Genomic DNA, 144,179 nt, shown 5'->3' on the forward strand with positions numbered 1-144,179 from the left:
CAAAAATGAGATTTTCTGGACATAAACCCGCAGTAAAAAATGATGCTAATGGGTGGATAATATAGTCTAAGAGATTGCGTTTGGATAAATGTGTAATCAACTAAGCGTACTGCGTGATTTCAAACGATAAGATGTTTTATATCTCCGAGACAGAGACTTACTGTTCAATTTTAACATGCTGGCTTTTGTAACTGTTGATCAAACTAAAACACGATTTTGGTGATTATAAGAAAGCCATGATGCAAAACTAATTTCTACCGATACGGTTGAAAGGTGAAATGTTGCAGCCATTCGTGGAATCTTTGAAATGGAAAGATAGTCGTTTTATTGTCTCATTTGATTACTTAGTAAATCTCTTATCAGTTTGTTTTTCTTCTTTGTTACGTTTTCGTTTAGAGATTTGTTATAGAGATTTATAGACGTTTTTGTTGTGTTTCTTTCCTTTGAAGTCTTATGAATCAAATGAGTTATGCTCTGTAAAAGCAGTGATATCTAAGAGCTGGAAGCTGACTTGCTCATATGGCTAACAAAATAAAGAACAAAACAACAACAAAAAAAGCAGAAAACACCTTACCTCCAACCCTGACAGTGCTTCTGACGGTTTTCTTCGCTTCAAGCTGCGTCTGCAGACGACCTTTGTCCCGGTGAGTCACGGGTGTGGTAGGTGTGTCCCCTAAACTGTGGGAGCGGACCACACCTGAGGGGGACAAAGCGATTTGTTAAAATATTTACCGTGTGTGACCTACAATTTCGTCCAAGACTAATTTACTAATGACAAATAATACTGGCCGCCGTCGTATAAGTCAAATAGTCTTGAGTACAGCGTAAAACACACATCAAATAAATAAACAAGTTGTCTGATTCTAGCATTTCTAATAATCGTAGAAAGATGTTTTGTGGTTTGTTGGAAAGTAGGATGACATATTATTGGGAACATACAGGCTTCAACACCAAGCCTAGTACTGCATAACTTTTTTTGCCTCCAAAGCGAACTTCGTTGGACGAATGTTTAGGGCAGTGTGTGAACAACTAGATGTACAAATCGCATTATTGCAGCTTATGTTTATGGGGTGACACTTAAGAAAGGTGTACACTGTTTAAAATGAAATGCAAATTTGTGGGTGATGTTCAACAACAACATTTATAAACAATTTGGTATGCTCGGTTTGAAACGTTTTTTAAAAGGGAACTTTTAGTACGTTTGTCGTCCGAAGTTGAGGTTCCATGATCATGAAACTGTCTTAAACTTAAGTTATATCTTAAAACTAACTTTACTGCGCTTAAAATGTCACTTATATACCTTAGCAATTTTTATTTTAAGAGCTACCTTATACTTTCATTACAAAATTGAAAAAAAGCGTTAATGTTTAAATCAACAAGCTAAAATCATGTCTGAAGTCAAGTTTTTAAAAGGTGGGCACTTTTATAGCAGGTATAAATGATAATGGACGCTGCGGATCAATAATCACAAAGCTGATTTCCAAAACAACAAACACAAATCACTACAGCGTTAAGAAAGTATAAACGATAAGACAGTATGGCGGACTCTGTCAGTAGTTTTAAATGGTGACAGAAAGGCTCAAAGAAAGCTCTACATTCATATAAGGCAGTTTTGTGACCATGGAATCAAGGAATTTTCTCTGTAGCTCACCTGTTGATCGCCATTGTTTTGGTGTAGTTCTACTTGACGTTGATTTAGGTGATGAAGTCAGTTTCTGTTTGGGAACCTCCGCTGGAACAGCGCACGATGCTGAAAAGGATCTACCAAGGAGCCGGGTAAAACAGTTCAGCTTTGATGCGAGACGAGTGGGTTCTTCGCATGAAAATGTGGCAACCCCCGTTTTACCGGAACGATCAGAACTGGTCGGTGTTTTCCTGACCGCATTGGGGTTCCTCAAGGTTTCCGTCTTCGGTGTTGCATTGAAATCCTTCCCCCGGGGTCGCATGGGGGTGCAGTTTTCCTTTTTCGCAGCAGAGTTATTGGTTCTGGCGGAGAGTTGCTGAATTTTTTTCTCGTAAGCCAATCTGCTCCTTTCCTGTGCTGAGCTATTCACAAGAGCAGTTGTACCCGTGCAAGAATGAAGACGTCGACCGTCTAAAGACGACGAAGACTTGTTGGCTAGCTCTTTGGTGCTCTTTCTTGGAGTTTCTTCGGTTTTCTTTGCTTGGTCGCCATGATCTAAAGCATCCCCCTGACGACGGAATCTATTCGCGCGCATTTGTGGGCTTGATTGCGGTGAATCCAATGAACCCTTGATACCCTTTCCCTTTCCAATCGGATTCCATCCTTTCGAGCTCATTGTCGTCGATTTAGGGCTCGGATGTGATTCTCGGGAACCTTTCCTAGCAGTAGATAATTGATCTTTTTTCGTGATTGACAGCCTCGATTTAGTCTGTTTTTTCCCTTGTCTTTCTTGGTTCGAATCACAGGGCGAATTGATGTTACTGTCGCTTGTACCTTGTAGAGAGTCTAAAATTCATAATTAGCCTAACGTATTAAGTCGGCAATCAGAAAACAGCAAGACCGCACACTATTCATTTAATTCATTCAATAAATATTTAAAATGCAAAAAAGATAACAGACAGGAATTTTGCAAAATTATGGAATTTGGTTCATTGAAATTGAATAGTTTACGAACATTTGAGTTTATTCATTTCGATTCGACTAAGGGGAATAATTCTCACCTGTCTCTGATTGTCTTACTGGTAAAAATGGGACTGGGGGAGGCACGCCGAGTAAGGCATACATTGCCGTGACAGCGAATGACAACAGTATCATATCCCCATGAAGGGGCCTCGTAACCTGGATAAATAAAAGAAGAGAAAATACAAGAACGGCCATAACGGGGGAGTTGTTTCATGCAAGCTTCTCTGCTGTCACTAAATAACTGTGCTGATAAGTACATCTTTGAAAACATGCTCAAATTAACAATCCCGTTTCCACTTTTTTTTTTTATCAAATATGTTAACACTGTCGTTCATAGTTTCTAACGTTTTTTCCATAATACATTGTTTCCGCAATAACTGAAGAAAATTATTTATATGTAATCTAATATTTCCAAATGTACTATTATTATTATTGCAAAAAGTATAATAAAATTTATTAAATATTCATGTCGGTTTCATCCTGCTATTTTTTTTTTCTAATGGATTCATTTTATAGATAGTCCTGTCGTGTTGTCCAACCAGGTTTGTAACTCTTGCCGGAAACATTTACCGCTTAGCAGAAAACAAAGAGATGCTCAATGGTTTCTCTTTCTGGCCTGCAAAAACTACGGGTATCAGAAGCTTTCTTTCCTATATCGTGAAAAGGTACGAGTCTGTACAGATGATGCGATGGAGAAAGGTTTTCTCTGCTGTACAAGAAAGAATGCCCGTGAAAATATCTGGGATATTTCAAAAGACTTCTGTGCAACGACTGGTTGACCCGTATCTATATAATGGCGCGGGCGGGGCAGCTAAGCCCGCGCCACTAGATAAAAGCAGCACTAGATAAAAGAGCGGTGGAAATCCGTCCTGCGACAAGGAGGTACATTACATACACCCTAAGGATTCCGTGGTCGTCATATGACTGAAAAATTGTTGAGCACGACGTTAAACCCCAAGCACTCACTCACTAACTCAAAAGACTTCTGGGTGAAAGTCTATTTCACCTTTCTACAAACCAGCGTAAATTCGCAATTGCTGAAACATTTCACAGGAAGTCCATGTTGTCTCCTACCTAATGAGAGAACACCAGGAAAATTGTCTACGGTGACTTGTATGTAACTTGAATTAAAATAGCAGTTATGTATGGAAGCCGGGTAAGACCACCATCGTTCCATGCGATGCCCGGCGATGGCACGAGGCGATGGTACGATGGCACGAAACGATGACACGATGGCACGAAGCGATGGCCTGATGATAGGATGATGGCCCTCTCCGGCTTCAATAGCTATGTATAATGAAGGCTTACAAAAATAAGTGTTTGGAGCCGAGTTTGGTGAATACTTGAAAACCCCTCTTCTTTGCAATTTTCTGTGATATTCTCGGCGAAAATTCAGCAACTCATGAATATTCAGCCTTTTAGAAGATTTTACTGGTAACAGTTTCCCGTACCGATCCACAAACCCACCCTCCCACCCACCGACAGACCGGCAGACCGACCGACCGACAGAGAGACAGGGACTAAAAACCTGTTTGCCGCGGCTAATACTAAACTTGCAGGAGCTGGGTGTTCAAAAGTGTTAATCCGGGCTTCAATCTGAATACAAGTTTTACTCTAATTTAAATTTCAAGTGATTTAAGTACAAACTAAAATTAATACTGGGCTTAATATCTAATGCATTTTTGAGGACCGGAATACAATGCCACGATATAATCTACATTTTCATATCACGTTATGATGTGAGAAATGTGATATTCGTAGATCCGCTCCATGGCAACATAACATTGCTACATACCTTCATTTAAAAAGGTCCTAGAAAAATCTGTAAAAAAAAAATATGGTCCTTCTAACCGCATAGTTGTATGATGTAAATCAGGGATTAACAAGAAACTGTAGGATGAGGAAGCAGTGCATGCTTTAAGGACTTACCGTTAAACTACTTTAAAATCCTGGAAAGTTTGAAACAATGTCAGTCCGGCCAGTCGTCCAGTTTTGATACCGTGGAGGATGCCGTTTGTTTACAAGTTGTTGACAATGACAACGATGACGTCATATAGTCTATTAGACCACGTGACACAGACGAGAATCTCCGCCGTACTTGTTTATCTGTCATCACCATAGCAACAGGAAAGCCAAGGACGGCTTTCCGATTACGTCAGAAACGTCACTGCTACGTAGAGCGTTTTAACGTCGTTAACGCAGACGTCATTTTATCGTAGAACGTACTGGCGTAAGGTGTAACGTCAATGACGCTAACGTCATTATATCGTGGTAAGTACCGACGTATACCTTAACGTAACTTACGCTTAAAACACCAAAAGGGCTAGGTCAGCGTCACAAACGTACACAAGCGTCGTTGACATCAACGCCTTTGCTGAAGCTGCACATGTACCTTGGCTACCGTGACGCTGGGCTACAAAGAAAAACAATGATTGTGTTCAACAGATGGGGCTGCTGTATTTGTGACGTAATAATCAAAATACAAGTATTTTTATTGTGGCGCTGCGCAGCAAAGAAAACGTTCTTCACTTTGGATACAAGTATTAAACACTGCACTTAACACGGAACATGTAACTCCTCGCCTGTAACAAAACGATCCAAAGCTGTGAACTCTTTTGTTCTTTCCCTTTTCTACGTCACAATTATGGGTGAATACGTGCTTATAAAAAATAAATGAAGTACACTCGCACTACAACGATGCATCCTACTGTCATTTTGACCTTCCGTGTAGCTCGTCCTCGAGTCTCCCATTTCAACCTCACTGAAGTCAGGCCCGTCCGCTTGACGGCGACCGCGTTTAGGTAAATATAACCAGCGCTTGACTCGTGATCATCTGATCCACAAAATGAGCGGGTTTTAACTTTCTCGTCTTAGAATCTATCCGCGTACAGTTTTCAACGCAGGCTTTATATGTTTACAGTGGTTGGGTAGAGTGTTGGGTTTCCGATCTATAGGGTAGAATGTTTCGCTTGTAGAAAACCACTACACTGAAAAAAAAATCCTTAATAATCTTTTGGAATAAATCCCACAAGGTACATTTTGTGGGATATTCCTCAAATAATAAAAGAAAATCCCAGAAGAACATACGCCGTCGTATAAGTAAAATGTTGTTGAGTATGGCATAAAACACTAATCAAATAAATAAATTTAAAAAAGCAAACAAATATAATACTTTGAGGTGCGTGCAGAACTATTACAATTGCACTCTTTCTCTTCAAGACTGTGACTTTAATTCAAGCTCCTGTTTTCAGATAACCATACAGACTGAGGAACATTTTCATCAACTTTATTCTCAAGGTAAGTTTATTAATATTACCATTCTCACTGATAGTTGTAGAAATAAATTAGGCCATCATTAAAAATATGTTTGTTGGGGGTAAACCGACCTACCCTCAAAAAAGGGCGCTACTCTAGAATTTTTATTTGGGCTTAGTTGGAATTTTTGAAAATATTTTTCTCTCCATGTTGATTTCTTTGAAACCCTTATGTATTTCATTAGCAAGAATAAAAAAAATAAAAAAAAATTCCTCACTGCCCGACCCTGTTTTTGATGATGGGGTTGTGTAACCAGCCATAACAAATGTTTTAGGATGGATATACAGGGCATGCGTCTTCTATAAGGCTACAAGATATGGGTATAGGTGACATCATGTCAAGGCATGAACCTAAGTTTCACTACATCTAGCCCCATTTATATAAATCTATATTCGTTTAGGTTGATGAAACAGACATGGTCCTTGTGGAAAACTGACAGTAATCTTCCCTTTAGCTTGATTGCTATACATGTAACTAATTACCCCACTAGTAATTGATGTTAATTAAATGTTGATGTGTGATGAGCAGCCAATTATGTATAAATCTTGGTCCAAATTATATAATATTAACAGTTACAAGACACATTCCTTGGATGGTGTACTCACTCTGCCGTTAACTCCTGGTACTGCAACTTCCATTACATACTAGTAACATAAAGATTTGTTTGTATATGTGATTTAAACTAAACATTCATGTATAATTGGCCTTCTGCTGCTTAAGACATTTGTATCACACACCATATCTTAAAGGATTATAGAAACTTTTGATACAGAGCTGCTTGTTCAGTTCATTAACAGATTTGCAAATTACTTTAACCACACTTAAACTCAAAGCAGCATGTATGGTCTACATGTAGTTGTACAGCTTCCTTGTGATTCTTGAATTTTCTTGTATCAAGAATGTTTTTCTCTCACGTTTCATGTGCACATTATCTAATTTGCCTTGATTTCTTAATATACTTGACGAACCAGTTAGTGCAAATTTTTACAGCTGACAAAAACACCAGAATTGTTGCTCTCTCTAAAGGAGATCTATATGACATGTTGCGTGACGGTATGTAAAATGAGTGCAGACTACATTATGCTTCATTGACGGCAGGTTTCCCCTGTTTTGTTTGTGGTCAAGTAGTGAAAGGCTCTGAAAGACAATTATCAAACCATCTGCGTAGAATACATGCATTTTCGGATAATGGAATGGAGACAGGATGTGGACAGGATGATTGTCCTAGAACTTTTATGTCACTTTGGAGGCACAGGATTGATTCGCTCTCTTGCCATAATGAGTCAGCTCGCGGGGGGTGGGGGGGATTTGAATCAGAAGAACTTTTCTGTGGAAGAGAATCTAGAGGTGCAGCAACATTTAATAACACTGAAATTACACCTGAAGATGATGATAAGAACCAGTCAGTAGAGAACGGAACTGTTGATCTAGAGCAAACTTATACGAAGATTGTGTCCCATTTACAGTTGAAACATGGTGACTTTCCATGTTGTGATGATGAAGACACAGTTCTTTTAGAACTGACACATAGTGACTTGCCATTTAGTGGTGATGAAGGCATAATTCTGTTAACATTGACACAATGATTTGCCATTTAGTGATGATGAAGACACAGTTCTGTTGACATTGACACATGGTGACTTGCCATTTAGTGGTGATAAAGAGACAATTCTGTTAACATTACCACAATGACTTGCCATTTAGTGGTGATGAAAATTCATTTCTTTTAAAATGGAAACGTGACAACTTGTAATGTAGTGGTGATGAAGATACAATTCTGTTAACATTGACACACTGACTTGCCATTTAGTGGTGATGAAGGCATAATTTTGTTAACATTGTCACAATGACTTGCCATTTAGTGTCGATGAAAATATATTTCTTTCAAAATGGATACATGACGACTTGCCATTTAGTGGTGATGAAGATACAACTCTGTTAACACGGACACAATGATTTGCCATTTAGTAGTGATGAAGACACAGTTCTGTTAGCATTGACACATGGTGACTTGCCATTTGACGTAATACAAGCACATTTAAACTGCGTATATATTTACAGTTCTTGTTGATTTGAATTTTCATTATGTGAATATGTCAGACTATTATAATTACCGTTCATCATTCCATTGTGAATAAATAAACTGTTCACGGAAATTTATTTTATTGATATTTTATTCAATGATTGCATACTGCAAATATATAGTATAAAGTCTACTGTGGATTGTGTATCCCTTTGCCAACACAATCGCAACATCTTTATTTGCACCTATCTCTATGTTTGTGTGCATCTGCGTGTCTGGTGTCTGCGTGTGCGTTCTTATGGGCAAAACTTCTTTAAAGAAAGTATTTAAGGTTAGACATTTGGCGCTGGGCGTTTTACCTCAGGCACTCGGGTTTCTTCGCCAATAACCCTTACCACTGTTAATATAAGTAAAAACTTCTTGAGCATGGTGTTATGACATGATCCATATTTTATTTACTTTAAAGATTTCTTACCTTACCCATTTTCCACTCGGGAGACATATCTAGTATAAGTTATATCTTGTTGGCGCATAAGTGTAACATGAAGTGTACACAAAAATGGAGCATACAGTATGTATTTTAGAAACATGGCCTCTTGTCGTATTTCAGGATCATAGAACTCTCCATGAAGGGCGTCTGCATAATTTTAGTATTTATAGCCACTATAAAAGTGGCCTAACCAATTCCAGAATGTAAAAAGGAGCATTTCTTCAGCTTTAAAGGATTCATGCCATTAAATGGTCATTCCATAAGTTTTCTCTTCCTTAAGATGTTAGTGTAAATTCCTTTAAAATATTGTTTGGGAAAGATTCCTTAAAAGTACACATTCCTTTAGGTTTAAGGAATATTCCGCTGGAGAAATAATCGCGGTTCATTCCTTAAAGTTGTCAATAACATGTTAAGGGTTTGTTTTTCAGTGTAAAGGCCAAAGAAAGCCACCGTCCTTCGCTACATACATACCATAGGCCTACATAGTAGTGCATATATATATATATATATATATATATATATATATATATATATATATATATATATATATATATATATATATAGGCTATATGCTTGAATGGCTGATGGGCAAAAAAATCATATTTGTCTCGTCCGAAGTACCCGTACAATGTCCAATGGTCGTGACTCTTACGAAAATATTATCAACGTTTGGTCAGTTAAGTATGTCTATATAAATGTGTGCGGGATCTAATTTTCTTGTCATTGAAATTGTGCGCAAATTAAATAAGTAAATTTATTGCAGTGGTTACCTACTTTGGATACTTCAAATACCTCATGACTTAAAAGTTTCCGCCCAAACAGGATTCCATAAAGCGGTTTCTTTGATTTAGTAACGGGGAACTCGGCGGGAGTGACGCTTTTCGTTAAATGCTCCAGGGAGAGCAGAAAGGAAATTTTAGTTCATGGATGACTTAGTACACAGATTCATGAAAGGTTTCTTTGAACGTAGAATACCAAAGTCAAGATATATGAATACAGCGGATGTGTCCATGCTATTGGTTTATCTTAAGTCTTGTGTTCCTTTAGAAGAACTATCTCTTAAGGTTTTGACAATTACGTTGGTTGCATTATTGGCGCTGGTGATTGCACAAATAGTGCAAACCTTACAAGTATTGAGTATTTTAAATATGAGCTGTATTGATTCAAAAAGCGTGTTCAGTGTACAGCAGGTTCTGAAGACTACACAGAAAAACTATCTTCCAAAGCCTGTCGAATTATGGAAATATTCCAATGGGAAACTTTGTTGTGGGAACTCTGTTAAAATATTTACGCAGAACAAGAATGAGGAGGGCTTGTGGCAACGTACTAATTTCATACAAAACTTTTCAACTAGTTACCATTTCAACAATATGTCTTGTATTTGCTTTGTCACAATCTGGAATAGACACAGAACATTTCAGAGCTCATTCATTTCGGTGTGCTTCAACTTCTGAAGCTTGTAGATGAGGATTGTCAGTAAGTGCTGTCACAAACCTGTGATAAACCGCGCTGAGCCTAATAGTTTGTTGGCAAATAATATCCTGTTGACCTGAAATATGGCTATTAGTTGCGAGGAATTTATTTATTTATTAGATTGGTGTTTTGCGCCGTACTCAAGAATATTTGACTTATGCTACGGCGGCCAGCATTATGGTGGAAGGAAACTGGGCAGAGCCCGGTGGAAACCCACGACCACCCTTAGGTTGCTGGCAGACCTTCCCAACATACGAGGAATTGAGTTAACATTGGTGCAGTGCAAGCGAATGAATGCTGTGAATTTGAGAATCGTCTTTTTGTGAGTTCTTCAAACATGCAGTGTGACCACGAAAGGCCAAGGCCATGCGAAAGAGAATCCCCCCCCCACCCCTTTTCTCAATCCAACATCTTGGAGAGATGTGCAGGATGAGAGGGATTCTTTGAGCATAACAAGGCCTTCCAGCGTTGAGGGGTCACACCCACTCATACATCGATATAAAATTCTTTATGCTCGGGTTACCCTCCCTGGTTTTACTGCCAACAAACGCTGAAAGACACGGAGGGAGGAATGAGTCTAGGTTATATACGGCCTGAGACGGACTACTTTTTAGGTCTTTAAAAATCACGTGCACTCTGAGCGCATGATAGAATAGGCAGTGTGACCCCTCAAGGCCGAATGTCCTTGTAATGCTCAAAGAATCCCTCTCGTCCTGCACATCTCTCCAAGATGCTGGTATGAAAGAGGAGAATTAAGCGTTCTAAGCCTTAGTCAAAACATCTCGCGCAGGTATTTTATGGACCCCATTTCGGATGTAGGAAACCGGTCATGCAGAGCCCAGAGGAAACCATTAAACCTTTCTCTTTGCCTGGCAAATTTCTTGATGGTGAGCAGATGGCAAAAGCCAAGAGTAAGTGTAGACCCATACTGTCTTTGTTTATAGGGGCTGAATCGGACTAGATTAAATCCATTTAGATCGCTCAGGCATGTACAATGCTAAAATGACTGGAGGGCACTTTGTGTTTTAGAGCATATCATCACACACTTATATGTCATTATCTAACATACAGGATGTACGCATGTGCGAATTGACGAGATAAAAACCGAAAGTACGTCTGTGCAATCTTGAGACAATAATGATTCTGGACCACTCTGATTGGTCATTTTGAACTTGTATTGATCGTGATTGGTAAGCGAGCTTGGTAGATAACTAAACAGGCAAACGTTATTGTCGATGTAGCCATACCGTTTGCTGTACAAATGTACTGCGAAGAAGCGGGATAAATTGATCAGAAAAGTTCATCTAACCTTTTGGCTTCATTTCACAAAGCCTGAGTTGATTATATTCATGCGTATTTGAGAACTCTTGAAAGAAAGTATTTTTTCGACATTCTAGACGATCATATTTTTTTTGGCACGGCATTATTTATTTGCTTGGGCCCTCCACTGAATCAGAAGGTTAAATCTGGGTAGTACAACTATCTGTCCCTTAACAAGTGAGGTCGCGTGTTCGAATCCAACCCATGCTACATCGAGAGCGGATTAATTTTAAGTCCTGGGGGTTTGTCAGGCACCGCGCAAAGGATAGTGATTTACTCCGGGCACTCCAGACTCAGCCACCCTCAGGTAAGTAAAACATTATTGATTTCGGCGACAAGGCCTTGTGACATAAATATATTCTGCGACTTATTTCATCAATGCAGTCTTGGCTGAGATAATAAAAAAACAAAAAAACAAGGAGATGATTTCAGTCGGTAATGTGTGATCATGTCCAATCCTCACAGCTTCATAGTTACTGTCTTTACACTCAAAAGAACCTAAACTGTTCAATTTAACTTAGTATTATGTTTATGTATTGTCATTGCTACTTTTGATGCTCTGTGCGAATATGGCGTTCATTGTAGCCAGGGCTCGCCACGCTAATTAGTCTCTACATCCCTTGAAGGAATTTCTTTCATTGGTACAGCCACAATTACATTTCAACAGAAAGATTCCTTTTGCCCTAACAAGGTCTACATGATATTTCTCATCTTCACAAAGTCGAGTCAGACACAACGAATATCGGTAAACTTTTTCAATCCGTGTTCTGCCTAGATGCAACGGCTTCAGGAAAACCTTTCTAATGGAGTGAATAAAAGCTCAACAGGTCGTCATCGTTATCCAATAAGGTATCTGCCTTCTCAAGGACACTTACTCTCTCCTTATATGGAAATACAAAAATTCCAGACGTCACTGAATTGTACACTGCTGAGAGCACCTTAACACTTGGTGGACCAACTTCAGGAGGGAGTAATCGCAGTTTAAAAGAAATATCTTGACATCAGGTTTACAACAGCAAACGAGTAGCTAGCTGTTTCTGCCGTTTTAGACAAGGACATTTTTTGTTCCCGCTCGGGAGAGGAATGTCGTGTTATCCAATTTACCTGTCGTATTGATCGTGAATTCGGACAACCATTCGTATTGCAGTTGTCATCTCTTTCCTGTTCACTAGTTGAAGAAAATACAATTTCATTGGATACCGTTATTAACAATAATCAACCATCTGATCGAGTGAATCGATTATATGTACCTTTTGGATGAAGGTGAAGCCGAACGGAGCTATATGCGAAGAGTCTGAGTAGATCGAGTGAAGTTGACTCTCTTTGAAACGTTCCATTTGAACGAGTGTGATAATCACAGCTCTTTGGCCACATACCGTGTCGGGTTCTTTTCATGCCTAATTACACGATAAGTAGAACATGATCAAGTGTCATTTTCACCAACCTATAATAGCTGATAATTGTGTGCAAGAGACTGTCTTAGTGCAGCAATCGAAAAGGTACCATAAAGATTAAAGAGCGTATGTACACGGGCATTGGAAACCTCTTCGTTAATACCGGTTATTAGCAAAACAACTGTATGCGTGATTTTTTTTCGGACGATTTGTACTTGGAAACCGTATACGGAGCAAGAATTCCATTCTTAAACCAACACTTGAGAAGGCCTTACCATCTGGAGCACTCAGATGATTTGCTTTTGCAGGAATATCTAAGAACCATTGCGACAATATCGTCATCATTTGTGCACATGCGCCTTGGTGCATTGAGGTTCTTGGAGGAGAACCTATATAGCCAGGATCTTTACAGTTTTTAAAGAATTTTTCCCGTAAATAATTCCAGCTGAATACCCGTCATGTCATCAGCCAACAATACCACGCTGGAGAACTTAACAGGGAACAGTACCGACCAGCAACCATCTGTATCTTTCGTCGCCCTCTTGGGGGTTTTGCTGGTAACGGGTACGATGGCCAATGGTTACGTCTTCGCGGCTTTGCTGAAGAAGTCACGTCGCTCGCCGTTTGACGTGACTATAGTTAACCTGGCCATGGTGGATACTCTAATACTTCTGTTCGTGATCCCTATGTGTATAGTGACATTAACTTTTCCTGACATCGCGATGTCGCTGTGCAGCGTCGCCGGGGTACTCGGTCAGCTTTTAGCAACTTATTCACTGCAAGTTCAGTGTCTTATCCTCTACGCTAACGTTCGTATGGTGACTGCGGTTTCACCAAATAATAAAGCGGCTGTTGGTCTGGTGCACATGACACTCATCAGTGTCGCTTGTTTAGCTGTGGACTCGTGCATGGTGGTCTACCCTAGTGTCAAACACGGATTCCTTCGAAAGCTTTCATCGGTTGGCTACTGTATCCTCACATTCAAGGATAGCATCCTGTGGAGCAGATTGATGCTAATATTTTACGCAATCCACTTATCAGGCTCGGTTTTGATGTGCACTATATTTTACATTGTCCTAATACGCTTTATCCGGAAAAACTCGGCCCGATCCGCGCTGGCCCGTCAAAGACACGTTCAAATATTTAAGATGGTGTTTCGTAAGGTTCTACTCTGGGTACTTGCCTATTCCTTCATCACCGTGGCTCGTATTGTTGGATACAAAAATAGGTGGCCGGAAGTGACTTTTCAGGTGAGCTACTTCCTGTTGTGGTCTAACTCTGTTCTGAATCCTTTATGTTACATTTTTACCTCTCCTCAAAGAAGAAAGATATTCCCCAGGTGGTTGGCTACGTCTGATCAACGCAACACGGGTTCAACTCAACAAAATGCTCAACAAAGCAGCGTCACAGTTAACCGACGTACAAATACAACACAGCTTGTAACGGGGATTCAAGAAAGTGAAATAAGTACTCTGCCATGGCATCATAAGCAGATAGAAAACAAACTACTTTCTGTTCCACTTGTTAGACGTTCCACAAACACAACTCAATTCGCAAACGCAGCGCAGCAGGGAAACACAACAAACAAACACAACAAATCAGGGTGGCACCTCTGATGATTCAACCCGACAACGGCTCTGAACTCCCAAATTAGTAAAAGAGAGGCTCGGTCACGTGACCAAACCATGTGACCTATTTGTGCAGGCGGATTGGGATAATGAACTCGAACTTTCACAGTTGGAAAAAAGTTCTGACTGCCACAGTAGTTTTAGCACTGTAGCGCACCACATTAGGTCTGACTACCAAAATAGTTCTAGCACAGTAGTTCACCATAGTAGTTCTGACTACCACAGTAGTTCACCACAGTAGTTCTGACTACCGTGGGCCACCACACTAGTTCTCATTACCACAGTAGGTCTCACTAACAGTAGTTCACCACAGTAGTTCTCACTACCACAGTAGCTCACCGCTGTAATTCTCACTACCACAGTAATTCTGACTATCACAGTAGTTCCAACTACCATAGTTGTACTGTAGTTCACCACAGTAATTCTCACTACTACAGCTGTTCACCGCAGTGGTTCTCACTCACGGAAGTTCTTGGTACCACAGTTGTTCACCACAGTAGTTTTCACCACCACAGTTGTTCTGACTACCTTAGCTGTTCACCACAGTAGTTCTCACCGTCACAGTAATTCTCACTACCACAACTGTTCACCACAGTAGCTTACTACCACAGCTGTTTACCACAGTATTTCTCAGTACCACATTGGTTCACCACAGTAGTTCTCACTACCACAGCTGTTCACCACAGTAGTTCTCACTGCCACATTTGGTCTGACTACCATGACTGTTCAGCACAGTAGTTCTCACTACCTCAGAAGTTCTGACTATCACCATAAAGTATTCTTTCAGCCTTGTATTTCCACTTTCCTTTCCTTAATTACATGTTCATGTTTATGATTTTGTCCGTGCATGCATTCCTTCTGTTGCCTAACGTGAACTAGTAGTTTGCCGAAAAATAAAATATTGAAAAATGACTTTAATATTCAGAGTTACACTGATTTTGTTCTACAACAGTAAAATTAGGTTTCATGGATATGTAATGTGTTCTGTTATTATAACATAATACTGTGTCATATTAAACATAATATCCTCTTAAGACTTTTTTTATGTTAAATTAATAAATGTGTGTGTTATATTTAACAGAATAATCTACTGCAATAACAGAAAACATTCTAGCATCACTCAGATGACAGATTTTCTGTTAAATTGAACAGATAGTTTTTTTGATAGCATGCATTGTAGTAGCGGACTCGTAGTTCGTATTTACATGAAGAATTAGAAGAAAACCTTGACTGAGGTAAATTGACATGGGGCTTCATTTTACTGGTTACATGTGACAATTTGCCCAGTATCACACTGTAGTTGCTGCTCTGGTTTAACACCCTACACTGGGAATCACGGTAAAATTTCCCATACAACAAGATGGAAAATCTCATCCAAGTAATGTGTTATAATCTCAGCGAAGTAGAAGTACAGAAACACTCGATGTGGATGGAAATGATTTGGCGTTGTAAATAAGCAGAAAAAAAAGTTTTAAATTTCCTGCAATTTTGTGGCTCATTTTCTTACTGTGATCTGTATCTTTGTATATAATCATTCTTGTTCCTTGCTAAAGGGGTCACGTCTTTACAAGGCACAATTATAATGTCACCGTCACGAGCACAGCCCGTGAATTCCGGAGGTTCGTCAGGTGTACCTGTATGTGAAGAGTGGTCATTTTCTCCACGCACGCAGTCTTCCTCTACTCGTATAAAAACGATCGCCGTCTTGCATGTAAGCGAAAAAATTCTTCAACCGTAAAATCAGCAGTGACCACAAAAAAGTGAATTATTTGGTATTCATTTGGTATTCATTAACCTCACCCCACCGAATGGTCAATGTGGCATTTGAGATCCAAACTGCAGTAAAAAAAAAAACGTACCATTTTCAGTTGTAACGCTGAAATCGTCGATCGAATAAAGGGCGATAATTCCAATAAAATATAACAAAAAACATCAATCTTTAATTATGCGGAAGAAATTGATTGATTTGTGTTTAACGCCGTTCTCAAGAATTTTTCATTTATCATTTTTTCACTTTTCACGGATATGGTGACAGTCAGGTTTATGGGTGGAGGAAACCTGAATACACGGAGTAAACCACCGACCGTCGCCGACAGTTAACAAATTCCTTAACAGCCTTGACCCCATGCGACCCCACTGGACAAGGGACTGATGGTTGCAGGAAGCAATCGCTTTAAACATCTGAGCCAACAAGCCCCCTCCCAAAAATAACGCATGTTCCATAGTATGGAGATCGCTTCGTATAATGGTTAGAGCGTCGGCCTAGATGTCGGGAGACCCGGGATCAAACCCAGCTCTGGTAGTACCAAAGACTTTAAGAATGATACATGTTGCTGCCTCACTTGGTGCAAAGATTTAGAGCGAAGAACCGGGTGTGGTGTGTCCGGCATGATACTTCAGTGGCGGTGGCGCTTTGACGGCATGGACCCGCCCTGAACAGAGAAGAGACAGTGTATGGACAGCCTATGTATACACACACCTAATGACTCCTCGTCCTCATATGGCTGAAGAAGTGTTACGTATGACGTAAAACCTCAAGCATACATGCATAAATACTGATACATGTATACGATGGTTGGAAGAAACCGGATGGTCCAGAGCTTTGACAAATCTAAGGAAACCTTTGCCCATGAATGACTCCGATGTGTAGCAAAAGATATGCAAATTTTTGTTAAATGCATGACACAACATTTAATTACCCACGTAACGACTATACATATATTTAGCCATGCAGGTTGAAAAACCACAGAATATACAATTAAGATTTCAACATTTAATGAGTGAAGCTTCAGGATTTCGACATTCAAGATTTCAACTTTCAAGATTTAAAATTTCAAAATTTCAATATTCATTGCATTCTACTTGTAATAACATATACATTGTGCATGGAACATTGTACATAGAATCAGCTAAAATATTATACAGAAACATTTTTGTTTAATAAAGATGTTAAAATAACAAAGACATACAAATTACACATATAGGCATCGTATATCTATTGGGAAAGTACCGTAGGCCTACCTCCCAGTATTATTCTGTATATCTATTGGGAAAATACCGTAGGCCTACCTCCCAGTATTATTCTGTATATCTATTGGGAAAGTACCGTAGGCCTACCTCCCAGTATTATTCTGTATATCTATTGGGAAAATACCGTAGGCCTACCTCCCAGTATTATTCTGTATATCTATTGGGAAAATACCGTAGGCCTACCTCCCAGTATTATTCTGTATATCTATTGGGAAAATACCGTAGACCTACCTCCCAGTATTATTCTGTATATCTATTGGGAAAGTACCGTAGGCCTACCTCCCAGTATTATTCTGTATATCTATTGGGACAGTACCGTAGGCCTACCTCCCAGTATTATTCTGTATATCTATTGGGACAGTACCGTAGGCCTACCTCCCAGTATTATTCTGTATATCTATTGGGAAAGTACCGTAGGCATAGCGCTAGGTACCTCTAACCTACCGACGGATGGGTAGCTATTTTGATATACCGGTACAAGTATACAAGTAAACGTTTGTGCGTGTGCGTGGAATGGGAGTGTGGAGTTGATATATCTTGTGATTGTAACGGGGAAGGGTGTACCGTTAAAATGCGAAGTGCAACACATAGGCCTACCGTATGTACAAAGTAGGAGCGGAGGATAAAACAAACCGCTGTCATTACGGGTTTAGTACTTTATAATGCGGCTTTATGGTATTAGATCGCACCCCAAAGGCCAACAAGTCCGGACAATCTGTATGGGCGTGCGGCTTACATGCTGTGAGTTACAACAGGGATTAACCTGGACGGATCCATGTAAATGTTAATCCCTAATCCGTAACAATGCGTAAGGCGTACGCTTACCGTCAGTTTGACTAGTTCACAGCTAACCATTTTAACTCTGGATCGGATTGGCTGACAAATTTGTGCCTGTATGCTTGTGTTAGGTCTAAACGACCCAAACAGAAACGGCTTTAAGCCTACTCATATTTGAGTAGGTGGATATGTCTTAGATAGAGTACCGGTACCGGTAGAGTCATGGTGCACGGGTAAGTTTACCCCGACTTCTATGTTGCCATCTACGCATTTCACGTGGAGTTTACTGGAAAAAGTGTACTTTACAGATGTGACTTTATGATCAAGTGGATAAACTGTGTTTGTCGATTACTCAGTCTGTGTACTTTTACAGAAGTATTGTGGATAGCGTATTCAAGGGAGGTTACTCTAAACAATTAATTAGTGCAAAGACGGATGGAGTTACCTACCCCTTGCTCTCGCATGATTGGTTAATGTGAACTGGGGCAGAGGCGGTTTCAAAATTTTGAGTTGAGGCCTGAAGTCAACGATTTCTGACAGAGTGATGCAGATCACAAGTACACGCGGACACGAGGGTTACCAGGATGCTAGAGTAACTGTGGAGAAATCTACTCATCTTTTCCCATTCGCCATAGATGCATAACCGCTCGCTCACTCTCTTTGAATTGGCGCGACTTAATTGTCAATACAACAACAACGCCCTGTTATTCGTGCCTGTGTTTTTGAGTTAAGAAATTGGAGTTGTTTCTTTTTATTTCTTTGTTTTTTTAATTAACTTTTCGAGTTAATTGTTCTATCAACATTATGTCTGAACCACCACCATCACCTTCGAAAACTAAAATGAAGCGAGTTTTGCCGAATGTACCTAAAAATAGATTTCAAGAAAATTCCGGACGTTTTTCTCCATCGACAAAAACTGTGACTTTCAATTCGGAAATAATTGAAACTTCCATTGGTGGTACTCAGAGTTATGGACACATCAAATGTGACCCGTTAAGTCCATGTAATGGCTGTGAATATCACAGTTCCAAATGTGTCAAGAAAGCTCCACAAGTCTCAACAGATGTTGATATGTATGAAAATGACAATGTGATGGAATCTGGGAAGATGGTTTCAGTGGCAATGGAACCCAGCTGTAAAACTAAAAAGGCAGAAGCTGATAAAACCGGTTCACATTCTCATGGAAGTGAAAAACGATCTGCCCAGACCAGCAGACCACAATCTGAAAATAATGACCCAAGCAAGGTGAAAAATGACACCATGGGTAGAAAGTCAGGAAAGGACCATGGTCCAGATGGTTTTACACCTAGCAGGAGGATGAAGAACATGCTGAGATCCAAGACTCTGTCCAGCGGGGCTTTAGGAGATGTGCCTGCTACCTCACTCTCCCCTCCCACCAAACACAACAACCTGCTGAACCTTCATCCAATGGGAGACAGCCCAACCAAGATCCCAGTGTTGGCCCGTCGTACTATCCAGTCATTTCCTGATGGACAGAGTCCTACGGCTGCACGAGAAAACTCGGCATCTCACAAGGACTCAACGGTGCAACAGTCCCCAGTCCAGGACTTACAGTTGCCTGCTCGCTCATTCCCCCTCTCTGCCTCGCACAACCTGACACCTGTGAGGCGGCACACTCTGGAGAGGCTGCCTCCTACCCCGGAGTGTTACAACAAAGTGAACTTTGAGACATATAGGACTGGCCTTGGTGCATCAAATGACTCGTTGATGGAAACTGATGAAATGTCAGAGTGTGAGAACGAAGGAGGAAGCTGCAGTGTGACTGTGGCTGTCCGAGTGCGACCATTCAGTCAAAGGTTTGACCTTTTTTTTTTAGTGTTGGTTTCAGTGACCATGTACAATTGTAGGCCTACTTTTATTTTCATGTCTTTTTGAAAGATAAATACATGTGTATAAATATATACCTGTAAGTTGTAAAGCCTTTCGATCATTTTAATTGTAAACCTGTGTTTATCCAGTGTTTTCAGTCACAATCTGGCCCAATAGAGCTAATCTTTGACCCAGTGTCAAAGTCATAACATCACATTGTCTAACTTTTTTCAAAGCTATATACATTTTGCATTCAAGTGTGAAATGACCAGTATCATAATAACTGACTAACAGGGCACAAAACATCATTATAAATGTATTTAAGTAGATTTTTTTTAGTTTTAGCTTTACAAGGTAAGTCCTAAAATACTTGTCTTTCATTTACTAAGACACATTAAGATGTGGGTTTAATCTTGGAGGGCCTGATACTTAGGAGAGAGTATTCCCCAACTGCCACCATATTCTTTTTGTATTGATTGAAATACATGTAAGCATTTAGTGCGAGATTGCTCTGACATTAGCTTTGGCAAAATTTTGTTCAGCCAAAGATGACCCCAAACCAACATCAGACTGCACTCCATTTAAAAATGCAATGTCAAGTATGTCGAGGCTGTCAGTTCACTTGTTAGCGTAGAGCATCATCACTGAATCTTGAGCCGATGTGGCATAGGAAATAACAAATTGACGTTGTGCTTGTGATACATAAACACACGAAAAGATAAGGAACACAAGTGTCTGCAAACTTCAGGCCGTTTAGACATATTTGATGGGGAATTTTGTCTCCAATGCTGTGACGAACTGCCTCAGATTTTTGAATGGAGAGCTCTCAGATTTTTCAATGGAGGGCTTTCAGATTTTTGCATGGAGAGCTCTCAGATTTTTCAATGGAGGGCTTTCAGATTTTTGAATAGAGAGCACATTTTTGAATGACGTTGGCTTTGGGGCCATCCTTGGCCGGATAAAACTTTGCCAAACCTTTACACGTCATAGCAATCTCGAACTACATGTAGTTAGCATTCAAGAGGACTGGTAGCCTAGGGCCTTTTAGTTGGTCTTACATGAAGTTTATTGAAGATACACGATTGTAACTTGCCGTTCACTGCTACGATGCACAGACATGCATCTGTATGGCACCTATGTCAGCGAAAGTTCATCAGTCACTTGCTTAACACTGACCGGAATTTAGCCAGAATTTGAAATCAAGCTGTTTCATTTCGAATTTCCTTCTATTTTCCCTATCTCTCCCATGTTAACTCTGTAAGAATAGGGCGTCTCAAAGACACTGAGTCTGTCATGGTGGAAGAACGTTCAGTCTGGCTCTATTAGACACCAGGTCAAATAAATTGCTCAATCTTTCACTTTGCCATCCAGGGAGCTGTCTGACAACAATGTGAGATGTGTGGTGGGAATGACTGACAATGAGACTGTGGTCACCTCGGACAACGGCCAGAAACATCCATTTTATTACGACTTCTCGTTCTGGTCGTTCGACGATGAACATGGCGACTTTGCCAGTCAGGAATATGTGTACACCAGCCTAGCCAGGCCGCTGCTGGGCAAGGCTTTCGAAGGATACAACACCTGTCTGTTTGCTTATGGACAAACTGGAAGTGGCAAGAGTTACAGGTGCGTCCAAATTCTGATTAAAATCCAGCATGATGTGATTTATGAAAAAGCCAAAAAACTTTATTTACCAGTGATTGTGAAAATACAAATGTATCAGAGTTTTTTTTCTGGTAAAAGGTTAAAGTGAAAGCAATCCGATTTCAAAGTACACATATATCTTATGTTGACTAGGACTATTGTATAATTTGAAATCAAAACTCATCTTGTGTCTTATTATTTAGAGAAGTATTTCTTATTCGTAATTTCCTATTAAAGTGTTCTCCCATCTGACCAGGTTTCTACTAATTCAATGTGCCCTTCCTGTACCAGTGAGTGAGGTTGACAGAATAGGCAGAACAGATTGTGACTACGTTACTAAATTCTCTGTAAATATTTTCCGGTCTAATGTATCCCATGTACACTGTAAAAGATTATGACCACTCCAGTAGTACAAACAATGAATGCCATAGTGTTTTCCTATCTTTAATAACCTCATAGCAGTGTGATCCAGCATGGCCACGTGTTTTGTATTGTGGGTGTACATGTATATATTGTACATCTTTAAGGTTGCCACTTATCGTAAGTATAAGTAAGTATAGACATATTGCCATTTACGCCCCCAACAATTTAAAGAATTGTGGTTATGGCTAACAAGCAAAATTTACTTAAGGTCTTCATTTATTTGCATTGTGCTTGTACTGACTTTATTTGAGTGGTATATGGCGATTATATACTTGTTCAGCATAGGCTGTAGTGCTGTTAGTTTTGGCTGATTGCCTAGAATTACACCTTTGGTGATCAAAGGAATTCAGGCTGATGGTTGACCCAGTGCTGTCATGAATGGAAGGTTGTTTTTTTCAGAAGTGCTTGCCAAGTTTGTGTTAGATGAAAGAATAATGAGAATTGCATCTCCTGTTAAATTGCCTAGAAATTATATTTGTATGTATATTAAACAAAGGCCAGTTAACGAAGTTTTCTTCATTTTGTTGAAATACATTTAACAAAATAAGCAGGTAAAAATATAAAATTATGTGTTTGTTAAATGAAAAAGGACAGAAAAGAAAAAATACATAAGTGGGATATACCATGTGTTCTTGCATGCTGGAATGTCATTGAAGCATGTGGGATGGACTGAAACAAAATATTTTCTCTGTGTCCAAAACTTCCCAAAAAAAAACAAAAAAGGCATTGCTACCCTGGAAAATCGTCACGATGTATACATGGACATGTAGGAAAACAGTGTTGTGGCCCTTATCAGGTAAATCCCACTTCAAGGGCAACGAAAATCCCAAAATGAAGTACAGGTATATACATATACATATAAATACTAATCCGTCAACCTTTTCAACCACCTGTGCAACCAATATTGTAAAACATTCTGAGAGAACTATGGAGTGTAGAGACACAGTTTCAGTAACATAAACAAATCATTTTTAGTGTCATTTTCATAATAGTTGTCTGCATAAATCCGACTGAAAAAGTGTTTAGTGGCTGAAAAGTTTGAAGACTTACAGTATATGGTGATAGACCCTAAAGCACTGTTCAGCAAAATAGTTTATGGTATCTATTGTAGAATGTTTTTCCAACAAATTGTAAACAAATTTAAAACCTCAGATTCTGTGTTAGTGCACAGTTACCCAGAGGGCATTAGTGACTACGGGTGCATAATTTTTTCTTGAAATTATTTGACAAGTAAAAGCATTATAGCTCTAGGTACGTAAATGCTTACATGTATATCCGTAGAATCCAAGGTTTCAAATGCTTTTGCTGGATTGAAAAAAATTCTAAAAAAATAAATCCAACTATTTTTGTGAACAGTGTTTAATGGTCTTTCATCTGTACATATGAATCATGTTGGCATTTTCTTTGCCTTTAAAAGTACAAAAAGATTTGAAACTGCCAGGAGTACTGAAATTCTTGAACCTTTTCACGTATTTGCAAGGTGTTTATTCAAACATATTCTAAAGGCATTATTTTGCGTTGACTGATAAAATTATGCTTTTTGTAAACTGACCAATCCAACCAATGTAGTTTTGTTTCCAGAATGAAATTAATAATGTGCATAAATTTGCACTGAAAGTTGCTCTGGCATATGCAAAAAGTTTGAGGAATTAGGATAGCTCTTGAAATGTGACCGACTTGAGTTATGAGTACATGCTCTGCTGTGTACTTCTCTGTCAAACCCACTGATCTAAGGTCTCTAAGTGAAACTCTGCACCAAAACCCCTCCCCCATGCCCACCTAATCATTACCTTACTCATTGAGCCGTTGCCCTTTTTTTTCTCCACCACAGTATAATGGGTCACGGCAGGGAGGCAGGCATTATCCCGCGCTTTAGTGAGGAATTGTTCGCCCGAATGGAGGCAGCAACGTCGGACCAACCTGTGAGTTCTCGTGTTAAGTCATTGTGTTCAGTCATTGTGTTCAGTCATTGTTCATTCAAGTATGCAATCTGTTACAAGTCATTAACTACTTATGCAGTGTATACATGTACATGTGTATATACAAGGCCAGCTCTAAAGATTTGTTTGTTTCTGGTAATCTGATACTATTTTTAAATTGTTAATTTAAAGATTTGGCCCTGGGCACCGCCCGGTTTCCTCCTAACATAAAGCTGGCTGCCATCATACATGTATGAGTGAAATAACTATCAGGAGTGACATAAAAGACAAATCAAATAAGTAAATAAAGACAGTGGGTCTTGATGGAGTTTTTTTTCCCTCCAGGCCTAAAATGTAATATTTTAAATAATGTAATTCTTAAAAAACTGTTTAATTTACATTTGCTTGTTTAATTTCCGTATATGTCTCATGTTATTGTCAAAGCTTTAAGGTTTCTCAGACAAAACGACATGGTGAATCTAACGCTATGCCTCTGAAACATCATAATAAGTACATTTCCACCTGTCAAACACTGGTGTGTTACTTCTGGTACTGCAGTTTCCTATAAAACTTATGACTTGAAACTTATATCAAATAAATAAATAAATAAGGAAAATTGTATATGTAAGTCGAAAAAAAAAAAAGAAAGAAATTAAATTGGAGTATAACGTCTGTAGTTTGTCAGTTTGGACCATACACACTACAAACATGTTTTGTGTTTGGCCTAGACTAATATCCTCTGTAGTTTGTCATTTTGGACGGGGGCCTCCGTGGCTCAGTTGGTTGGCGCGCTAGCGCAGCATAATGACCCAGGAGTCTCTCACCAATGCGGTCACTGTGAGTTCAAGTCCAGCTCATGCTGGCTTCCTCTCCGGCCGTATGTGGGAAGGTCTGACAGCAACCTGTGGATGGTCATGGGTTTCCCCCAGGCTCTGCCCGGTTTCCGCCCACCATAATGCTGGCCGCCGTCGTATAAGTGAAATATTCTTGAGTACGGCGTAAAACACCAATCAAATAAATAAATAAATAAATGGACCATACACAATACAAAGATGTTTTGTGTTTGGCCTAGGCTAATATCCTCTGTAGTTTGTCAGTTTGGATCATACACAATACAAAGATGTTTTGTGTTTTGCCTAGACTAATATCCCCTGTAGTTTGTCAGTTTGGACCATACACACAACAATCATGTTTTGTGTTTGGCCTAGGCTAATATCCCCTGTAGTTTGTCAGTTTGGACCATACACGCTACAGACATGTTTTGTGTTTGGCCTAGGCTAATATCCCCAGTAGTTTGTCAGTTTGGATCATACACACAACAATCATGTCTTGTATTTGGCCTAGGCTAATATCCCCTGTAATTTGTCAGTTTGGACCATACACACTACAGACATGTTTTGTGTTTGGCCTAGGCTAATATCCTCTGTAGTTTGTCAGTTTGGACCATACACACAACAATCATGTTTTGTGTTTGGCCTAGGCTAATATCCCCTGTAGTTTGTCAGTTTGGACCATACACACTACAAACATGTTTTGTGTTTGGCCTAGGCTAATATCCCCAGTAGTTTGTCAGTTTGGACCATACACACAACAGTCATGTTTTGTGTTTGGCCTAGTCTAATATACCCTGTAGTTTGTCAGTTTGGACCATACACACTAGAAACATGTTTTGTATTTGGCCTAGGCTAATATCCCCTTTATATACCGGTTTCCTCCCACCATAATGCTGGCTGCCGTCATATAATCTTCTTGAGTATGGCGTAAAACACGTAAATATTAGAAGTTGGTTACCAGCTACCTGCTACTTTCAAAAAAAAAACAAAACAAAAAAAAAATGAGCAGGTAACCACCTACTTTGACCAAAGTTCCTGTTTTAACTTTACTTAGTTCTCTTGTCAGCTAGCAGTTATAAAGATAAGCAAAGCCTTTACCGCGTGTGTTTCTGTGATCATCCCCAGGTTAAGATGAATGTTGAGATCAGCTTCTTTGAGATTTACAATGAGAAGATCCATGACCTGCTGGCTTCCTCCAAGGAAAAGTCGGGTAAAAAAGCGGTAAGTTTTAAAAGAAGAAAAAATTATAAAGATTGAGTCTCCCTCGAAAATATAAAACAAGTCCACATCAGCGCTTGTATTCAATATATTCACTACTTATTATACCCCAGTCATCAATCATTTTAACTGGGGAGCAAACTTGAGTTGCAGAAAATGAAAAAAAATTGACACAGAAAGATAGTAAAACTAGTACTATTTTCATGAATGGCGCACGATTTTGTACAGAGAAAAGAAACACTGTCATCAATTTGCATCACGTCACGTTAAGTTACTAGTAATTGTGACATGCAATATAAGCGTTCCTAATGGCGATGTGCCATATCAAACATATGCAAAAAGATCAGCGCAACATTAAAAGATTCTCAAATGGAAGATGTGAATAATAATGTCAGCTTTGGTAATATGCATACCAGGCGCTGATTTAGACTTCAGCATTTTTACCAGAAAGATTGATATTGCTAAAATATATTATGGTGCTTTATAGTAATGAGGTGAAAACGTGTTTGAATTTTTTCTAATCAAGGCATGAAAAAAGGCACTTCTAGCAGCCATGTGTGCCTGAAATTCTGTGTTGTCTCTTAGAAAATTTGATAATACTCATTTTTTTAATGGCATACATGTATGATGTCCCAAAGAGCCAAGACTGTGTGTCAGATAAATCACTGACTCCAAATTTTAAACTTTATATTTCAACCCCTGAGTAGATTATGGTTTGAAGTGTTCCAATCAATGTCTTAATGAAGGCGGGAAGATTTAGTGGAGGAATGAGTTTTTTAACTGGTTGTAAACATTTTCATCTATTTTATCTCACTTTGGATATTATCATTAACAATCAAAACCCGTTTACGTTTTATTGGTTGAAACATGTTCTCACCAGGATATGGCTACAGTGTTGCCAAAGAGATTTCATAACGTCATAATCATTGATTGATTGATTGATTGAAGGCAATAGAGTTGATGTTGTTTTTAGGATGTTACACGTACTGAATATATAGGATGGTCAGTATGACTGACCGACGACATGACAGCTGTGTTGCTGAGTGTAAGTACGCATTCTTTTGATTGTCATTGAGGAAAAAGGTGAAACAGAAAACGAAAAGACTATAATCACTGCTCATTTGTTTGTGTTCTACAGCTGAAGGTTCGAGAACATCCTGTGCTAGGACCGTATGTTGAAGGCCTGTCCACTTTTGTGGTGAACTCCTTTGAGGATATTCAGGGGTGGATAACTCTGGGTAATAAAAGTCGAGCCACAGCAGCGACTGGGATGAATGACAAGAGTAGCCGTTCCCATTCCGTGTTCACGTTAGTTCTCACCCAAACAAAGGTAAACACTGTCAAAAAGACGTTTAATAAGATGATGGTTTCGTGCTTGCTCCACGACTGGGTATATTGTGAAATTTATCAAAAGCTTGTTAAACTCCCTGACTAGTACCCTAATTCTTCTAATATTTGGAACATCTGCGGCCACTTTCACAAAGATGTCGTGCTTTTACGATATCATACCTATAGGAAAATGGTATACATAATAGTGACGTACAAAACATCATACGACAAATCATACGATTAAAAACTGGTGTGCGGCTTTGTAAAAGTGGCCCTGGTCTACTGTTTTTATCCAGTACATGTGTAACTGTAACTGTAGCAGCAATACTCACTTTCTCTTTTTTTCACAGGGTTAGTTCATTCAATGGACAACATGTCCTTATCTGTACTTCTGTGAAAACTTAAGAGAGAAATGTAAATGTTTGCTTTCTGCACAACTGATATCTGTCTTAAAAATTAGAAGAATTACAGTACTATTTGGTCCTGGTAAGCTTAAGATGCACTAATTTGACTCCCAAGATCAGCTAACACCGACATTATTTATTACTGGTTTATTAATGCACTTAGAATAATAGAATAATAATAGAATCAACATGTTATTAAAACATGTGAACAATAGAATGGGAGTGCAATATATTGAGCTTGAGGTATTTAATATAGATTGTACCAGTGTTTAATTTGTGCATTAATAATGTCATTTAGAGAAAAAAAAAAAGAAGAAGAAATTAAAGATTGTGCACTGCAGGAAGTTATTTCTACAGTCTGTGCATGTTTGAGAACGTCTATAGACCGTAGTTTCAATATACAGGCAACCATTGGCAGTTGTATACTCTTATACATCGAATGGTCTTCAAATGACAACACCTACGACATACATACTGATACTTGTCGTCTTGGTTTTTAGTTTCAAAGATGACGTCATTATAGAACGGTGGCGACTACAAACATGTAGCTGTACCTCTCATCCCTGTATCTGCCTTTTTCCTGTTTCCAATCTGAATACCCGGAAGGTCAGAACATACATGTAGCGGTACATCTCATCCCTGTATCTGCCTTTTTCCTGTTTCCAATCTGAATACCCGGAAAGTCAGAACATACATGTAGCTGTACCTCTCATCCCTGTATCTGCCTTTTATCTGTTTCCAATCTGAATACCTGGAAGGTCAGAACATACATGTAGCGGTACATCTCATCCCTGTATCTGCCTTTTTCCTGTTTCCAATCTGAATACTCGGAAGGTCAGAACATACATGTAGCTGTACCTCTCATCCCTGTATCTGCCTTTTTCCTGTTTCCAATCTGAATACCCGGAAGGTCAGAACATACATGTAGCTGTACCTCTCATCCCTGTATCTGCCTTTTATCTGTTTCCAATCTGAATACTCAGAAGGTCAGAACATACATGTAGCTGTACTTCTCATCCCTGTATCTGCCTTTTTCCTGTTTCCAATCTGAATACTCGGAAGGTCAGAACATACATGTAGCGGTACCTCTCATCCCTGTATCTGCCTTTTTCCTGTTTCCAATCTGAATACCCGGAAGGTCAGAACATACATGTAGCGGTACATCTCATCCCTGTATCTGCCTTTTATCTGTTTCCAATCTGAATACCCGGAAGGTCAGAACATACATGTAGCGGTACATCTCATCCCTGTATCTGCCTTTTTCCTGTTTCCAATCTGAATACTCGGAAGGTCAGAACATACATGTAGCGGTACATCTCATCCCTGTATCTGCCTTTTTCCTGTTTCCAATCTGAATACTCGGAAGGTCAGAACATACATGTAGCGGTACATCTCATCCCTGTATCTGCTTTTTTCCTGTTTCCAATCTGAATACCCGGAAGGTCAGAACATACATGTAGCTGTACCTCTCATCCCTGTATCTGCCTTTTATCTGTTTCCAATCTGAATACCCGGAAGGTCAGAACATACATGTAGCTGTACCTCTCATCCCTGTATCTGCCTTTTATCTGTTTCCAATCTGAATACTCGGAAGGTCAGAACATACATGTAGCAGTACATCTCATCCCTGTATCTGCCTTTTATCTGTTTCCAATCTGAATACCCGGAAGGTCAGAACATACATGTAGCGGTACATCTCATCCCTGTATCTGCCTTTTTCCTGTTTCCAATCTGAATACTCGGAAGGTCAGAACATACATGTAGCGGTACATCTCATCCCTGTATCTGCCTTTTTCCTGTTTCCAATCTGAATACTCGGAAGGTCAGAACATACATGTAGCGGTACATCTCATCCCTGTATCTGCCTTTTTCCTGTTTCCAATCTGAATACCCGGAAGGTCAGAACATACATGTAGCTGTACCTCTCATCCCTGTATCTGCCTTTTATCTGTTTCCAATCTGAATACTCGGAAGGTCAGAACATACATGTAGCGGTACATCTCATCCCTGTATCTGCCTTTTATGTGTTTCCAATCTGAATACCTGGAAGGTCAGAACATACATGTAGCGGTACATCTCATCCCTGTATCTGCCTTTTTCCTGTTTCCAATCTGAATACCCGGAAGGTCAGAACATACATGTAGCGGTACATCTCATCCCTGTATCTGCCTTTTTCCTGTTTCCAATCTGAATACTCGGAAGGTCAGAACATACATGTAGCGGTACATCTCATCCCTGTATCTGCCTTTTTCCTGTTTCCAATCTGAATACCCGGAAGGTCGGAACATACATGTAGCTGTACATCTCATCCCTGTATCTGCCTTTTTCCTGTTTCCAATCTGAATACCCGGAAGGTCAGAACATACATGTAGCTCTACCTCTTATCCCTGTATCTGCCTTTTTTTCTGTTTCCAGTCTGAGTACCTGAAACGTCAGAACATACATGTAGCTCTACCTCTTATCCCTGTATCTGCCTTTTTTCTGTTTTCAGTCTGAGTATCTGGAAGGTCAGAACCATGATCATTCCATCACAAGTAAGATCAACTTGGTGGACCTGGCGGGCAGTGAGCGGCAGACAACTGCTCAGACCTCAGGAGAAAGGCTGCGGGTAAGATATCACTAAATGTTCGCTCAAGGCCGAGGGGTTTTACGGTGAGCATGCCAGCACAGCACAGTGACCCAGGAGCCTCTCACCACTGTGAGTTCACATCTCATGCTGGCTTCTTCTCTGGCCGCACATAGGTCTGCCAGCAACCTGCTAATGATCGTGGGTTTCCTTCCACCATAATGCTGGCTGCTGTTGTATAAATATTCCAGTAAACTGTAGTTAAAATTCATTTGAGCAAGCAGCTCTAGATTTTTGCATGTGGCTATGGTTTCGGGTTCACTTTATCATGAAATGCAACAAACTTGCTCTTTCAACAAACCACTTCGAACATAAAGAAAGAAATAGGCCACAGTTGCCGTAGTCAGTAAGTCAGTGCTGAAGTATCTACAATTTAACCTGATCAATGATGTGTGTGTAAAAGGTCTGAGAAGTGCCGACAGTCTGCCACTAGGGGGTGCCTCTGTTCACGGTGCGCTGGTTTCACTTTGAAGGATCTTGTTTTTATTGAAGTCTAAATAACAAACAAGTCTGATGGCTGGTGTACAGGAAATGATGATCTTGTTGTCTTTAGTGTTGCTCTGAGTTGTGAGCATATGCATACCCTTGATCAAACAGTTAAAGAAAGATAATTCCTGTGTCAGAGGTGTTCCCCTTTATGCAGACGGCACTTGGCTGATCACAACTACTCTCTGAGATCAACAAACAATTTTTATTCCTGCCAAAAAGGCGATAATTTTAAAATTAGGAAGCTTCAGTGATTATTTATTTATTAATTTTTTTTTAAGAGAAGGTCCAAGTCACTTATGAAAGACTTTATGAAACACATGTACAAAAAAATTAGTGAATTTATTAAATTGTTAATTGTGAATTTTGATTAATTAAATTTGCAATTTTTTTTCTTTTAGAATAAAAGGAGGGTGTCTAAACAGACGTTCTGATGATGGAACATGCAAAATTCTTATCAGGGGTCATTTATTATTTGAGTCTCCTGGTTTAAATTTGTTCACACCATGACATGATAGCAATATCCATTCATTCATTCATGCTTGCATTGTTGGACGCAAATAAATGTAAAATGAAATATTACTTTTGATGGTGGAAACTTAGACTTTTCGAGTAGGATCTGATCCTACATATGAAACAGACCTCTAAAAACCTCTCCGTTGTAAAGATCAGTAGAACAATGGGAAGATTGGGGACTTGGTCGTTCATGAAATTGGGGACTTGGTCGTTCATGAAATTGGGGACTTGGTCGTTCATGAAATTGGGGACTTGGTCGTTCATGAAATTGGGGACTTGGTCGTTCATGAAATTGGGGACTTGGTCAGGCATAGCAGTTACACGTACAAGCGAAATCACAAAAAGATCTGATCCTACATATGAAACAGACCTCTAAAAACCTCTCTGTTGTAAAGATCAGTAGAACAATGGGAAGATTGGGGACTTGGTCGTTCATGAAATTGGGGACTTGGTCAGTCATGAAATTGGGGACTTGGTCGTTGATGAAGTTGGGGACTTGGTCAGGCATGAAATTGGGGACTTGGTCGGTCATGAAATTGGAGACTTGTTCAGTCATGAAATTGGAGACTTGGTCAGACCTGAAAATGGGGACTTGGTCGGTCATGAAATTGGGGACTTGGTCGGTCATGAAATTGGAGACTTGTTCAGTCATGAAATTGGAGACTTGGTCAGACATGAAATTGGGGACTTGGTCAGTCATTCAGACATGAAATTGGAGATTTGGTCAGTCATGAAATTGGAGACTTGGTCAGTCATGAAATTGGGGACTTGTTCAGTCATGAAATTGGAGAGTTGGTCAGTCATAAAATTGGAGACTTGGTCGTTCATGAAATTGGAGACTTGGTCAGCCCTGAAATTGGGGACTTGGTCAGTCATGAAATTGGGGACTTGGTCAGTCATGAAATTGGAGAGTTGGTCAGTCATGAAATTGGGACTTGGTCAGTCATGAAATTGGGGACTTGGTCGGTCATGAAAGTGGAGATTTAGTTAGTTATGAAATTGGAGACTTGGTCAGTCATGAAATTGGAGACTTGATCAGTCATGAAATTGGGGACTTGGTCAGTCATGAAATTGGAGACTTGGTCAGTCATGAAATTGGAGAGTTGGTCAGTCATGAAATTGGGACTTGGTCAGTCATGAAATTGGGGACTTGGTCGGTCATGAAAGTGGAGATTTAGTTAGTTATGAAATTGGAGACTTGGTCAGTCATGAAATTGGGGACTTGGTCAGTCATGAAATTAGGGACTTGGTCGTTCATGAAATTGGGGACTTGGTCGTTCATGAAATTGGGGACTTGGTCAGTCATGAAATTGGGGACTTGGTCAGTCAGGAAATTGGAGATAATGGACAGGAATAGCAGTTACACGTACAAGCAAAATCACAAAAAGATCTGATCCTACATATGAAACAGACCTCTAAAAACCTCTTTGTTGTAAAGATCAGTAGAACAATGAGAAGATATGGGACTGGATCGTTCATGAAATTGGGGACTTGGTCAGTCAGGAAATTGGAGACATGGTCAGTCAGGAAATTGGAGACATGGTCAGTCATGAGATTTGGGACTTGGTCGTTCATGAAATTGGAGAGTTGGTCATTTATGAAATTGGGGACTTGGTCGGTCATAAAATTGGAGACTTGGTCAGTCGTGAAATTGGAGACTTGATCGGTCATGAAATTGGGGACTTGGTCAGTCGTGAAATTGGAGACTTGATCGGTCATGAAATTGGAGACTTGGTCCGTCATGAAATTGGGGACTTGGTCGTTCATGAAATTAGGGACTTGGTCGTTCATGAAATTGGGGACTTGGTCGTTCATGAAATTGGGGACTTGGTCAGTCATGAAATTAGGGACTTGGTCAGACCTGAAATTGGGGATAATGGACAGGAATAGCAGTTACACGTACAAGTGAAATCACAAAAGTTTAGTGCCTCGTGTGGATGGGGGTGTTTAGTGCCTGGTGTAGAAGTGGATATTTAGTGCCTGGTGTGGATGTGGACGTTTAGTGCCTGATGTGGATGTGGATGTTTAGTGCCTGGTGTGGATGTGAACTCTGTACATTTTGAACCCTGAAGTTTTTACTTAAGAACCGAATAATTAGTCTCATTTTAGCATTTGCTGAATTCTGTTAAACAAATCGCCATGTTGCCGTTCAGTGATGATGTACTTATCCAACTTGTTGGACAATCAGTCGCTTTCGAAATAAATGCACTGACAGATCTGCTAGTATTAGATCAGAGAGATAAACAAACAACTTATTCGGTTTTTGCTTTTAGGAAGGTGCTAACATCAACAAATCACTGATGACCTTGGGCAAGGTCATATCACTGCTGTGTGAGCGATCCACCAGTAAGCGCAAGAAGCTGTTTATCCCGTACAGGGATTCCGTCCTCACATGGTATGTATGTGTGCTTCTTAGGACTCCGTATACCTGCCAACCGATTGTCAGTGTAAGGGGTCACAAGGTAAAACAACAATATTTCATAAGCCATCTGATCTCTTGTTGTGCATGGGAAGATATTTCAGCAACCTCTGGAAGGCCGTTAGTTTCTTCTGGGCTCTGCACATTTTTCCTCCAACCATAAATGTGGCCGCAGTCATATAAGTAAAATATTCTTAAGTGCACTCGGATCAAGTAAATAAATAGATTTGCAAGTTGCAGCTATGCATGTATGTACACTGTTGGTTTATAGTTGCTTTCTGGCCATACAAACTTGTAAGCTTGTTTGTCTAGTGAAACACTACATGTATGGTACAGTCTCACTCTGACACATGCACCTTTTTGCTCTAACTGTTCAGGTTGCTGAAGGAGAGTTTGGGAGGTAACTCCAAGACAGCGATGATAGCCACCATCAGCCCAGCCAATCACCACACAGAAGAGACTCTCAGCACGCTGCGGTATCCTTGACAACAATATCACCATCATCAGTGTTGTCGTATTAGGCCCTGATATCGCCCTCTGGAAACTGTGGACTTGATTGATTGATTGATTGATTTGTGTTTACCACCATCACTTATTATGATAGCGGTCAGGTTACTGTGTGGAGGAAACTTTGGACTCAAAGCCGCAGCTTAAAGAGCAAGAACTGGATAACAACTTGTGGCCCCATTGCTCAGGGGACTTGATACTTGTAATGACGTGGCCTTGATACTTGTAATGACCCGGCCTTGATGCTTGTAATGACCCAGCCTTGATGCTTGTAATGACCCAGCCCTGATGCTTGTAATGACCCAGCCTTGATGCTTGTAATGACCCGGCCTTGATACTTGCAATGACCCAGCCTTGATACTTGTAATGGCCCTGTCTTGATACTTGTAATGACCCAGCCTTGATACTTGTAATGACCCAGCTCTGATACTTGTAATGACCCAGCCTTGATACTTGTAATGACCCAGCCTTGATACTTGTAATTATGTGGCCTTGATACTTGTAAATATGCGGCCTTGATACTTGTAATGACCCAGCCTTGATACTTGCAATAACCCGGCCTTGATACTTGTAATGACCCAGCCTTGATACATGTAATGACTCACCCTTGATACTTGTAATGACCCAGCCTTGATACTTGTAATGACCCGGCCTTGATACTTGTAATGACCCGGCCTTGATACTTGTAATGACCCAGCCTTGATACTTGTAATGAGCCGGCCTTGATACTTTTAATGACCCAGCTCTGATACTTGTAATGACCCAGCCTTGATACTTGTAATGACCCAGCCTTGATACTTCTAATTATGTGGCCTTGATACTTGTAAATACGCGGCCTTGATACTTGTAATGAGCCGGCCTTGATACTTGTAATGACCCAGCCTTGATACTTGTAATGACCCGGCCTTGATACTTGTAATGACACGGCCTTGATACTTGTAATGACCCAGCCTTGATACTTGTAATGACCCACCCTTGATACTTGTAATGACCCGGCCTTGATACTTGTAATGACCTGGCCTTGATACTTGCAATGACCCGGCCTTGATACTTGCAATGACCCGGCCTTGATACTTGCAATGACCTGGCCTTGATACTTGTAATGACCCACCTTTGATACTTGCAATGACCCAGCCTTGATACTTGCAATGACCTAGCCTTGATACTTGTAATGACCCACCCTTGATACTTGTAATGACCCAGCCTTGATACTTGTTTATGACCCAGCCTTGAACCATCTGTTCCCCCTGAAACTTTGGTGAGGAATTCGCCCATTAATATACAATGTTCATGTTTTAGCTTCATAAGGCCAATCACTCTAGATTCCAGGTTTCCTGTCACTGCCCATATGCCATTTTATGTTCAGCATATCTACCAGAAATTATCAGAAAAGATGAGACTATCATAAAAGATACAGTAGCTGAAGTACTGATAATGAAACAAGACGATTCTTTCGCCTCCCAAATTTTCCAATTCTGATGGAAAAACAAAAAATCAAGTGTCTTTGGTCTTAGGATGACATCTTTTTTTAGAGATAATTAATGACGACAGAATGGCATTGTTTCCTTGTACATGTAATTAACCTGGTATACACTGTACCTGTATTTTTCCTTGACCTCACAAAAGCTATGCCAAACAGGCAAGGAGTATCGTGAACAACGTGAGGGTGAACGAAGACCCGAAAGCCAGGCTGATTAAACGTGAGTGTTCACAGGATCCTTGATGGCTGACCTTTTCATTGCATGCTAACCCAAGTATATGCTGCAATATAAATGTCTGTGCCTTGTTAATTTGGTACATGTTTTATGATAATAAGATTGGTGCTGTATTAGGGTTTAAGTTGGACTTAACTTTTAATACATGAGCAGAGACAGACAAGCTTTGCTGTCGGACTGGGGTTCCCCTGACTGTACTCATGTCGTTGTTGTCAATGTTACAGAGCTGCGAGCAGAGATAGACAAGCTTTGCTGTCAGACTGGGGTCACCTGTACTGTACTCATGCCGTTGTTGTCATTGTTGCAGAGCTGCAAGCAGAGACAGACAAGCTTTGCTGTCAGACTGGGGTCACCCGTACTGTACTTATGTCGTTGTTGTCAATGTTACAGAGCTGTGAGCAGAGACAGACAAGTTGCTCTGTCAGACTGGGGTCACCTGTACTGTACTCATGTCGTTGTTGTCAATGTTACAGAGCTGTGAGCAGAAACAGACAAGTTGCTCTGTCAGACTGGGGTCACCCATACTGTACTCATGTCGTTGTTGTCAATGTTACAGAGCTGTGAGCAGAAACAGACAAGTTGCTCTGTCAGACTGGGGTCACCTGTACTGTACTCATGTCGTTGTTGTCAATATTACAGAGCTGCGAGCACAGACAGACAAGTTGCTCTGTCAGACTGGGGTCACCCATACTGTACTCATGTCGTTGTTGTCATTGTTGCAGAGCTGCGAGCAGAGACAGACAAGCTTCGCTCTCAGACTGGGGTCACCCATACTGTACTCATGTCGTTATTGTCATTTTTGCAGAGCTGCGAGCAGAAATAGACAAGCTTCGCTCTCAGACTGGGGTCACCCGTACTGTACTCATGTCGTTGTTGTCAATATTACAGAGCTGCGAGCACAGACAGACAAGTTGCTCTGTCAGACTGGGGTCACCCATACTGTACTCATGTCGTTGTTGTCATTGTTGCAGAGCTGCGAGCAGAGACAGACAAACTTCGCTCTCAGACTGGGGTCACCCATACTGTACTCATGTCGTTGTTGTCAATATTACAGAGCTGCGAGCACAGACAGACAAGTTGCTCTGTCAGACTGGGGTCACCCATACTGTACTCATGTCGTTGTTGTCATTGTTGCAGAGCTGCGAGCAGAGACAGACAAGCTTCGCTCTCAGACTGGGGTCACCCATACTGTACTCATGTCGTTGTTGTCATTTTTGCAGAGCTGCGAGCAGAAATAGACAAGCTTCGCTCTCAGACTGGGGTCACCAGTGAGATGGTTCAGGCCTCCAGCCTGGCGGAAATCGCCTCACTCAAGGAGAAGCTGGCCGGGAAAGAGAAGGAAATGGAGGAGGCGTCACGGTGAGTAATTTGGACGCGTGAATGTAATTTCATGAAATCTGTTACCAAATCATCACCCTGCCCTCTGAAGTGCTGTACAGAGGAGTGATTGGTAACAATTCATGGGAAACTGTACATGTATGGCCTTTTATAATACTGCAAATTACAAAAGGCCGGATTAACTGGTATGAAAATTTTGTGAAAGTATTGTATTTCACTCAAAGTTTTCCTTTTTTCAAATGAAAGTTGGATCTAGCTTATGACAAGATTAGGTAGTACCAATACAGTGACTTTTGTGAGATTTGAAGGCATGTTTATGCTTCCTTGTCAGTGTATGAAATGGCTGTGGGATCAACCCTGATAGTAGATGCCTGATATTTTTGAAAACACCTCTTTGAAGAAAGTTGTAAGATTTTTATTATTCATGATGTATGATATTGGACAAATGTTACATGGGTCAAGATGGCATAACATGGATTTGAACGACAGCTCACAACTTTTCCATTGGGTTTTCAGTTGTTTTCAAAAATGTCCAGTACTTTCGTTTCATATGAAAATCTTTCAGACTTCACTGTGGGTGAGATATTATCAGTCTGATCGGAATGTACAAAAGTAATATTATCTTTTTATGAATTTTTTTTTATTGTGTCATATTTTAGGTCATGGAAAGACAAACTTCAGAGATCTGTGGCTAGGAAAGAAGAAGAGTTAAAGACTCTTGAGGTGAGAGTTTAATAGTTTTAGGATGTTTTGCCATTTTTCTGATGGCTTTTGATAGAACTGTCTGTCTTACGTGTCTATCTTTTTTTTCTTTTTTGTGTTAGATCTGTGTGAGACTCCCTATATCATCTGAATTTCTTCATTTTTCCTGAACTGGGTACTAAGTGCCTTTAAATAAGTGAAATGTTTCAAATAAGCATAAAACTTTAAGGCACTCAGAAGGCACAAACTCTCACAATGGCTAAATGTAGAAATTCCTGCAGTAGAGAGAAAGGGACAATGCTTTGCAATTTTTGTCTTGTCTGTCAGTGTCCAAAAATGGTTGAAAGGTCACAACCAAAATGTAAGAGATAAATTCCAACCAAATTAGTGCCAAGCTGTTTCAGTAAAGTTCCAGTATACATTCATCCTGTACTAATGCCTGCCCTGAATATTTCTCTTGTGTGCCTTGTTTGACCGTGCCACGTCACACTGGGTACACCAAATATACGTCAAAAGTGAACCCGCAGAAAGCAACATGTTTAGTAGGGCGCAACAAAAGACTTATGACGTGCAAGTTCTATGTCATGCTAGTACCACCTTTTGTGTGAAGAAAATCTGCCAGTGCCCCATTATAAATTTAACCTGTTACCTGTTACCGTGTCTTAACCGCGCTGTACGTGCTCACCTGTTGACAGAAAGCCGGAGTCAGTTTTAAGGTGGACAACAAGCTGCCTAACTTGGTCAACCTGAACGAGGATCCGCAGCTGTCGGAGATGCTGCTGTATGTCATCAAGGAGGGGACTACACGTGTGGGACGCAGAATTGACGGCTCCACACACGACATACAGCTCACCGGAGCGCTCATTGCTGATGATCACTGGTGAGTGCTCATTTTAGGTATGTTTTAGAATCGTTGGACAGGGTCATGTGTTGATGAGTTTCAATATATATATATATATATATATATATATATATATATATGTATCTGGACTGTCAAGTTCAAAATACAGGCAATTATTGTGCAATTTGATAAAATTTTGTTTGTAGGTTAGTTTTGTGTAACTTGAGATCAAGTCTGAAATCCACCTTGCTGCGTGCATAAATTTGTTTGGGGCTTAAATTCTCTGAGTAGATTGCATTTGTTTAGTGAAGTGTTCGTTTTACACCTGTGATCTCTATATTTTCAGTGTAATTAACAATGAGAAGGAAGAGGTAAGCCTGTCACCTAACCGTGAAGCCCCGACCTACATCAATGGCAACTTGATCACGGAGACCTGCATCCTTCACCACGTAAGTCTGTCTGATGTGCTTTATGCTACTGGGGTTCTCCGGCTCCCTACAAAGGGAATCAAACCTTGCAACCCATGAAAAAGCAGTGCCCTCTCCATATGTATGAATAACAATGAAACTGATTTCAATAACATAATACGGATGGTCGTTGGTATTCCCCGTGCTCTTCACGATCTTCACCCAGCATAACGCTGGACCACCATAAGTGAAATGTTCTTGAGTACGGCATAAAACACCGATCAAGAAAATAAATCATTAACATAGTAAATTGTCATGAATTTTTATTTATTTGATTGGTGTTTTATTCTGTCCTCAAGAATGTTGTCATTTATTTGATTGGTGTTTTACCCCATACTCAAGAATATCTCACTTATGTGACGGTGGCCAGCATTATGGTGGGAGGAAACCGGGCATAGCCCCAAGGGGAAACACACGACCATCTGCAGGTTGCTGTCAAACCTTCCCACATACGGTCGGAGGAATATGGTGATGAATAATGGTAATTGGCATTGTTATTCAAGCAGGTAGATGGCGCTGCAGTTTAATTAGTTACAAGATTTGTTTCCCTTTGTGGAGGGTCGAAGATCCCCATTCAGTATTACGCTGTTCATGCAAGAAAACAAAATGCACATTGATGCGCATCGCACACGGTTGTGGACACTTAAGCTCTGGTTATAAATGCATTTAGATGAGCATTGATTTCTGTATACATATGTAACTGGTTTTAGAAATTTGATTCTGTCCAGTTAGATTGTTTAAAACAGTGCGTGGCTGGCGATAAGGTTTCATTCTGCTAAACTCAATTCAATTGTAACTGTGCACGTGCGCAAGACACAGGTTCCCAGACCTTTATTGAAAGTATGACGTAGTCTGATGTCAGCAGGAGGGAATTCCCACCAAACAGTGCTTTTCGAATAGCATTGAACTCCAGTGTGCCCTTGTCAGTCCTTGTTAATGTGCATTGGAAGGCGTTGTGTGAAGCAGGAAATTTCTTTCAGTTGAATGCAAATTAAACATAACTGTTAGAAAAATGTGTCTTAAAAGCAGAGGTAAATGGTAAGTATACAGGTGCTTTCCTAAGAAGTACAAGAAGTGCAGTGTATTAAAACTGCTATTCTAGGTTTTGCTGGATCATCCAGAACCCAATTTTGCCTGACACGACATCATGCAAGAACAGGGGGTTTTCCCCTATGCATAGCCACAAATGTTGTTGTACTTTCAAACAATTAACGTCTGACGTTACAACGTAATGGCCTTGCCCAACGTCATGTCTGCCCGAATCCCCATAGGTAATATTATCACGCCCGATCAGGCAAATTTTACAGAAACTTTTGTCAGAAAGATTTGTTAAATGTGTTATTCATCATGAATCCATTTGAACCATGTTCTTTCACGTTATCTTAAAATTTCAACACAGTTCCTCTTGTAAGTGAAGTAACACTTTAAACATCTCCAATTCATGTCTGGTTTTTCCCATCCTCTGAACTGAGAAGACCAGCATAAAGGAATGCAGAATAAAGTTAATCAATAATTAAAACATAATTAACCAACTTTTCATTTCTCAGGGTGACCGTGTCATACTTGGAGGTGACCATTATTTCAGGTGAGTGGTAATGTAAAGGAAAAGATCCTCATATATTTTTGTTCTTTCATCATCCCAGTGTGCATTGTCTCCTTTTAGTCTGTCAGTGTTCTTGTTACTACTTTGAGTTGAATGTGTCTTTCACCAATCTTGATTAAATATGGAGAATTTTCTTCCTAGTACTTCCAGTTATGTAATTTAGTGCTGAAATGGTGAGTGGTTTTCACCTGTTGAATAACCCTATCAACTATTCGAAGAGTGTATTGTTAACTGACAGACCTATTGTATGTTGAATTTGTACTCCTGGACGGTATAATGTAAACATGTTGTTATTTCACCTTCTTTCAAGAGTTCGTTTTTTGCCACAATTATTCTATGTAAACCTGGTTTTTCATGACATAAGTAATACATTCTTTAGTGGTCTAAACAAATCAGCGGTCTAAACAAATAAAATTTACCAGTGATAACAAAGCATTGGTAATGATGCATGTATATGCCTGTACAGGACCCTGATGGCTTTACTCTCTAGTCATGTGTTTCTTTTTTTTCTTAGGTTTAACCATCCAATAGAAGTGCAGAGACAGAAGAAGACCTCTAACGGGACAGAGATCAAGGACTTTGAGTTTGCTAAACAGGAGCTGATGAGAGTACAAGAGTCCAGGTGGGTCAATGTTGAGGTCAAAAGCCTACACAAATTTGTTCGTTTTTCGTAAACTGGATACTGAAGTGCCTTTAAATAAGTGAAATGTTTCAAATAAGCATAAAACTGTAAGGCACTCAGAAAGAGCAAACTCTCACAATGGCTAAATGTAGAAATTCCTGCAGTACAGAGAAAGGGACAATACTTTGCTATTTTTGTCTTGTCTGTCAAAAAAAAATCGTTCACAGGTTACCACCAAAATGTAAGAGATAAATTCCAACCAAATTAGTGCCAAACTGTTTCAGTGAAGCTCCAATACACGCTTATCTTGTCCTAATGCCTACCCTGAATATTTCTCTTCTGTGTCTTGTTTGACCATGGATGTATTGTGTTGGCAGACTACAGGCAGAGCTGGAAGAAGCCAAGAGAGTCGCTCAAGAGGAGATGACAGTGGAGCTGGAGAAGATCAAAAAGGAGGCAGAGGAGGAGTTTAATGCTCAGAAAACGGGGTATGAGGGAAAGCTGGCAAACTTACAGAACTCTCTGGTAAGTTATCTTCCCTGAATTCATGATCTCATGGTTTCGTGTTTGGAAGGTAAATAAAGCCATGTTCTGCTGCTTGGACATTTAATAAGCAGGATTTTATTGCAGGTATGCATGCGATCATGGTAATCATGCAGTCATGGTACTCATGCAATCATGGTAATCATGCAATCATGGTACTCATGCAATCATGGTAATCATGCAGTCATGATAATCATGCAAACTGATTACTCTTGTTACATATATTTCATTAGGCATTGTTTTTGTTTACAGTATTTCACCTTAAGTTTGTTTGTGAAAATGCATTGTAAGAATCCCAGAGGCCTTAAAATAAAACTTTCAGGGCCAGCGCTGATTTTCCTATAAGAAATTGATTAAACTCTCCAAAAAGTCTCTTAAGTAAAATGTGTCACTTGAAAAATGCTAAAGTCAAGGTGAAGTACAGAGAGTTTGTTTTCTTTAAACATGAGTAAATGTTTGTTTTTTTTCGTTGACAGCAAAGCCAGAAGGAGAAGCTGGAAGAAGCTCAGAAAGAGGCTGCGGAACTGCAGAAACAGAAAATGGTGAGCTTTCCTTATAATCCTTGAAAGTGCTTAAGACTTTGTTGAAGGGTTTTCAGCACTGCACAATGACCTTGAAGTCTCTCACCAATACAGTCGCTGTGAGTTCGAGTCCAGTGGTACGTGGGCATGATCATGGGTTTCCACCGAGCTCTGCCTGCTTTCTCCCACTATAATGCTGGCTGCCGCCATATAAGTGAAATGTTCTTGAGTACGGCGTAAAACACCAATCAAATAAATAAATATTCAGACTGAATGGTTATTGGAATAACAATTGGAACAAAAGATACTAGGTCCTTGTAATGTAATTTTATTTTACATGTTGGCCCCCTGTTTATAATAAATAATTACTGTATTTCACACATTAAGATTAAGTTTGGTATATTAAGATGAAATCCAGAAGCATGCCTATACCTTAAAATTATATTTTTGATGCCAACACTTTAGCTTCTTTGATAAAAAATTGATTAAACTGTACATACTTCTCTTATGTGCGCCTCTAGCCCTGCAAGGTGGACGAATCCCCCAGAATCTAGCAAAATGTGTCACGTGAAAAATGCTAAACGTTTGGTGACATACAGTAATACAAATTCTGTATTTCCAATGATTTTAGGCTTTGCACAATGATAGCATGTGTATATTTTGAAGGATTTGGTCAATAAACTTACACTAGAAGTTGTTTGTAATCTGTTTGTGTAACGATTGAGGATGTAATGCAGCCAGAGAAAATCCTGTTAGCTTATTTGTACTCCATTTGTTTAAGTGCTGGAGGAATTATTATTCTTCTTATGGTTTAAGTGCTGGAGGAATTATTTATTCTTCTTATGGTTTAAGTGCTGGAGGAATTATCTTTTCTTCTTACAGTTATTAGAACAAGAGGTTTTAGCTGGCAAGAAGAAGCAGCAGCTTGAACAGAAGGTAAGTTGAGGCTTTGGTGTTTGTAAACAGGAGCTATGAAAATGAAATCATTTCGAACTACGATATGGCTGAAATATTGCCGATGTGGTGTTAAGCCATAATCATTCATTCATTCAAACTATGGAGAGGGTCTGGAGGTTTGTACTTAGCCCCAAAACAGTTGCATCACAGTATATTAATGTTGTATTGCAGCAACTAAACCTGCTTCTGTAATACTTTGACTTTGGACAACTGCATTGGATGCTGAGTTTGGCTAAAATCTTAAATATAAAAAAATGAGTCAATCCCATATTAGCTAATACACTTTCAAACAACTGGGTCCAGGTGAGTATTAAAGTTACACCAATCCTAAAGCTTAGTACCAGTCTTATCGCAGTATTAGTAAATGACACTAGTCTGGACTAAAACTAATACCAGGCTTAAATCCAAATACACTTTTGAACAACTGGCACTTGGGCCCAGAGGACTTTCACAAAGCTCAGGTAGCTGTCTAAGGCTCATTAAAGAACAAGATAGCACCTGCTAAAACATACATGTATTTCAATCGAAAGCAGGATTCTCCAGCTTTCTAAAAAGTATCATACTTTGTTTTAATGAGATTTCACCAAATGACATGTAGAACAAAATTACAATACTGCACAAAGGATTGGTGTGAATCGTGGCCGACATCTTGAGAATTTTATTCAATCTAACACAGTGCTTTCAAATTGCACGGCCTAAGCTGTGACGTAGCCTTTACCCATTCACTCCATAAAGTGACATATGATAACACAGAACTTCTACATTGGACATCATGCAGTGACGTGTAACCAAAGGGCCTTTTCACACAGTGTTGTGGGCTAGGTCTGTATCATTTGCAGGCCACCAAAGATGTAAAATTAGTTGATTTACACGCTGTGTAATATTCAAAGAGAGTATCACAAACTATGTCAGACAGTAGCATAACATCTTGGCCCAAACCACATTCGTCTTCTCAGAAGACCCTAGGCCTACTTAGACACACTGCTCAAATTATACGGGACCGGTAGATCCAGGATCAATCCTTGATCGAGTCACACCTAAGACTTTAAAAGAGGAAGTTGTAACTTCCTCGCTTGGTGTTCAGCATGAAGGGGATAGTGCAACGACTGGTTGACCCGTATCAGTATAATGGCTCGGGCGGGGCGGCTTACTTGCCTTCGGTAAGTCGTCTCAGTGAAGCAGCACTAAATAAAAGAGCGGTGGAAATCCGTCCTGCAACAAGGAGGCACATTACACGTACATGCACCCTAAGGATTCTTTCGTCATCGTATGACTGAAAAATTGTTGAGTACGACGTTAAACCCCAAATCACTCATTGACTCACTCAAATTATACAAATACATTTTTTGCCGTTCAGTTTCTAAATAACAAATATCTGAGTAGGTGAAAAATTCATTAGGGATGCCGAAGGTTTATGGGATTCAGAAGATGGCATCTCACCTGACAATGCTTAAAATTAATTAATTCTTATGATATAATGATTTTTTTCTCTAAATTTATTAGAATTGAAGAATTTAAATTTTGCTCCTTTGTCTTTTTCGCATACAAGGGATGATTGTATTTCCTGTTTTCTTTTATAAAATACAGTAAAATTATTGAAACGCCGTGTTCAGGCAGAGGGGCTTTCCCTGACATCCGTGATAACTACGTCAGCACTGCTCTCAACTTATAAGCTTAGATAGATCAGCCTCAGTGGTGCTTACATTTATTTCCATTTCTGTTGTAATTTTGTAAACATTTAACAGGCGTCAAAATCGCCAGCACCACCTCTCTGGAGGCTGCGACCTGAACCAGGAATACCAACATGGCTGTGCATCTACAGGCTTCTTAAACTGTAAATGATATAGCAGGCTTACTTTATCACAGTTCAAGCAGTGGAAGAAATATCCTTCCAGTATGTCCAATGTCCAAGAAAGCTATTTATCACTTTGACCTTCACTGCCAAAGTCCACAACCTTATCTGCCATAGGCTACTGCTTTGACTATAGTACGGAAAATACCTTCGACATTAGAGAGCTAGATTAAATGTGACGTCACCCCTTGCTGTTGATAATGGAGTCGCAATGAACCTGTGTCAAGAAGAAGCTTCTCTAAATTTTTACTGGGTTTCAAAAAAATCTAAAAAAATATTATTAATATTATATTAATATTGTACTATTATTATACTATTATAATTATTATACTACTGTTATTATTATATTATATAAATATTTAATTTAAGATGCTTTGAATCGTAGTCTTTGAGTGGACATAAACAATAATCAGCTGCTCTCTTTCACTTTAAGTTTAGTGCTGTAAAAAAGCTATGAGAAAAAGTCTCTAAGCCATTTCACAAAAATAAACCTGCTTGATGCTTTGCAGCATTCTGATTGGTTATATCAGTAAAGATAATTTTCAAATTAGCGTCAAACTGTAAATAAATCAAATTGGTATGTAAAAAGAGCAGAAAATTACATTAATTTCGTCTTCATTTTCGTCTTCGATGCAGTTTTTAAAGAAAGGATGATAACTCTATTAACCTAGTGGACGACACATCAAAAAGCTGGATAATTTTCAGTTGATGCATCGATGCGCAGGAGCAAAAAGGTGTCTTAAGTGGGATAAACAAAAGTGCATGGTCATTTATGCCTAATATATAATATTACAGACTTGGACAAGAGCCAAATATTTAGGCCCTGTCTAATTTTGTGTGTTTATTTTTGTCAGATTTCGACTTGAAACTATGTTTGATCCCATTTAAGGTCTTTGCTGTCACAAAGACTCGAATAAAATGCATGAAGCTGACTGAAATGTGTGTGACTGCCCAGGGCTATAATTCTTTAACCAAACCACATGGACTTAAAATCTGTGTCATGCACATGAAAAATAGGTATCAAGCTTATACAAATGGATTCTTTTTTGGGTTTTTGAATTTTTAAAAAGACTTTCTTGTGCTGAAAGACAATCCTTTCCTACTTTTCTCTTGTCAAGAACTGAAGCTTCAGTGTTAGATGCATAATGCTGTTAAAGGTGACTAAGGATTTTGGGTTGAATTTAAAATCTGAAGAATAAAAATTTTAGGTTCCAGAATTTCATTATACCAAGAAGCATAGGTTTAGCCATTGGGTGGGTGAGTGGGGGGTGGGGGTGAGTGGGAGGGGGGGGGGTTTCAGTGTCTTTGAAATGCCCTATTCTGACAAAATTAACGTGGGTAAGGTAGGAGAAAATTGAGATGGTTTGATTTCAAATTCTCACCGAAACTATAGCAAGAAGTGATTCTTGCTATAAAATATAAAATTAAATACCCAATAATTCCAATATTCCAAATAAATAAAATAAAAAATGAATAAACAGACTTGTATATGAAGTCTTCCTTACTTTTGTATTATCTTGTCCTGTAGAGTATCGGCTGAACATCCACAGAGCAAGCTTTTGGGGTATTTTTCGTATTACACCAGTGTTTAACCTTTCTCTTCACAGCCGACAAATTTTGACTTTGTTGACTGGAAACGTTATGAGGGTGTCGACTGGAAACGTTCTAAAATTCTGGATCTCTTGCAAGCTGAGAAGGAAAAACTGACCAAGAAATTAGAAGAGGCGAAACAACGGACTCAAAAGCGTTTGGAAATGCCACCCCCTTCGAAAAAACAGAAAATGGCCTCCGTTGATTTTGGTAAAACAGATTTGTACAAAACTGCCCTGCTTCTGAGTGAAGCCAACAGGATCAGCCAGCATCTGAAAAAACACACGGTGAGTTGGGGACAGTTACTTTACTGGGGACAGGAATAAATAAATTGGGTTTACTGGATCTTTGGCAGTATTTCAGCAGTATCATGGCAAACCTTATTACTGTTGATACTATCACTGTCTTTAAGTTATTCCTTGATTTAAACACACACCAAAAAAAAAAAAAAAAATAGAAGGCATTCTGAGAGCAAAAACTTCTGCCTCGGCTATATTTTGCAAGTTCTTCACTATTGTCAAGCGGACAGTACTCAGGAGGGACAGTATTTTCTCACGCAATTTTGAAGAATCTTTCAAAAAGTTTATGGATACAGAATAACACCAATGAAAATTTAATGGAATAAAGGCTGTGACAATTTGAAAAAATGTGACAGAATACTGTGTGATATACTGTGACAATTACAACCAAAATATGACAGAAACCAAATTGGGGGGAATAATTTTGGAAAGTTTATTCCTGAAGTGTATAAGAGGTGACAGTAAAACTCAAAACCTAGATATAAAGTCAAAATAAAGATAAAATGGCGATTGTGAGAACTGTGGCAGAGTGTGAAAATCTTTTTATACTTATAATTATCACTGCAAATTTTCTAGTGAACATTAAAAGCCACTTGGCAGCTTTGAAATATATATTCTGTCTCTGTCTTTTTTATTTTGCCTTTGTCTTTTCCAAAAATGATCATGGGAATTTAATCAAACTTACTGTTACCGTATGAGTTCACATTTTAGATTTCAGTATACAGTGTTTTGATATATAGTCTTTTTTTATTTTCAGACCTTCAGTCGTCAAGACATTTTTGAAAGTGAAGAAATGAAGACTTTCGTGAAAGTCACAAATACGAAGTTGAACATCTGTACTTATTGGCCTTTGCCAAAGTTTGAAGAAAAGCTCCTGTCAATGAGAGAATTGTACCAGGTACCCTTAGTTCATGTTTGAAACAAAACTGTTAATGTGTCAAAGTGTGAAATATAAAATGTGACAATATTCAGACAGATTTTCTTCTGTTACCTCTAGGGGGCCTTAGTGGCTCAGTTGGTTAGCGCACTAGTGCAGCCTAATGACCCAGGAGTCTCTCACCATTGCGATCGCTGTGAGTTCAAGTGCGGTGGGAAGGTCATCCAGCAACCTGCGGACGGTTGTGGGATTCGTCAGTCTGCCCGGTTTCCTCCCACCATAATGCTGGCCGCCATCGTATAAGTGAAAAACACCAATCAAATAACTATATAAATAAATCTGTTAAACTCTACTTGTGTATTTCTGTAGGATTCTATGTGTTCTGAAGCCTTTTGTACTGTGTACAGTCCCCTGCTGCATGCTAAAATATATACATCCTCGTAAAAGTATGGATGGAACTAAACTTAATTATTGAAAACGCTGTGAATGCAAAATGTTTTTCAGGGAGAGGGAGATAACTCTACAGTAGATGAGGTGTTTTATGACTCTACTGATAACTGGGAAAAGGAGACTGGGTTTAACTCCCCTAGAAGGTGAGTGCAAGATTTGCAAGGTTCTATCCAAAAATTCATTGACAACCCCCTTACACCCCCGGCCCCCGAATCTATGGGACTGCTGGCAGTTGTGTAATAAAGTGAAATTTAAAATAAAATACCAATGAAGTATTAGAACACAAAGTGTGCCAGTGCCTCATGTTGCTGTGGTTCAAAAGGTAGATGTGTTTGGCTCTGTTGCAGCTCCCGCAAATCCCGTCGGACGTCGAGTGGGCGTCGCCTGTCTCTTCTAGGATCTCCGCTCCTCAACAGTACCAGACTGAACAGTTCAAGTCAGTATTCAGTTCATGTAGTAATAACATCTGTGTGGAGAATACCACCTTGCATCGATAAGAACGCCGGCGTTCTAGTCAACTCACGGATAAAATTTCAGCCTCAGCACGTTACATATTAAGTTTCTTGTTCAAGTTGAATGTTCAGAACTTCTTCCAGGTGATTCCTTAGTATCAGAAATCTAAGCTTGTTAATTTATCAGGATTGTTTTATTTTAGCCTCACATTTGGTGATGTGTTTACCTCTTTATATAATACCTCTTCATATAATACCTCTTCCTATAATTGTTGTAGAGTTTCAGTAAAAAGTCGCATAAACATACATGTACCTTCTTATTTATACTTTTATCATTGCAAGTTACGGTAGAAGTGACAAGTTACTTCCAAAACTTGCTATTTTTGCTATTTGCATATCGTTGCTATTTTGAGGTGTGGTTGGATAATGTTCAAAAAGACACAGCCAAGGTCATATCTTGGTTATATAATACATGCCAAATTGTTATTCCCTCCAGTTTAATTATTTTAAAAGTTAGCTGCATTACAAAGCATAACAAGATGATGTAACTCCCAAATCGACAGGTTCACAAAGGTCAGAGAGTGTTACAGATGTCAGCTGTACTGCATCATTCGCGACCTTAGCGCGTAGTGTGCTCAACCTGTCCATTGACAAGAGGAAAGGTATGTACTGGAGTTCTCTCCCTTTGCTCGTGTACCTTGGATCCCCCTGGTGTAACTGTTCATGGGGTTTGTGTGACAGTTTGAAGCAGTCATTATTTGCATGTGTAACCATTTGCGGAGTGTAACGTTCGTTGCAGACCACTTGTTTTCCATCATTGTGGTTTTAATATTTGCTCACATGATGTTTCAGGGTAACTTGTGGAGGCTGTTGTTGGTGTTTTATGTCAGGCACTTCAGTTACCTCCACCATCACATAAGTCTAAAATGTATAAGTAAACAACAGTCAAGTAGAACTAGAACTGCCTGCAGTTTCGCAGCTTCCAAGCAGTCTTCACAGATGGTGTTCAGCTTCTGCTAGTGTTCCATGATAAGTATGTCCCTGCATAGCTACAGGAGCCACTCACAATCATGTATGATGACCATGCAATGATTTCAAGGAAAATTATCGAATATTTTGAAAGTGCTTTTAAGCATTTTAATGATGACAAAGATTTATGAGCATGATCATCTGTATAATGATGAGAGGTTTTTTTTGTACATATTGGGTTGTCCATTCTAGTTTGCTTTTTATTATGATCTGAAAACTTTAACTTAAAAATTTATGTGTGGCAGTGCTCAAAAATTTATTTTATTCCCATATAGGTAAGACATGAGATATAGCGATTAGCACATCTGTCTGTCAGCCTGCCCATTTATAGGTCTATGTAATGATATCATTTCTTTGGATCAACACAGGAGGCCGTTAATATTCAGTTTTCTTGAAACTTTGTAGTCATGATGGGGATGATATTATACAGATGTGCATTTGTTGCATCAAGTATTTTGAAAACTTGTCGCTATTTTTATGTAAGATATAATCTGGATTTAGGGAGAGGAAGTGCTGGTGAGTGGAACTCCTCCTACAATTTTCAACCGATATTCACAAAAACACAAATTCTGTCTCTGCAGGTGTTCAGAGTCAGACTGAGAGCATCGCGGACGAGGTTCTACTCCACGCTGAGACTCTCAAGATGGCCGTTACCTCCATCATGGACGCTCCCAAAGGCTCTAGTGCAGGTAAGGCGTGTCAGGGAAGAACGATGTCCCCACCCGGGTCATAAAGTTGATACATGTATCAACTTGTGCAAGTTTAGCTGGAAGTTTGGTCTTGTCCTGTGGTAAATGGTCCCCAGGGCAAAGGAACAAAACTGACCTAACTTGCTTAAGCGTTTCATTGGAGTTTAAAATTTTTACTGAAGTAAAAAGTAAGTGGGATCATCTATACACTAACATCTAGAACATTCAGATAAACAACCGGTTAAGTCCAGATCAAAACTGTGAAAGATGCAGTTAATATCCTGAGGGATCAGATCTGCAACACTTTAGCAACAGATACAGTCAGAAGGATCAAATTTGAAACTCTTTGGCAACAGATACATCCTGAAAGATCGAATCTGCAACCATTTAGCAACAGATACATCCTGAAGGATCAGATCAACAACCCCTTGGGATCAGATACATCCTGAAGGATCAGATCTGCAACCCTTTGGGATCAGATACATTGCGAAGGATCAGATCCGCAACCCTTTAGCAACAGATGCATCCTGAAGGATCAGATCCGCAACCATTTAGCAACAGATACATCCTGAAGGATCAGATCAACAACCCCTTGGGATCAGATACATCCTGAAGGATCAGATCTGCAACCCTTTGGGATCAGATACATCGCGAAGGATCAGATCCGCAACCCTTTAGCAACAGATACATCCTGAAGGATCAGATCCGCAACCCTTTAACAACAGATACATCCTGAAGGATCAGACAGATACATCCTGAAGAATCAGATCCGCAACTCTTTAGCAACAGATATATCCTGAAATATCAAATCCGCAACCCTTTAGCAACAGATACATCCTGAAGGATCAGATCCGCAACTCTTTAGCAACAGATACATCCTGAAGGATCAGATCTGCAACCCTTTAGGATCAGATCCAGAGGCAGACAAGGAATGATTTTGCTTGGCAGGCTGTTTCTCTGTGTATTTTACCGGCTGATTGACTCATTCAAGATGACCGACTCAACAGAATCTACTTAGTTGTTAGATTCTGATCATGATTAGAATACATACACTGACTCTGTATATTTTCAGACAATGACTCTGTATATTTTCAGACAATGACTTTGTGTATTTTCAGACACTGGCCTTGAATATTTTCAGACGCTGACTATATATTTTCAGACTCTTCAGACACAGACTCTGCCTCCTGTCACATGGTACAGCTACTAACCTCCTACCAGGTGCTCCTGTCCCATGCCTCGCTCTGGTCTTCGCTGTACAGGGCTGTAGACTCTCCACTTATCCTAGACCTTACCGAGAAAATCTCTGAGATCGTCAAGGAGCTGGGCAACCACATGGGCCTTTTCCTTCAGGTGGGTTTTGCATTCAAGCTGGCATACATGTAAAACACACATAAATTGTCTTCAGGCCATAGTTATTGTTCTTTATATAAGGCATGATTGCTTTGTAAGAAACGAAGGGTTTTTTTCAGCAAAGGCAACTCTTGCTGAAGGTCACAAGCCCAAAGAGGTTGAAGGTTCAAGTACGGCTCCTGGAATCCAGCAGCTGCTAGCAACCTGCAAATGATTGTGGGCTTCCCTTGGGCTCTTCTCAGTTTCCTCCCACCTTAATGCTGGCCGCCGTCGTATAAGTGAAATATTCTTGAGGTTGGCGTAAAACACCAATCAAATAAATACAAAGTGTCCAATATCCTGTTTAATACCCTGCTCAGTTAACTCCAACTGTCTCTATATCAAAGATGTATTGAATTGAACTGGCATTGAGCATGGTCAATTTTGTCCCGAAAAGGGCATTTTTAGAGGTATTTCTTTAGAGGTCCGTTGTCAAGTGGTTAGCACGCCAACACACAGCACACTGACCCAGGAGCCTCTTACCATTGTGGGCGCTGTGATTTCAAGCCCACCTCATGCTGGGAAGTTCTGCCACCTTGTCACCAATACGGCGTAAAACACCAATCAAATAAATAAATAGTATCCAGCAGATTTTAATATAGCTCCAGGAGCCATGAAGAATTGAGTGTGACATGATTCATTTGTGGTGGCGATCAAACATTTCTGTACAACTTTGTCGAGAGAAAATTTGGAGCAGATCAGGGACTTCTGGGTAGGGTGCTTGCCTGGCTATTGTTAGGCCACGAGAGACATGATTCAGCCCCATTCTTGGACAATGAATTTTTGACATTTGCCTGCTTCCTTTGTCAGCTGTAAACCTCTTGAGAAAGGTTGCCATGTTTATCAAACCTGCACCTGAGATAATCGCGCTGACATATCTGCCATCAGAATTTGAGATTCAAAAGCTGTGACATTATAGAAACGAAATGCTTGGGATTCGCAGCATTCTGAGATAGCTTGTTTTAATTTTGTACATGTACTTTAACAAGCTTCTAGTTTCCTCCACCCATAAAACAGGCCATCGCCATGTGCCCTAATTCTTCCAGCTTTTCAACCGCCTCTGCAAGCAATACTTTCCCAACATTCTGAGAAAGTTATGTGCTGTAGACAAATAGTTTGCACAGTTTTATGAAGCTTATATTGTTAATGACACAAACAAATCATTTGTACCGTTAATTTTGTAATAATTGTATGCATAAATTTCATAAAAAAGTGCTTTAGTAGTTGTAAAAATGGAAGATTTACAGTAAGTGGAAAATTGTTGAGCATGACACAAAACAACAATGAAATAAATAAAAATAAATAATGGAAAGAAATTTAGTGTGTAATTGAAAGAAATTTCATGTACAACTTTGTTCTTTTTCAGGGCTGTGAGAATGAGATCGAGAGTATGGTGCAGGAATTTGGGACTAAGGTGCTGGACTGTCTCTACTCTCTGTGTAAGAACTGCGGGGAGCTGGCCCTAGCAACAGACACGCCCATGGCAACCCTTTACTCCACCCCTCAAGATGATGTCAGTAGTGATGATGAGAACGCCCACACTGCAAAGGTAGGCCGTGTTTAAGGTAGAAATGTGATGTCATTATTTTCTGTTGTTTGGTATAGATTCACAAGGGTACTTTCATCATTGCATAAGACTAGAATAAAAAAGTTTTTATTTGAAATTCACATGTAAATCTATTGAACTCAGAAAAAGCGAAAAAAGCGAAACTGTTGCCTGTGAAGTTCTTGTATCAACAGTTTATAGATCTATCTGGTCATGAACTCAACCCAAATTTGACTTCAGTAATTATTTTTTGGGTATGTTTGTTCAAACAATGTAAAAAATTTGTGAAACAAAAAAAAAGCTAAGGTTCTTTACAATGTTTAAAAAATCTATAATATTTTAGGTATGTATTAACTGTAAGCTATTGTAAGGGAAAACAAATTATCATGTAATAACAAGCTGAAAAGTCTACTTGGAATTTACCTCATCTGTCTGCAGCTGTGCCCGGCCATTTGTCAGGCCTTCCTGGGAGGCTGTGATGTGTTTGTGGACAAAACTCTACAGGGTGGCATCAGGACCCTCGAGGATTGTGAGGTCAAAGTTCAGGCGTGCTCAGAGGAGATGACCAAATCAGCACCGGTAAGCTCTGGAAAGCACAGATCAGTATGTGTCATATTGATACGTAATGATCTCTACAAAAATGTGAACTGTAGATGTTAATGTATTACATTCCACGTATGTGATTGTGGAAGTGGGTAAAATACCTCAGTCATGTACACGTATGTGATTCTGGAAGTGGGTAAAATACCACAGTCATGTACATGTATGTGATTGTGGAAGTGGGTAAAATACCACAGTCATCTATACATGTGATTGTAGAAGTGGGTAAAATACCACAGTCATGTACATGTATGTGATTGTGGAAGTGGGTAAAATACCACAGTCATGTGCACGTATGTGATTGTGGAAGTGGGTAAAATACCACAGTCATGTACACATATGTGATTGTGGAAGTGGGTAAAATACCACAGTCATGTACACATATGTGATTGTGGAAGTGGGTAAAATACCAGTCATGTACACGTATGTGATTGTATAAGTAGGTTAAATACCACAGTCATCTACACATGTAATTGTGGAAGTGGGTAAAATACCACGGTCGTCTACACATATGTGATTGTGGAAGTGGGTAAGATACCACAGTCATCTACACATATGTGATTGTGGAAGTGGGTAAAATACCACAGTCATGTACACATATGTGATTGTGGAAGTGGGTAAAATACCACAATCATCTACACATGTGATTGTGGAAGTGGGTAAAATACCACGGTCATCTACACATATGTGATTGTGGAAGTGGGTAAAATACCACAATCATCTACACATGTAATTGTGGAAGTGGGTAAAATACCACGGTCGTCTACACATATGTGATTGTGGAAGTGGGTAAGATACCACAGTCATCTACACATATGTGATTGTGGAAGTGGGTAAAATACCACAGTCATCTACACATGTAATTGTGGAAGTGGGTAAAATACCACGGTCATCTACACGTATGTGATTGTGGAAGTGGGTAAAATACCACAGTCATGTACACATATGTGATTGTGGAAGTGGGTAAAATACCACAGTCATCTACACATGTGATTGTGGAAGTGGGTAAAATACCACAGTCATCTACACACGTAATTGTGGAAGTGGGTAAAATACCAGTCATCTACACATATGTGATTGTGGAAGTGGGTAAAATACCACAGTCATCTACACATATGTGATTGTGGAAATGGGTAAAATACCACAGTCATCTACACATGTCTATTGAGCTCTTAAAAATGAACGCATGATCAAACATTTTGACTTCTGAAAAATCTATGATGATGTCTTAGTGCAAATATAACACTCCATATTTGTATGAGTCCGCTAACAAAGGTGGGCTATTCTTTCGCGGCGTTAGATATGTTTAAGAGTTACAGCTTATGTAGGTGTATTGGTTACCCCCAGAGCTTTAATACCCTGCCCAGTTAACTCAAAGATGCATTTAATTAAAATGGAAGTGAATATGGTAAATTTTGTCCCCAAAAGTGCATTTGTAGAGGTATATAAATTCTTCAGAGGTCAGTGGTCAAGTGGATAGAATGTTAGCACAGTACACTGACCCAGGAGCCTCTCACCAATGCGGTTTCAAGCCCACCTCACGCTTGAAAATTCTGCCAGCTTGTGGATGGTTGTGGGTTTTCCCTGGCCTCTGCCCGGTGTCTTCCGACCATAATGCTGGCCATATTTGATTAAGTGAAATATTCTTGATTATAGCGTAAAACACCAATCAAAGAAATAAATAAAATTCCTCCGAATTTTTTTTGCGGACGCTTTTCACTTTTCAGAAGTAAGATATCATCAAACCTCTAAGAACACCTTTATTAAACCTATAAAATTCTCAAAATCTGACAAAATGAGCAACTAAAGTCACAGGGATTAATACACATCAATTTTACGAACAAAATATTGGTTTAAAACTCAATTTTGGCATCAGGAACTTAATATTTTCTGTAAAAAAAAAAATTTAGCGATAGAGATAACCATACTGAATTTAATTGCCGATAACTGCATGCTGAAAATACGTGAGAAAACTGAATTTGTAGAGCTGACCTTTCTTAAACAAACAAAAACCTTTATCAGGTTATCAGCCGTCTAGCCACTGAACATGCACACATTACTGAGGCCCGTAGCAATAGATTAGATCATTATGTAACAAAAACAGAAGGTGTCTTCGCTTCCAATATTTATCCCAGAAGTGTTCAGTGTTTTAAAAATTTAGTTGAAAACTGAGCTGAATCGTACGAAAGTCCATTAAGATTGGAAATTAGACGTTTGTTCAATTGAAGAGAAAAAGTAAGGTAAGAAATCTAGTGGAGCAAAGGTCTTGTACATTTCTAGTATGTTGTCTGTCAAATAAACAACTCCACTTCGAAGGAAGTCTAATGTTATGTGACTGTCTCTCAAAATTGAGCAAAAAATAAATACAGAACTGAGAAGGGTAAGCTAAACAATGTTCCATTTTCTCATGGAAAATGAAGAAGTATATTTTAAAAAGAAAACTGCAGTGTTAAATAAACTGTATTTAAAGATAAAAAGAAAAGCTCTAAATAAAAGTATTATTTGTACGCTATATGTCAGAATGAATTAAAGAAAATAAAGACGTTGTTGTTTGAAAATAAGTTGCTTTATTAATTGTATTTACATCTGCTATATTTCAAGCGGGGCCACATTGGCTCAGTTGGTTAGCGCGCTAGCACAGCGTAATGATCCAGGAGTCTCTCACCAATGCGGTCGCTGTGAGTTCAAGTCCAGCACATGCTGGCTTCCTCTCCGGCCGTACGTGGGAAGGTCTGCCATCAACTTGCGGATGGTCGTGGGTTTCCCCTGGGCTCTGCCCGGTTTCCACCCACAATAATGCTGACCATCGTTGTTTAAGTGAAATATTCTTGAGTACAACATAAAACACCAATCATATAAATAAATAAATAAATAAATATATTTCAAGCTACAAAATGGATGTTATCAGAAATATATAGATAATGGCACAATATGACATAATATTTAGCTCAATTTGTAAAATATATTTTAACTCAATACGGACTGTAAATTAAATTGCTAAATAATATATCACTATACATGTAGTTACATGGTCTAATTGTTATTCAAAGCCTTGCAGATGATTGGCAGATCTGAAATAATCATTTTGCTTTGTTCATGATTTCAGGCATTGAGTGTTGTGCCCATTCATGTCGAGGTTGTCATGGGAACATCGCGAGTTCTCCTGGAAAAGTGCCAAGAGATCCAGGTAAATTTCTGGAATCCTGATGTCCTTCAAATTTAGAAAATGTTTGGTTTTCAAGAATGTGTATTTTCTCTGATAATTATTTTTACATTGCTTGTACTAAGCCCAGTAGGAAGGAATGGTGTCCAGTAACAGCTAAAGGAATGTTATGGGTGGTGTCTCAGAAGAATTGCTTACATTGAGGTCAGGGTTTGCCTACAGGTAAAGCATAAAGTGGGGAATATTCCAGCAGTGAATCCTTGAGTGCGTAATAATTACCATCAATTTCAAAATACTTGACTCAAGAAATGTGATTTCCATCAAGAAATGTGACTTCCATCAAGAAATGTGACTGCATTTGTATTTTTATCGGCTCTCACAGGTAGAAGTAGACAACTCTATGATGGACACGGCAGAGGCGAAACCTGCGCAGTTCTATCAGCACAGTTACTCTCGCTCACAAAGGCTCGTGTCAAACATCAGCTGTTTGGTAGATGCGGTTAATCTAATTATGAACACCACAGAGTCCATTGCCCAAGGTATGGTAACGGTTACGGCATGGAATAGTTACGGTTACAACAGGGTATAGTAACGATTACGGCAGGGTATAGTAACATTTATGGCATGGTATAGTTACGGTTACGGCAGGGTATGGTAACGGTTATGGCATGGTATAGTAACGGTTATGACATGGACCAGCTACAGTTATGAAAAGGTGTGTAATGTGTATGGTATAGTAACAGATATGACAAGGTCTTGCAATGGTTATGGCATGGTGTAGTTGCAGTTATGATGAGGTGTAGTAACAGGTATGGCATGGTGTAGTAACAGATATGGCAAGGTGTAGTAATGGTTATGGCCCGGTATAGTAACGGTGACGGCAAGGTATAGTAACGGTTATGGCAAGGTGATGTAATGGTTACAACATGGTGTAGTTGCTGTTAAGGCAAGCTGTATTTACAGTTATCGCATGGTGGTGTTGCGATTTAGGCAAGGTGTAGTAACAGTTACAGCAAGGTGGCACGAACTATAGAATAGAATTCTGTAATGATTTGATAAAAGATACTACACAAAAATCTTCCACAAATATAGTGTGTATCTGTACGTTTAATGAGCGAAAGTTCGTCAGTAACTTGCCAGATGCATACAGTTTGCCCCAGGCACACCATTTTCCTCTGCCCTTAATCAGACTGGTGGGCTGAGGTGGTTAGCACGCCAGTGCAGCGCAGTGACCCAGAAGCCTCACACCAGTGTGGTCTCTCCTGTCTGGTCGTGCGTATAAAGGTCTGTCCATAGCCTGCGGATGGCCGTGGGTTTTCTACGGGCTCTGACCGGTTTCCTCTCAGCTTAATGCTGGCCGCCGTTGTGTAAGGGAAATATTCTTGAGTACGGCGTAAAGCACAAATCAAATAAATAACTCAGACTGTCATTGTGTATCTGAAAATGTATTGAGTATGACAAAAATAAATAAATTAAAAAGTAAATTTATGAAATCTTTTTTAGACGCAGACACAGACCTGAGGAAGATCTGTCGATGTGCCGACATGATCCAGAAGGCAGCTGTCAAGCTATTGGCTGTCTCAAAAAAGGACTCTTTCATTGGTCCACTACCAAGTGGGAGTAGCCAATCAGATTTGCTGGATGTGTCCGTGTTGTCGGACTCGCAAGTTGACCAGCTGGGCGTATTTATTCAGGAGGTGAAGCTGGCAGCAAACACATTGACGGAGAAGGTTCAACAGGTCATGGATTCTGATTTGATGAAAATGACCTCAACTCGAGGAAAGCGGACTCTTCCTGCGTCTCCAGATCGAGTTTCGACGCCAGTGTCGGTTCTACAAGCCAAAAACAGAACCTTGTGGAAGAGTGCCTCATTGGTTGACGAACAGAAATGAATTTTGAGCCTGGTTTTTTGAAATTTGCGAAGTAGGCAGTTTCATTGATATTCATCCACATACATTTTTTGTAATAAGTCTGCAGCATAATGATACCACTTCCTAAATCTAAATATAGCGCAGTCGAGAGGACCCATGAGGCACTGGTTCAAACCTGGCCTTGGACAGAGAATTTTTATATTTTTAGATTGCACGTACGTCTTCGGTGACAAGCAGTCAGTGATGCTGATGTGGCTGATCGCGCAGTAAGACGTTTCTCTAGATCTATAAGAAACTAAAACTCTTCGTATTTGTGTAAAAACATGGAATGTGGATTGATTTTGTGAGTAAATTCAGATTAATGCATAACCTGCTTTGTCATGTCTGGGAAGACGTATTTCTGATAAAGGTAATGCATCAGCAAATTTTGATTTTTTAACTTCTCAACTATATTGTTATAATGCCAAATGGAAATTCGGTAATGAACAGTGGTGAATTTTTTGTTTTTTCTTTCTTGCTGCAGAATCTAACATATATACACACTTACTGTTTCATGCTATGTTTTTCTCAAGCTATTTTCTACAAGCTATTTTTGGTGGAATTCAGTATATGTAATCTTGATATTAGCAAATAATAGCAAAGAATTTATGCATTTGTACACATAACATTAAATTTCTATGTTTGTTTTTACATGTATGCTTTACTGCCCAAGACCACACTGCCAGATTCATTTTCATATTTACCGTACGACCATTTTCATCCCTAAAAGTAGCAGTTGTCATATTCTTGAACAAGTTTCCAGCATGTTGAATACTTTCATGTGTTTTGCATATATATATATATATACATGTATTTTAAAAGAATAGAAAGTCATTCATTGGATTCTGTCATGCTTTTCATTCAGAGACATGGTACGCTAAATAATACATTAGCTATTGATGAAGAATACATTGTTCTTCATGTGGCGTATCACTGTGTAAAGTGTATCTCTGGCAAACCAGTGCTAGCAAATAGCAGTCTCATGGCATCCACGTTTATGGTTATCACAGGCACCTTGGCTGCTCAAATTTGTATACATGTATAGACATGAATTTTACTTCATTTAGTCTTTTCATGAATTTTTTTTAAAACAGAAATGGCATGTATATACTTGTGTTATTTATTATCTATTCCCACGTATCATTTGTCTACATAACAATTAGCGTACTGGACTGTTAATAGGATTAAGCATTCCAAAGAGAAATCCAGTTTGAATACTTACCATGATTAAAGCTTACCACATATACATGACATCTGTACATGTGGCATAGGTTCACTCGGATCTCTTTGAAACTTGTATGTTATTTGTTGCAAGGACGTGCAAATTCTGTGCACAGTTTTGTTTACCACAACCCTAACAGTATCGTCCGTAAAAACATGTCTGAAAATTTAGAGAAGTGACGGAATTTACAGAGATACTCTTCTGATCGCTATTTTAAGTAATCTTTTCCATTCACAGCATTTTGGCATCGAATATCTGTGGATGGTTTGAGGAGCTGCGTTGAACACCATCGCCCTTTCTCTATCACTTGTGTAACTTCCTTGTCTTAGCCTAAGACAAACTAACAATAGCTGGATTACTCACAACTTCATCGATGAAAAGAAGTGTTTGTTTGTTTGATTGGTGTTTTACGCCTTACTCAAGAATATTTCACTTGTACGACGGCGGCCGGCAATATGGTGCATGGAAACCGGGCACAGCCCGGGGAAAACCCACAACCATCCGCAGGTTGCTGTCATACCTTCCCACGTACGGGCGGAGTGGAAGCCGGCATGAGCTGGACTTGAACTCACAGCGACCGCATTGGTGAGAGACTCCTGGGTCATTACGCTGCGCTAGTGCGCTAACCAACTGAGCCACGGAGGCCCCCTGATGAAAAGAAGTGATATGTAGCTCAGTGAGTAAGTTGGATGACTCCTAACCTGGAGGCGCATGAGGTATGGGTTCAAACCTGGCATTGGACAAATAATTTGTTAATTGTCCTACTCTGATTGTTCGTTGGGTTGTTTTACAATCTGTAAATGTTTGGTGGAGACCACTTCTATCAATGACCGGCCCCAGTAGCACAATTGGTAGAGTGTCCGCTTCAGGAGAGGTAGATCCAAGATCAGTCCTGGGTCAAGTCACACCTGAGACCTTAAAAGGGGAAGTTGTAACTTCCTTGCTTGGTGTTCAGCATGAAGGGGATAGTGCAACGACTGGTTGACCCGTATCAGTATAATGGCTCGGGCGGGGCGCCTTACTTGCCTTTCATAAAATATCAATGGAAATATGTCCTGCATCAAGGAGGCCCATTACAAGCACTCTAAGGATTCCTTCATCATCATATGACTGAAAAATTGTTAAGCACAACGTTAAACCCCAAGCACTCACTCACTCACTCACTCACTCATTCACTTCTATCAATGCACTGTGTAACATGGTGTGCATGTAAGTACATTTTCTCATGGGGAGAGTTTTACAATAAGTTGCCAGCAGTTAGTGATTTATCTCTGGGCTACACCCTTAAAACTGACAACTGACCACCATCATAGCAGAGCAAATTTTTTGAGCGTGACATTAAACGATCAATCAATCATTGGTTAAGAGCTGGAGAAGTTCCAGCCGAAGCCTTTGTCCCTTTTCACCCAGCCTGATTTGAAGATAATAAAGAAGAAAATAGAATGTTTTTAAACCAAATGATATGGCCTGTAAGACGGGTGATACAGGAGTTTTTAGGAGAGACCTGATGTACATTATTACTGGTGATATTGCAATATAGATCTGACGTTTATGTGAATGGCTTATTTAATGAGAGTCGTTAATGCCTACATGAAGAGTAGTAGCGGGCTGAAGTGGGCCTTTGCAATATGCTAATTGTCTCGTTCTATTTACGTAATGATTCAGATGAATAAATAAGTTATAGTCAACCCTAAATGCAGTGTTTGTTCAGCTTCTGTTGTGTTGTGTTGTATTGTACAATCTACAGACATCAGAATTTCCCTTCAGTCTAGTGGTAGAGGCTAAGCCTACAATCCCAAAGGTTGTTGGCTCAAATCCAGATATGGTGGCCGCATTACAATTGGCACTGGGTGAGTTAAATATTCGCTGTATCATGTTAAATATGGCAGGAATGTTTGGGAAACTGAAAGGGCACGAGGCGAAGGATTTATTTAGTTTGTTCGATTGTTGTTTTATGCTGTACTCAAGAATATTTCACTTATACAATGGTGGCCAGCATGATGGTGGGAGGAAACCAGGCCGTGCCCGGGTAAAGCCCACGACCTTCTGCAGGTTAAGAAAGGATTTGAACATTTTTTTTGGTCATGCAATGGCAATGTCCTTTGATAACAGCTGACATACACACAGTCTACTCCATGGGAACAGGCTGTGGTCAGTGGCTCAAGTTGCTTGTATATCTTATCATATATCTAGGACATTAAAGGTGAAGGGTCAAACCTGGCCTTGGACAAGGAATTTGTAGAATCCCCTGACCATGTTGTTTGTGCAGATTAAAATTCATTGGGTGACCACTTGTCTTACACCACGATGGTGTGCATACTTCACAGTGTCACAGGAGGAAAAGCTTGGAAGTAACTTGCCAAAGGCAAATGGTTTATTTCCATTTCCTCCACCCAGAATAATGACTGTAATTGCATAAGAGAATTTCTGAGTATGGTGATGCACAATGAAATAAATACATGTACATAACATTGCATGGCATGTTTTCACGCTGAAGTCGAGTGAGTGAGTGAGTGAGTGCTTGGGGTTTAACGTTGTGCTCAACAATTTTTCAGTGATATGATGATGAAGGAATCCTTAGGGTGCATGGAATGTACCTCCTTGATGCAGGATGGATTTCCACCGCTCTTTTATCTAGTGCTGCTTCACTGAGATGACTTACCAAAGGTAAGTAAGGTGCCCCGCCCGAGCCATTATACTGATACAGGTCAACCAGTCATTAAATTATCCCCTTCATGCTGAACGCCAAGCGAGGAAGTTACAACTTTCTCTTTTAAAGCCTTAGGTGTGACTTGACCCAGGATTGATTCTGGATCTACCGCTCCCAAAGCGGACGCTCTACCAACTGTGCTCTCTGCGCCGGTGGCTGAAGTCGAGCTTTCACAATTAGATGCATGGTAGTGACTTCCTGCATGATAATACTAGTATGACAATTTCCTGACAAGAATGATTGGCAGACTACCCCGGGAGAGCTGGTCGGGGGTGATTGAGTGGTATTGAAAGGTGCTTGTCTTGTGGTCGCTAAATCACTTAATACCATTCTGAGAGAGGGAGTTAAGATTAAGCTGTTTCCATTGTTACTAGGGCCTTGACAAATGACTTGTCAACCAAAACAAAAACTGTCAAGGCCTACACCTGAAAACTTTTATTTTTATTAGAACTGAATGCGTTTGTATTTTTGAATACTGCTATTTTCTTTTGTATTTTCAATCATGAACTAAGCATAGTATGGATGATGCCATTAGTGACTGTTATTTGAATATACAAAATCATTTAAATTCTGAAATGAAGTAAACTGTAGTTTAAGGTAAAACTTTCAATAATATATCAGCTGATAACATTACTTTTCATTCCTTTTTCCTTGAAGTATTATACACATCTGGTGCCCATCTTACAATGCTGTTGGAACACTGTATCAAGTGCATGATGTGACAGGTGCATGATGTGACGGGTCCATAATGCTATGGGTCCATGATGTGATGGGTGCATAATTTGATGGGTCCATGATGTGATGGGTGCATAATGCGATGGGTCTATGATGTGATGGGTGCATGATGTGATGGGTCCAAGATGTGACGGGTACACAATGCGATGGGTCAATGATGTGATGAGTGCATGATGGGATGGGTCCATGATGTGATGGGTGCATAATGCAATGGGTCCATGATGTGATGGGTGGATGATGTGATGGGTTCATGATGTGATGGGTGCATGATGTGATGGGTCCAAGATGTGACGGGTACATAATGCGATGGGTCAATGATGTGATGAGTGCATGATGGGATGGGTCCATGATGTGATGGGTGCATAATGCAATGGGTCCATGATGTGATGGGTGGATGATGTGATGGGTTCATGATGGGATGGGTGCATAATTTGATGGGTCCATGATGTGATGGGGGCATAATGCAATGGGTCCATGATGTGATGGGTGGATGATGCGATGGGTGCATAATGCGATGGGTCCAAGATGTGACGGGTACATAATGCGATGGATGGACGATGCGATGGGTGGATGATGCGACGGTGCATGATGTGATGAGTGGATGATGCGATGGGTGCATGATGTGATGAGTGGATGATGCGATGGGTGCATGATGTGATGGGTCCATGATGTGATGGGTGGATGATGTGATGAGTGGATGATGTGATGGGTCCATGATGTGATGGGTGGATGATGCGATGGGTGCATGATGTGATGGGTTTCATAAAACGGGCCCATCTTTCAAGCCTTCTTTGTGCTCATCACAAACAACAAGACACACTTTCTAGCATCCTTTATACATGTATCACACATTTTAATAGTCTCAATGGTCAACATAGACAAATCAATACGTGATTTCTGCGCCAAGTATACACAGCCATCTGACAATGTACAAGTCTTCAAATTACCATGCCGTCTGCTAGATCCTTCACAGGGTCATTCTAAGCCCCATCACATTTTAATACAGTACCGTATTCATGGTATTAAATGCCACATGAACAGGAGTATGCCTATTGAACTATCATGACGATTGCGTAGCTTTCATTCATTATGGAAACAATTTGACTGATATGCTCAACAAATACCATTTACATACTTTTGCTAAGCTGTGATGCCAAGTTATTCAAAAGTTTTCATACCTATGTCAATGTTATTAAAACAAAATTCACTGAGAGAATGTTTTTGCATGTTAGAACTGGTATTCATTTTTATGCAGTGCAAGTGAATACGTATTCAAAAATACAAGTATTCACTTATATTTCAGTGTGATACAATACTACATGTATATAACCAGGTACTAGTAATTAATATTTTTTGCACAATGATAAGATCTGTATTTCGTTGCATGTTATGCCAAGTGATTCAAATGCTTTCATACACACATACAACACTAACACTGCTAAATGCATCTTAGACATGTTGGAATTGGTATTCAGTTTTGTGTTGCGAAATCTGCTTAAAAAGCACGTACCTACTTCAATGCAATACAAAATGCATTTCAACTATTGTGCATATATACAGACTTATTGTTCAGTTTAAACACAAAACACCACACTAGAATGAAGTACAGGTCAGATGAAAAGACCATTAAATATTGTCCGGGAAAATGGTTTGATTTACTTTTACAGAACATTTTTCAACCTGGTAAAATGCATTTAAAACCTTGGATTCTACAGTAGCCTTTTTTGACCATATTAGGACCAGTGATGTCACTTCAGCTTTTTGCCACTTGACATGCACAGATTGCTAGATTTCATCATACAAAATGCATCTTCGGTTAGCGCTAGGAATGCTCTGCACTAATGGACCTTGAAACAAACTATTTTCAAGCCAAAAATATCACTGATACCCTCTGGGTTCCAACAGAGATATTGCTGTGACGTCACTGATACCCTCTGGGTTCCAACAGAGATATTGCTGTGACGTCACTGATATCCTCTGGGTTCCAACAGAGATATTGCTGTGACGTCACTGATATCCTCTGGGTTCCAACAGAGATATTGCTGTGACGTCACTGATATCCTCTGGGTTCCAACAAACCACCACTAAAATTCATTTCGGTTGGGTTACAAAAATTCTGAAAAACTAAATCAAACTTTTTTCCTGGACAGTGTTCCATTGTCTTTCATCTGATAATTGCTTTATTTTAGTGTCTTCTTTGCTTTGAATGCTGTCCATCCAGTATTCAAGATAAGTCTGTACAAGATCAACATGACTGAAAAATGTGTTGGATAATCAGCATGACCTTTCTTATTCTAGCTTTGTAAGAGCTTTGTTGATTTTAATAAGCATAATCATAAATGCTTAGTTCATCACCGATCTCTATGAAAAACCATTTAACTTCTTTTCTCTGCAAAGCAGATATGAAGCCTTTTCCTGAATGAATCTACAGGTACATGTATTCCAAATGTTTCTTTAGGGTCTAGCTGTTTAGCAGTGTATTAAGATTTAAACCCTGTATTAACTTTAGTCCAGACTGAAGTGTCCTTTGCTTTACATTAGGATGGGACTGGTATTAAGATTTTAGGACAGGAGAAGATTTAATACACTTCCAAACACCTGGTCAAGGCCATTTACCCACATATAGGTATGCGATACGTTAATTAAAATTAATTATACGTAAATTAATACAGATGTATCTGTAGTCCTGTACTATCCTAACACCATAGGTAGCTACAGCATAATTGTTATACATTACCGTCTGCTTTGAAAAAATATTTGCCTTCCTTTAAAACTAGCCTAAATGACCTATAATTTCACCCACAAAAGCGTATTTTCAAAAGCTAATAAATGTCACAACACATTATTTTGGGGGCTGAAACTTGCAATTTTTTAGTAGAATATCATCCCATGTTCCAAGCAGGTCTCAAAACATATTTCTAAAATGAACAGAACTGTCAGAATCAGGAAATAGGGGCAAGTTAGTAATGGACTAAATTTATGGTCATTTAGGGTACGTGACAGACTACATGTAGCGTACAAATGTCCAGTAATACCAGGGTACGTCACACACTACATGTAGCATGAAAATGTCCAGTAATACCAGGGTATGTCACAGATTACATGTAGCATGCAAATATCCAGTTATACCAGGGTACATGACAGCCTACATGTAGCATACAAATGTCTGGTAATACCAAGGTATGTGACAGACTACATGTAGCATACAAATGTTCGGTAATACCAGGGTATGTGACAGACCACATGTAGCGTACAAATGTACAGTAACACCATGGTACGTGACAGACTACATGTAGGGTACAAATGTCTGGTAACACCAGGATACGTCACGCACTACATGTAGCATGAAAATGTCCAGTAATACCAGGGTATGTCACAGATTACATGTAGCATGCAAATATCCAGTTATACCAGGGTACATGACAGCCTACATGTAGCATACAAATGTACAGTAACACCATGGTACGTGACAGACTACATGTAGCGTATAAATGTCTGGTAATACCAGGGTATGTGACAGACAACATGTGCCATACAAATGTCCAGTAATACCAAGGTATGTGACAGACTACATGTAGCTTACAAATGTTCGGTAATACCAGGGTATGTGACAGACCACATGTAGCGTACACATGTCTGGTAATACCAGGGTATGTGACAGACTACATGTAGCGTACAAATGTCTGGTAATACCAGGGTATGTGACAGACAACATGTGGCATACAAATGTCCGGTAATACCAGGGTATGTGACAGATTATATGTGGCATACAAATGTTCGGTAATACCAGGGTATGTGACAGACTACATGTAGCGTACAAATGTCCAGTAATTCCAGGGTATGTGACAGACTACATGTAGCGTACAAATGTCCGGGAATACCAGGGTTCCCACATTTGAAAGAAAATGTGTTCAAAGGGCCAGTATTTTCAAGGACCATACAGTCTGAGTAGCAACATTCATGTGGAGATAAATGCACAGCTTTGTAGCTTATTAGTCATCCCCTTTTGAAAAAATATTGCAACATGATATTGAAAAATCGTGCATCTTACAGAACTTTGCCTAAATGAAAATCTTTTTCACACTCTTGAAATACATTTCAACAAATTTCAAGGATCAGGTGTACGCTGATGAACATACAGTAGTTTAATGATCAAACATTTTGTTAACAAGAAAAATGCTTTTTCACAGGGAAATCAAATGTCAACATTTGGTGCCGAACTATTTTCCTGTAGGCTATTATCCTACTTTCCAAACAAACCTCAAATCACCTTGGTACGATCAATAGAACTATCAGAATTTGGCAAAATAAGCAATATACTCGTGGATGAACTTTTAGGTCCTTCAACTTACACTGGGTACATGTATTTCTGCAAGCCATATAACTACCTGACTGTCTCTGACACACATAAATCCTGCTACATGTACCCGGTATATACGAAGAATAAAGTAGAATTCCAGTTGTACAGGCTGATTAGACAGTTACATAATGTTGTCACTATATTGTTCACCAACCATTCTCCTGTTTCAGAATTTAACACATTTTTTAAGCATTCAAAACATATTCAGAGAGATTGAAAAATAAATAACTATTTTTTCACGATGCCTTTAAAACATTTAAAGCTTCTTACAACAAAACCATAAACTTAGTAACATGAAAAAAATAATATTCTGAATGGAAAATAATATTTAAGAAATAATACACGTATAACATAAATACATAATGAAGCTTTCAAGAAAGCCTACTTAATATAACACAGATCATACCACAACAAAAGACTAGAAGTTCATCAAAACAATATCAACGAAAATGCTACATGCACTTCATGCTGACACACATGTGTGTCAACGTCCGATCCACCTGATCCCTTCGGACCCCATCACCATGAAACCCGATGCCTTGAATATTCAGGCTTCCGGAAAAGGGAGTTAATCAGTTCAGATTAACAGGACATGAACAGTTGCCTCCCTCTGATGAATCATACACCTCATAAGAAAATTAAGCATTCCAGGATGGCCTTTGTCTGCTTAGCATAAAGCCTACACTTCACTTGTAACAATATTGTCCCTGAAAATGAATTCTCCAAAACTGTTTGTCGCACATTCAGCTCTTATTTCTCTCTTCTTTTTTTTAACTGAATAAATTCGTGTGTGATAACCACTAAATGTGCCACACCCAATTATATCAAATCAAACTGGTCAAGGTAAAAAAAAGAAAAAAAAAAAAATCATATTCAATGACAGAAAAGCTGTAAAGCATTTTTCAAAAAATGGAACAATAAAAACCCCTGTTTTCCTTGCAAATTTGTTCCTTCATGATAAACAAAATTCATTTTCAAAGACAGAAACGCTGTAAAGCATTTTAAAAAATAATAACTTGTTTTCTTCGCAAATTTGTTCTTCTTTATGCTAATATATCACTTTAGGTAAGTACATGTATTCCTGGCTTAAGATTTAGTTTAGATCAGTAAATTTCTCACTTATGTCAGAAAAATAATACATATACACTCTTCTCAACCTAAGTATTGGTATAAACCAACTAAGAGTTATTTTTTACAGTAATACCATGACTGAAAATCAGTAACAACTTGGTAATATGTAATTGTTAAGATCACAAACTAACATTTTTACCACACCCTCCCAAACCCTCTCCTTTCCACATTATTGTAAGCAAGTTTCCAAGTCATCACAGAGTGACCTTTCCATTATAAATTTTTGTGATTTTTCGGTAGAGGAACACATCATTGCTTACACAATAATAATTTAAATTTTTAATATATATTAGTAGAAGAATTTTTGTTGTATTTTTGTGTTTTTATATACTCCATGAAACTATCATGTAATAAACACATAAAACAAAGCACAACAAAACAGTAAAAATGCAAAACAATAATTCATTGTGTCTAGAAATAGTAAGTGGTGTATATTATTTTAGCCAACTTAACAATCAAAATGATCAGCAAGATCCTTAAACTTCAAATTATCTCATAATTCATAAAAATAATCACACATTTTACAACACCATGGGAAACCGATGTAAAAGAAAAAAAAAGACCCTTTCATTAGATGGGGACAATTTCCTTAAGCATTTGTGAAGCTTAGAGCATAAATACGGCCACTGATAAGAAGAAAAAAAATGACGAAGCATATTCAAATTCTTAGAAAGTATGTTCAAGCATCAAGACTTTCTACCTCTGCAGTGCAGACATTTTGCAATAGCGTCACAGTTACTACTTTTCATCACCTTTGCGTTATTTGCGTTAGTTTTTTTGCGTAATCAGGTTTTTACACAAAGGAATCAATGTATATGAACTAATGCCATCAAACGATCCATACTGGCTCTCTCATTCGTGATGCAGAACAACTGAATATAGAGCCACCCTGTCACAGAAGCCAGCAAAAAAAAAAAAAAAAAAAAAAAAAAAAAAAAAAAAACAGCTTGCAGACTTGTCACGAACTCTTTGTCAACCTTTGGAAATGTCTGTGTCCAAGATGCGCACTCAGTGACCTCAATGTTTCTTTCTCTTTATGTCCATGTCAACTGTCAAAAATAAATGCACGCCATGACACATCGACCCTGTTGTTGTTGTTGTTGTCGTTGCACAACTCAACTGTCCCGTTCTCGTTCCGATTCCAGCTGCCGTCTCAGTCGGCCCAGTTCCTCCGCTTTGGTGCTCATGTAATGATGGTACATCATTTTTACACCAGTAACAACAGACAAACGCAAACGGAGATTGTAACGAAACGAGTTCTTCTTGCTTTTTACGGCCCGCTTATACCGTCCCTCCAGCTCGCGCACTTTCCCATCCAAATAAGCAATTTCCTGACATGCTTTTTCGAATTTGTTTTGCGTTTCGTTCATCTTTTCATTTAGATGTGCCTGTTCCATCACTCAAAATATGGTTGCTCTCAATCGCTAGCCGCAGCTACGTCAAAAAACACAAAGGCACTGCAACGTCAAGGAATCTTTTGTGTTTTTGTCGCCATTAACAGTCACTCGTACATTTATGGATAAGACACCCAAAGAAGTACGAGTCCGGAAAAAGAGAAACGAAATCGGACTTTAGCTTGACAAAATATCTCCAAAACCAAAGTAAGAGTAAGCAAACTGAGCTCAGTTACAAACTTTGTATTTATCTACACCGAACGGTTTCTAAATTGACCAGCTTTGTTTTCTGGTAAAATTCATTTCTATATGTTCTTGAAGTCAGTTTTCATATTCCTTAAATATTCACTGTATCGTGTTAAATATGGCGGGAATAATTGGGAAACTGAAAGGGCATGAGGCGAAGGAGCCGTTGTTGAAACTGTGAATATGTTGTTGTTATTAGAGTGACATAGTGGAATATTACTGACTGATATAATGCTGAGAGCCAGCAATCTTTTATTGCCTCAAATGGGTCATGCTTTACGAATTCGGTGTGTTTTTGGAAGATGATGTGGTACAAAGCCAGAAACTAAATGTGGCTTTCACTTTCATTTTCATATTTAATTTTCAGTTTCACGTTAGAAGTTAGTTATATGTCAAAATAGAGACGATAACACATACAACCATGTGGCTTCATGTATATATTGTGATACGTGATTGTTAACAGAACAGATATTCAAGGTCGGGCACAGCGCAGCTAGTGGCAGAACAAGTTGAAGAAAAAGTTATAGCAAAAATGAACAACACTGGACAGGGTGATGGTTTTTGTTTTTTGGTCGCTGATGATCCACTATTCAGATGTTCATTACAAAAAGGAGATTTTAAATGAGTTAATGCACTCTACCATGTTCAGCAACCTGTAGTCCTTATAACATCCCATTAGACAACGTTCTGAGAACTATGGCTGATAACAACAGTACAGCATGATGTAGGCCCCTATAAATGGTGAATGTCAAGAAAACTTGTTCTGGGCTTATGATACAGTGAAACAAAGTTTTGTTTTAACTCTCATGTTAATTATAGACAATGTTTTCATGACAATGAAATGACAATGACCATCTCTGGGACACATGCTGTCTGGAATTGTTGCTCACTGTGTGTAAACAATGAGACTAGGACTTTGATTTTGGTTTAGTCTTTAAATGATATATGAAAGGAAGTCTTAAAGGAAAATAGTAGGGAAGGGAAATTATTGTAGGAGTGTTACATTGTTGATGCCTTGTGTGCATATATTAATTAGTGGAAATTATAAAATTCATATTTGCATATTGAAGGTTTTCCATAATTTGCTCATATCATGAAAATTAATTAAGGAGAATGCTGAAACAGGCTACAAGGTGGATGTGAGACCTAAGATCAAAATCAAAAACCAGCCCAATTTTTAGTGTCAGTTTTGCATATTTAATAAATCATCTCTTTGGTTGTGGATTTCTATGTGTTAACTGGTCTAAATACTTTCGTTTTATAAACTTTGTATGCACATTTTGTGAGCCAGAGACATCAGATTAAGATAAAAAAAAAACAACCAGATCCTTGCATTAGTGTTGTATATTTAGTGCTTTATGGTTTTCTGTCTTGAAATATTGTCTGATTTTGATAAAATTTTCATCAGTTTCATTTTGTGGCCACTTGAATCAAGTCTGAAAATCAGCAGGATCCATCTATACGCTCTGCATACATGTATTTAGTGATTGTGATTGGTGATTGCTGTCTATGCTGATTCTGATTAGTGATTGTTGATTATGCTGATTCTGATTCTGATTGGTGGTTGCTATCTCTGCTGATTCTGATTGGTGGTTGCTATCTATGCTGATTCTGATTCTGATTGGTGTTTGCTATCTATGCTGATTCTGATTGTGGTTTGCTGTCTATGCTGCTTGTATGTGTGCTTCAAATATTGTCTGATTTTGATGAAATATTGTGTGTAGTTTTATTTTGTACAACATCTGCTCGGGTTGAAAAACCATCAGAATTTGTGCAGAAGTTTTGCATATTTAATGACATTCTCATTCTGATGGGTTGTTATTTACCATACTATAGCTGCTCCGGAATTAGGTGTTTAAAAAAATTGTATGTGCATGCTCGTTTAAAGTAACATCAGATGAAGGTTAAAAAGCCTGCTTGAGTTTTCCATGTGCAACTATTTCTTTGATTCCGATAGGCCTTTTGATTACGTGCAACAACTGTTTAATAATATTTAGTTGTTATAGTTGTTAAAAACATCTCTGTAAAGATTCATGTTTTAGGCCCTTTCCAATGTTCACAGTTTGACCATCATTGTGTGAGTGAAATACTATAGCAATAGCATTCAACAACAGTAAACAACTGCAACTCGTTAAATAAGTACCTCTTGGCTTGAAAGAGCAGTGAATTGAAGGCATAACCTCATTGGTCAAGGGCATGGCCATTGCAGCGAATCAGTGTATCTGATCCACCAGTGTTGAATATGTGCTAATAATGTCTATATAAATAGGTTTCCACAGTTTGGTTGTCAGCACTGACTGATGTGGACAGAGGACTTCAGTGCAAACTGTTAACCTGGCTGATCTGACATGTTTACTTTCCTTTTGAAAGCCTTAATAGGAAATTATAGCCAGGGCCCCTGTTCAAACTGAGCTGTTATTTCCATCAAATAGACACTCTCTTTCTTATAGCAGGGTTTTATAACGTGTCATGTAAGGAGGAAATAAGAAATTGGGTGAAAATTAAAAACAGGTTTCTTAGACATGGGCCTAGTTTTTACAGTATGACTGGTACAATCTTTAACTAAACCTTTCAAATCAGATATTTTTTTTTTTGCTGTTTCAGCAGAAAAGAAGAAAATACAGGGGTATTAACTTGTTCCAGTATTATATATCATGGCAAAACATATATTGGCTTTTACCACTTTCTTCAAATGGGTGTCCTAGTTCTTCTAATTTTTGGTCTGCTCTTTTTAGTCTGTTTATTCAAGTAAATTCAGCAGTAATATTTAACGTTTTTTTTTCTCTCACAATGATTAGACCATCTAATGAACAAATACTCATATCTTTACTTTTTCGAAAAGCTGGGAAAGAAATGTAATATTCAGCGTACAGCATTACATGTACTGATATCTGGTCCCCAAAAATTTTGAAGAATTAGTACTAAGTACTAAGTGCTGGGCAAATTTTCAGGCTTGGAAATTACCTGTATAATGTGGCTATGAATAGGAAAATAGATAAGCTATCAATTTTTATTTTGTTGGCCTTGATCTGTGTAAGTGTTAGCGCCATGGAAATTGACACAGATTTAGGACATCAGTTGGAATTCTGCCTTTTGATTGGCTAACACAGTTTAGATCTTTGTTAAGTGATTTTTAAAGGCAAACGCGGGTACTTCAAATTGAATGAAAAATGGATGCCTCTTTCCACTCAGGGCCTCTGTGGCTCAGTTGGCTAGCGCGCTAGCGCAGCACAATGACTCAGGAGTCTCACACCAATGCGGTCGCTGTGAGTTCAAGTCCAGCTCATGCTGGCTTCCTCTCCGGCCGTACGTGGGAAGGTCTGCCAGCAACCTGCGGATGGTCTTGGGTTTCCCCCGGGCTCTGCCTGGTTTCCACCCACCACAATGCTGGCCGCCGTCGTATAAGTGAAATATTCTTGAGTAAGGCGTAAAACACCAATCAAATAAATCAAATCAAATCTCTTTCCATTCATCGTGTCTGGCATGTTATTCTTATTTACGGTACCCTAATTCCTCAACCATTTTGCATACAAAAAAGAGCAGCTTTCTGTGTAATTTATGCACATTTTTGGTTTGATTTGGAAGACAAAACTACATTGGTTGGCTTGGCCAGTTTCAGAGCTTCACAACAAAATGTAATTTTATCAGTTTGCATAGAGTAATACTTTTAGCATATGCTTGAATAAACACCTTGCAAATGTGCGAAAAGGTCAAAGAATTTCAGTGACACCATTTTAACAGTGTGAGGAAATTTTTTGGAATGAAGAACATTGGCTCAAGGTTTCGTTTAAAGCCAGGCAAAAAACTGATTTTTAATTTGAAAATAAAAAATGAGCATGTGGAATGAATTTACTAGTGAATTTTTGTGCATACCATCCTCTAGAGCCTCATGGTCTGCTGAAAGTAGAGTTTTTTTTGTGTCCTTGAATGACTAGTGAGTCCATGTTACATGAAAGCTGGGGAAAAATCAATACAGCAATATGGCTGGCTTTAGTGAAGCTTTAAACGCTATTAGTGAGGAGTAAGATTTCTACAGTTTCCATTCTGTGCTTACCCCCCTCCCTCACAACCCGGCTCCAATCTTCCGTGGGACTTCCTGCGCAAATGGACTTTTGTGATTTCGCTGTCATGGAACAGCTCAGTCGTTATAGACGGTATTCATGAGTCTAATTTTGTTTTATCCAATCACACTAGAGTTTATAATTGCCGATCAATACGGTTGCAGCCGGTCGGCTATTTACTTTTGTCTCCCAAGGATTATGTACAGAAATCAGAACTCAGTCTGAACCAATCAATACTGATTCTGTAAATACACATTGCGTGGGATGGCTGTCGAGTACTTCACGCTGTTATTGTCATCATTACTAGAAACCATGCAGAGGCATCAAAACTAGCATTGATAACAATGATGTTGTGCACACGCATAATCCCCTGTCCAAAGTCCAAAGTGTCGAAATCATTTCAGTAATATTAAGAAAGTGTTCTTATATTTTGGTATTATTTATGTATTAATAATGAAATTTAACTTTAAGTAATAATAATAATAGCTTACAAGTTTAGTTTTAGATGAACTGATTTTAATAGCCAGCACATGACCTTTGACCCATATCAAGACGTACATTTAACGTTAGAGGTGGAAGTTTTAAACTGACTAACCTTAAATAACCTAAAATTTCGACAACAAAAGACCATTTTTAGAGACAAATAAATGTCACACAATACTATTTTCGGTGCGAAATTTTTCCAGTAAAATGTCATCCCATGTGCCAAGCAAACCTCAGAACACTTTTCTAATCTCAACAAAACTCTCAGAATCGGGAAAAATGAGGAAATTAGTCCTGGGCGATCAAAATTAATGATCATGTAGGTCAATCTCAAAAGCAAGGAAACATATATTGGCTGGTAGAGCAAAAATTGTAATATCTTTTCATGCTGTTATATAGTGAATTTTCTGTTTGACATGGTGTGGAATTGAGGTAATGCTGATTTCTTCCTCTGTATAGCTATAAGTTTTTGAAAATTTCTCAGCTTTCTATCTTACAAGTATCTGGGGTTTTGATAGTTGTTTTTTTTTTTACCAACTTTTCAGGTAGATGGCAGCTAAAATGAAAGATTGTTGTCAGATTTTGCTTTTCTGAATATTTTTATGTGTGTGTAATTAGGCTCTACGGAATGGAATTCGGGATGAGAAATCGGAAAGAAGATTCTTGCAATGGAATGCTGTGTGTTTATGAGTCCCCTCACAGTGATGGAGACGATGGGATGGTTATATTTATTCATGAAGGAACCACCAACTGTTCGCAGATCAATCTACATCTCCCCCCCCTCCCCCTCCCCCATCCCCCCCCCACTCCACAGCAAGCCCTCACCCCCATGCCTATCTGTGAAACAAGTGATCTGTCGCTGATAACCGTGAACTAATGATGTCAAACAAGCTAGGTAATGAATAATAAAGTGTATTGATCGCCGTTATTGCCACTACGATTTATTGACTTTTTGCCGCCAACCGATTCCTCGTGTTTAACGATAAAAGCAGTCACATCAAAGCCTGTACGTCAGGTTTCCATCTCGTCCATCAACTCGGGGATTGTACAGTTGAGGAATTCTGGTTGAGATTTTCGCTCCATCACTGCTCCGAGGGTCATATAGACGCGCAGTGCCCCAGATGTAACAGTGGTATTTTCTGAACCAGAGATCTAATGTCAGTTCAGTTGTTCAGGCAGGCTAATGAGGTGTGGTCTATGTAGTATTGTTCAGGTCTACTTAGCACCTCCTTGATTCCTCTATTCTTACCCTACCCCAGGGTGACCACAGATTAACAGCTTATTAGCGAACAGTCCAGCTGAGCTTTATCATCATCAGTCTAACCACCAGGTGGACGAGACAAGTCTATTGTCATCTGATCAATGATTAGAGCGTCTGGTCCAACTGTAAGGCTTACCTTTTGGCAGACTGCAGACAGTGTTTGTTAAATCTGTCACAAAAATTTCTCAGGATTCTGGGTTGTGCTGACTATCGTCTCAGACTGGACCTTAATTCTACTGGCAATACACAAGCATCTCCGAACGGAACCATACAGGAATTAAATAGTCAAAGGTATGTATTTTCTTAATTTGCTTGTTTATTGTCGCGCCACGTATCTACAATGTGGTAGCTGTCAAGAAATGTACATACACTCTAATTCTTCTAATTTTTGGGAAACTGATCTGCTCTTTTTTAAACAATGTACATGTAATGTCACAGGAATATTTAGTTTTGTTTTTTTCATATGGTTAGTACATCTAAAGACCAACATATTTGTATCTTTACTCTCCCCCCCAAAACTGAGAGAAATGTAATCCTTTTCTTTCAGCATTACATATATCTGTCCTAAAAATGAGAAGAAATAGGTGTATACCTGAGCAATCAGGTCAGGTTTGCTTTTATTGGCCAATTTTAGTGCTCTCTAAATTTTACAAAAATTGTTGTCAGTACTCTTAAATCTTATTGCAATGGATTTTGGAAGTTTTGTTTGCGAAAATTATATCTTCAAACAAAATGGTCTGGAAACCAGGGGGTGGTCATGGGTTTTCCCTGGGCTCTGCTCAGTTTCCTCAACCATAATGCTGACAGTTGTTGTTTAAGTGAAATATTCTTGGTGTAAAATTCCATTCGAATCAATAACAAATCAAACTAAGTGAATTATTTTTTATATATGCATTTTCAAAAGCAAGCAACGTATTTGACCTGAAAATTCGTCCAAAATAGACAATTTTAAGTTCTGGGCACTGGCAAACATCATAAATTTGTGGCTGCACGTTTTTGTCTCAAGATGCATTGACAGACTGGCTACACTTACTTCTCTTTTCTAACAGTGCTACGTAATGAAATAGGGCGAATATAATTTATCAAAGCTAAACTGAACTAACGAATTTGACTGAGTTGAAATGTCATAGACTCTTGCCAACCAGGTTTCTGGGATGTTCTATTATTTTGTTTATGATACTTTGAAGGGAAGTTCTAGGTACATGTATCTGCCGCCTTACCTCCCCCCATAAATCTTGCTACCGTTCCGTAAGTGAAATATTCTTGAGTGTGACGTAAAACATCAGTAAATAAATTGAACTCGCAGCTCGAGTTCCTCAAAAAGATAAAATAATCCCAGTGAGACAGAAGACCTGACAGAAAGTGAACCAACCGAATGTTTGTAAGGCATTGCATGATTCTGTCTGCCATCAGTTTAATTGCTATAAATTTGTGTTACTGTATAGACTGACATATTGTCTGAAATATATCCTGTAGAATGGAAGCTGAGCAGCAAAGAAAATTACCTACTTCCTCAGTGGTTTTGCATGTAAACATATGGAAAAGCAACTTTAAGTGCACTTTAGGAATCTTTTCCATCAGATTTTGGAGACACCTTAATTCGTCTGATTTTCAGGACAGATATTAGTAGTGCTGAAAGCAGAATATTACATTTCTTTCCCAGCTTTTTCAGGAAGTAAAAATATGAGTATGTTGTTCATTAGATGGTCTAAACATGTGAGAAAAAGAAACTCAATAACCCTGATACAGTTACATGGATACTGGCTAAAAAGAGTAGACCAGGTGTCCCAAAAATTGGAAGGAATAGGGTAATCTGTATTGGTTGGATTGTTCAATTTTCAGGGCTGTAGTCCGTATACAAATTTTCCACTGATGTGGACATTTCTTAATGTATTCAGGATCAGTTGCAGGGACATTTTGATACCTTTTACAGGGGCTCAAATTACAGCAAACCTCAAGAAAGACCATATTATGGGAATATTGCCTGATAAATTTAAGAGAGTCCCCCTCTAAATTTAAGAAGCCCCTATCATTATATGCACTGAAAATATGAAGTTGTATGAGTATACATTATATTTTACCTGTATAATTCAGTATATAACTCGAGGTGTACACCTCAGTGTAAGGTATAGATAAGGTGTACCCATAGTATATAACTTGAGGTGTACACCTCAGTGTGAGGTATAGATAAGGTGTACCCATAGTATATAACTTGAGGTGTACATCTCAGTGTGAGGTATAGATGAGGTGTACCCATAGTATATAACTTGAGGTGTACACCTGAGTGTGAGGTATAGATGAGGTGTACCCATAGTATATAACTTGAGGTGTACACCTCAGTGTAAGGTATAGATAAGGTGTACCCATAGTATATAACTTGAGGTGTACACCTGAGTGTGAGGTATAGATGAGGTGTACCCATAGTATATAACTTGAGGTGCACACCTCAGTGTAAGGTATAGATAAGGTGTACCCATAGTATATAACTTGAGGTGTACATCTCAGTGCGAGGTATAGATGAGGTGTACCCATAGTATATAACTTGAGGTGTTCACCTCAGTGTGAGGTATAGATGAGGTGTACCCATAGTATATAACTTGAGGTGTACACCTCAGTGTGAGGTATAGATAAGGTGTACCCATAGTATATAACTTGAGGTGTACACCTCAGTGTGAGGTATAGATGAGGTGTACCCATAGTATATAACTTGAGGTGTACACCTGAGTGTGAGGTATAGATGAGGTGTACCCAAAGTACACCTCGGTCATGTGCATATACCTTAGGAACTCAGAACACTTTTTGAATTTTGAGATAATCTTAAAGCTTTAGGTTCAAGTTTTGTAATATCTGAAAATGTTTTGACCCAAAATAGACAACTAGAAGAGTGGCAGAATTAGAGAGCTGTATTTGGCCTTGGCAAGTTTTGTACCTATATGTCTGACGAAGCTGCCATTATCAGTGTTTTACCTGTGTGAATAAATGGTTGACCTTTCCTTCACCCGTCCTCCTGTTTTCTTTCCCACAGTGTACGCAAATCCCATCTGTGATAGGATCAGGAATAACTGGACTCTGGGATCACCATTGGGCTGCTTTAATCAAGCCAACCGTCATCAGATATCAGGCCCGTGTTTAAACCGATTGAAACTCTTTCTACCCAGGCTTGAGACGTTTGGAATATTGTGATTTCCTAGGAAACAGCTGACATTTTATCCCGCCCTGTCCAACGAACCAGACATTTTGTTCTTGCACATTAGGTAAGACCGATTTAATAGATTTGAGATGTGTATTTTAGTAACATAGCCAACATGTCTTAAATCACATGTATGGAAGTTTGATAGCAAGCAAAATGAACTACAAAATATATGACTGGCCAACAGGACAATTGTTCTTTGAGAACGACTGATCCAGTAATTACTGATTTTTCAGTTAAATAAAGGAAGCAAATCTCCTAGCTCTTCTGATTTTTAGGACTGATGTTTATAGTTTTGATAGAAAAGAATTACATTTCTGTCCCAGTTTTTGGAAATAGTAAAGATATGAATATATTGTTGATTAGATGGACTAACCATGTGAAAAAAACAGGAAACTAAATATTCCGGCAACAGTTATGTGTATGCTGGCTAAAAAGAGCACACCAGGTGTGCTTAAAAGAGTATTAGGGTAGTAGTAACGAAACTCTTTTATGATTTATTTCCATCCAAAAAGATGGCGTTTACATGTAGTAGAGGCCATATTTATAGATTATCTATATGTGTGTGGTTTCTGGTAATTGGATGAATATTGATAAGTCATAGTTCTTCTTTATGACTATAAATAAATTTTAAAAACATTAATAAATATTTGACCAAAAATCTGTTGGCTTTGGACCTTTTGGGAAATTTCGAGATACATGAATTTGAAATACGATGATCACCATGATCAAACAAGGTGATCTTTGCTTCACACCCAGTTAGAACTCGGCCAGGAATACACCAAAGCATGGTGCACTAAGCCATCATGTCTGATCGCCTGCATTGTTATCAAAGCTAGCAGCAAGTGCATGTCTTCAGATAATCTGGGACTATGCTGTTTAGCATTGTTGTCTTGTTGCAGTGCTTAGTGAGTGCAAATGTAAAGATAATTTAACCCAACAGGCTGAATTATAACTTTATAAGATCAAGCTGATTGTGCTAATTTATGTTTATTGGAATTATGTATGATCCTTTGTTGTACTGTAATTCTTCAGCCTTTTCACGTTTTTGAAAGATATTCATTCAAACATACGCTGAGGGCATTTTTCTGCGCAGACTGATAAAACTGTACTTTTTGTGAAGCGATGAAATTGGCCGACACAATCAATGTAGATTTGTCGCATAATTCATGGTGAAAAGGTGCATTAATCACATTGAAAGTTGCTCTTCCATATGAAGAATGTCACAACTGTTAATTTTCTACATCTCTCTTTGACATAATAATAATTAAGAATCCTGAAAACTGAAAAGCAGAATACACTTAATTTATCGTCTCACAACCAAATCCATGCTTCAGGACAGCACTGTAGATTTGTAGACGAGACCAACAGAAGGCTATGTGTACATATGGCACTGAAATGGACGAGTGTCATGTTTGCAGCGCAGAATGCTGCTAAACAGTGACAGCAGGTCTGTCAGCAACCTGTGGATGGTTGTGGGTTTCCCCCGGGCTCTGCCCGGTTTCCGCCCACCATAATGCTGGCCGCTGTCTTTATAAGTGAAATATTCTTGAGTACGGCGTAAAACACCAATCAAATAAATAAATAAACAGTGACAGCAAAATGCGAAAAGTGTTACATTGGGAACAACGGTCATACTTGTCACATGTAATTAGTGTTGTGTATCACTTATACATTTTTAGATGGAATTCATTTTAATTTTTCCCCTGTGAATAGTATTTTCATGAATATGTGATTAATTTGCCGACTGAATTAATTGTATTACCTGACTTGTTTGTTTTACAACCAGCGTAGCTTAGGTTTATCAAGAGTGTACATGCATTTTGCTTCCTTAGTCAGCCCAGTCTGACTGATTCTTCATTTGTGTCGATGACCGTAACACCTGCGTTAAAGAAAGTTATTATTCTTTTTCTTATTAAACGTTTGCGTTCAGTTACAGCGCGGTTCTCCATGGCTGAGTGGTCAGCATGCAACCACAGCACAAAGACGCTGTGAGTTCAAATCAAGCTCATGTTGGTTTTGTCCCTGGTCGTACTTGGGAAGATTTGGCAGAAACTTGCTCATAGTCGTAGGTTTCCCACTGGCTCTGTCTGTTTTCCTCCCACCATAATTCCAACTGCAGTTGTATAAGTGAAATATTCATGAGTACAGCGTAAAACACCAGTCAAATAAATGAATCCAATTACTGGGCTAAAACAGTATTAAGTCAAGTGTAAAGGGTGGTATTTTAAGAAGAACTTTATTAAGCTCAGGTTATTATACGAGGCAAAGTTTCATTGTTAATGCCCTTCATGTATGTGCATATTAATTACCTTAAATTTAAGCAAAAATTTATGACTTTGCCTTTTGTGTATTGGAATATTAGAGTAGATTTTATGGGTGGTACCCAATATCTCCAAAACTACTGCATGTATTGAGCTCAGGTTGTGTATACAAATATTAAAAGCATAATACCACAAGATCCCAGATGTTTCTTTGTTGAAAGTACATATATAAATATACTGCATTTCTCCTAAAGTTTAGCATTTTTCAAATGAGACATTTTGCTAAATTCTGATTGATTCATCCACCTTGTAAGGCCATGCATCCAAAAGTTTCTTTTGTGATGCTTCTTATCATTGATTGTGATGTTTCTTATCATTGATTTCTTATCAGAAAACCTTAAATTCTGGCATTAAATGTGTAATTTTAGTCCTTCGTGTGCTTCTGAAAGTTGCATGTTTGCATAGAAACTTCAGGTAAAGTACAGCAATAAAAAATTGTATGTTTTGCATTAATGACTTCCCCTGTTCTACCCACAATTCCAGGTGTACACCATGGACGCCGCAGAGTTTCGAAGACGTGGCAAGGAGATGATTGACTATGTGGCTGACTACCTGGAGACCACAGAGAACAGGCGCGTTTTTCCTGATGTTAAGCCTGGTTACCTGAGAGAGCAGATCCCTGATGAGGCGCCTCTCGTCCCGGACAGGTGGGAACAGGTGATGGGAGATGTGGAGTCAGTCATCATGCCTGGGGTGAGAAACTTAATATCAGCTTACAAAACCAGGCAGCACGGCTGGAGTGGTTAAGGTCGCTGTGAGTTCAAGTCCAGATCATGCTGACTTCCTCTATGGCCACACAGGGATGATCTTCCAGCAACTTGCGGATGGTTAATGCTGACCTCCATCGTGTATGTGAAATATTCTTGAGTACAGCTTAAAACACCAATCATTCAAATAAATTAAAAGCAGACTGCAGATAAACAATGAGTATGCACAAACGTCAAAATTAGCAGACGATCATGTGTCCCAGCCACGGTTAATCTCTTCAGATCGAGTGGTTTTAGCTGTCATAATTGCCCATGGGCATATGAAGTTTTCTGTCGGCAGCTCCTGGGGCAATTGGTCCGGAAAATTAATTTTGAAATTGGCCCGAAAATTTAAATGTAATTTCAACCCTTAACGCAATTCATGTTTCAAAACAAAAAGTCTGTAAGAAGAGGAAAAAAATGATCTGCATGCGCATGTACTGGTGATTGATTGCTTTTTGGCTGATCATGTGATATGTCCCCCTTTTTAGGATGACAAATGATATTTAAGCGCACACTGATTTGTTTATGTAAATACAAACTGTGCTCAGTAGAGTCATGGAGGGATCCCGTCCCAAGGAAAGCATTCACATCCTAAATCTTGTGAGGTGAACGTTAAAGGCACTAAAGGGAGCTGGAGTTGAATCGAAGACCTCATGAATTCAGTGTTATGTATGTATTTCTCTACAGTGATACCATTAAGCTCACTTGATCAGTGATATACTGAAGTGAACAACTTGCATATTTTCAGGTCACCCACTGGCACAGTCCCCATTTTCATGCGTATTTCCCCACCAGTAACTCCTACCCCGCCATTTGTGCTGACATTCTCTCTGACGCCATCGGCTGTATAGGATTTTCTTGGGTGAGTTGATTTTTTAACAGATGTATGTTTAAACCTCTACATCTGAACAGTAATCCATCTATTATATCGTGTCATTTTTCACCAACTTATCAGCCTGCTGTAATAAGAGTGAGTGAGTGAGTGATTGGGGTTTAATGTGAGAGTTAACAATTTTTCAGTCATGTGATGACGAAGAAATCCTTAGAGATCATGTAATGTGCCTCCATTCCTTGCAGGACGGATTTCCACCACTCTTTTATCTAGTGCCACTTTATTTATGGAAAATGCCCCAAACTGATAAAGGTGTATTGAAACTAGCAATTAAATTGAAAAGGGGCCTCTGTGGTGCAGTGGTTCGTCTGTTAGTACAGCTCAATGACCCAGGAGCTTCCCCCCAGTGCTGCTGTTCTGAGTTAAGTCCAGCTAATGCTGACTTCCTCTAAGGTTTTACTTGGGAAGACATGCCAGCAGTCTGGTCATGGGTTTCCCTTTATGGCATAAAACATCAATGAAATAAATAAATAAGTTGAACAACAATATGCTTACAAATAAAAAGTTAAGCTTTCATACAAATTTTTTTCATTCGCAAACTTTTTAGAAAGCATCATTTTGAGTGGCATTTTGTACAAAAAAAAAAAAAATCTATGTGTAATCACAATGTCACAATTTAGGATCCACTTTTTCTAGATACAGAACTGTAAAAATGTACCATACCGAATGCTTGTATGCTTGAGAGTATGCTTGCGCAGATATATTGGGTTCGTGATCACTCATCTGGAGTGTTTCCATGGATTCTGCATGACTGTTTAGGGCAAGCATTAGTGTAGAGCAAAAGCATGGTTCTGTTTGTAATTGCACAGAACAAAGATTGTTACCTAGTTGCAGTGACAGATTGGCAGAATCATACAGGCACATGTTGTCGTCAGTTCATGTACTATGGAAATATGGTAGTGAAAGCTTTCACATGGACTGTTATAAGCATGTTCACATGGATTATTGCAAGCACGTTCACATGGACTATTGCAAGCATGTTCACATGGACTATTGCAAGCATGTTCACATGGACTATTGCAATCACATTTACATGACTATTGCAACTGCATTCACATGGGTTATTGCAAGCACATTCACATCGTCTATTGCAAGCACATTCACATGGACTGTTACAAGCACGTTCACGTGGGCTTTTACAAGCACGTTCACATGGACTGTTACAAGCACGTTCACATGGGTTATTACAAGCACATTCACATGGACTATTACAAGCATGTTCATATGGGCTGTTAGAAGCACATTCACATGGACTGTTGCAAGCACATTCACATGGACTATTGCAAGCACATTCACATGGACTGTTGCAAGCACATTCACATGGACTATTGCAAGCACATTCACATGGACTATTGCAAGCACATTCACATAGACTATTGCAAGCACATTCACATGGGCTATTACAAGCATGTTCACATGGGCTGTTAGAAGCACATTCACATGGACTGTTGCAAGCACATTCACATGGACTATTGCAAGCACATTCACATGGACTGTTGCAAGCACATTCACATGGACTATTGCAAGCACATTCACATAGACTATTGCAAGCACATTCACATGGACTGTTGTAAGCACATTCACATGGGATATTACAAGCACATTCACATGGACTGTTGTAAGCACATTCACATGGGCTATTACAAGCAATTTCACATGGACTGTTGTAGGCACATTCACATGGGCTATTACAAGCACATTCACATGGACTGTTGCAAGTACGTTCACATGGGCTTTTACAAGCACGTTCACATGGACTGTTACAAGCACGTTCACATGGGTTATTACAAGCACATGCACATGGACTATTACAAGCATGTTCACTTGGGCTATTAGAAACACATTCACATATCTCTGCAAACACAGCACAATAGCCTTTATTAAAACAGTCTGTTAATATCAGTGTTTGTTTTGCAGGCAGCCAGTCCGGCATGTACAGAGCTGGAGGTAGTGATGATGGACTGGTTAGGGAAGCTTCTCAACCTGCCCTCTGAGTTCCTGTCGTCCTCAGGGGGGCCAGGTGGCGGAGTTATACAGGTGAGCGGGCGGAGCTGTGCAAGGAAATACACCCGAAACTGAAGTTTAGTAGGTGAAACTATGTGGCGTTGTCTTTGGAAGAGTTATGTGGATGATTGAATCGTTTACTCTCCATTCAGTTAAACATCTTCTTGTCACCATGTGGCTTCTGTGTTACCGAACTGGTGATAATCCATACTTCTTCATTTCACTTCACGTCACTCGGTCACGGGGGCCTCCGTGGATCAGTTGGTTAGCGTGCTAGTGCAGCGTAATGACCCAAAAGCCTCTCACCAATGCGGTCGCTGTGAGTTCAAGTCCAGCTCATGCTGGCATCCTCTCCGGCCGTACGTGGGAAGGTCTGCCAGCAACGTGTGGATGGTTGTGGTTACATGTCACGTGTATTGAGGTTATATTGCTAAATAGTTCAAAAGGATAACAGCCAGCAGTATTACTTAAAAGAAATTTGGAAATTTTTTGCCAAAGTGATGTAGCTAGTTATAAACATTTTTATCCATCCTTACAGGCTAAAATAATGTGTGTAAAAACTTGTTAAACTTAGGCGTTGTTAAAAATGTATTCACTGATCCTACAAAAAAACAGAGTCTTACTCTATATTTCTTTAACATCCCACTTTTTTCATTAGTCAGGAAATAATAAAGAATCTCGTAGTTACCCTACCCTATTTTTCTGATAGGGTCAAATGATACCCAATCAGTGATGTAACTTTAAACTTTCCCGATGGAGTTTTTTGGTTGCCCGCCATTGCAAGTGACTTGCGTCAGCATAAAAATAATCTGTGATCCGAAATGCATATGTTGACAATCTTTTGCTTGATTGAATCTTTCGACTCCACTAGTAAAATATTTGTGTAAAATAACAAACTTCATTTTGGCCATGCACAGCTTTCAGATGGGTGGATGAAATCAGAACAAGGCTTTTGCCCATTGGGCAGCGTGTCCTGTCCCACACACGGATGTATTTGTGATCATCAGTGTGTTTAGGCGTAGCTATCTCCGTGCATCGACCAGAAGATTCAGTGGAGGTTGGTCGCCACATACTTAACATGGCAATGAAGAAGATTCAGTGGAGGTTGGTCGCCACGTACCTAACGTGGCAATGAAGAAGATTCAGTTGAGGTTGGTCGCCACGTACTTAACGTGGCAATGAAGAAGATTCAGTGGAGGTTGGTCGCCATGTACTTAACATGGCAACAAAGAAGATTCAGTGAAGCGTTTTTCGACTAACAACTGGTTGAAAACAAATTCCAGTAGCCCTGCTATGTCTTCAACAGATAAAAATAAATTATATGATAGCGCTAAATGTTCAAGACAGTTTGATGAGGGTTGGAAAGAAGAATGGGCTTGAATTGTTGCGCCAAGTTGAAAGATGAGCCGTGTAATCACACATAATCTTTGAGTGGATTCTGGCTTATAATTAAATAAAATAATTACATTTAATTATTTCCAAATTTCTTTCAGTAAATATGTTACTTACATGGTTTAGAAATTGTATATTTGTTGGAATTCTTCCACCAATCAGAAAGATTTGCACCCATGTATTAGTAATTTAGTGGACTACAGTGGATGGTTAATAATTGAATACATCAAAAATTTACATGAATGAATGGCACAACACAAACCTGAAGTCACTTTATCTTTTTTTTTAATCAAATCTGACAATAACATGCAAGATAAAAGTATACGATTGTGGATTGAAACAGTTGTTGTTTTTAATCCAGTACAGTTTTAATATTAATGTTTGCAATAAATTGTAAGACATATAGTTTGTCGTGGGATGGCAAGTGAAAATGAGTTTGGGCAAGCACTTTTCATTGTCAGCTTACCCTGAGAGCAAGCAACCTAAAAAGTTAAGTTACACCACTGCCAGTATAGTTTAGGAATGACCTTAGATATTCATTTTCATGCGCACTATCCATGTTTCAGGGCATAGTCAGCAGGTACCCATGCAGTACCCAGTCTCATGTATATCCATGTTTTAGGGAAAACCCAGTAAGGCCACCCTGGCAACTTTATTGTCAGCATGTACTCACAAACTACCCATGTATATTTTCAGGGCAGTGGCAACATGTACCCACACTCTACCCATGTATATCCATGTATCTGTGCACTGTCAGCACGCACCCATACACTAATCACCTATATCCATGTTCCAGGGCACAGCCCTTGGAGCATTACTGTCAGCACGTACCCACACACTAATCACCTATATCCATGTTTCAGGGCACAGCCAGCGAGGCCACCGTTGTAACATTACTGTCAGCATGCACCCATGTACTAATCACCTATATCCATGTTTCAGGGCACAGCCAGCGAGGCCACCCTTGTAGCATTACTGTCAGCATGCACCCATGTACTAATCACCTATATCCATGTTTCAGGGCACAGCCAGCGAGGCCACCCTTGTAGCATTACTGTCAGCACGCACCCACACACTAATCACCTATATCCATGTTTCAGGGCACAGCCAGCGAGGCCACCCTTGTAGCATTACTGTCAGCACGCACCCACACACTAATCACCTATATCCATGTTTCAGGGCACAGCCAGCGAGGCCACCCTTGTAGCATTACTGTCAGCACGAACCCACACACTAATCACCTATATCCATGTTTCAGGGTACAGCCAGCGAGGCCACCCTTGTGGCATTACTGTCAGCACGCACCCACACACTCCACCAGCTGAGGGATCGTCACCCAGGGATTGATGATGGATCGCGCCTCGCCAAGCTTGTTGCCTACTGCTCTGACCAGGTAAAGGGCAGACAACTGTTGGAATGTATATAACATCAGCCGCATACTTTAATATAGTGAGATGGATTTTTTTTCCATTACCTTTCTGGTGGTAATGCAGTAATGACCAAAAATTTCAACCAAGAAAGAACATTTTTAGATTTAAGTAAATGTTGTAAAATGTTACTTTCGGTAATGAAAGTTACATTTTTTTTGCTGGGATATCATCTTCCCTGCCAAACAAACCACCTTTCGGAAATCAGTAGAGCACTCAAGATCTTGCAAAATGAGCAACTTAGTCATGGGCAACATGTTAGGTCATTTCGTCTGTGTGTCTGTAAACAATTTGGCTTCAAATGCAACTGCTGAAATTAGAGTTCTTAAATGTGATCACTAGTCAAGCAAAACACTCTGAAAAAAGAGAGCTGACATCGCTTCAAACGAGTTTTACCCCTTGTTTGTTTCATTGTTTTTTTTTATTTTATGGTGTCATTGTATTTGAAGAAGTGCTTCACTGTAGAGTGAAATATAATGGTCCAGGGGCCTCCGTGGTGCAGTTGGTTAGTGCGCTAGCACAGCGTATTGACCCAGGAGTCTCTCACTGTTGTGGTCGCTGTGAGTTCAAGTCCAGCTCATTCTGGCTTCCTTTCCGGTCGTAAGTGGGAAGGTCATCCAGCAACCTGCGGACGGTCGTGGGTTTCCCCCGGGCTCTGCCTGGTTTCCTCCCACCATAATGCTGGCCGCCGTCGTATAAGTGAAATATTCTTGAGTACGGCGTAAAACACCAATTAAAAAAACAAATAAATAAATATAATGGTCCTGTGCATTTTTATTGATTATTGTAAGCTTTATAATAGAGGGGTTTTCGTTGTGACAACATCAAGGTGACATCCCTTTGTTCCACGAAGTTGTCACTTTATGCTATGGTAAGGCAAGTCAGTATATTTTAACATGCGCAGATATATAAAGTAATATTAGTATTATCCATACTCAATGAATTTTGTTAACTAAAATATTTATTTTAGAGGATTTTCAAGGTAAGTCATGGAATTAAAGTTATGTTTTGGGGATAATTTTCATTATTGTATATACCTGCCCATGATAAAATGTGGTGATTTACCTGACCATGGACGAAAAGTGATAAAGTAGCGTACTATGACACGGTTGGCAGATTTGTACCCCATGATTAAAGCTGTAAAAAATGAGATGCGTATTCCCTTTTGTTCCTGGGAGATGTGCATTATTAGTTACATGGTTACTCAGTGACAGGATACGGAAATATATGGTGAGGCATCAGCCTTGCCCAATATGAGGTTATTGACACCATATATTTCTGTATCCTATCACTGAGTGACCATGTAATGATTTATCCCTACAAAGACCCTTTAATTCAGCACAAATGACCGATGTATAGACAGATCACTGCAAAGATGTAACCATTGCTTTCACAACCTATAATATAACAAAGGGAGATAACCTAGTCTAAAGACATGTGACATCAGCTGCAGGGTACAGGAATATACACACACCCCCTGTGACCGATGCTGTCCAATGAAATGCAGAGTATTTTGATGCAGGATAATCATATATTCATGTTTTTTTTCCTAGTCCCATTCCTCAGTGGAGAGGGCTGGGATGATCGGCCTGGTGAAGATCCGAAAGCTAAAGAGTGACGAGCAGGGCAGTTTACATGGAGAGACACTGGAGAGTGCCGTACGGGAAGACAGAGCTAAGGGACTTGTGCCTTTCTTCGTAAGTATGGGTACTCTCTTTCCCATATAATCATCATATAGTTAATTACAACGCGAGAAAAAAGAAAAAGAGAAGGGGTGTTGTAATACCTTATGATCGATGTACGAGTCAGTGTGTACTTTGATTTCCCTTTGTTATCTCCTTTCATTATATTATAGCTGATAACCTGTGAGATGTGCTCTGATGGACAGCAGGTCTTTCCCACCTGAAATAATATGAAGCTTAGCTGTGTTGTCCAGTGTGCATTCCTGCCTTTACAATGACAGTTTGTGGGTAAACTTTGTACCCTAGTTCCTCAACCTGTTAAGTTATGAAAAAGCAACTTTCAGTGCTATTTGTGCATATTTTTGATTTGATTTTGGAGACAAAAATACATTTTTTGGATTGACCAATTTCAGGGCTTCACAGAAAGTATAATATTATCAGTCTGTGTAGAATAAGGCCTTTAGAATATGCTTAAATAAACGCTTTGCCAACATGCGAAAAGGTGGAAAAATTACCGTAATGTCATACTCCTGTGTAACGAAGAGAGCAATGATCAATCTAGCTTGGGTTCAGCTCACCTTTTCATGCAAACAGGTACCCTATTAAACTGTTGTGGAATATTAATTTAGGAATATAGGTATTAGGAAGAGTTAGGAATATCTTTGAACATTGCTGTGTAATCTTTCCGTCTGTCCGTTATCAAAAACGCTGGATAGAAACAACTATTTCACTTTGTAGAGGAACCCATGAAAACATCTTGCTAAATTATACACCAGAGATATAAATATTGTACCATGCTATAACCACCTCAACCCTTAAACCCCAGAAAAATGTGGGTGCTGGTGGTTGGGTTGGAGCGGGAGGGGAGAGCTAGGGGTGGCAGAGGCCATTTGATGACAAAACCCAGGCCAAGGACAGAGAAAGACATAATTCAGTTGAGGGCAAAACATGAGCGGATTCATCACAAATGAGGAAAAAGATAGGTCTAATATCCGTAACATCTGCTTATAGCACTATCCACTTTCACAAAAACTTCATATCTCATTTTTTGTTTTTCTTTTAGCGTAATTGTCCAAAAAAAATTGCCTTTATATAGCGTTATGACATGTCACTTCCAAAATATGTTGGTATGACAAAGTTCTGTTAAAGTGGACAGTTTTATACAGTAAATTATTCGTATTATAACATCTGCCTTAACACTGTTACCTGTAATTTACCTGTCAGGTGTGCGCCACTCTAGGAACTACCCCATCATGTGCATTTGACAGACTCCTGGAGTTAGGGCCTGTATGTGAGTACATGTGTTAAGAAAGTTCAATCAGTCTGTATTTTATTCTTTTTGAAAAAAGTATGTATTTTCACTACAGTTGTAATCAACTCTTATAATAAGCAAGGTAAGCTTTTGAAACTCACAGATTTGTAGTAGACACTTTCAAGAAATGCATGTTATCTGCATTTTATACCTCAATTTTGTTTTTACTTACGGTCTTATATTTACTGGTGCTGGACTTTTGTACTGAAAATTTTTGTGTAATGAACAAGCAAGCAAGGGTAGCTTCTAAAATTCAGAGTTTGTAGTGGACACATTTAAAATGTGCACAGTGTCCTCATTTTGTATTCCAAAACAATTTTGTCAGCAATATATAAACTTTTCAACCCTTTTTAAAAAAAAGAGCCCTATTGACTGGGGTGGGAGTTGGGGAGGAGTGGGAGGGTGGGGGGGGCTAGGCCTAAATGCTTGTTACAAGAAAACCATTAAACTTTTCAGTGTAATAACAAAATGACTTTAGGTGTATGATTTTTTGTTTTCAGGTGAGAGGGAAGGTATCTGGATGCATGTAGACGCTGCGTACGCTGGCAGTGCGTTTATCTGTCCTGAGTTTAGACCATTGCTGGATGGCGTGGAGGTATTTGCTACCTTGTGTTATTCTTACACTGTATGCTATATTGTGTGCTGATGTAGCAGACTCAGGAGTCACTGTGAGTTCAAATCTAGCTCATGCTGTCTTCCTCTCCAGTCGTATGTGGGAAGGTCTGTCAGCAACCTATGGATGGTTGTGGGTTTCCCCCCGGGCTCTGCCATGTTCCCTCCCACCATATCGCCATGATTGCTGGCAGCTGTTGTATAAATGAAATATTCTTGAGTGTGGCATACAACATCAATCATGTAAATATATACAATATAAATGTCCCTTGTGGCTATTTAAACTGCTTTCTTTATAAACGGCTGGCCTTTTGTGGAAGCAATCAGTAAACCATACACCATTCACAATGAGTTAATTTAATTTAATGCTTTATTTATTTATAAAGGATTGCCCACAGCCAGTGGCCACGAGGGGTTTTCCTCAACAAGATTAAGCCTTACAGATATTCGCAATAAAAAGTTATAATCGATTTCAAATTAAATGGTTAAACCTTAGTTTGGATTAAATAAATATTATTGTCTACATAAGTAGATGTACCTGTATATAAATGCATACTAGCATATTAAGTAAAGTATAATACCATTTTTCGAACATCATTTGTATTAATGGCTGACTCTGTTGGTGGTCAGGAGGTAATTGTGGATGGTTTGAAATAATTCAGCAAGTCTTTTCTTAACAATTCCTGCCATCGGAACATGAGTCAGCTGTGACTTTTATCTTTTTGTTCATCCACATATTCAACAAGGTGCAACTGTTCCAATCTGTAATGCCACGCTGGCCCCAAATCATAATTCATATTTTTGTGTATCCACTTGTGTAGTTTTTCTCCTTTTTTTTTTTTTTTTTTTTTTTCAATCTTTTGATTTCTTATTTCTGTTTTCCAGTTCGCCATGTCATTTAACTTCAACCCACACAAGTGGTTGTTGGTGAATTTTGACTGCTCAGCATTATGGTAGGTCTACTTGATAACTAGGATTAAAAGTTGTAGATAATTGTTACAAGCTTGTTCTAAACTCTTGTTGAAATTCTGACTGGAAACGTTGGTACATGTATGTATTCCCAAGATGATTTTCAATTTCCATTTTGAACAAACTTTGAACATTTCATTTGACTTAATAGTTGAGACTCTGGAATATGTTATTATTATTATTATATATTATTTTTAATTTAGAGCAGATTCTTACCTGTCCTCCAGCTTATTTCCTAGCTTGGACAATTGTTAGATTTTTCGCGATAGCTCGCTGACCAACATTTAGTTATTTCTGCCAGGGTTTTGCACAGTTTTTGAATTTCCTGGAAAAACAGAATTCCGTTTCAAGGACTGCAAAGCTCTGGAGAAAAATAAAAACTCCCTGAAAAACCTTGAAAGTCCTTGAAAATGTAGATTTTGGATGGAAGGAATTGTCTGTCATGTTTATCAATCTTTTTTTATCAATATGTGAGAAAACTGAATTCGTAGAGCTAACGTCTCAAAAAGACTTGTACATTAACTATTTATATTATAGTATTAAAATATAGTTATAAAATTTGAAAAAGATATGATGTGACTTAATAGATTTTAGGAACTTTATTATTGATTTTGAACAGTAACTGGTGCAAAGACAAGGTAGATATTTTGTGTACCGGTAGGGTCATTATTTGAAGTGTGCAAAACTTTGACTGGAAGTTGTGCAAAACTTTAACTGGAAGTGTGCAAAACTTTGACTGGAAGGTGCAAAACTTTGACTGGAAGTGTGCAAATCAATTTCTTTTTGAAAATCTCTCGTATAGCCTCTTTAGAAACCTACATACAATCTTTCCTTGAAAACTGCATTTGATCCCGGAAAACTCCTGGGATATCGTTCATGTTACGAACTGTCTGACATGTTGTTGTTGTCTTCAGGGTGAAGGACAGCCGTCTCCTTTCAGAAGCCTTCAATGTGGACCCTCTGTACCTGAAACACGAAAACCAGGGCAAAGTTCCAGACTACAGAGTAAGTCATGCAATCTACGTGATGTAGAATGATCAAGTCATTCAGCTGTTACTTATGTTACTTATCTTCCTGGGCATTAATTGTCTTTTTGCCTACTTTTGAGATTATAAACAAATTCTTAATTATGAATAACCCACTTGATTTCTACCTTATAGAGGGGGGTCATTTTATTTTTCTTCATATTCATGGAGTTGTATAATGAATATATTTCGGCGTATAAAAGAAGCAAGTTTTGATGCAAGGTAAATGCATATAAACTTTTTGAAAAACTAAGTAATTTAATAGCACAGTCTATGACAGATAATAAACAAAATGGCTACTTTCAGATTATCTGAACCATGTCAAACATGATATTTGTGAAACCCAATGAACCGTGCCGTTTTAGTAATATTTGTTTTTCACAAGTCTTCTTTTCGACGAGTAGGAAGATGTAATGTCACAGTCTGTTTCTTCATTGCATCAATGTAAATGAATGAAATGTGGGTTTTTTTTAACATCTCAAACTAAAGCACACATGCCTTGTCTCAGCCTATGTCCCACCCAGGGGGGATAACTCACATGTCAGCTAGAATCAGGGGAGATAAATCTCTTTCACTTACGCTGACCAAGCAAAGCAGTAGTCAAAATGGCATGAGGCAGCTGTTCACATCTGTTCATGCCACAAGGAAATGTCATTGATAGAAATGTTTGTAAAATGTGTTTGATTTTCAACATATTTCTATTCAGACATTTTATGAGGGTTTTTCTTTTATACTAAGTATATATATTATTTTTTGAGCTAGAAACTGATCCTGACCAAGAGTGCTTGTTCCAATTCACCTTGTATGGACTTGTTTGGTTATTTATCAATTACTACACAAGAAGCTTGCTTTGCTCTGGACACTACGGTTTCCTCCATCGGTACACCAGACTTCAGTAATGTACATGTAATGGTATGGGTGAAAATTCATCAGTACATCATTGAATACCAAGTAAATAAAAAATGTAGCTGTTTATTGTGTTTGTTTGTTTGTGCGCAGCACTGGCAGATCCCCCTGGGTCGTCGTTTCCGCTCGCTGAAGCTCTGGTTTGTCATGAGACTGTACGGACAGAAAGGGCTTCAGGAATATATCAGGAAAGTGAGTCACTCGTTTGAATACCCACATTTCATCTGTTGTATACAGTTACATGGGTTGTCTCTTATCTGTTGGGTGTGAGGTTGCCATCAACAGTGTTTACGTAGCTCAATTACTCTGGAGATTCTCTCCGGGGAGATTGCTATGGGTTCAAATCCAGTTCATACTGGCTTCCTCTCCAGTCGCACATGGAAAGGTCTGCCAGAAACCTACGGGTGGCTGTGAGTGTTTTCTCCCATTTTAATACTGGAGCACAACCTCACACATTGGATATTGTTCATGTACTTGTCAACAAATAAATGTACAAGTCAATAACTTTTCATGCCTTCATTTTCAAAAGAGTTCTAATAATTCAGCAGCTACCAACAACAATGAGCTGTGGGAAAATATCTTGTGACATATTTTCAAGACAATTAAATTACACACTGTTGCCAATTGAAATGAAAATGACAAACGAGCAGTTCACCTAAGGCAAGTATTTTCTCTAAGCTCATTGGAGGCCTTGAGGTGGACCCTGTGCTCTCCTTCTCATAGGTTTCTGCCGAACAGCAGTAAAACATCTGTGAAAACCAATTCAAGTTGTTCATTCATGAAACATTGTCCGTAATGCTCTTGATTGAGATAAATTCGCTATATGGCCTGATATTTTGTCTCAAAGATGAATGTACCCACTCACCCTTGGAGCTCATGAAAATATTTATCTGTTATACAAAGTATCAGGCCCTATACCCGTGCAACACGCAGGTATAAGTCATAATATTGAAGGGTAGGGACATGTGGTAAAGATTATGGCTGTTCATGCTCATGATACAAGAAACATTCATTGTTTTACATCGAAACAATATTATGACTGAGACATTCTGAGCTGGATAAACATCTGAGATTAGAGAGGAGGTTATAAACCTCATCATAATGGTATTTAAAAAATTAAACGTTTCAAAGTTGTTGACATTTAACTCATGATTGTGACAGTGAATTTCTTCTCATTCTGCTTTCTCCCCAGGATGTTGCTCTAGCACATGAGTTTGAGACATTTGTCCTGAACGATTGTCGCTTTGAACTGACCGCTAAAGTCGTCATGGGACTGGTATGCTTCCGCCTGAAGGTGAGTTCCCTTTGATGTTGGTTGACGGGTAACCCATCTTCCATACCACCCTAAATTCCTCATCCTTTTCACATATGAAAGAACAACTTTCAGAGCAAATGCACCTTTATAATTAGATTTTCCTGACAAAACTACATTGGTTGGATTGGTCAATTTCAGGGCTTCACAAAAGATGTAATTTTGTGAGTCAGCACAAAATAAAGCCCTCAGAATATCCTTGAATAAAAACAGTTTCATTATAAATTGACTGAGTTACCTGTAGTTAAATGAAGATATTGTTATTTTTATGTGTAGATGTTTGCGTATTTCTGTAAATGTACACCATTCTTTGTTACCAAAAGTCACAGTTACAGTGTAACACCAGCTGAAGTGTTATAATGTCTTGGAGAAAACTGGAATTTATGCAGCATAATAAAACTTCACTCCGTAATTATGGAAAGCAGTGGTAAGGCATTCGACACAGAGCTGCTGACAGGTATATGAGTCTAGAGTTCAATCCCGGTTGAGGTTAGGAAATTTCCAGATTCCCCAGATTTTCATGGTGGCACTGTTACAAGAAGCAGTCCATGTTGCTCATTGGGCAGTTTCATGTTAGTTGAATACCACTTTTCTGCCACAATTGTGGCATGCAAATTAATCTATATGTAACGTGAGGCGTTTTTCTAGCCAATTTCAGAAAGACAAAAAAGCTTAAGTTTCTTTTAAAAGGTTGTATTGAGCTCTTAATTTGAATATAAACTATATGTTTTAGTTTGAGATACATCAGTCAAATGCGTTTGTTTTTGCTATTTGTTTTGGGATACAGGGTACAAATGAGCTGAATGAAATACTGCTGAAGAAAGTCAATGACGACGGAAGAATCCATATCGTGCCATCAAAGGTCCATGAGACGTATTTCCTGCGCTTTGCTGTGTGTGCCAGAAGGACAGCTTCCAAAGACATCAGTTACGCGTGGAATGTGATATCTGAACTGGCAGACAATTTACTCAAACAAGGGGAGATAAACGGGAAAGTCAGAAGATGATTGGTTGAATCTTGTCCAATAATTTCTCTTTAAATTGAAATCAGTGTGTGTAGCACATGCTTTATGTTACATTTGGGCTGTAATGGTAACATTTGGAATATTTAATGGATAAGAAAGTACCTGGTTAAGTTTGTAGAAATGTATTCAGGTATAAGAAAAGCACCTTTTTACTGTTTTAACATCTGAAAAGATTCAAGCACTGTTGGTTAAACACTGGCATCTGAAAAGCTGGAGAAGAAGGCAAAGAAAGGCACTGTATTTCACATAGCATTTAACATTTTTCAGGTGACGCATTTAGCTGGATTCCAACTGACTTGTTCACCTTATTGTGCCATTTAGTAATTTTTATGGAGTTTATTTCTTTGCCAAAAAACTGAAGTATTGACATCAAAAATATCATTTTAATGCCTGTATGGTTCTTCTGGAAAAAGTGCATTTTTACAGAATTTTGGGTTACATGCAGCAGTTTTAAGACAAACTTTAATTGTGAAAGTCAGCCTGAGTTGTTCTGTTTGGCCAGTCTGTGATGTGTTCTTAATAATATATCTGCTACCCTGCACCGACAAGGGGAGACAAATGCTGTTGGAAAACTCATCTGTTACAAGGCTATCGGTTATTTTTACTTCACAATGATATGCCTTTACTGTTTAATATTAATTTAAACATGGTTGTGGCAAAAGAAAAATAAGGGTTATGAGAATCCTGGGGGTAGATTGCAGATTAGATTAGCCAGATAATGGCCAGAGCTGATAAATAGACATTTACGAATAGTCTGCAATAAGGCTGTGACTCACTGCAATATGGGATTTACATTTAGAAGATCCTCCCACCATAATGATGGCTGCTGTTGCATAAGCCAAATATTCTAGAGTATGGCGAAAACACCACTCAGATAAATAAATGAAATAAATTCAGAGAGAAAAAAAAAATTGTAACAGCTGCAAGGTTCATGCCAAGTCATAGAGTATTATTCTTTGTGCTCCCTTTCACTTGAGCTGTGCATTATTTGATTGGCCCATGTTAATTAGTAGGATATAGTTTGCTACTGTACTCAATTTCTGGCTTTTAAATGACAGCTCCTGTGTGGTGTTTTTACGGTGTACCAAGGAAGTAGAAGTCGGCCTGGCCTCCATTTGAACATATGTTCTACAAAATCTTGTATGAAAAATGTCAACATACATAACGAAAAGAATTTAAAGTGATTATGTGGAAGATACATCTAAAATACGTCAGTTTTTACACATTTTAGGTATGTATTAATATTTATTTTTTTTGTATTGTTCTGAATTAATTAGCTTTCCATTTTTCCGGCACATACCCAAGGTATGCACTCAAGTGAACACAACATTGCAATAGCGTAAAGGGAGATCACTCTGCTGATCATGTAACAAAATTCCTGGCAAAGTATGTTTGAATCATACTCCTCACAGCGCAGGTGCCGATCTCTACAGTCCACATCACTGCCACCACTGGACAGACTTGGCCTTTGATTTATTTATTTATTTATTTGATTGGTGTTTTACGCCGTACTCAAGAATATTTCACTTATACGACGGCGGCCAGCATTATGGTGGGTGGAAACCGGACAGAGCCCAGGGGAAACCCATGACCATCCGCAGGTTGCAGACACACCTTCCCACTTACGGCCGGAGAGGAAGCCAGCATGAGCTGGACTTGAACTCACAGCGACCGCATGGGTGAGAGGCTCTTGGGTCATTATGCTGCGCTAGCGCGCTAACCAACAGAGCCACAGAGGCCCCCGACTTGGCCTTTGAAGCTTGTGCAGCGCACGTAGGCTTGTTCAGTAAAACATTAAAGTAAAATTGTTTCATGTGTTGGTTACAGTTATGTTTTGCATAGTTTATATTTAAAAAATGCATGTATGTGAACTATTATAATGGAAACAAATGTTGAGAGTTTTCTGACCTCAATCCCTGCCTCATCTTACACTGTGACCCCAGTGACCTTGGGGTTGTTCAGGATTTGTGTACACATTTTGCTAGCGGTGGCAGTGATGTAAAGTGAACAAAGAGTGGTGCATACACTGCGAGGAGTACAGTTTTGAATAATACATGGTGCTTATGATTTTCTTTTTGATGATTAGTCATTAAATATAAAAGGGTAAAAATTTGGGTCAAAAACAGTCAAAGGTCACACGCATTAGAAAGGCATTACTTTTGCCATTGTTTTTTGTTGTTGTTGTTGTTGTCTTAGTGGCTGTTGTGTTTTTAGGTTAATAGTTGCGATATATTTGTTCTTATCAATGTTCAACACTATTATGTGTACCCGAATCAGTATTAACGATTTAGAAAGATGTTTTTTTGAATGTGAGAGGTATTGTAATAAGCCATAAGATACCTTCACTTCACATTATATTTATTTCATTGATAAAATTTCATATCATGCAGTTGCAAATAGTAGTTTTGACAACTGATTGAAACGAACATCCCATACCTGGCAAAGTGATCCAACTCTCACTTGTACAGGCGATTGAAACAGACATTCACTTTCGCAAGTGATTAAAGCATTTGTTTAAGCCAGTGATACTCGTACTGACACATGACTGAAGTAGACATTCACCTTTTCCCAGTGATCACAGGAGAACAAGTAATTGAAACAGACGCATGTACCAGATTAAAATAGCACAAATTATAATTGGGTGACCTTGTTGGGTTTTTAAGCAAATACTTGGAATTTGCCCATTTATCATCTGACGAGAAGGAAAAATTCCTACTGGCTTTGTTGTAGATAGCTTAAATAAATTCCATTCCATTTTAACTTCATGTAACATGACATAGCAGGTCATTGAAAGATTGTGTTGTTTCTTTAAAATGTTATATTATTTCTACACAATTCTATCTATTTCTGTGATAATAAATATTGATTTTTGTGACCAGATGTTCAGTCATTTCCCAAAGGTTGTTCCATGATATTTATCTTATTTTAGTGTCAGTTTTCAAAACTGGGATTCAGATTTTTGTTCTTATTGCTGTTATAACTGGGACATGTATCTGCCTACATATGTTCTACATTTTTGCCTCATGTTAGAGAATAAACAGTTCTGTTTGAGCATCGTCTTGTCTCTATAGCTTTATCATAGACCTGGGCTCATATTCATCAAATGTCTTAAAGATTGAAGTCAAAAATTTGAACACAGCTACATATGAAAGGTTGTGCTCTAAGAAGTTTAAAGTTTGTACACGAGTCTTTACTGTAAGACAGCACACCAACCTTTCCTTGTCTGAGCTTGGGCTTCCAAGCTCTTGTAATTCATAACATAAGCCTTAAAGTTGCTTGAAAAATACTGTTTACCTAGACCTGTCGTTGCTTTCAAATGGAACTTAAAAAGTATTTATCTAATTTATCACAAGACTGAGGCATGTTGGAGTAGTAATGTACATTGTAGTGTACCACAATTATGATAGGGGAGTGGCTAAGTTACTTTCTAAGGATTTGATTGGACTAACACTTTGAAATGTGCTGTCAGTCTTTGTTTTGGTGGATCTTGGGTGCCATGTGTCTCGAAACCCCTTCTCGTGACAAAATTACTTTTCGTTCCATTTGCGGTCAGAGCGGTTGTGACGACGTGATGTCACAGAGATACGGACAGGTCAGAGAGGCCTATAGACGTGTGCATTTGTGTGCTCTTCGGGAAATGTATATTCTCATGACCATGTGGTGGTCGTGCCAGCACAGCGCAATGACTCCAAAACCTCTTACCAATGCTCCGTCCCTTCAAGATTATAATCTGTAATGACCATGTGATGTTCAACTTTCCTGACCTATTTATTTGGTTGATGTCCTCTATCCATAGACCGTCCCCCTCAGGAGTGGTAGATCCAGGGTCAATCCTGGGTCGAGTCACACCCAAGACTTTAAAAGAGAAAGTTGTAACTTCCTTGCTTGGCATTCAGCATTAAAGGGTTAGTGCAACGACTGGTTGACCCGTATCAGTATAATGGCTCGGCTGAAGCAGCTTACTTGCATTAGGTATAGCCATCTCAGTGAAGCAGCACTAGATAAATGAGGGGTGGACGTCCGTCCTGCAACAAGGAGGCACATTACGTGCACTTTTAAGGATTCCTTCATCATCATATGTCTGAAAAATTGTTAAGTACAACGTTAAACCTCAAGCACTCACTCACTCCTACATCCGTAACGGATAGCGGTCAAATTCATGTGTTAATGGAACTAGGCAGAGCTGGGTAAAATCACAACATCACCAAAGCACATGTACTTCAAAAGAACCTCCTACCCAGCTCAAACTTGAAATACGAAGAACTGGATTTAATGTAGAATTATTTCCTTGATTTTTTAATGCCTTACTCAAGAATTTTCCACCCAATTTTATAGGTTGAAGAAACGGTGCCCACCTTCACAGAACTTTGTAAATCACGTTTTCGTAAATTTCCTAATAAATCAATGCACCTTTATATGATGCTTTAACTTATACACAAAGTCGTTTGCGAAAAGTTAAGAGAAATCTGAATTGCAATATGTGGTGAATGCAACCTAAGGAGTGCAAGTGCCCAGGGAAGAACCACTATCCTTTGGAAAGTTAATTAACTCTGGAAACTTTGGAAAGTCACTTAACAAGACTGTCATTCACGGCTTGTCACCAAGGCCACCTTGAGCAGTGAGTGAGTGAGTGCTTGGGGTTTAACATCGTACTTAACAATTTTTCAGTCATTTGACGATAAAGGAGTAATTAGAGTGCATGTAATGTGCCTCCTTGTTGCAAGACGGATTTCCACCTCTCTTCTATCTAGTGCTGCTTCAATGAGATGACTTTATGCCGAAGGCAAGTAAGCCGCCCCTCTCGAGCCATTCTACTGATACGGGTCAACCAGTCGTTGAATCAACCGCTGAATGCTAAGCAAGGAAGCTACAACTTTCTCTTTTAAGGTCATTGGTGTAACCCGACCAAGGATTGACCCTGGATCTAACCCCCGTGAAGCGTACCTTGAACAGTGAGAGCTCAGAAAATGTATTTCTCTGTTGGAAGCCGGGTTTCAACATGCACCTGAAGTGTCTTAGCGATGGAAACGCAAGCACCTTAACCCCTCAAGCTTTTGTGCATATGACTTTCATTGCAATTTATGTATATAACTGATTTGATTTTGGAGACAAAATTACATTTGTTGGTTTGCCCAATTTCATCTCTTCACAAAAAGTGTGACTTTATGAGTTTGCACAAAATACTGCCTTAAGAACATGCCTGAGTACACACCTTGCAAACATGTGAAAAGGTTGAAATATTGCAGTACCATAACAATTTGGCCACAATCCATATTTTCCCCAAACAGAGCATCAACATCAAGACACAATCAATGTGGTTCAATTCAGATATAAATTTATTTTGTATGACTTGCAGTTAAAAATGGGTTTTCTCTTTAAACTGATGTCAACAAAAAAAAAAAAAAAAGTTTGTGTACAATAAAATTTACCTACACTGATAGCGTGTCTTTCAAGATTTTTTACATTTCCTGTGGGAAATGCTAAATATAGTGAAAATGATAACTAAAAAATTGTGCTAAAGGCAAGAGACTACATAAAAAATCGTGCCAAGTACAACTTTTACCAAAATGTTTTAAAATACATTATAAATGAACTATGTTTGTGCTGCAATTTGACAAACTTGTCAAACAAGCTATGCATTGAGTTATAAATCAGAGCATTAAAAAAAAATAATAATAATTCATTAAAACAGCTAATGTATATATTTGTATAAAAACAAATGGACTAGAGGCTTGAATGACGTCTAACCACTATCTGGTTAAATGAATGAACGGTGGTATGAAACAATCAATACCAATCGGCAAAGAATACAATCAAGCTTATGAATTCAGGGCTTCGAGAAAAAAAAGAAAAAAAACTCTTTAAAACTTTCTCGTGAATTGATCAGTTATTTGACATAACAGGCTCAACAGAAGTCTTAATGTACAGCTTCACCCATTTCTCTTTTAGGAAAGCTGATTGCCAAGTCTTATAATTTTTGGAGGTGCATAATGTGTATTTCAATTTGAAATAAAAATTTGTTAATTGGAAGATGTTCCAAGAATGCAAATTTTATACTAGTGCACACCTGAACAAAGTCCTGTGAAATTCTATTACCCAATCCACATTAAACAATGGACAGCAGTAAGAGGTACTTACATGCATATAAAGAAGACAAACTAAATTCTTAATCTACCTCATGTATAAAACTAACAACATACAGGCATCACATAGCTAGTAGTATAAAAAATTTTAAAATATTGACATTGCCGAAATGTTAGTCCGCAAGTCACTTCAATATATTATTCACAGGTGTTTTCACTTTCAGTTTTAGGACTACATGTACACTGAGGAATACAGAGGGTCCCTTCCTACTGAAGAGAATACACTGGATCAACTCCAAACATATACATTCACCTTCAGTTTCAGGACTATACTGAATACAACAGGTCCCTTCTCGCTGAAGACGACATAATTGATCAACCCAACACTGTACTTTCAGTTTTAGGACAACCGTACAACGAATATCGCAAAATATGCGTTCTTATTTGAGACAATATACTGGATCAACGCCACACATACTTTCACTTTCAGTTTCGGGACTATACTGAATACAATATGGCCCTTCTTACTGAAGATTACGTATGTAATGGATTAACCCAATAACCTGTACTTTCAATTTCAGCTCCAGGACTATACCCAATATTAAGAAATGTCCATTTTTATTTGAGACAATACAATGGATCAACCCTACACATATTGTACATGTGCTTTGATCTGCATTAATACTGGCAACAACAGTCCCTAACAAAATACCTACATTAACAGGCTGGTTTTAGTACATATACTTAAAAACTAAAAAGTTTCCAAAAAAGATCTTTTACATATACGTACCAAGAATGAGAACTATTCAAGTGCTACTCTACAAGTACCAACAAACACTTTGTCTACATGTACATGAATGATTGACAATGTACATGGACTTACACACACATAGACATGTATTATAATTGTACACATGTACATGGACATAATATTAATCATATCTCCACAGTGTATATACACAGACATAGTATTTACAAACTTCGCCTTCAGCTGAGTGCATTCACTATAAACTTCAGGAGTCTGTACAGTGTATGCTAAACTAACTATACAACAGGCCACTGTCACTGACCTGAGGTTTTTGTTGGTTACCGTGGAGACAATAGATCGACCTGCTCATACATGATGTGCCATACCAATAGATTCTGCTTGCTTGGAGATCTCACTCAGTGAGCTCACTGATGTAACCATGGTGACAAAGGACTACAATTTCTGGTCCTTCTATAGTGGCTAAGGATATGAAACATATCCAACTGACGATCACTGCAAATTGTTGACTTACGCCTGGAGACTGTGACTTGTTTCAATAAAGGGTTCAAAACTGGAGGTCTGTATTCAAGTACTAAATGCATTTACACATTTGTTAGGTGTTTACGCCGTACTCAAAAAGAATATTTCACTTCTAGGACCTTTGATTTAGTTGATCTAAAAATATCCAGTTTCATATTATTTATCAAGTTCTTGTTTTCATATTTACAGTAATGTTTGATACGTGTAAATGTCAGCAGTTTCTAAATTTTAGCCCAAATTATGGGGGCCTAAAAGAGTGCCAAACAAGAAGCCATATTTTCCCCTGTCCACTACAAATATGTACTGTGGAATAATGTGAAATTACCTTGAAGTCACCAATTAGGCATTACGAAATACAGATATGTATCAAATCTAAATTTATGTGCTGCCATAACGTCACAGAAGAAATGAAAAAATAAAACCAAAAAAAAGCAAATTTGCAACACATGTACATGTACACAATGTAGCTGCGACTATCTGTTGATCTGGTCACTGGGACGAGGCCAGAGTTTCACGTCACCTTGCACGCAGGACCCTCACCAAGTGAATGGCCCTTAGGCCAACATGGATGTTAAAAGGCAGGACGTTAATTGACATGCAGGATAACAAGTCAAAAATTTCACCCAGCAACCAAGTTATAGAAAAACTTAAAAATTCAGATGTATGAACTCATTCATGCTACTCATTCAAATAACTGGTAGCAACAGGCTTACAATTGCATGTACAAGAGAAAAATCAATCAATCTCAGGGGCTGAAAAAAAAAGAAGTTGTGTCATTCTTGATAAAGGCAGGGTTTTCAAATGTAGATGGTTCTAAAAAAAACTTTTAACAAAATTTAAACTGATATCTTTTAGCTACATGTATATTCCTGCTAGAAACATTATACATGTCTGTATGCACCGATGACAAATTTTCAAATTATGATCTGTCTGGTGGATTTCCTAAAGATAGCAACAGATCAGCCCAAGTGTCTTGTTCTTCCCTGCATACTGTGTGAAACTTACTGTAAGCTGGATTGGTCCACAGAAATTCTGATAAAGGACCTAAAACCATGCAAATAAATGCCCTAAAACCATGCAAATAAATGCCCTAAAACAATGACAGCCCTGAAACTCACCTTTTTCCAGCATGTACTAAATTGTAAACAAACCTCAAAACGTCTTTCAAAAATCAATGCAATACAAAGCTCAGAATCATGAGAATTAGTAATATGGGTTTCTTACCCTACTTCCTCAACCATTTCGCATGTGAAAGAGCAACTTTCAGTGCAATTTATGCACATTTTTGGTTTAATTTTGGAGACTGGTTGGACTGGGCTTCCCAAAGGTATAACTTAATCATTCAACACAGAATAATTCTTTCAGAACATGCTTGAATGTACATCTTGCAGACATGCGAAATGGTAGAAGAATTACAGTACTCAAGGGTGAAGTTTTATATCATTAACCATAAATTACCTGTGCTCTCTTGACATTTCTGTGTACAGGTCTGAAAACAGGTGTCTGACATTTCTGAAAAGCACTCCTTCAGAGAAAGTGGAGAAAACTCATGTATTCAATGTTTACTGTTACATATGATAGTACCAAGGCTGTTGTTTTCAATAATGTCTGCGACTTATTTTCAGGCTTGTCTGTATATTTTGGATGTCCATGTACAGTGTATGTAAATAAAAGTGAACAGTTAAAGTAGGTATACAATGTACAGACTCCGAAAGTCAGCCCAAATGTAGTCTCCACTATCTTCACTCTGACCAGGTAGACGATTTTCATGAGCCTGCACTGATGAATGACATTGCACTATGTACCTCCCTGATTTATAAAACACCATCTGTCAAAGATCACTAACAAATTCAATGGCACATCACAGAGAGGTGAAGTTATGTCTTGAATGTTACACCCTGAAACTAAGCACTGAACACAGGAATATTACGGTCAGCAGTCAGCCTTCATGTACATCTATCATAGTCTTTCTTGGAAACACACATGGTTTTGAGCAACGCTAGCATGTATGGCTGTCCCCCGGGCCATTGGACTCCTACAGCAGAGCTGGGTTCTAATTTTCAGTAGCACTTGAGTGAATTCATCGCAAAGGTTTGTACAGAACCACGCGGTTTCCCTCGGGGTCGTTCATATGCCAGTAACTACTACAGATTTTTATTATTCCTTGAATGTTCTCAATGTCTTTGACTTGTATATAGATGACGGCGTTTTTCAGTGAACTCACCGACAGTCCCGGATAATATGCCAGCACAAATTCCGCCTGGCGCGAGATCGGGAACACACTGTACTTGACGCTCCCTTCCGGAATCTGCCGCTCATAAGGCTCGACGTCCAGAAGGGTCTTATAAAACCGTTCCATTTCAGTGAACTTTTGACTGCTCTGCACAAAGAGCGTGAGCTGAACGCCAGGCTGCGAGGAGCCAGTCCGAACGCCAACCAGCGGCAAATTCAGGCTTTCGTGCACAAAATAATGGAGGCCATCTTCCAACGCCTTGGCGACTGGACCCGGCAGGACCAACGGCTGCCATCCCAGACCAGAGAAACACTGGAGCGAACGTGCAGCCTGTGACTGGTTATGCCCTACAAACATTAGCGTCAAACACAACGCTGGCGTCTCCAGCTCCATTTTAGCCTGTTTCTTTGGACGTTCTGAAGGAGCGTCGCCATTCGACTTCCCGTTTTCGTTCTCCCTTAATCTAGCAAATGTGAACGCTCCCGTGAAGGGCAAGAGTGGTGGCATCAGGCAGTTGTAATGTTTTTCACACGAAGCCGATTCAATCTCAATGAAACACTTGGATGGGTTGCTGAGCAAAGCGGCTGTAGGATAACAAAAGACAGAAAATCAGAAAATTCCTGTTGATTCAAATCTTTTTGTCCTCATCATACATCTTTTATTTTCATTAAATAAAACAAATGGATTAAAGAAATCCCAATTAGATGGTGAACAATACACTATACCTTGAAAATGACTGATCGAATGAATGATTGATGGGATTTTAATACCCCACTTAAAAACATTTCACTGATAATATAGTGGTAGTCCGGTGACAACAACCAGTTGTTGGCCAGTACAAGCACTTGTACATGTAATTGACAAACGTCTCATTTTGTATACCATATGGGTTGAGTGCAAGTTGAACTTCATGTACTACCTCAATGGTCCTTTAATCACTGTCAACTGTCTCATTACCAACAAGGCCACTATAGTAGTGCACAAGGCTAGAACTGAACGCACAACTTTTGTGTCCAACCAATGAGGAGATGGCATTTTCTCTTTATCCCATGAGGTGGTGTTTGTCTGAAGTGGACTGTTTATGGCGAAATGTCTACACTGTTACAGTGTATCACTTCCTGCCGCAAAATCACTATGATGAGCTGCTGACAGAATGCCTGCCATCATTAAAATGGCACTTGCCATATCCCAATTCAAAGACGAATATCTTCATCACACAGCCTTGACCTTTCCCTAAACCTTAAAAAGTTCAGGGTCAGCTGGTACTCACAGCTGTCTAATTCAAGTGCTGCATAAATTAGAAGATTTGAACATTTACATGTATTTCAAAAATAATAAATACTGAATATCTCTGAATTTCACTACATACTTTGACCTTTTTCGCTTTAATTACAGCAGAATAACATATCTTTGCACCGAAAACAAAAAGGCAAAATCAATACAAAAAGTCAATTAGGACTGGCAGTTGCATGTGTGTGAAGTCACTTTTCACCTCATGTCATTAAAACATGACACAGGGATGAGACAGACACCGCGATGAAAAAGAGGAAACTATACATCATATTTGTAATACTGACATTTCTAGCATTTTTTAATGTAATTCTGAACATTCCTGTGATGAATTTTTTTGCATAAATAAAGCAGAATTTCAGAAGTTTCAGGTTTCAGAAGTAAATTTATATTTATCATGTCTTCTTAATGTTGTACCCGACTGTAAGATAACAATGTCAGATTTATGCAAACACGATTAACAGTTTGAATACATGTCGAAAAATTCAAAATAATCGTGGCATGTGAATGGACAGACAAATGTTTCTCACTACTTCTGTCTATTCTACCACTACCAAAGCACTGAAACACACCTTATGGTAATTATTAAAATGGGAATGTGGAGCATTCTGCATGAATTGATGTATTAAAATTGTCTACAATTACAAAGCCACATGTAATAATACATTAGTACCTAATTACTTAGAATGAATTCTTACGCTCAATTTTGATGACTTTGAGGCCTGACCGGTCGAGTTCTCCGCTGATGAAGCGTGATCCCAGAGCACTGTATCCCTGTTTGTCAGCAAACCACAGCAGGATGTACTGGCCTGACCATCTGTAAGAGGAGGTAACTCATTAGGACAGGGGAGGCAACACTGGGGAGAGCCAAAATATATACAAACCATGCTGACTAAGTCAGGTTTATGGGTGAAAAAAAAAACCCGGAGTAAATCACCATTCGGCCATAGGTACATGTACCTGACAACCCATCTCGTCCTCCAACCAAAGCCAAAAAAGCTGGAATCAAACTAATACCAATGATGTCACAAACAAATACCAAATACCAGTGCTGCTTTCAAGTGAAAGATGAAAAAAGATGAGGAAATAACCCTCATTTTACATTTATTTTGAAACCCTCATATTTGAAATTCATGTTTTGTTAAGCAGGTGTTTTTACAAAGCAAGGCCTTTAGCCTAAAAATGTTATTCAAATTAAACATTCAACTAGTATATGCATCAAATCAATAAAATTCCGACTGCTGATTCTGTTTGGCGGAAGTTCAATTCCAGCCAACTTCCGGCATCCAGCTACAAATATTTTTCCCAATACTGATTAAACTTTTGGACCTTAGCCCAAAATGGCTTTGTAAACCAAGCCCCTTGGTTAAAGTACGGCCCTTACCTGAAGGGTTTGACCCTATGGTCAGCCAGGTGTGATAGGAGATCGTGGGCGACTTTCTGAGCTTTGTGTTCTGATGCCAGCTTCTCCTCTACAGTGATCAGGCCTAAAGGGCCAAACGTGTCGACCAAGTCTGACAACTTCTGACCCCATGTCGACTGAATCTACAACGGTACAAACACAGCAAGATGAGCACACAGTACATGTATATCATACATTAACCCTGAGCACACAGTACATGTATATCAGACATTAACCCTGAGCACACAGTACATGTATATCAGACATTAACCCTGAGCACACAGTACATGTATATCAGACATTAACCCTGAGCACACAGTACATGTATATCATACATTAACCCTGAGCACACAGTACATGTATATCATACATTAACCCTGAGCACACAGTACATGTATATCATACATTAACCCTGAGCACACAGTACATGTATATCATACATTAACCCTGAGCACACAGTACATGTATATCAGACATTAACCCTGAGCACACAGTACATGTATATCATACATTAACCCTGAGCACACAGTACATGTATATCACACATTAACCCTGAGCACACAGTACATGTATATCATACATTAACCCTGAGCACACAGTACATGTATATCATACATTAACCCTGAGCACACAGTACATGTATATCACACATTAATCCAAACATTCAGGGACCCCTGTTCATCAATCCACTGATATGAGAGTTTTGATTGTAAACTCCTTTGTTGATGATGGTAAACAAGTTCTGCTGTACCATGTGACGTCAAAAATATTAGGCGACATCTTTTTTTTTTTAACATTAATTCACCTATTACTTGTGCTGCATTCGAGAGGCACAAACAATACCTCTTTCCTTCACGCACAAAAGTTCACAAACGTTGAACTGCTTTATCCCTATTTGACAAGCATGTCTTTTCCAGTTATGAACTGATATCCAAAGATAAAATCACCCATCCAAATACTCCATGCATTTTCACATTAGTGTCAAACTATAAAATAATAACTAAAATGTCCAACAGTCATCCATTAAAAATCCAGTTCAAAGTAAACTGGCCTTTCCAACATCTTACCCCTACCGGCCAAATCCCATGGCTCTCATGAGATTTCTGTGGTACAGCCTATTTGATCTAATCTAACAGATTATCTAAAGCTCATTACTACTTCCCTATCCAATGGAAACAGTAATGAGTTTTTAAAGAAGTCAAGATGAACACAAGTTCAGGTCTAAAATCCCCTTCAGACTAAACTCAATCTCATACAACACACTGTGCATGTACATTGTACACTAGGTCTTCGAGTTTGAGGTGTGCAATCTCACTCTCCCACACCTAATACACCCCTCAAACAAACTCTACGTGTGCGTGAGAACACCTAACAAAATTAAATCTGGGGAGAATGAAATTGGGTGCTAATCACACCCCTGGTCTATTGAGGCATGTTCCCAGACTCCTTCTCAAAAACAAAGACAAAGGCCTGGTACACAAATGCACGCTATGCCAGTCTGCTTTAACTCCATTTGTACATACATATCAATCATGTACACTGTATTACGCATACATTTTGTACATAACTGCTGTAAACCTTTTCGATTCCTTAACACACTTGTTTCAGTGGAATTCATGCATACAATTAATATGAAGAGGACGCTAAACTGATTCATTTGTGCAACACAAAAGATGCAAGCTTCACAAAACTGTACGAATAATTTCTCTTCACCCTATAGTTCTCTCAGAATATTTCAAAGTAATGGTTTATACAGAGGCAATTGACAAGGTTTAGGAATTGGGGGTAAGCTACTTGTTTTGAATGATGCTGAGAGTTCTACTGACTATTTTCTAGTTGGAAAGGTGTTTTGATGCCTACATGTACTTGTATTTGAACAGTACATGTACGATATCTTACTGGAAAAAAGAGTGATGCTTCTGCATCAAAAGTAACATCGTTTTCATATCACCCTGTAAAATTCACACTTTTGAGTGAATATGTAGGGCAAATAATGTACAGTGCACGTGCATATGCTGACACTTCAAGCTTCAGGTGCCTCCATGGCTGAGGGGGTTAGCACACCATCGCAGGGCAATGACCCAGAGCCTTCCCCGCCAATGCGTTCACTGTTTTCTCCAGGTGCGGAGGAAACATGAGTGCATGGGAATAAACCACTCACCCCTGTACTAACTAACTTTCCCAGCTTTGTGACGCACCATTATGCATATAATTAAACACTGACGTAAGACAAAAAACAGTCTTTAAGTAACGTTAAAATGTTGCAAGTCACACAAGCATTGTCAACAGCGTGCATTACTGTGAATTTGTCACCAAGGCACTGAGAGAAGGGCAATTTACAATTTCCCTTCTCAAGGTTGGGTTTGAACCCAAACCTTATGTGATATACATACACACTGTATATACATGTATGTGTATATATATATATATATATATATATATATATATATATATATATATATATATATATATATATACAGCATATACATACAGCTGATGACATATCTGAAAAGTTCTGTGAATGACATCATAAAAACAATGAATACATGAATGTGAACGCAGAAAACACCAGCAATCCTGTACCTCGTCCTCGTACAATGACACTCTAACACCCATGAAAACTGACACTGTTAAGGTAACAGGTTTGTATTTTGCTTAAAAAATTTTGGCATGGCAAAGCTCTGATTTGAACCCAGAATCCCCAATAAAGGGGACATTCAAGGTGGATGTTCTGCTAAACACCAATAGCCACTTGCAGTGGTTTCAATGTAGTATATGCATGTATCACATTCAGTGCAGCAATAAAATATTTAAGATAACTCATACGTGTAGGACCTGTGTGTATAACTAGGCAAGGGTGTACGTTCCAAACATAATATTACATAGCCAAACAAAACTTCAGTGAATATCATAACATGCCTTGATGTCTTGGACATACAGGGGCACTTCATACTGCAAACTGCAAAGCATCTTTCACAAGAACAGAAATAGTGTACAACTAGTTAGGCTCATGATTAAAGTGTTTTTACACGAACATGTATGAACTCAAGAAACATGCAGTACACAGAGTGCATACAGATCCTTACAACCTTAAAAGAAATGGCAACAAACAATACAATCTTAGTTATTTCGGAAGAGGGCTGGAAACAGACCTAAAGGATCACAGCCTCTTTGTTCTGACATGCTTGGTAACTGGACTTAAATCAGCCCTGCTTTTGATGTGGAATTCTAGATTCTTACTAGGCCTGGCACAGGATACGCCACATTAAAAGATACTGGTAACCTCCACCTCCACCCCTCACTCAACTGGCTAAAAGGCAAAATCACGTCCGATACATGTGCATTGAAACTGATAACATGAAGGTGCTTTTGGTTTTGTCAATGTGTACAAATTTGCTAATATATTGAACTGCCGAGTTTGAACGCACACCTCGTGTACCAATGCAAATTCAAAGACAACAATGGTGATATCCTCCTGGGAAAATGTAAGTTTCTGGACCAGAAGTATGTACATGTATTTGCCTCTAAAAATGGTCAATATCATTTTTAGGCCAATCACATTATGTCACACAATCCCTGCACTGACACTGAACTGGTACACAGAGATATACTTGAGGATGTTGGAGAGGGGAGGGCGGAGGGTGACACTGAACTGGTACACAGAGATATACTTGAGGATGGTGGAGAGGGGAGGGCGGAGGGTGACACTGAACTGGTACATAGAGATATACTTGAGGATGGTGGAGAGGGGAGGGCGGAGGGTGACACTGAACTGGTACATAGAGATATACTTGAGGATGGTGGAGAGGGGAGGGCGGAGGGTGACACTGAACTGGTACATAGAGATATACTTGAGGATGGTGGAGAGGGGAGGGCGGAGGGTGACACTGAACTGGTACATAGAGATATACTTGAGGATGGTGGAGAGGGGAGGGCGGAGGGTGACACTGAACTGGTACATAGAGATATACTTGAGGATGGTGGAGAGGGGAGGGAGGAGGGTGACACTGAACTGGTACATAGAGATATACTTGAGGATGGTGGAGAGGGGAGGGCGGAGGGTGAGTGAGGGTTTTGGGAGAAGGGGGTAAGGACTGCTGATTAATTACCCAGACAGATGGATTAACAATTAGCTGAGGGTTTGTGAGGGTGAGGAGATGTGGCCTAACGACTTCACCAGATGTTTTGATATTTTATGAGGGAACCTCAAAGTGTCAGTGCAAGTGTCAGCTACAGGTGATTGATGGTCAAAAACTAAGGAATACATGTGGATACACCTCAAATATAGGATGAGAGTCTGATGTGAAGTACACCAAGGCCTCTATTGATCTTATAACCCGCAAATACACATTTACAGGTCTTCTTTATGCAAATCTCTTTGAGGAAAAGACCCAAGATCCTCTCCTTAATGTGGCTTCTCATGCTGACATCGTGTCCCGTCATAAATTATAAGGTCTGCCAGCAACCTGCAGATGGTCGTGGGTTTCCCCTGAGCTCTGCTTGGTTTACTGCCGCCATAATACTAGCCACAGTAGGTATGATTGGAAGATTCTTGAATGCAGCAAAAAGCACAAATCAAATAAATAAATAAATAAATCCTTCATGAGCATTTAACCACCCAAACGGTGCTATCCTCAGACACCAAGGGACTGGTTACGGCTGTTACAGTTGTTACTCTTCACAGATTACACCTTCTGGCTGTAACCTCCCTGACAAGTGACAATGAAGTCAAACATAATCATGGCAAATGGGCTTGATATCTTTTGACAGTTTTGTACAATGGGCTCCCAACGATTACCACCACATGACGTTAAAATGCATGACACATATGTAATACTATTGGGAGCACATTGTGGGAGGAAACCGAGCAGAGCCCAGGGGAAACCCGCTACCATCCCCAGGTTGCTTGCAGACCTTCCCACGTATGGCCAGAGAGGAAGCCAGCATGAGCTGGACTTGAACTCACAGCTCCGCTTTGGTGAGAGACTCCTGGGTCATTACGCTGTGCTAGCGCACTAACCAACTGAGCCACGGAGGCCCCCTACATGTAGTACTGACTACAGCTGTTAACAGGTACACGTATTTGAACCTAATGGTTTAAGGTATGTTTCTGTCAATTGTTATCAAGGTTTTTTTTTTTTTTCATTGGTGTTTTATAATATTTGAATATTTCACTTATACGACGGCGGCCAGCATTATGGTGGGTGGAAACCGGGCAGAGCCCGGCGGAAACCCACGACCATCTGCAGGTTGCTGGCAGACCTTCCCACGTACGGCCGGAGAGGAAGCCAGCATGAGCTGGTCTTGAACTCACAGCGACCGCATTGGTGAGAGGCTTCTGGGTCACTACGCTGCGCTAGCGCGCTAACCGACTGAGCCACGGAAGCCCCAATTGTTATCAAGGGACTAACTTGCAGTTAAACGAATATCACTGGTGAGTATTTTACATGTATTTACAGTGTATTTATTTTGCTGGGGTTAAATGTCTTTCTCAGGAAAATTTCACTTTTGTGTGTGGATGCATTATGGTAGGAGGAAACTGGGCAGAGCCCGTGGGAAACTCACGACCATCCCCAGGTTGCTGGGAGATCTTCTCACATACGGCCGGAGAGGAAGCCAGCATGAGCTGGACTTGAGCTTACACTGACCGTATTGGTGGGAGGCTCCTAGGTCATTGTGGTGTGCTGGCGTGCTATCTCCCTTCGCCAAAGAGGCCACCAGGAGGGAAGGAAGTAAACCAGCAGCCTCTGTCGACTAACTGACACACTTGCCAACATGTGAGGTACAAATGTGTATACTTGTGGAAGGAAAATGATCTGTTAGAAACATCATAAATATAAAACAACTTAAGGGTTAATTCCTATCAAGTGTTGTTGACTACATATTGTCACCATGTTCCCTCCCTACCACCCAAAACAAAGAAAGTCCGGGCAGTTGTATAACTAGCTACAATTTGGAGCGTTTGAAACACCAAACCTGTCTAAACAAGCACCTGCTAAACTGCACCATGAAGATGTGCGTCAAATTTCTTCCAGTCTTTCTCTGATTGTTACAACACAAACAAGGCAAGCTATTCCTAATATACCCAATATTAAAAAATTTTTTTTTTTTTTCAATAAAGTGCCCATTCACAAAACATTTATTTATTTAGTTAAAAGAATGGGGATACCATCATACTTAATAATATTTTGATTATATGTGGACGGTCAGGCCCATATGGCTGGAGTTTATTTAAAGGAGTTAAAATGAATATATATAAATTTATTATTCATTTAATAATGCTTTAAACATACAGTACAAGAATGCAACAATGAAGAAATATGTATTTCCTGTGCATATCACTATATGCTGGCAGATGGATTTATGGCTAGCGGAAACAGGGCTGGGGGAAAACCACTGAACATCACATGAAATATGACTTAAAAGCCTGTGATGTGATGTGATGTGATGTGATATGGTATGAACTTTGAGTCATATCCTTTCATCTAATTCTAAGCTCTAGTACTAGCTCACATGATAGTAATGTTGCGAAATACGCACGCATAAGTGTTTCATACTACAATATTTCCTCGCAGGTACGGTACCCGGTACTGTAACTACACCCTTTCAACACCCCAATCGTCCCCCGCTAACCCAGCCCCACTTCCCCTTTTCCGCCCCCCCCCCCCCCCCCCTCCCCCTACCGGGTTGCCCTGTTTCATGATTAGAGGTATCACCCTCTGCTTATAAGAGATGATGTTTTCAGATCGGGCTATTTTTAGACCCCTAATCTTATAATGGATTGTGAGGCCAAGCTCAGTAAACCACTGTGTTATCTGCCCCACGAATTTCTCTGAAATCGCTCAGAATCAGTGACTAGGTCAAGAAAATGGAGTAGCAGATCTGCAAAATAAGAGCAGAGGAGTAGGAGACCTTGTGTTTTGTTAACACAACGAGCTGGTTTTGGTTAATATCCCGTGAAGGAAAGAAACTGTGCTGCACTCACCAAGCGATACTTCTGCGGTCGCTCCGATACGCGCTCAAACCGCTCCTGTACGCCGGAAAAAACTTTGTTTCTGAAATATTTCAAAGGAATATCCGAATCCCTGACGACTTCTAGGCTCTTGGCGGCGTCTACTTCATCTGTGGCGGCCGATTTTTCCGTGTAATTTTCTTCACTGCCCTCCCGAAGGTCCAACGGTCGAGCCGCCATCACTGCATGCGTCCCAACGAGCTTTGTTTGCTCATTATGCTAATGCCTCATGAATATGTATGAGGGGAGCTGTCACGCGCGTGTGGATTTCTCGCTGGGCTATTTTCCCCACAGATTTACGCCGTGTAATCTATTGCTTTGTCATTGGAGAACGCTAGCGCCGAAACCACCCGCCGTGTCAGTGTGTGAATGTATAAAAAAAAACATACTCACGGGATCGCCTATTCACCCTAGCGAAAGGTGAGACCAGTGTTTGAGAGAAATTAACCTACCGCAGGATGTCTAACCACCGGCCTGAGGATCGAATTCTTTAGCTTCACCCACTTACCCCCTACACTCCCAGTGTTTTACATACGAGATATAAATGCCACAAAATACACGCAATGTTTAAATGTCGTCAGATCTGCATAAAGTTATGCTTATATAGGTCTACCACGTAAGGCCTGGGACATGTGACTTTCACAGTGCATGATACAAGCCTAGAGCTATGTCTGTCTGTTTTTTTTTTTACAGTGACACAATAAAGAAGTATATTTAGCAATAGGCACACAGCAACATGTTTGGAATTCACAAATGATGAGAAAGCTCTTCATGTAGGTTAATATAATGCAACAAACGAGGAACGTGGCGAGGCATGGAGTTGAACTCGCGATCACACAGTCGGAAGGTCAACAGGAAATGAGAGCGCCTCTGTCTATCCACCTATATAGTTGTATAATAGCCCATATGGACGTGACCAACTTTGACCATATATGAACACGTACATTATAGACAATTATCATATGCGTCCTTATTGTGTGTAATGTGGTTGCTATAGCATGAATATTAGCGACCAGCTTACCACGCGATGGTATAAAATAAGGACTGTAAACACCAATGAGTAAGATAAAAAAATTAATTCAGTTTTATGCCAAAAACTGATGACACTATATATTATATATGCGGTGTGTAAACAAACGCGGAGGTCACGCGTGGATGTGGATACATATAGGGCCTACATGCAGGCCTACATACATGTATCCATACCAAAGGGCAAGATGGCGCTATACACTGAAACAAGAAAAAAAAATTAATCAGTTAATTTTTAACAGAAAGTCTGTTGTTTGAGTAATGCTAGAATGTATTCTGTTTTATTATAACACAATATTCTGACATATTCAACATAATTAGTTTAATGAAATCTTTATGTTGAATTAATAGAATTACTTCGCGAGTTATATTAACAAGAACAATCTACTGCAGTAACAGAATACATTCCAGCATCACTGACTTTCTGTTATATTTAACAAATTAATTTTTGAGCGTATAGAGCCCATATATGCATGTATATGTCAGTAGACCAAATTATAGGTTCGATACGCCATACAAGTCACATAATTTAAAAGAATTCCTGAAAAGAAAAAAATATTAATAACACTAATATAAAGGCTCCACAAATGATTCTTTTATATAGTATTAGTTGCAGAATTAATAGGTCATCCGCATGCACCAAGCTTAAAATAATGGGCTCCATAAAACATGACATAATGTAAAGATCCGGCGTGTTTCAACGATATAACAAACGACTATGCACCCGACAGCAAAAAAAAAAAATCTTTTTTATTACAGCAGAACTGAGTGAATATACCTTACGCAAGGCGGTAGCAATATACAGAAGGGTCCTGCAAGCGTGCATGGCGCGTACATATCCCGCCTTCTATAATGAATTTATTAGGTTCTGTGTGACCTGTTCCGCTTTCAATCAACTGCAGTTATTTCGCTAAATACTAGTGTGTCAAGGTTATTCTATCAAACGTCTTCATTCTATGGTTATTAAGCTTTACAATGAGTATAATTCCGTTGTAAGTAAATATGGACAGAGTGTCCATTCCGCTTAACCACGGGCCCTGATATATGCATTGTACTGAATCAGATCGTCATTACAGATATATGAGCAGTCGCAATCAAAACGCAACTGAGATATGGTCTTGGATTGTCAACAACTTATACACTAGCGAGTTACACGGTTTGTATACTGGTTTGATTCATTCACCTCGAAAATTCGTTGCGTCTTTCCGGCATCGCTGAATCTATGCACTGAAACATTCGTAAATCAGCCTTCAACCAGTATGGACGTTCCAGCCGTCAGCCAGTATGGACGTTCCAGCCGTCAACCAGTATGGACGTTCCAGCCGTCAACCAGTATGGACGTTCCAGCCGTCAACCAATATGGACGTTCCAACCGTCAACCAGTATGGACGTTCCAGCCGTCAACCAATATGGACGTTCCAGGTCAATAATGCCAAGGCCATTTCCCAAAACCACAAACCATTAAAGAACTATGACAGTATATAAACTACGAAATTAGGCGAGAATCATGAGAAAAAAAATCAGTCAACAGTTTTCAGTGATGTCGGAAAGGCGAAGGTATGTTTAAGGTGAGTGAGTGAAATTAGTATTCGTGTATCATTTCAGTATAATATAATTAAAGACGAACAACATAGAGAATGTGACCAGAATAGCGACGACAGTGTGATAGCTGGCAAATGGTCAGACATATTACCGGTGAAATATGACCTCGTGTCAATTTACCTCAATCAGAGTTTTTACACTCGATTCAGCTGTAGTAAATTACACGCACTCTAGCACCATGACTTCAGCAGAATTAGAAAAAAACCCCCAGTGATGTTAATTGCAATTTATTACACGCCATGACTTATGACACTTGGGTTCTTCTCTTTTGCGTGAATATATATGGCCCTAGCCATTGGTTAAGTGGTATCAGACACAATTATGAAGCGTACGAGTACTTCGTACGGGCTCTTTTTTACAGTGATTTCAATAGCTGCAATGACTTAGCCATTTGTTATGGTCTAAGGAAAGACAACTCTGCATGGTTGTCTTCTGGCCATGCATATTCCTGTTGCATTGGCTGAGCTTTCTGGAATGATGCAGACCAGAAATTAATGCCGAATGTTTTTTGGTAACATTTCGTTTAGTTTGGTGTCACACTTGGTGTAGACTTTTTTGCACCAAGATCTAAAGGTGGACAAATCGTAAAAGTCATATAAACTTCAGATATCGATATTTCTTCGCGATTTGTACAATCAGGGCCTCCGGGGCTTAGTTGGTTAGCGCGTAATGACACAGGAGCCTCTTACCAATGCGGTCGCTGTGAGTTCAAGTGCAGCTCATGCTGGCTTCCTCTCCGACCGTATGTGGGAAGTTCTGCCAGCAACCTGCGGATGGTCGTGGGTTTCCCCCGGGCTCTACCCGGTTTCCGCCCACCACAATGTTGGCCGGCGTCTTATATAAGTGAAATATTCTTGAGTACGGGGTAAAACAATTAAAATAATTAAATAAATCAAATATACATTTTTTACATAAGCTTCACATTCTTATTTAAAACATTATTATGTAGACTGCACATACCAGTAGGTGATGATCGCAATTATACGCCACCATACAAAAATATTTTCCACCAATCTTCTCCTGAAAGAAAAATCGAGAAAGAAAATTATTAAGTGTAATGAAAGACTTGGAGACTAAAACCAGAGCAGCCATAACAGTTTGATACTTGGCAACTAATCACACGTTCGCCATCATGACTATTACCGGTAAAATCAGGTCACTCATCAATTTATTTCAGTCAGCATTTTATTCTAACTGTTCATGTAAATGCTTAAATCGGTCGGTGTGAGTTCAAGTCCAGCTCATGCTGGTCTCCTCTCCGGCCGTATGTGGAAAGGTCTGCAGCAACCTGCGGATGGTCGTGGGTTTCCCTCCGGGCTCTGCCCGGTTTCCTCCCACCATAATGCTGGCCGCCGTCGTGTCAGTGAAATATTCTTGAGTAGGGCGTAAAACGTATTCCGACCGTATGTGGGAAGTTCTGTCAGCAACCTGCGGATGGTCGTGGGTTTCCCCCGGGCTCTACCGGGTTTCCGCCCACCACAATGCTGGCCGGCGTCTTGTATAAGTGAAATATCAAATAAATAAATAAATAAATAAATAAATAAATAAATAAATAAATAAATGCTTAAATAGCAAATTACACGCGACGTAGCATGTCTTGAGCAGAATTAGGTAAAAAAAATACGGTGATGATAATTGCAAGTTATTAGACGTCACTAAAATTACCATAAAACACCATATTTACATATAACTTTTCAGACCATGTCATATGAAATTGAAACATCTTTTCGTCTTTTTTCTGCTTTTTTGCTCCGCTTTAGTTATAACATTCTTTTAAACAGATCAGACTCTCAAAATATGCATGTGACATGACCTAACGGCCAGACGTTACAACGCTGTATTTGGACTTTCTTCACACAGGGATTTATATGGGACTTGTTTGATTGGTGTTTTACGCCGTATACTCATGCAAGAATATGTTACTTATACGACGGCGGCCAGCATTGTGGTGGGAGGAAATCGGGCAGATCCCGAGGGCAACCCACGATCATCAGCAGGTTGCTAGAATAGGGGCCTACCTCCCCACGTACGACCGGAGAGCAAGCCTGCATGAGCTGGCCTTGAACACACAGCAAGAGCATCGGTGAAAGGCTCCTGGGTCATTGCGCCACGCTCGCACGCTAACCTCCTCGCCCACGGAGGCCCTCATATTGGAGAACATAAAGTTTATATACTTATACTTACGGGCGTAAATGCTTACCTTGAAAAGAAATACATTAGTTATCCGCCAATTGATTATGCTGGTTATTTATTATGTATACATTTCGGGCGTAAATAAATCGTACCCCCAGACGTACTAATGCATGTAAAAATGCATATCTAATAGATCTTTGAACACAATTTACTTTTGAAGAAAATTTTTATTTTTACCAAATTTTTTATCACTTCATTATACTGAATCATTCGGTGATTGGCTTAACTGGAACACGGAGGAATTGTTTATGATCAGTAGCAGCTTTATTCCCGAGCTTTAACACGATGAATATATATCTTCTAGCCCCGTGTTAAGCGGAATTAGACACAGTCATGAAGGCGATGGCCAGAGACTCTGGACACTCTGTCCATATTTACTTACAAGAGAATTATATTCGTTATAAAACTTTAAAAAAAACTTAGAATGAATGTGTTTGATGGAATAACCTTGACACAGAAGTTTTTCCAGTAATAACTTGTGACGTTGATTGAATTCGTCGCACAACACACAAAATCTAACAAATCCTACAAGGCGAGATATGTACACGCCATGTGCACGATCCTTTGGTACATTGCGGTGAAAGGATAACTTACAACGTCAAAATTGAAACTATCCCTCTTTGTCGGACAGTCTGTGAGAAAGGGAACCGTATTGACCTTTGTAAAAATATAGGTCAAGATAAGAAGTACCATCTGGAGAGTCTCTGGTTTCCTTTAAATCCAGCGAAGGTGGATAGATATCTTTCACAACCCTTTGCTATATATGGATTGTTTAAGGCTAGCAGATCATCAATATACCGTTTAGTGAGTGAGAAAGGTCGGGCCTTGTGAAGATTACTCCTTAATAGTTTCTGCATATAGCCGTATTCATATGAGAACAGGTATAGGTCAGCCTAAAGGTGGTACAATTGGCACCCATCGGAATACCTATACACTGCTGATATATGGTTTCCCCTAGTTTCACAAAGATGTTATTACTGAGAAATCCAAGCAAGTCGATAACAACGAAACATCTCACGAATGGAAACATTTATATATAGTTAAACTGAAGAAGGCTTTGTTGCCTTTAATGTAGCGGTGACCACTTTTATTAAATAGCGATACAATCAGTAATGGAATTCTATCTATTAAATCTGTGTGAGGAATTGTAGTATAGAGAGTGGAGAAATCCCAAGAGGAGATGTCCTTATACTGTACGTGTATTTGAGCGTCTAGCTCTTCAGTGAGACGTTTTCAGTTTTTAAGGATCCGCATACAATAAACGTCAGAATTTTTTTGACTATCACAACAGTCCTTTTTGCCAAAATGACTGTACTTCTTATAGTGCCTTCGTTAACAGAGTAGGTACAAGTTTGTTGGTACAGCTTCTCCATCCCGCAACAAAATAGGTTATTTATTTGACTTCACAATATGTCACTTATACAACGGTGACTAGCATTATGGTGGGCGTAAGCCGAGCAGATCTGCTGGGGAGACCCATGACCACCCGCAGGTTGCTGAGTGACCTTGCAAGGACGAGCTGAACTTGAAATCAGGGCGACTGCATTGGGTGAGAGTCTTCCAGGTCATACTGCGCTAGTACGTTAACCACTAGACCAAGAAGGACCCTACTGATGCCCTCTTAAGAGTAAAATGTAATATATAATGATAAATGTAACATTTCTGAGGAAGGAAAGGAGGTGTAATGTTAGATTAACACTTTCTTGAATGTGAATTCAGCACTTTAATTTAACGCCACGTTTTGTCGTGTTAACAGTTCAGGTGTAGTGATAGGTATTAAAAGGCTTAAAATATTGTATTATAACAACATGCTGTATTTCACTTTGAACTCGACATAAAAGCCAAAGCATACATACATATACATACGCACGCACGCACGCACGCGCACAGGCACACGCACATACACACACAGTGAGTGAGTGAGTGAGTGAGAGTTTGAACGTCGCTATCAACAATATTTCAAGTTTATCGCGACAATAAAACGCCAAGTAGTCGATCTACTACTGATAATTCATTTACTAGTCAGTCAAAAAAGGACATCAGATGTCACATAACAAACACAGACGGTAGTTTAAAATCACAGCTTTCCTGCCATACCAATGGTAGAGAGAAAATCAAAAATAGTATCACTTTCTACAGAATTGAAAAGTTCTGCAAGAGAGCTCACGTGATAAAAGGAATCTCGTGCAAAGTCGCCACAGTCAAGCAGTATGTGCCTGACTGTGAAGCGTTGATCACAAGCAAAGCAATGAGGAGCATCTTCTCCTTTCAACAAATACCCATGTGTGACCGATACGACACCTCCTCAAAATGCAAGAGCGGAGACAATGCCGTGAAAGGGAAGGTGCTGGACCAACAACAGACGAATATCATGCAGTTTGATGGTCTGATCAACCCATTGAGCCTGAAACAAGCGATTGATATAGGAGCAAATAAATAAACGCAAGTCCGAATATGGAACGTCAGTTTGGGTAGTAACGGAATGCAGAGCCGCCTTAGTGGCTTCATCTGCAGCAGTATTCCCTGGAATACCCATATGCCCGGGCATCCAACAAAAGACATTGATAAAATCTTAATTAATTTGTTTGAACATCTCCCTGGTAGACAGAATGTCTGGATGTAAAGGCGAACTAGCCCGAACTGCCTGGAAGCAGGAAAGGGAGTCAGAGCAGATGAGAAATCTGCTACCTCCGAGCTCTGGGATGGATCGGAGTGCGCACAAAATTGCCTTGGATTCCGCAGTAAATACAGAACAGGAATTTGGAAACCGAGTCGAAATGGTTCTGGGCCCAAGGGCAGTGGCGGAAGCCACGCCATCATCATCCTTGGAACCGTCAGTGAATATACGGTGATAAAATGGATACTTTGAACACATATTACTAAACTCCTGTTGGTATACTAGAGGGTTGGTGGAAGATTTCTTCAGGGAGGAGAGCGAGGTATCAACCCGAGGCTCAGGACATAACTACGGTGGGTCTTCCTGGATGCGTATGGGGGCGATAGCATCCAGCCCAAGTCCAACTGCTTGTACATGTTCCTGGATGCGGACACCCAGTGGAGGAACAATGGATGGCCTCTGAGCATATAAGTCTTCAAATTCCGGATGGAACACATAGTCAAAGGCTGGGTTGGATGGATTGGCTCTAAGCTTGGTGATATACGTAAGGATAGTTTAGTTCTTCGAAGCTCCAGGGGAGGCTTGTTTGCCTCAATATACAGACTCTCCGCAGGAGAGGTACGGAAAGCACCTAAGCACAGCCGTAGAGCCTGTTGATGTACAGTATTGAGTTTCTTCAATTGGGAACGTGACGTACGTCCATAAACACTGCAGGCATAGTCTAGCTTAGAACGAATCAGTGCTCGATAGAGCTGAAGTAAGGTTTCATGATCCCCTCCCCATCGAGCACTAGAGACAACCTTCAAAATATCAAGCGCCTTTAGGCATCTGGCTCTAAGATAATTAATGTGAGATTTAAATGTAAGGTGCTTATCGAAGATCACCCCGAGGAATTTGGCCTCCGGCACAACCTTGATGGGGGACCCATCTAAAAATACCTTGGGGTCTTCATGGGGGAAGTACTTCCGACAAAAGTGTACACAGTTAGTGTTCGATTTGGAGAACTTAAATCCGTTCTCCAGTGCCCAGGCATGGATTTTGTTAAGGCAAATCTGTAGCTGTCTCCCAATAGTGTGCATACCTTTGCCTCGACAAGAGATACCAAGATCGTCCACAAAAAGGGGCGCATTCATACTAGGAGATAAAACTCTGGCAAGGCTATTAATCTTAATGCTAAAGAGAGTAACTGATAAAATGCTGCCTTGAGGATCCCCCTGATCTTGTTCAAAGTAGTCAGATAGGGTAGCCCCAACCCGAACTTGGAAATGTCGATGGTCTAAGAATTTACGAAGAAAGTCAGGAAGCCGACCTCTAAGTCCAAATCCATGCATATCTTTCATAATACCATATTTCCAAGTAGTGTCATATGCCTTTTCCAGATCAAAAAAGACAGATACGACATGGTCACGATTAACGATACCGTTCTTAATAAAGGATTCTAGACGAACAAGATGATCAACAGTACTGCGATTCTTTCGAAATCCACATTGAATGTCGCTTATCAACTCGTTAGTCTCCAAAAACCAGACTAAGCGATCGTTAATCATCCTCTCCATAGTCTTGCATACACAACTGGTTAAGGAAATAGGACGATAGTTATTTGGATCGGTAGAATCCTTTCCGGCCTTTGGGATGGGGACAATAATAACGTTTTGCCATGAGGCAGGAAAATTCCCGGAAATCCAAATGATATTAAAAATTCCAAGAAGCACCCTCAAGGAAGATTCTGGAAGGTGTCGTAAAAGCTGATAGTGGATATCATCTGGCCCTGGAGTTGAGTCATGGGCCTTGCTCAGGGATGCGGATAGTTCATGTAGAGAAAATGTAGCATTGTAGGATTCTTCATTAGAGGATGTAAAATCAAGAGGACTTGCCTAGGTCCGTTCCTTGTTACGCTGGAAATGAGGCAAGTAATTATCTGAAGACGAATGTTGCGCAGAAGAAGCGCCCAACCTACTGGCTATGTCAAGTTTTTCTGTCAAGGAATTATTCCCGTCTTTAAGATGATTGACAGTGACATTGCATCCCTTGCCTTTGATGCGTTGGATCATATTCCAGACTTTTGACATAGGGGTACGATGATTAATCTTAGAAACATAACGTTTCCAAGAGTCACGTTTGGACTGTTTGATAGTCCTACGGGCTTTAGCTCGAGTACGCCTAACTTCGTCTAAATTACCGGGAGATGATCTACATCGGTACACACGCTCAGCACGTTTCCTGAAACGCCTAGCTCATTTACAGTCCACGGTTTCTTAATACGGGGAACCGCACATGATTTCGGGATACATTTGGAGGCTATATCGATTAGCTGATCCGAGAATAACTGGAAAGGATCAACTGCATCAAGAAAAAGGTCGCTAGTAAGTGTTTCACGACACAGAACAGCAAAGCGGGGCCAGTCTGCTTTATCATAATTAAAGCGTGGAAGGGAGGAAGATACCGGCTCCTCAAGGGTAAGTATGGTGGGGAAGTGGTCGCTCCCGCACAGATCATCATGAACGCTCCAGCTGAATTCCGATCTTAGTCCTGCATCAGCCAGAACCAAATAAAGGACCTAATAAGTGCCTTTTGTAGGATGAAGGTAAGTATGTGTGTCATCATTTAAGACGCATAGAGAGTTATTAGGTATAAAATCCTCCAATACAGAGCCCTTCTGGTTACGTTCAGAGTCACCCCAGAGAACACTGTGGGCATTAAAGTCACCCAAAAAAAGACACGGTTTAGGCAATTGATCATAAAAATTTTGCAGCTGTTGTTGGTGAAGAGAAGAAGAAGGTGGTATATAAATAGAACAGATTGTTAATACTATACCTAGTGTGATATGCACCGCCACCGCCTGCAAGTCGGTGGTCAGTGCCAGTCTATTGTGTATTACGCCCTGCCTGATCAAAAGAGAAGAACCGCCTGATGCCTTTCCATTCGTAGACGTGGCAACAGCGTGATGAGATACATAACCTCGACATTGATAACTAGGATCAGTCATTAGAGTTTCCTGCAAGGTAAAAGCTATAGGATTGAGGTCTTGAGCTAACATCTGGAGCTCTGCGAGGTTACACCTCAATCCTCTACAGTTCCACTGTAAGATTTTTTTTTTTTTTTTTTTTTTTTTTGATTGGTGTTTTACTCCGTACTCAAGAATATTTCTCTTATACGACGGCGGCCAGCATTATGGTGTGTGGAAACCGGGCGCAGCCCGGAGGAAACCCACGACCATCCGCAGGCTGCTGGCAGACCTTCCCACTTACGGCCGGAGAGAAAGCCAGCATGAGCTGGACTTGAACTCACAGCTACCGCATTGGTGAGAGGCTCCTGGGTCATTACGCTGCGCTAGCGCGCTGCACTGTAAGATCTTTGTAGTAGCCATTGTTAATATTTTTTTGCTTTTTTTTCCTGGACTTTTTATACAGCGCCGCCCTACGCTCAGCAAAATCCTACTGTTAAAACGTTATCAACTTCCTCTGCTTTTTAACCTTGTCAACTTTAGAATCGCTTCGCGATGTGCGATAAAACGACCCCAGGGATGTTGAGACAGGTACCAAGACCTCACCCTTGCCATTGGTATAGGCAGGCAAGTCTTCGGGTGCATCCATTTCCGAAAGAGATTCCTCCATATTGGATTCTCCACCAGTCCTAGACATATGAGATTGCTGAGAGCTTCCCTGAGGATCAACACAATCTGCTATATCTCTAGCGTCTAACTGTGACATTGTAGACGGGTCAGGGCTGAGCGTGCTACCCAATAAGGACGGGCTCTTACCAAGTGCACCTTTGGAGGGCGTCACGCCATTGGATTGCGTCTCCTTCATGCAGGATGGCGAAGTATTCGAAATTTCTGACGAGTGAGGAGGTATTCGAGATTTGGCTCAGGCTGACAACCCACTCCGTGCTATTTGACGTCTGAGATGCCTCGCAAAGGCTCTGGCGCCCACCTACTACTGGCGATTCGCTTAACTTCCTGACCTTATTTGTAGCATCAATGCGCTTATTTCGAATCTTTTTTGCTGAAGGACATGGAGTTGGTGACAACTTACCACTCTCCAGCTTCCTCATTGTCAGCAGTAGAGTTATCCAAAGTCCCCTTATTTTGTTGACTGGAAGGAACAGACTCGAAAGAAACCCCAATTTCCACATCATCCCCATGTCCCTCACTATAATTACCTTCATCATCTCCTCGACCTTCATTCTCATCTTTATTGTCGCCTTCAACTTCATAATCATTACTATCTTTATCATCATCATCATCATTATCATTGCAATCGTTATCCTCATTATCGCCATTGTCATTTTCATCGCTCAGCGGGCAGTCCTTTTGAAAGTGGCCTGCCTGTTTACACTTGAGGCATTTATCCTTTAAAGGACAGTCGGCCTTGAAATGTTCTGTGCTGTCACAGATGTGACAGGCAGGGACCTGACCTCTGTACCACAAAGGAATTCTAAAATTCCCAACCGGAACTGATTGTGGAATGATCTTGGTCACACCACTCATGTAAATACGGCGCATACCATTCATTCTCAAGTGACCTATCAAAAAGGTAATGTTCCCGGCTGACCTGATGGACCGTGCCATACCGGGACATCAAACCTCGAATAGTGTCATCCGGCACCTCGATCGAACATCCAGATCTAACCAGGAGCCTTTGCCCCTCCACATCATATATTGGACAATTTACCCCTTTGAATGTGAAGCCGCTAGCTAACAGCTGTTCCTTCACAGTTTGCGTAGCCACTGTAACATTCCAGACATCTCTAGAGACATTGATTAGTCCCTTCAAGACATTAGGCCCACTTCCCACTAACTCCTTTAGCCGTTTGTATAAATCAACCGGTTGTACACCTCCTTGTATTACAAGCTTAAGGATTAAGGGTCTATTTTCTCGCCCTGGCCCACAACATACTACCCTAAAGAGAGGACCACAACTATGCGTTTGGAACAGTGTGGATGCTGACTGCAAAATAGATACGGTATTATAAAGTGGAAATGCACTAATCTATGTACAGGCTATTTACAGAGAGGCTAGTGAATACGTCCTGCCGCTAAGAGCTAAACTGGGTGACCACTAAACAAAAGCTGAGAGCACAAAGGCTAGTTCCACTCTATTTACAACCCCTCTCATCCACAAGCCAAGATAACAACTAAACTTCGTGCAAGGATGCACGAACCTACAACCAGCAGCTTAAACGCTGTTCTTTGTCCGCTCCGCTAGCCCGGGACTGAATAAACCTCGACCGGGCAGGCTGACCTCGTTCACTATCCTATGCCTTCACCCGTATAGTCAGTCCTTTTAACCTGTATAGTCGCTGTAACACAGGACATACGACAACTGGTGTCTGAGCCGAGCCAAGCCACGCATGCCGGCCAAACAGTCACAGGAATCTAAGACAAAAATGTCGATAAACTGGTCAAAAATAAGAAATTCCTCAACGAAAAGTATACGAGACTAATGCTCGCAGCCCGGCGCAACTGTTGATTGCAAAAGCAACAATAAATTCGCTAAATTACAGCTGAAATTTAACTGAGACAGACTGAGCGACCAAACAACACGTCCGACCTCTCTCACATACATACATACATACACATATTAGTTTACATGGCGACTCCATTCCATGGAAGGATTTGCGCCAAGGCAATAGAATGTGTTTCAGGGATTTCGGCTGCTCTAATCAACCGTAGTCAATTCATAGAGAACTATTGCCACAATGCTGTAGCCTAAAATCTGTGGAGCCTACATAAATAATTCCACACAGCTTTAAAAACTAAGCTTGCATTTTTCGGTGGACAAAGAACACTCTTCAGATTTGGGCTAACAATTCCAACGTCTACAAGGTCAGAAAAGAAGATTTGTCTCTGAGCAGTGTACTGCGGACACACGAGAAAAACATGATGGATGGTTTCCTCAGCCTTACAAACAATACACAGGTCTGAATCTCTTATATTGAATCTTTTTAAGTAGCTATTAACTGGGAGATGTCCCAACCAAAGTCGGAAACACACGATTTCTGCTTTTCTGCCAGAAAAGGAAAAGGGAGGCTGTTAAAATAATTCCATTAGGTGAGTCATAGTCCACATACCATGAAAAACCAGGACATAACTCAATGAAACACAAAGTCAAATATAGGGCAGATAACTAGCTCGAGCGGACGAGCCACATCCGTTATTTAACATAATAAAATCATTATCTTCGACGAAGTCTTCAACTACAGAACCATTGACATCAGTTGATGAGCTACCCCACAACACATTATGTGCATTAAAATCACCACAAATTATTTTAGGGCCCTTAGCAGTCGATACAATGGCACCGAGCTCAGAAATATCTAGTCTATTACAAGTGTACTACACTCACAACCCGTCCCTCTGTAAGGAAAACTTGAAATCCCTGGAATTCTGGGAAGCAAATTTCCGTGAATGAAATACCACTTTTCATAAAAATAGCCAGCCCACCTCTGCCCATGCCCCCCCCCCCCCCCCCCCTTGGGTTTCCGGGGTGATAAGAATAGGGCCTCAGCCCTCTAGGCAAGCTATCCTGTGTGAGCCCGGTGAATATAATAGGCTCACATCTTCTCGGTTGTGTGAGAGGCAACCGGGAAGCGACCTGTTTGCCGTGGGTTGCGACCCGTAATCTCCGAGGACGGGATCCTGGTGGCTGAGGGTGTGTTGATCTTGCGAGATCTTCACGCCCAACACGCCACTTTGGCCCTTACTTTGAGAGAGACGGGATGGGCCCGGTCCGATCAATCGGCTGGTCACGTCAAGCCCTACACTTGATCCCGTTTGTTATTCTTTCACTTACTGTGATGTCAGTTTGGCTCTTCTTCAGATGCTCTTCCTTTGGGGTAAATGTAGAAGGCGGTGGCTCATGGGTCAATCGAGTAGACTGAGATTAACCTTGTTGGTATAATTCAATCTGTTCGAGTATACCTTGCGTGGATTCCCTGTTTCTATTTTCTGCTGGTCATCCGCAGGGGTAGATTCGCCCTTGTTGGCACTCCGTGGCGGGTGGGGGACACGTAAGGCGAAATTAATAAAATACATAATGGCTTCACATCCAATTTCAACTTCTAATACATCTAATAGATCTTCCTCTCAGCCGACTTCATCAAGTGCTGATAAAAAGAGGAAGTTAGAAATTTTATCAGACTCTCTTGATAATGGACAGGACAGCTGGCCGGTTTTTATTATTCTCTCGACTAAGAATGAACAAACGCCGGCCTCTAAAATTCATCCTTTTATATTAAAAAGGGCTCTCCAGGGCACAGCTGGAACATTAAAAACTGTTAAAAAGTTAAGATCCGGAGACATTCTCATTGAATGTTTCCGGAAGCAACAATCAAAAAATTTATTGTCATTAAATAAAATTGCTGATATACCTGTTTTCGCATCCCCTCAATTCCCTGAACAGCGGTCAGGGGATAATTCGTGTCCGGGATGGTGATATTATTGACTTGTCCGAAGAGGAAATATGCGCAGAACTGAAATCACAGGGTGTTGCCAGAGTTAAACGAAGAAATCTGGCAACATCATTAAACTTAATACATCTTTTGACTTTCAACACAACCTCGCTTCCACCATATATCTACATTGGCCCGTATAGGGTTAATGTAGATTTATACATTCCTTACCCTGTATACGTTGCTTTACTTGCCAAAAATTTGGTCACGGCAAGGGCCAATGTAAAAATAAAATGGTTTGTTTTAGATGCGGCAGTGAAGGTCATGATGGTTTCAACTGCAGCTGGACAGTTAAATGTTGCAATTGCAGTGGAGATCACATGGCCTCCTCCAAGGACTGTCCGTTTTTTATTAAAGAAAAGCAAATAATAAATTTAAAAAAATAACATATCTTATCAGGAGGCCCGCAAATTGGCCTTCCTCTCTAATAGTTCACTGCAATCTTCGTTTGCCAATGTGGTCAAGCGAACTACAACATCTGTTGGAACTCAAGCTTCATTAACATGGCCCACTGGAAACGACAAACCTACCTCTACATCTTTACAACCTGCTACTCAACCTGCGCATATTTCCCGCTCAACACGGTCCACAGCACAACAGCAAATAAAACTAGTCAATAATACACAACAAACCGATAAACCTGAACCTAACCAATCAAAAAACAATACTGCCAAAACCAAATCCAAGCTTTTAATAGGTTTGGATCGTTGGAGGACGTTGGTCCTTCAACATCAGATGCGTGATGGATACATCACCCGCACCAGGGAGATCTTCCAGCCGATCTCCAAGGAAGGGTCGTCCACGGTCCAAACATAAAGAGAAATCCCCAATACGCCTTCCTCCATAATGTCTTCTTTAGGCAAAATTATACAATGGAATTGTCGAGGCCTTAAGGCAAATTTTATTGAAATAACACAGCTAGTTCAATCTTTAAATCCAGTTGCCCTGTGTCTTCAGGAAACTCACCTGAAGACATCTGACAAAGACAAAATAACTCTTAAAAATCATTCATTATATAGTACTTATTCAAATGAAGAGGAGCTAGCTGCAGGCGGCTCCTCGATATTTATAAATAACAGTATTATCCACAGCCCTGTTGCTCTGCATACAGAGCTTAAGGCTGTGGCTGTTCGTGTTTCATTGTGTAAAACAGTCACATTATGTTCCGTGTATATACCTCCGAACACTTCTCTGTTACATCTTACAGAACAATTACCTAAACTGTTTATCATAATGGGAGATTTTAATTCCCATAACCCTCTATGGGGCAGTAATAACATATATAATAAGGGCAAGATAGTGGAAAGATAGTGGGTAATTGCACTTATTCTGCTATCGATCTCACTATCACAGATCCATCACTTCTCCCAGATTTTTCTTGGAATGTGCATGACGATCTTTGTGGTAGTGACCATTTTCCTATAGTCCTAGAGCATATCACTTCTAATTGTTTAGAACGTGTAGCTAGGTGGAAATTCGATAAAGCAGATTGGATCGCATTTGAGATGTTGTGTGAGGCTGATATCACTCCAGAGACTCTCAATGCAGCAGATGATCCTATATTAAAATTTAACGAGCTTGTTTTACGAGCTGCCGATAGAACTACCCCTCAAACCTAGACAAATCCCAAATCCAAAAGCAAACCATGGTATGATCAGGACTGTCGCAAAGCCATTAAGGACCGCAAAAAGGCCGAGCGAAATTTTAATATATGTCCTACTGATAATAACTTAAACCAGGTTCGTATTTTTAGAGCTAAGGCTCGCCGATTACTCAAGTCGAAGAGACGATGTTGTTGGCGGAACTTTGTTTCAGGCATTACGTCAAAAACACCCATGCGTAAGGTCTGGAACATGGTTCAGAAACTTAAGGGCAAAAATAATAAAGCAAAAGTTCAGCATTTAAAAGATGGGGATAATATATTAACTTCTTCACCCGATATAGTTAATAAACTAGCTGAGACAATTTCTTCTTCTGAGAATTGTACTAAAGAACTCCAACATATTAAAACCGGAAGGAGAAAATTGAATTGCCCTTTTCTTCTAAGAATTTAGAAGATTATAATCATCCTTTTAATATCGAGGAACTTACGACTGCATTAAAAAAAGGCACAGGATACTGCTTGTGGTCCTGATAACGTATCTTATAAGTTTCTGAATCATTTACCACCTGAGCCACTGGGGACTCTCCTGGACTTGCTTAATAATATTTGGCGTGTATTATCCCGGTTCCCAAACCGGGTAAGGATCATAATGATCCAAATAATTACCGTCCCATAACTCTTACAAGCTGTGTATGTAAGACTATGGAACGGATATTAATGATAGACTTGTTTGGTTTCTTGAAACCAACAAATTACTCTCTAAATGTGGTTTTCGGCAAGGTAGATCTACCATGGATCACCTTGTTCGATTTGAAACTTTTATTCGCGATGGCTTCATCAATAACGAACATGTGGTGTCCATATTTTTTGACCTTGAAAAGGCCTACGACACCACATGGAAATATGGTATTTTAAAAGACCTCGCGAATATGGGTCTTAAAGGTCGGTTACCTATATTTATATCACAATTTTTATCTGATGGTCAGTTTAAGGTACGGGTTGGGTCCACTCTTTCTGACTCTTATGAGCAGGAAATGGGTGTACCCCAGGGCAGCATTCTATCACCAACTCTGTTTAGCATAAAAATAAATAGCCTAGCAAATACATTAACATCTGGCACAGAGGGTTCTTTATACGTGGATGATTTCCTTATATGCTACCGAGCTAAGAATATGAATAGTATCGAATGTCAGTTGCAGCTTTGTCTCAATAAAATCGAGAAATGGGCAACTGAAAACGGTTTTAGATTTTCAAGATCTAAAACCGTCGGTATGCATTTTTGTAATAAACGGGAACTTCATCTTGACCCTGAGCTTAATTTTTGTGGTGAACAGATTAAAATTGTTGGAGAAACAAATTTTTTAGGTATAATATTTGATAGTAAGCTATCTTTTATACCTCAAATTAAAATGCTTAAAGCTAAATGTACAAAGGCTCTCGATATAATTAGGGTCGTGTCTAGCACCGATTGGGGTGCTGACCGATCAGTTTTACTTAATTTATATCGTTCTCTGGTGAGGTCTAAATTGGACTATGGATCCATCATTTACGGTTCCGCTATATTAAAATGTTGGATGCTGTTCATCACCAAGGTTTGAGGCTCAGCCTTGGTGCTTTTAGAACCTCACCAGTAGAAAGTTTATACGTGGAGGCTAATGAGCCTTATTTATACAACCGACGTATAAAACTGAGCCTTCAATACGCTACAAAGCTTAAAGCTCATCCAACAAACCCTGCCTACGACTGTGTTTTCAATCCATTATATGTAGACAAATATACTAAATGTCCTAACAAGATCCCTTCGTTCGGTCTCCGCATATGGGACCATATTGTGGGTGCTAACATCAAGCTGGAGGATATAGCTCCGGTGCCTTTTCCGGAGACTCCTCCATGGCTCCTTCCATAACCTAAACTAATATTTGATCTACGTAAATATAATAAATCATATACAAATCCTCTTATAATTCAGCAAAGTTTTGCTGAAATCAAGGCTGATTATATGGATTATAAATTTACATATACTGACAGGTCAAAGGATAGGGAGAGGGTTGCGGCTGCGGCTGTCTTAGAGCAGCGGGTCACTTCTTTTCGTCTGCCACCTTCATCTTCTATCTTTTCTGCAGAGGCCAGGGTTATACTCCTGGCCTTATCATATGTTTCCTCTGGGCATGCCCAGAGGGCAGTGATATGCAGCGACTCACTGTCTTGCCTTTTGGCGATTCAGAATAATAAATTTAAAAATCCATTGATACTTGAGATCATAGCCAAACACCGAAAACTAATTAAAAGAGGTAAAGATATTATACTCTGTTGGATACCAAGTCACACTGGTATCCATGGAAACACAGTCGTGGACAGGGAAGCGAAAGCTGCCCTATATAAACCTGTATCTCGGGTTAAAATCCCTTATACTGACGTGAAGTCTAATATTCTTAAATATGTTCGTCGCCTTTGGCAGGGTGAATGGGACTTGCAGATCCACAATAAACTGCATGCCATCCATCCTGTCATTGGCTACAATGCCTACACTTGTCAAATGTCTCGCAGAGACCAAGTAGTTTTAACGAGGTGTCGTATTGGGCATTCTCATCTGACACACAATTTCATCTTAAATGGGAGCAGTGCTCCCGAGTGTGTTGGATGTGATGCACAGTATGGCATCAAACATATCCTGGTTGACTGTGTAGACTTTGCTCATGTTAGGCAAAGGTTCTACACTCTCAACTCCATATATGATTTATTTGACAGCATCGCTGGCGATGTTGTCATAAGATATTTAAAGGCCATTGGCCTATGTCATAAAATATAAATTTCAATTGTCTGAAATATTTATAGATAAACGTTATATGCATACAGCTTTCCAGATATACTATTTTTTAAATATGCTGGTTTTCGAGTTTTAACTGTTTTGGTATTTTCTTATCTGATTTTAAACATGTCTGTACTTTTTGTATTATTTTTGATGTTCTCACCATTTCGAAAACTTTAACCGTCTCGTGTTTTTACCTTGTTCTCGCCACGATATGGCTGAAATATTGCCGATGTGGCGTTAAGCCATAATCATTCATTCATTCATTCTGGCCATGCCAATTCTGTCAGTTCTTTTTATGACATATCCTGGGAATGTAAGATTATACTTAGGTTTAAGAAATGACTCTTGGTGACAAATTACATCAGGCTCAACATTAAGATCAGCTAAGAAAACTTTGAATTCTTGACCGTGACCAAACAAAGACTGAATGTTTTGATGCAGTATACAGAAAGCTATCGTGAGAAATGTAAACATACGGATTTTTAGATTTCTTGTATAATCCATTATTTACCGGCGATTTTCATTTGCTTCGGCAGAGCCACAATCTCCGAGGGAACAAAAGTCTCATTACCAAGATGGCGACGTGCACCGTCAGCGATGAAACTGATAACTTCCGAGTTCTTAGGAAATGTAGCACAATGAAACAAAATTTCTGTTATCACTACCACAACATTCGCGAGGGTAATATCCGAACAGTAGTCCGTCTGGATAGCCATGTCATTGTCAGTCTTTACGCCAATAGAATTGGTTCGTGGTTTGGGTTTAGGTATAGGTGGTTTCGGGTGTGACACACGCTCCAGTTTTCTAGGTGCCTGGGAAAAACTCTACATCGTTTTGGTCGGACTGCACATGGTCGGGATAAGTGTGTTCTGGACGGGCGTTGCGGACAGATTTTAAAGCTGCGGAGTACGATGCATTCTCGGTAATTCTGATATACTGAGCCTTACTTGCTCCCTTCCTGGCAGGTCAGCCGCCATAAGCAACACAATGGTTACCTCCACAGTTGACACATTTGGGGGAGTCTATGTTTAGACATTGCTCATAGTCATGAGAGCCATCACTGCGGGAGCAGCAACAGAAACCTCTACAAGATTTCGACGTATGACTTAGGCGCTGGCAACGGAAGCATCTCAGCATGGGGTTTGGGGGGGGGGGGGTAGGGATATAAGGCTTTACAGTAAATTTCTCATGTCCAACAACACTTTCGTTGGCAGGTCATCTCGATCAAAATAAAGCAAAATGCAAGATGATAGCTGACGATCTTTACCCTTTTTCATCCGTTCAGCTTTAATGCATTTCTCTTTACGTAAAGCCACCTGGATTTCCAAAGTTGTTACACTTTCTCCAACATCATATATGACACCCTTACATGACGACATAAGATGGCTCGCAGCATTGTATGTCTTTGACCATTATAGAAGTCAGCCTCAGCAAACGCTTGACCTGGCCCCTTGTCAGAGCATGTTACCTGTAAATTCCGTGATGGCAATCTTTTAACTGACTTCACACTCCCAACAACCTCATGTAAGGCTTCACCAAATTTTACCGGATTCAACGAGCACACAGGGAATCCACCTACACCATACATGACAACATCTAAACTACAGTTTGCTTCAGTTTCTCTTGCTTTCTTTCTGCCCACGCCTTCCTCACTATCATTCCTATTTCGCACTCGCTTGCCTCGCCCTGGGGGTCGCACCTCAGTGAAATCCATATCGTCGCCATCGTCCTCCATTGTAACTCAAATGACTAACAGTAGCCGAAATAAACTAGGTGCAACCACAGTGAGATTATTTACATGACAGTTAAGAGAAAAGAGGGGCGACTCAGAGACCAAGGTGTTGATTCCCGAGTGCCACTGCAATGTAAAGGATCCGTTAACCTCACAGAACAATAGATCATCCATGCCACAAAATAACTACGTTATAACAGACTATGTACAATCACGCTAACCTACTTAACTATATACATTTTCTTTGAAAATTTTGTAGTCAGTCACAAGCAACTGGAGTGCAACAGCAACATAACCTCAGGTTAACCTCTTAGCCTCTGGAACCTCATTGTCTGAGTATACGTCCTCGCATAGTTGAATAACACTGTTTACCGGCAATACATCAATCTTGTCAACAACATAAAACAAAGAGTTCAGAAATTATAGGGCCACATGTCTTATATGTATTCACATCATCGTCACTTTTACAAGGACCTAAATAAGGTTCACTTACGCTGCCAGTACAGGTATTAGACCCACTTTGAGCTAGTCAAGAATCTCGGCTGTGACCTTCTAATACGGAGTTAGGCGTAGATCACAGCCGATGAGTCATCCAGGTTAAAATAGTGGTATTTAAAAACAGCTTATCGCGCAGAAACTCCGCGCCACAAAAATCCGTGCAAAATGAACCAATGCATGCATTTCCCGGGGAAAACTCCAATAAATGACGTTCACCAAGACATTCTCTGTGCCTCAGCCGTATTCTGTGGCCTTTAACGCCGATAAATCCAAGATAATTCAGTTGTGGCTCATCTGCCGTGTCGACATCGTGATCTAATAAATCTGGTAGTTTCTCAACGCGCATGTGTGGTTGATCTTTCACCACGTCTCTATGCTTTGATCAGCTGGCTGTCAGTTTTGACTGAGAGAAGGCCATGTTACTGCGGAGGCGCGAATTTGCAATTGTCTGAAGGCAATGGAGCAAAATGACGAACCCCGCAATTAGTGCAAAATGTCAAATTAAGTTTCCATTAAAAGGCTAAAATCCCTGCTGCGCATGCTCGCCTAGCTGACACAGATTTTAAAAACAAGGCAGTACGCAGCGACTTGCTAAATACAGGCTTATTTTCGACCTTGGCTAAGATTTACACGAGAATGTCAAGTAGCGATTGTGGCAAAATGTACGTAAATAGTTTTGATTTCAGAATTGCCGTGCTATATATGTATTCAGAACGAATCTAACGCGCATGCAAAATTCTGTACGACGGGTAGGAAGTTGAGGGTCACGATAGGCATTTTCCTATGCAATAATGTCGGAAGGACCGCTTTCTTCACCCACGGCGTTTGTTACTAAGGAGATCACGTGGTCTCTGGCTTTCGATCCGTCTTGCAGAATTGTGTATTATGGTATAGAACGGGCATATACAGGTACCAATAACTCTTACTTTCATCTTAACAGATTACAAGTAACAACACAAATCCTTGAGTGTATAACCTTGGATAGCTGACTTTCCAGTATTTAATCATAACGCACAGCATGAAGCAACTAACACTAGCAAACTTTTCCCATTTTAAGAAGAATCAGTAATACAGTAATAGAAAAATATGTCCCAAAAAGTGTAGGCTACTGTTAGAGGCAAATAAATGTCACAGAATATTATTTTTGATACTAAAAAAAACCCACTAAGTTGTCGTCCTATCTTGTGGACCAACCTCAAAACACTCAAGATTAACAGAGCTTTCAGAAATACAGGCACATTGAGTAACATAACAGTCCTGGATGACTTATTCCGTATAATGTGAGATGACAACAATCAAATAGAATATATATGTATATACATGTATATATAAAGTTTTTAATTTACATTAACGGACTATCAGATTGTTTGCTGCTAAACACCGGGCTTATGCATGTCATATATATCACCATGCGTATTGTTATGTCTTTTCACTTGATACACCATTAGTGGCCTCCTTGGCTCAGTTAGTTAACGCGCTAGAGCATGTATTTTGCTTGTCTTTTCTCCAGGTACGCAGGTCCATGTATTGTACACCGCAGCAAAGTTGATTGTTATGTCATAAACATTCATGAGAATGAGATCTGCCAGATTCTGATAACTCACAAAAAACGGTAAATTGATGCTTCTTTGTGATGTCCACCCTCGTATCGCTCCCATCCCACCAACTGTAGAAACGTAGTGTGTACGTCCTATAAACATCAGCTAGCAATCAGCATGTACAAATATGTAAATTAGTTCATTCTGATTAACCCGTTCAAACCTTTAATTCTTTCAGTTCCATAAGGTAAGTCCAATTATAAACATAACAGTGGTCAAGTTATAGTTTTAGTAACGTCTTTTATTGGAAGTAAGAGTTCAAGATGCAAATTAGCGGGCCCACATTCAGAACACGTATCGTTCGTACTAGCATATATACGGTTCGAATTTCACACGGCGGCCTGTAGTACCCGACAAAACCATTGATGATATTAAAAAGTACGCGAAACGTAAGACTGGCGTGGACATACAATGTGAGCAACTAGATGCAAACTTTGATTTGTACTCTTCATTTTGAATATCTGTTAATGGTCGCTTTGCAAAGTCTCTCCTCAACCCAAAGTTCTGGTTAGTGAGGTGTTAGTGAGGAAGTATTACAAAAGACGTAACCCAGATTCGTATTCAGAGAGACATAATGGTGACCTGTATACCCCAGGAAACCAGCATGCTAATCGTCGGTAGAGAGCGCATTGATGGAGTGATAATGTCTATAAACTCGACTATTGAGCGGGCATGCGCAATCTTAAATATTCATGAATTAACTCTGAACATCATACAACTGTCGCTCACTGAAGTCTTGTATACCAGAAACTAAATCCCTTTGTGCCATAAATGATGTATGTTTACTGCATGAAACCTGGCTTTTAAATTCAGAGCTGGATTCTATACAAGCTGCTATTAATAGTCGCCGCGATTCTTCTATGGATGATGATACACTAGAGTTCGGAAGGCCGTTAGGCGGTCTTGGTGTCGATATCAAGTTTGTTGATTTCAATGACAGCAGACTGATTGGAATTAAAATTAATCTGATTCTTCAAAAATGCTTGTTCTATGTATACACATGCCTACATACTCTCCAGATAATTTTTGATCATTTTTGTGATTACCTCGGCAAAATTAAAGTCGTTATTGAGGAACCTGATACTCCAAATGTTGTAATTATTTGTGGTTGGAATGCTGATATAATACAAATTCTTTAGAAACAAATTGGTCACTTTCTGTAATGATCATTTTTTAACTTTATCTAACGATAATATATTGATTCACATATGTAAGTGGCGCTCATCTGTCTACAGCCTGGCTGGATCACTGTTACTTCGTGTAATGGGGCCTCCGTGGCTCAGTTGGTTAGCGCGCTAGCGCAGCGTAATGACCTATGAGCCTCTCATCAATGCGGTCGCTGTGAGTTCAAGTCCAGCTCATGCTGGCTTCCTCTCCAGCTATACGTGGGAAGGCCTGGCAACATCCTGCGGATGGTCGTGGTTTCTCCGGGCTCTGCCCGGTTTCCTCCCACCACATTGCTGGCCGCTGGTGAAATATTCTTGAGTACGGCGTAAAACACCAATCAAATAAATAAATACTTCGCCTAATGTCAATAATCAGTTGATGTATTGGGTGATGTAGTGAGTTCAAATCATAGACTGCTAAGTATGTTGTTTGACTGGGATGTACTTTCTTCTCTACACACCGATGATCACTATGAACACATGCCATGCGTGTACGCGGTCACATGCCGGAGGAAATGTCCAAGGTTGTGATAACTCCTGTTATCAAGAACAAAAAAGGGGTAATGTTAATGAATTCAAAGATTATTGAATTTGTCACTCTATATCATACGTGAGTTGAATTTATATAATTCCAATCTACAGTTTACTTTCAAACGTGATCACTCCACTGACCAGTGCATTTACCTTCTTAAACAGGTAGTTAACATTCACAGAAATAACGGTAGTCCCGTATTCGAAAGTTTTGTGGACGGCAGTAAAGCGTTTGACAGGGTAAACTTTTGGACGCTTTTGCAAAAACTCATCAACAATAATGTACCGTTATATATTGTATATCTGGTGTATGTTTGGTTCAGGGCCGAAGTGCTTGCCATGAAATGGGGTTCAACAATTCCACAGTTTCTTACTGTATCAAATGAGGTGCGTCAAGATGGGGTTTTGTCACGTACTCATTTTTCTGTATATTTACATGACTTGCATGTATGTTTAAGTAAGGCTGGTGTCCGATGTAATATTGCTGGACGTTTCCTAAACCATTTATTATATGCTAACGATGTTTGTTTGTTTTGCCCGTCTGCAAAGTCTCTCTAAAGTTTGTTAGACGTCTGCTCTGACTTTTCAATCTCACATGATATTCTTTATAATTGTAAGAAAACAATATGCTTATTAAAAACGCCGAACAGCTATAGTAGGGTCTTAACCCTCTCCCCCAACCCTCCAACAGATACAGTAGCGCCTTAACTCCTCCCCCAACAGCTATATTAGCTCATTAACTCCTCCCCCAACATCTACAGCGGCCTCTTAACCCCTCCCCCAACAGCTATATTAGCGTCTGAACCCCCCTCCCCCAACAGCTATGGTGGCGTCTTAACCCCCTCCCCCAACAGCTATAGTAGCGTCTTACCCCCCCCCCCCCCCAACAGCTATAGTAGCGCATTAACACCCCAACAGCTATAGTAGCTTCTAACCCCCAGGACCACCCCACACCGAAAGTGGCGTCTTAACCACAAACACACACACATACAAAACAGTTGTAGTCTACGAGGCTCTGAGGAGCCATCATACTGTATGTCAAAAGGAATGTGTATTTTAGTGATAGAGATGACATTTACGAACAACGCAGAAAACTTTGTATTAGAGTGAATGTCATACTTCGTAAGTCCAAGGAATGTTCTTCTATTGCGAAGAAACCGCTGTTTAAGTCGTATTGTTCACATATTTATTGTTGTTCACTATGGTCAGTATATTGGCAGAAAAGTTTCAACAAAATGAAAGTAATCTGTAACAATGCATTCAGGTGATGAAGTTAAAACACAGATGTAGTGCTAGTGAAGTGTTTGTCATGCACAGTGTAGTGTCTTCTGGAGAAATAGACTCCTTGTTAACGAGACCCGAATTGAGTAACAATCAAACGATACCTGGTTACGGGCCTCAGATGTCCGTGTTTATTTAGTAATAAGTAGAGTCATACTCTTTATTAAAACCCTGTCTGGTTATAAGCTATCATTATATGTAATCTTTGTATTTATCACGCATGTTTGTATTATATGGGCTTTAGTCTGCAATAAAACCTAATAATGATAACAACAACAACAATAATAATGATAATAATAATAATAATAATAATAATAATATGTGCGGGGAAAAATTCATTGATCATAAGTTACAACATTAGCTAATCGTTTTGTAAAGTGGTAAGTCTAACATTATAAATGATTTTCACGCGCCGCTGCCAAAATATTCTAACATTATTGATTAACATTAAATGATTTAACATAATGAATATTATTACATTTCAATTTTAACAGACTATATACATATATAGTTCCCACTCAAGATACTACAGATTTTCTGTACAAATGACCACTTCTGCGAACATTATAGACAAAACTGTAAAAAAAAAAACAAAAAAAAAAACACACACACACACACGGTCATACTAAAGATCACTGTTTAATATCTTAGATTTTAGTAAAAATTTCAAATCACTTTAAAATAGTTATTTCTTATGCAACAATGTTAAAATATTTCTTCACAACGTAAACGTCTGGGTAAATTATTGTAATACAACTTTCAGCTAAAATATTGACAAGGAAAATACCAAGTTTAATCATTGAAATTTCGACTTAAGTCTAAAATCGCTTCGTGATTCCGGAGCCAGTATTTCATGTCTGAAAGGGACATCCCTGATCTTGAACAGTGCCGACGGTTGATCTGAAAAGAATGATTTAAATCAGAT

At 39.5% G+C, this 144,179-nt stretch overlaps 4 protein-coding genes and 1 long non-coding RNA gene across 6 annotated transcripts in view; 2 read left to right on the forward strand and 3 right to left on the reverse strand.

Annotated features, from left to right (window-relative positions):
• Positions 1 to 2,131: 2,131 nt before the first annotated feature.
• Positions 2,132 to 4,648, reverse strand: LOC135480101 (uncharacterized). The gene is made up of 3 exons (XR_010445895.1): positions 4,577 to 4,648; positions 2,686 to 2,803; positions 2,132 to 2,470 (listed from the first exon to the last, which is right to left on the reverse strand). It is a non-coding gene; the product is annotated as an uncharacterized LOC135480101 (long non-coding RNA).
• Positions 4,649 to 18,516: 13,868 nt separating this feature from the next.
• LOC135480835 (kinesin-like protein KIF14) lies at positions 18,517 to 60,413 on the forward strand. Its single transcript, XM_064760764.1, has 30 exons — positions 18,517 to 19,914; positions 21,299 to 21,553; positions 23,826 to 23,928; positions 25,872 to 25,967; positions 27,103 to 27,294; positions 30,189 to 30,305; positions 33,599 to 33,720; positions 34,122 to 34,220; positions 35,878 to 35,951; positions 37,187 to 37,325; positions 37,964 to 38,027; positions 38,702 to 38,886; positions 39,194 to 39,296; positions 40,862 to 40,899; positions 41,432 to 41,539; positions 41,917 to 42,064; positions 42,559 to 42,624; positions 43,486 to 43,539; positions 47,020 to 47,289; positions 48,059 to 48,199; positions 48,683 to 48,771; positions 48,976 to 49,064; positions 49,644 to 49,742; positions 50,691 to 50,798; positions 51,961 to 52,151; positions 53,557 to 53,739; positions 54,175 to 54,315; positions 57,443 to 57,523; positions 57,882 to 58,038; positions 59,003 to 60,413. Exons 1-30 carry the CDS (start codon positions 18,902 to 18,904, stop codon positions 59,389 to 59,391), a joined length of 4,914 nt encoding a protein of 1,637 aa, XP_064616834.1. The 5' UTR covers positions 18,517 to 18,901; the 3' UTR covers positions 59,392 to 60,413.
• Positions 60,414 to 76,607: 16,194 nt separating this feature from the next.
• Positions 76,608 to 98,164, forward strand: LOC135480143 (aromatic-L-amino-acid decarboxylase-like). The gene is made up of 14 exons (XM_064759908.1): positions 76,608 to 77,303; positions 80,038 to 80,266; positions 83,010 to 83,219; positions 84,024 to 84,137; positions 86,085 to 86,204; positions 88,822 to 88,956; positions 90,544 to 90,687; positions 91,897 to 91,963; positions 92,485 to 92,579; positions 93,482 to 93,549; positions 94,480 to 94,570; positions 95,590 to 95,688; positions 96,689 to 96,790; positions 97,596 to 98,164. Exons 3-14 carry the CDS (start codon positions 83,019 to 83,021, stop codon positions 97,812 to 97,814), a joined length of 1,455 nt encoding a protein of 484 aa, XP_064615978.1. The 5' UTR covers positions 76,608 to 77,303; positions 80,038 to 80,266; positions 83,010 to 83,018; the 3' UTR covers positions 97,815 to 98,164.
• A 5,490-nt stretch (positions 98,165 to 103,654) lies between these two features.
• Positions 103,655 to 117,320, reverse strand: LOC135480836 (uncharacterized). The gene is made up of 4 exons (XM_064760765.1): positions 117,114 to 117,320; positions 110,111 to 110,271; positions 109,425 to 109,543; positions 103,655 to 108,020 (listed from the first exon to the last, which is right to left on the reverse strand). The coding sequence occupies exons 1-4, from the start codon at positions 117,318 to 117,320 to the stop codon at positions 107,284 to 107,286; spliced, it is 1,224 nt and encodes a 407-aa protein (XP_064616835.1). The 3' UTR covers positions 103,655 to 107,283.
• A 26,557-nt stretch (positions 117,321 to 143,877) lies between these two features.
• LOC135481062 (interferon-induced protein 44-like) overlaps positions 143,878 to 144,179 on the reverse strand; it is a 17,259-nt gene continuing 16,957 nt past the window's right edge. For both annotated transcript variants that reach the window (XM_064760993.1, XM_064760994.1), the window contains exon 7: positions 143,878 to 144,154. The gene's annotated coding sequence lies outside the window, so the exon portion shown is untranslated. The remainder of the gene's footprint in view (positions 144,155 to 144,179) is intronic.

Source organism: Liolophura sinensis, chromosome 13, assembly GCF_032854445.1.
Source record: "Liolophura sinensis isolate JHLJ2023 chromosome 13, CUHK_Ljap_v2, whole genome shotgun sequence".
Classification (NCBI taxonomy): Eukaryota; Metazoa; Mollusca; class Polyplacophora; order Chitonida; family Chitonidae; genus Liolophura; species Liolophura sinensis.

Bases quoted from the DNA above. Each gene is read 5' to 3' on its own strand.
- LOC135480835 (XM_064760764.1), top strand. From the start codon at position 18,902: ATGTCTGAACCACCACCATCACCTTCGAAAACTAAAATGAAGCGAGTT. The intron at 52,152-53,556 runs GTGGGTTTTGCA...GTTCTTTTTCAG, and splicing joins ACATGGGCCTTTTCCTTCAG to GGCTGTGAGAATGAGATCGA. The intron at 57,524-57,881 runs GTAAATTTCTGG...CGGCTCTCACAG, and splicing joins AAAAGTGCCAAGAGATCCAG to GTAGAAGTAGACAACTCTAT.
- LOC135480836 (XM_064760765.1), bottom strand. From the start codon at position 117,320: ATGGCGGCTCGACCGTTGGACCTTCGGGAGGGCAGTGAAGAAAATTAC. The intron at 110,272-117,113 runs GTGAGTGCAGCA...GTACCGTTGTAG, and splicing joins GACCGCAGAAGTATCGCTTG to ATTCAGTCGACATGGGGTCA. The intron at 109,544-110,110 runs GTAAGGGCCGTA...CTCCTCTTACAG, and splicing joins CATAGGGTCAAACCCTTCAG to ATGGTCAGGCCAGTACATCC.
- LOC135480143 (XM_064759908.1), top strand. From the start codon at position 83,019: ATGGACGCCGCAGAGTTTCGAAGACGTGGCAAGGAGATGATTGACTAT. The intron at 86,205-88,821 runs GTGAGCGGGCGG...TCCATGTTTCAG, and splicing joins CAGGTGGCGGAGTTATACAG to GGTACAGCCAGCGAGGCCAC. The intron at 88,957-90,543 runs GTAAAGGGCAGA...TTTTTTTCCTAG, and splicing joins TTGCCTACTGCTCTGACCAG to TCCCATTCCTCAGTGGAGAG.